The 144,179-nt window shown below is 38.0% G+C and overlaps 1 protein-coding gene and 1 pseudogene across 3 annotated transcripts; one reads left to right on the top strand and one right to left on the bottom strand.

The window, feature by feature from the left end:
• Positions 1–60,028: 60,028 nt before the first annotated feature.
• Positions 60,029–107,895, bottom strand: LOC107800982 (truncated transcription factor CAULIFLOWER A-like; annotated as a pseudogene).
• A 2,521-nt stretch (positions 107,896–110,416) lies between these two features.
• On the top strand, positions 110,417–118,262 carry LOC107800980 (uncharacterized). 3 transcript variants are annotated; one of them, XM_075233304.1, is made up of 9 exons: positions 110,417–110,947; positions 111,078–111,134; positions 112,185–112,240; positions 112,393–114,556; positions 114,644–114,955; positions 115,046–115,142; positions 115,226–115,440; positions 115,603–115,698; positions 116,139–116,599. In XM_075233304.1, exons 4-9 carry the CDS (start codon positions 114,444–114,446, stop codon positions 116,227–116,229), a joined length of 924 nt encoding a protein of 307 aa, XP_075089405.1. In that variant the 5' UTR covers positions 110,417–110,947; positions 111,078–111,134; positions 112,185–112,240; positions 112,393–114,443; the 3' UTR covers positions 116,230–116,599. The 3 variants fall into 3 exon arrangements, 2 of the variants coding, with proteins under 2 accessions (XP_075089405.1, XP_075089404.1); XM_075233303.1 differs by having other exon boundaries at positions 115,037–115,142; XR_012700252.1 differs by lacking the exons at positions 112,393–114,556; positions 114,644–114,955; positions 115,046–115,142; positions 115,226–115,440; positions 115,603–115,698 and adding exons at positions 117,916–118,071; positions 118,157–118,262 and having other exon boundaries at positions 110,423–110,947; positions 116,139–117,691.
• The last annotated feature ends 25,917 nt before the right edge of the window (positions 118,263–144,179 follow it).

The following is a 144,179-nucleotide window of genomic DNA, read 5'->3' as shown; positions in this document are numbered from 1 at the left end:
GCATCTTTTTCTAATAACTTGCATAAGGGATTCACTACCTTCGAAAAGTCTTGGATAAATCTCTTGAAGAACCCCGCATGCCCAAGAAAACTTCTAACTCCCTTGACAGAGGTAGGGGGAGGGAGCCTTGAAATCACATCTATTTTTGCTTTGTCTACCTCAATACCATGCTTTGAAATTTTATGCCCGAGAACTATGCCTTCTTCCACCATAAAGTGGAATTTCACCCAATTGAGAACAAGATTAGTTTCTTCACAACGGGCCAAAACTCTATCAAGATTTTTCAAACACTTATCAAATGAATCACCCACAACACTGAAGTCATCCATGAACATCTCCAAAATATCTTCCACCATATTGGTGAAAATGGCCATCATACATCGCTTAAATGTAGCCGATGCATTACACAACCCAAAAGGCATCCGAGAAAAGGCAAAGGTTCCATATGGATAAGTGAATATGGTCTTCTCCTGATCTTCCAGAGCAATCAATATTCGGTTGTATATAGAATACCCATCCAAGAAATAGTATAAGGAACGCCCAACAAGTCGGTCTAACATCTGATCAAGAAAAGGCAATGGAAAGTGATCCTTGCAGGTCACTTTATTTAGCTTGCGGTAGTCCGTGCATACCCTCCAAACAGTGACGATTTTGATAGGAATTAACTCATTTTGTGAATTTGCAACCACGGTCATGCCACCCTTCTTCGATACATATTGCCGGCAAAGTCCAAGAGCTATGAGAGATTGGGTACACAACCCCGGCATCCAACCACTTGATCACCTCCTTTTTCACAACTTCTTGCATTGCTTCGTTCAACCTTCTTTGATGATCCAAGGATGGCTTTGCATCATCTTCTAGAATAATCTTGTGCATACAGAATGCGAGGCTTATCCCTGGAATATCAGCTAAAGTCCATCCAATTACCTTTTTCCGCATTTGAAGCACCGCCAATGTGGCATCAACTTGCATGTTACTAAGACAAGAGGAAAGAATAACTGGCAAAGTAGAACTTGGGCCTAAGAACTCATACATTAGGTGTGGAGGCAACGACTTCAACTCCAATACTGGAGGTTCCTCAATTGAAGGTTTTGTTGGTGGAGTTTTCCTATTCTCGAGATCTAAAGAGAGTTTTCTAGGCTCATAAGAGTACGAGCCCATTCCATATAAAGCATTCACACACTCCACCTGGCTTGCATCCTCATTAACATCAAGATTCAATAATACGGCCTCAAGAGGGTCCTCCACATTGATCATTGCACTAGTATCATCAACTATCACTGTTGTGACAAGGTCCAAAAAAGAGCACACCTCAGAATTGTTGGGCTGCTTCATTGACTTGCACACATGAAAAACCACCTTTTCATCACCCACCCAGAAGGTGAGTTCCCTTGCTTCCACATCAACTAAGGCCTTCCCCATAGAAAGGAAAGGTCTCCCCAATATGATTGGAACTTCATAATCCACCTCACAATCCAAGATCACAAAATCAGCTGGCAAGATAAATTTGTCCACCCGGATAAGGACATCATCAATAATACCCAATGGTCTCTTCATTGTTCTATCTGCCATTTGCAATCTCATGGAAGTTGGCCTCGGTTTCCCAATACCCAAAGTCTTGAAAATTGAGTAGGGAATCAAATTGATACTAGCCACCAAATCACATAGAGCCTTAGCAAAGTCTGCACTCCCAATGGTGCAAGGAATGGTGAAAGCACCGGGATCTTCAAGCTTCGGGGCCATTGAATGCACTATTGCACTAACTTGGTGAGTCATTTTTATAGTTTTACAATATATGGACCGTTTCATTGTCACCAAGTCCTTCATGAATTTAGCATAGCCCGACATTTGTTCAAGAGCCTCCACCAAAGGCACATTAATGGATAAGCTCTTCATCATGTCAATGAACTTTTTAAACTGATTTCACTTTTCTGCTTCGCGAGCCTTTAAGGATAAGGCGGAGGTGGCCTTGGAAAAGGTGCCTTGGCTTTATGCACAACCGACTCCGGCATGTCTATTACGTGTTCCCTAAACGGGTTCACGTCATTTTGAGTTTCCACCTCGGCATCTTGAATATCAATCCTCACTTCTTTGTTCGCATTATCATCAATCACATTTTGAACTACCAAAGGAACTTCATCTTCTTGCAACGCAACTTCATCACTCAAAATTTGCTTTTGTTTTGAGGCATTCACATCACCGCCTCTCCCACTTCTTGTAGTTACCACCATAATATGATTGTTTCGACCCTTCGGGTTAACCACCATATCACTAGGTAGAGCACCCTTAGGGTGAGTGTTCAAGGACTGTGAGATTTGGCCCAACTGAACCTCCAAATTCCTAATTGAAGTATTGTGGGAAGACAACTGAGCATCAGAATCCGCACTCTTTTTCATCATTTGTTCGAACATCATTTCAATTCTCCCCATATAATTTTTAGAAGAACTAGGACATTGGGATAGAAATGGAGGCGGATTGTTCAGTTGTTGGTACATTGGGGGCCTTTGAAAGCCTTGCCCCCGGTTTCCTTGATTGCCATTGTTCCATCCCCCTTGATTTTTTTACCACCCCAATTGTTGTTGTTACCATTCCAATTTCCTTGATTGTTTTGATTGATTTTCTGATTTCCCCAGTGGGAGTTTTGGTTGTTGTTCCCCTAAATATCATTGTCTTGTTGTTGTTAATTACCCCAATTGCCTTGGGGTCTCCATTGTTTTTGGTTGGAAGAATTGCCCCTTTGTCCTTGGTAATTATTCACGTGTTTCACCTCTTCATTCTGCCCATCATAACCATCATTTTGGAATCCCCCACAATCATTACCAAATTGCTCCGAACTCCCTTGGTTTTGTTGCCCTCTTTGTCTTCTTTTGTTGACAAACATGTTGACACCCTTCATACCATTCACTTGGCGAGGATTTTGAACTTGTTGCAACTGTGCCTTTGCTAGTTGGTTCATAGTAGTTGTCAACTCAGCTATAGCTTGCCCATGATCATGTAACTCCTTGTGCAAATGAGTAACCGTGGGGTCACCCTGGGGCACATTGGCTCTACTTTGCCAAGCAGAAGAAGTGTCAGTCATCTCGTCAAGAATGTCACAAGCCACATCATAAGACATACCTTCATAAAGTTGCCCCCAGCAAGTTGGTTCACTATGCATTGGTTTGTTGTATTAATGCCCCGGTAGAAAGTTTGTTGGATCATCGTCTTAGTCATATCATTGTTGGGGCATTACTTTACCATTGTTCTATAACGCTCCCAAATCTCATGCAAAGGTTCGGTAGGCTCCTGCTTGAGAGCCAAGATCTCATCTCTCAATGTTCCCATTTGCCCTGGTGAGAAAAAATTTGCAATGAACTTGTCCGCCAACTCTTCCCAAGTAGTGATGGAATGGTTGGGAAGTCACTCAAGCCAAATCAAGTGCTTTCCCTCTAAGTGAAAATGGGAAGAGTCTCAATCGCAGTGCATCCTCAGATACATTAGTTTGCTTGCTCCCCCAATAGGTATCCACAAACCCCTTGAGATGTTTGTAAGCATTTTGATTTGCAGCGCCCGTGAAATACCCATGCTGCTCTAGCAATGTCAACATCACATTGGTTATTTGGAAATTGCCCGCCCGGATCCGGGGTGGGACAATTGCACTTGCATAGCCTTGGTTTGGAAGAACTCAAGGAGCCACTCGTGGAGGTGGCGGAGGAGGGTCTAGAATATTGTCATTAGCATTAGCATTGGCCTGGCGGCCTCTACATTTTCCTTAAGGTACAAGAGGCACCTTATCATCTTCGACATCATCTACCTCCTCCCCCACAATCACATTTCCAAGAGGGTCATTAGCATTCGCTTCCATTTTGTACCTGAAGTTGTGACACACACAAATTAGTACCAAAGAAGGAAAGAAGAACAATACATGAAACTATTTAGATAGATAGCCGAAAGCATTAGCTCCCCGTCAACGGCGCCAAAAAGTGATCGAGGCCAACCCTGAACTACTATTGAGTAGTGAGAGAGGTCGAAGCAGCTTTTACCCGATGAGGTTGGGATCGATTTCCATAGGGAGATAGATATTGGAGTTGAGTGTCTATCTAAAGTGAAGTTGCGTATTTGTTCCTAATTGCACTTCTACACATTTTTGGTTTGATAATGAGTCTAATTTTATAATACTACAATGCTAAATTGTCCTAAATAAAGCTAAGGCTAAACTATTGTGAGTTGTTCAAATAGATAAAAGGCACTAGGGTAGTGACTTTCTCCTAGGTGGTTAATTAACGGATTCTTGACTCTAAGGCTAGATTATCATATTTGGGGAGTATGATATAACTATTGGACGATTCTACTCACTCTACACCTCTTGGTGGTTCAAGTGATTTTACCCTAATTGACTTTCTCAAGTCCAATTGGGTATGCAAATTGGTGCAAGCAATTGAGATTCAAGTCGGGTATTACTATCTATAGGTTTAACCCTTTAATTGGGGCTATCAATCTCTTGAGTACGCCCCAATTCCTTGTTGGACCAATTTCAGAGACTTAGGCTCTCTTTCTCAAGAATAGCCAAAGTCAACTAAACAATAACTAGTATTTGCAACCACCAATTCAACAATTAAACATGAAATTAATCCAAATATCAAACACCCATAGTGAATCAAGCCCTAAAACACAAGACCCATCAATTACCCACACTAGGGTTGAGCCACAACCCTAGCTTATGGGTGTAGCTACTCATAATTAGAGAAGAAAATAAAGAAATAGATGAAGAAAAGCTCATAATAATTAATTGCTAAATTAAACTAGAAGATTCAGTGTTGAAATTAATCTAAAATTACTCAAAATAGGTAAAAGAAACGAAGTCATGAGCACAGCTCTCAGTACAAAACTATCTGATAACCTAAAAATGGGAAAAGAATCTATTTATACTAGGCTGAAATTTTTGGACAAATATGCCCCTGTGGTGCTAGTGCGGACCGCACAAAATCGAGTACGGCCGCACTAAGGCTCTATTCTTGAATAATCAGCTCTCTAAACTTGGGCAATACGAACCGCACAAAATTAAGTGCGGTCGCGGTTGCTTCTAGTGCGGTCCACATGAAATGGATCGCGGACCATATTGGCCTTCATCCTCCAAAATGCCACCTCTCTGAACCTTGGCTCTACGGATCGCACGAAATCGAGTGCGGCTGCGGTGAACCCAATGCGAATCACACAAAACCCTTTGCGGCCGCATTGCCTTATAGCCTGAAAAGCAACCTCTCTGAACTTCACTTTTACGGACCACAAAGAATGGTGTGCAGCCGCACTGGCCCTGTTTTGACTGAGCTTTGTCTTGTCTTGGTACTTGTGCAAGTTTCACTCCTTTTTGAGCTGGTTTTTGACACCTTGTCACCTTTTTGACCAAACCTGCAATCAAGCACAACTTGTGAGCCTTTGGGACTATTTTGTACACATTTCTAATCAAAACATAAGCAACAAGGAGTGTAAAATGTATCATATTCCCAATTTATCACCATACCAATCAATATATATCCAAATCATACTGACCAAATAGGCAATTCCGAAGCAAGTGGAGTACACAAACACCTTCCGCTGAGCTGATAACCTACTAGGAGAAATGTCAACCTATCTATCGGGACCTGCAAGTATGAAACGCAGCGTCCCCAGGCAATAGGGATGTCAGTACGAAAATATAACCGAGTATGTAAGGCAGAAAGCATAAACAAGAATAGTAATGTAAAGAGAGATAGAGGAGATACAACCCATAACATTTGGGTGCCTCTGGGGCTACTGACATGAAATGCATAATACATATATATACATAAACTTTTAAAAACATACACCTCTGTGGGAATCATCATCATCATATCGTACCCGGCCTCAAAGAGGACTCGGTAAAAACGTACCCAGCCATCATAAGGCTCGGTAAAATCCTACCCGGCTACGTGGAGCTCGGTAAAACCCAACTGATCAGTGGTTGTACAATAGGTGCCGTACCCGGCTGACTATAGCGCGGCTTGATAGAGTAAAACAGATACATATATATAATGCATGTAGGACTCACTAGAATCATATTCTGAACCTTTCGGAGTGACGTAAGGTCGATATTCTTCGTACACGTTATTAGGAATAACTCTTCATCAAGAATCTTATAAGAATCAGGAAGTACCAATAACATTGATAACATAAGAATAAGAGAAGCAACCTCAACATCAATTGTTCCATAAGAAGGGAAACCATGTAAGTACTGCTAGCTTCTAAGAGTAGAATACCTTTGGAAGGTCATTTATTGCATTATGTACTATCGAAGTCATGCAAAAGAAGGAAATGGATAGCCTCACATACCTTGTATATGTAATTCCCAACCTCAAGCTATGCAAATTTCACGACTCCTTAGTCTACAATAAGAGAAATGACATTATCGTTATCGTTTAAGCATCATAACTATTATGTATCGACCACAACCTATTTTACGATGAAACGGATAGCACCTCCCCTATATGTATGACTTCACACAAGTCAAAACAATCACCAAATATCCAAACATACCCCTATCACTTCATACACAACACGACAACCAAAATAGTGTCAAACAATCCGAAAATATTATGACGAACGACCAACAAACAACCTTGGCATTATGTGGTGTTTCTCCACACCCTTCCTCCTCTCAACTCCATAAAAATAGTAGCAAAATAGACAATGCAATATCAACAAGAAACAATACACAAAATAGTCCCACAAGTTCATCAACTCAAAATTAATTTTTCAGTTTACTTAAACACATTTCGATTTGTCTTTTCTTTCAAATTGAGAAACACAACCAAAAGTACATAATTATAACTCTTATCCAATAAACTAGCCATGAATTCAACTTAAAAGTAAGTTCACAATCAGCCAACCTTGACACAAGAACAAACAACATACCACTCTTTTGAAACTCGCTAGGTCTATTCTTTACGATCGAGTTACAACTCGCAAAGGCATAGATAATGGAAGGAGAAGCATAATCTTACCTTGTACTGAGTATAACCCAAAAAACCTGGTCCTTCTTCATCAAAAATTAGTTCCTCAACGCGGCTACAAGAAGGAGAAAGAGAAACTAGCAAGCTGTCCAGACTTTTCAGCACTAGAATCACGTCGTAACACCTGAAATACTCAATGGTTTGTGTGGGATTTTTGGGGAGGTGTTGCAGGGGTTAAATTTTGTTTTCAAGGTATGCAAGATAGGTGAAATAAATGAGTTGATAATCCCTTAAAATTCCCTTCTTGTCCGATTTTGGGGCTTTTAATTGAGTCCTCTCATTTTGGCAAGTAGGTGATGCACCTACTTGTCACCTACCATTATGTGCAGTCTCGCAAAAATACAAATATCTCTATACTCCAAGATTTTATTGACAAATAGTTTAATGCATTGGAAACTAGACTTGTAGATCTTCAATTTGATATTTATATCATCCTTTGATTCCAAGTATATTGGGAGAAAAGTACAGTTACATTTGACCTAAATTTCAGCACATTATGAATGCAACTTGTGATGACCTTTGCCAACTTTTTGTTTCACAACTCGCTTGACTTAAAAACATAACACACGACTATCATACGACTAAAATAACTCATAACGTAATCTCCTCATCATTTTAATCACCTTAGTCTCACCCAAAAAGCATATGTTATAACATTCCAAACTTGTCGACTTTCGACGAAACTTATTTTCTTCAATTCGTTTAGCGTTTAAGCTTTCCAACCCTTTTGGTACTTGTTATTGATGATCATAAAGATTTGTAACCTCCAAGATAACATTATAAACTTACACTATGTAGTTTAAAAAATGATCTCTTTTTCGAGCTTACATCAATTGCCTTACGACGTACTCTCACGTACGAAAACATGGGATGTAACATAGTTGGTGAATCTACTTCCATATCTTGAACCCAGACTAAGTGATAAATCCAGCCCTTTCCGATCATCTTCCTTGCCTTGAGATAGGAAATAAATCTACCTCTTGGCAATGCTGTTTTACCTTTTCACTCCAAAATAGGCTCCCCTAGAAATTGAAATCGGACTATCTTTGATCTACAATCAATGTTGGCATGATTAGAAGACAACCAATCCATACCCATTATAACATGAAATTCTACCATATCTAACTTGATTAGGTCCGCTATGGTAGATTGACCATGAACTACTATTATACAATCTCTATATGCTTGCTTTGCTATCACTGAGTCCCCAACAGGTGTAGACACCTCAAAAGGTTCAACCAATTTAGGTTTTATTCCAAACTTACTAGCGGCTAACAGAGTAACATATGATAAGGTGGAGCCTGGCTCAATCAGTGCATACACATCATATGAGAAGACTGATAATATACCTGTAACAACATCAGGTGATGACTCATGATCCTGCCGTCCTGCCAATGAATAAATGCGGTTCTGAGGACCGCTTGAGCTAGATGCTCCGCCTCTGCATCTACCACGACTCATTGGTGCTTTTGAACCTTTCCCAGGGGGGTGTACTAATGATGGCGAACCAGGTACATATCCCGCTGGCTGAGCTATGCTTGAATCACCTCTCGTCAGACAATTCCTCATAGCATGGCCCGGATAACCACAAGTATAACAAACACCCAACCCCATACAGCACTACCCGGCATGTTGCTTACCACACTGAGCACATCGTGGCAAGGGCGGCCTCATCTGACTTGAATCATCCCTATACTGAGAACCTGAGGCCCTGGAAGGCTTACCAGGCCCTGAATATGTGTAGATCAAATCTCTTACTGCCAAACTGAGGGGTGCGCTAGCCAATGGCCGGGATGGATACCTCGGATATTTTTGCCTCTAACCACCTCAAAACTCACCAGAAGGACCCGAATACCTTACTTTCTTATTCTGGGCCCTATCATGCTCACGATCCATCATCTGCTTCTGCTTACATTCCTCTACACCATGAGTGTATGCATGAATACGAAAAATATCCATGTCTGGCTGAAGTGAGACCGACATACAATCGTTAAGCAAGTGTGGCTCTAATCCCATCACGAACATGGGAACTCAATCCTCCATCTTAGATACAATAGTGGGAGCATACCTAGCCAGTAAATCAAACTGAAGATTGTACTCCCGAACACTCATGTTACCCCACCGAAGGGTCAAGAATTGATCAACTATGTCCCGTCTAAGCTCCGGGGGTAGATAATGACAAAGAAAAGCTTCTGTAAACTCCGGCCATACTACTGGAGGGGCATCCTCACCTCTGAACATTTCCCAAGACTCGTACCAATTAACTGCAACATCTCGGAGTCTATAGAAAGAAAGCTCAACTGCCTCAGTCGTAGTGGTCTTCATTACCCTTAACGTCCTTTGCATTCTATCAATAAATACCTGAGGATTTTTGTTTTGATATGCCCCAGTGAATATCGGAGGGTCTAAATTAATGAAGTAACCGTCGCACTGATAGACCTATCTGTATAACCAATAGATACTTCCTGACATCGATCTTGTACGGCTACAAATTAAGTTAATAGTTGAATAGCATCTCTTATCTCCTGAACTGATGCATTTGGCTGAGGGGTTGAACGTACAGGGGAGAGTGTTGGAGCTGGTGCCCCTCGGACCTCTTCTAGAAAGAGCGGGGTATGTGAAGTATAAGATGGAATCTCACTATGAGACTCTCCTCAAGCCCTGGTAACTCATGGCACTCAACTAGTAATCTCACCAACCACGGACTTTCCTTTATGGGTGGCTGTAGTCTTTGGAGGCATAGCTGAAAATATAGCATATCGTTAGGAACATGAATTTTTATATCGCACGATCTAAAATAAAAGGATAGATAACATCCTATATGTCTTGTAACCTCTTGTCTATAAGTGTGGTGCACGACACACCCATAAACAAGACTCTACTAGACACGATCTATAGACAACACTAGGACAGAAATGCTCTGATACCACTTTTGTCATGACCCAAACTGATGGGCCGCGACGAGTGCCCGAGTCCTACCTATCGAACACCCTTAAGCATGCATCTAACATATAACTAAATGACGTCTGCTTAATTTCGAGAATAACATACATGAAGAAAACCTGCCAAAAAGGCATATGTATGTATACATGCGGAATATAGTGGGTGAGCCGGCAAGGCTGCTATAAACAACTGTATACCCATAACTGAAAGCCAACAAGGCCACATACTATCCAACTATGCATAACTGTCTATAGACCTCTAATAGAAATACAACTATACAAAGACGGGACTGAGCCACGTCATACACATGTATATATACAAGCATATCATACCAAATCAAAAGTCGCTCCGGATCAAGTGGAGCATGCCAACTCTCGCTGATCAAGGATCCTAAGAAGGGGAACCGTTAGCTTGCCTACCTACACCTACAAGCATGAAAACAAGCCCCGTGAAATAGGGCATCAGTACAAAAAATGTACTGAGTATGTAAGGCATGAAAACCAGTACGTAAAAGACATAGATGAAACATGGAATAAATAAATCCATCTGTAAACCTGAATAACTTTGTAAATTTTGAAACATATATAATGTCATGCATGTGCATATAAATATTGTTTACCGTGAAAATGGTAACAATTAAATTTGTAAATGGGACTATAAATATAAGTGATCTATTTTTATGCAAGTTGTTAGAGAAGTTGATGCTAGGAGTATGAAATTTAACGATGAGATACAAGCTAAAATGGTGTAGTAATCAAACCGAGGCGCTTGTTGCCCGGGCTTCGGACTGGTCAATGAAGGGCCACGGGGTCGATATTCGGCTCGAGTTCGAGCTATCGGGGGTAGTCAGAAATGGGATAACAGTTAGAACATAATTAAAGAAGGATCTTTGTGGCCAATACCAAGCAATAAATGAAGAACAAGTATGAAGGCAATAAATTTTAAGGGTGGCCTTGAGTGAGTAAGTTAGAGAGAAGAAAGAGAGAGAGATATTACTGATATTGTGTAGAATAGTTGGAGGAACAGCAGCCCCTTACAAAGTGGTGTGGATTCCCTTTATATAGGAGGGGGATCCGGTTATAGTACAACATACATTAATTATAAAAGCATGGAGATGGGACGGCTAGACATGACGACTCGACACAGGCTGTGGGTACGCTGACTCTGTCAGACTTATCCGCGTGCTTTGGTAACACCCCTTTTTGATCTATACTCGATCTTCGTCTTCTTTGAGTCGAGCCTCGACAAGCCCCAAGGGAAGGAACTCGGTCGCAACTCCACATCATTGGGGTCTCGAGATATTCTTCTGAAATGGTTTGATAGAAAGAAATTAAACCCTCTGATTGCATTGCATACAGACAGTCTCCATGTTTCCCAGAATGAAGCGATGGGAAATTATTCTGACATCTGACTCTACAAGCTTCTTGCGTTGATATTATACCAATGATGCAACCTATGGCGCGAGCCTTTGCGACAACCGGGATGTCCCATGGACTTGTGTATTTGACATCATTCAATGCACTGTCAATTCCCGTTCTCCAAGGTGAAAATACCACCGTCGATTCGGTTCTTCAAAAAATGAAGTAATTGTATCCGACGGTTAGTCTTTTAAAGCCTCAATGACCGTGTCGTTACCCCTTATAAATGGGGGCGCTCTGGTATTGTTTTTCTATCCAAGTACCTTAATCTTCTCATTCGCCCATTTCTCCTTATCATCTTCCTCTATTGTTGATCACCATGTTTGAAGTCTACGGCCTCAATGTCGTTTGGCATTATTTCGATAGGCCGTGTCGTGGCGCTTTACCGGAGCTCGACTATGCTGTTCCGTTGCTACTGCGGTTGTTATTGCGTCTGTTGCCACTGTCCCCATTGGCCCGAGATGACAATAAATGGGGAATCGATTTTCCCCTTTTGTATACAGTCATTCGGACTATGCACCGCTACTCACTCTACTACCCAGGCCTAGTGTGGCACTTCATCCCTTGGGTTTTTTCCTTTCCCAAGGGATAAAATGGCACCATCGGTCATTGAGGCTAGGTCCCGCCGAATCTTTAACCTTTGGCTTCGGTAGGCTATGTCTCTCTTCTGTACCTCCTCTGCAACCCTTCTTTTTCCTTTTCTTCATCTTTTCCCTCGGCGAGGACCTTCCGTGGGATTGAGCTGGAAGCCTAGAGGAGGTGGCGCTCGAGGGAGTTGCCTTCGAGGATGCGGGCTCAAGGAGGCAGTGATCGGATATGCTGCCACCGGATATGAACATTCTAGGACAGATTGGGTTCTTAGGTTTTCATCATATGTACATCCTTCTGCTTCTTTGTTTTGTGTAGAGATTCCTCCGTAGGCTTTTGTAACCATATGAAAGTGCTCCTCGAGGGTCGTTGTAAACGAATATGCACGAATATAGAGATACTCTCTTGCTTTCTGTCTTTGATGCTTGCCCTATCATTGTATATTCTAGTGCATTTGCGGAGATTTGAATGTATGCTTCGGTTGGGGATCGTCAATATTCCTTTTGGCCTTTGGTCAGCAGAAATGGCTCTCCTTCGAGCTCATTGTTGTTCCTAGGATCAGGCCTGAAACGGTTCTGTAATTTTGGATCGTCGGGGCCCTCGATCCTCGTGGAGATAGAGCATTGAAGTGAAAATCAATTTCGGTCACTTGGAGCTTTTACTTTTGAGTTTTGATGTAGATAACCTTTTAAGGTGTTTGTAGGCATGTTTCTGAGGAAGGGTTGTTCGTACTTAGGTGACTTCCTGAGGTCGAGCCCTCGTGGGCGGAGCTTGAAGTGCTTATTTTTCTTTTTAGAAAGGAAAACCATGAGATCAGGTACCGCCTCGAGCTCTATGATGGTGCTGAAGGCTTTCCGAAGCTTGACTTCTTTTTTATGGAGGTCCTCGAGGTCGGGTACCACCCCGGGATCTGTACCGAGGCCATTGGCCTCCCGAGGCTTACCTGGATAGGCGAATCGTTATTGTTTCCCACATATATGTGGGGTGTCTCTTGCTTCTTTGGAATATCCCATTATTTTAGATAGCTATCCTTCCGCCTGTCACACCTCCTTTTACTATACCCCATAAACGGTATAAATACAAGGGAGTTTTTTCAATTAAAGGACAATCGAAACGAGATTTTTTATTTATTAAAAATCAGAGTCACCACTTTGGATAATTTATGGTGTCCCAAGTCACCAGTTTAAAATCCCGAATCAAGGAAAGTTGACTCTATTCACGGTCTGCGAACATAGAAATCCGAGTAAGAAATTCTATTAACCCGGGAGAAGGTATTAGGTACTCCCGAGTTCCGAGGTTCTAGCACGGTTGCTTTTGATAATACTTGGATTACTAAATTTTTTACCTACTCATTTTGAAACCTATGTGCTTTCACCTCTTAACCGCCTTTAAATTAAAAATTATCTTGAAACGGGTCACGCGTACGTGTACCCATTTTTGGCGCGTAAAAATTATGTCACGCGTACGTGTCCACAATTAATAACGCTTATTATTATTAAGAAAGTATAGCTGAAGTTACTCGAACGTATACTCTGATTTATTTTTTAAGAAATCGTAACTGTGTCACGCGAATGTGTCCACAACCACGATAGTATTTTAGACGGCCCTAAAGGTTTCTCTACGAATATTTGTCTTATTGTCTAATTAAAACATGTGAGGGCCATATATTGGTTGATATTACACCACAAACCCATTGAGGGACGGTAATTAATTAACTCGGGCCACGACATTAAACATACCCTAAAATTGAAGTTCGGTTACTTTTATTAGCCAAAAGTCTGAATGGGATAGAACAAGCATTCACATAGCCTGAGATGGTTTTGGGCTGACTATAGGCCCAATATCACTTGAAGCATTTGGAGTAAGGGGGAATGCAATACAAATATGAAGGCCCTTTCCTAGCAAGTTGACCCATGTTGTCCAACCGGGCCCAATTCCTTTAAGTAATTCCATAAAGATAGTCATACATGAACTAACATACGTCCAGATTGCTAACTCAAATTCGCATCTATTTACAAGCAAATACAAATCCAAGGTTAATCTTTGTTACATGCTAAATCTGCATCCACAATTTATTCTGATAATGATAAAGTCACACCGCTCCGGCAATTAACTAAGTTACTCAATTTGAATGACCTAACTATCAAGCTTCGACTACCAGTATTCACACGATACCTAGATCACTGACCTGGGATGTGAAAGAAAAATGCAGAACTCAACTTCTAGTAATACTTTTCATGCATTGTTAAACCCATTTCTGCCATAAAATGCAGCAACCATATTGGACCAAATGGCATAATGAAAATTCAAGTCCCAAACTACATCATCAACATATTACATGGAACTTGAATCCTGATGGTATTTTACCAGATTTGGGACTCGTCGAACTGTAAATTCATAGTCTGAATCACAGTTCTTCGAGAGCAAACAACTTGCTCGAATTCTAAAACTGTACCAGAAAATGTGATACAAAACTCAGGCAATTTAAACGTAAATACCAATTTCATTCAGATCTAACAGTCTGTGAAACAAACAATCTTGAGTCAACCGTATCTAAATCAGTCCAACTAGTGACCTCGAGACAAACAAATATTAAAATGACTACATATAAAGAACTTATACTGAGGTAGACATTCAGACTAGGCTACCATGTCGTACGACATTCAGAGGTTAAAGGTTGATCCCATTGTTCATAGTTGAAAGGCAGTAAGTGGAATTTCCAGAAAAACAGAGTAGACAAGCATGCTATAGTCTTAATTTAAACTCAAACTGAATACAACTCAAGGCTCCAGATTCCATTTTTTGATTCCCACATCAAGCTTTACATTCGAATAGAGTGTAGAGATGTGTACCTGGGAATGAACAAAGACAAGAAATGAAAAATCAATAGGAGCAGCAACAAGAATCAGCACTGAAAAAGCCAGCAAACCAGTCCCAACCCAGAAATGATGTATAGCAGCTCAATATAACAAACTCAAACACACGGCAGCCCAACAAAACTTTAGACCCAACTTTTGGCGACCAAGTTCAGTCCCTTTCCCACTCGGATGAGAAAAAATAGTTTCAGAAGTTGAAAAGGAATCAACAATCACTGAAATTCAATGAAACAGTAAAATTCCTGCCATTTTTGTATTTTTCTGAGCTTTTCTTCTTTTTTAGCCCTTTTTCTCTGCCTTGAAAGGCAAGAAAAGCTGCCTTTATAGGCAAGCTATTAGGGCAGACTTAGTTTTGCACTTTGTCCCCTTTTTAATTTTTATTATAGCTTAGATACACTTATAAAAAATCAAAAATCAGAACCAACCCCTTCCCAGCTTCCTAGTCTGTTATAGCAAGATTCCCTTAAGCCAATTCCCTAGACTACCCTTTAAAGACTCTAAAACTACCCCAGAACCACCCGGGTCAACTGGTCAAGCTAATTGGGTCAAGTTGACCCAATTCGATGGGTCTACTGAAAACCTAGTTCAACTCTCAATTGGGCTTTTTAATCTTGTGAACCCAATCAATACTCAGAAAAACCCCAAAACCCAAACGTTCAAATTAAGACCCTGAAGACTCGGAACAAAGTTAAGCCTAAAAGACAATGCAAATTCAAACTATCCGAACTTGAACACAAGACCCAACTTACAATCACACACATCCTAAATCTAACATGCAGGTACGGAAATAAAGAAGAATGATAAATAAAAAGAAACAGAATAAAAATCAGAAAATAAGAGAAAGAGTAGAAGAAGGTGAGGATGAGGAAACAAAATACCAAAGGGGAAAGAAGAATACCTAGGGATCTCGGACAAACAAGAAATAGCATGTACGCTTTGAAATCTTCAATTTCAGGCCCAATCCGAGATTAATCGTATGTTCTTTGTCAAAAACATGCGATTAAAGTCGAACTGAGCCTTAAAATCTTCAATGAAACCTTAATTTGAGACCTGGGGATTTTATGGTTCATCTTCTGATCTAATATTCGAGAATATTGGGCTACATTCGAGGGAAACGGAGTGGGGATTTGGAACGAGAGGGTCAGGGTGGTTCGGTGGTGTGATTTTGGTGGCGTTTGGAGGTTGCGCCGCCACCGAAGGCCGGGGATTTGGGGGCGGTTTAGCTAGGGTTTCGGGGTGTTTCTGGTGAGGGTGGTGAGCAGAAGGGATTCTGAGGGGGGGAAAGGGTTTTCGGACACTTAAATACCCCTGGGGCTTCAGTTCTGAGCCGTTTGATCAAGGCGAGATCAACGGCTCAGATCAATACTTATTGAAACGACGTCGTTTAGTTTGGGGGGGACACCGGACCGGGTTAGAGTGGTTGGGCCGGGTGAGGGGGTTTGGGGGACTTGGGCCTGGGGGTTTTGAACTCAAATGGCCCAAATCAGGGTTTTCAACTCTTTTTATTTTCCTTTGATTTTTTTCCTAATTTCTTTTTCAAATTCTTTTCTTTTCAAAATTGAAATAAAACCTAAATTAATTAATAATTTCTAAAAAAAATTAACCTACCCAATTATATTAATCACTCATCATGATATTTACAATAATTAATTAAATCCTAAATTTAAAGAAAAACTATACAATTCAAAATTTAAAAGTAAAAATGCAAAATGAATTATTTTTGTGATTTTCATTTTTTATAAAACAAACTAATTTACTAATTAATATAAAAATATAAAATTAAATCCTAACTGCAGATGCAACATATTTTTTTTATTTTTCATGAATTAAATAAAATAAACGTGCACAGACAAATGCAAATAATTAACAGAAAATGCCACGAAATCCAACAAAATTGCAAATACTGAAAGAAATTATTTTGTTTTGAATATGTTGGAGTAATTCATATAGGGCAAAAATCACGTGCTCACACTGCCTTGGCATTAGGTCCTTCATTGCCATAAGCGCAAAAGTGTTGGTGTAGGCCCCTACTTCAGTCTGCCAATTCTACAATAGCAATGGCAGCTACTTTAGGGCTGAGCTAGCAGGGAGGGGAGAGTTCCACTCCCAGTGCTCAGGATCTGCGGGAGTTTACCCTGAAAACTCTATCTTTCATAAGAGAGGAATATCTGGATATGGTGAGAAGGTACTGTGGATGGGGCGAGGGGGTAGCGCTGCAGGTGTTTTCCCCGGATGAGAGTATTATGGACTCCGCTGATGGATTCCTGAACGTATACTTATACCCTTTCGCACTAAGCCCCTTGATAGGGTCATGCTTGATTTCTGCCAGAAGTATCGGGCTACTTTGGCGCAGATACATTCGTCGTTTTGGCGAGTGGTGTTGATGATGATATTCTTTGCGGATAAGGGTGGGCTTGAATTCACGCTTAGTCACCTCGTCAGGTTGTACCGGCCCTTCCACCATCGAGGCCTGATAACCCTACGGTGTCGTTCGCCCACACCCTTTGTTATTGATGATGAGGAATATAAGGATCAAGAGTGGGTCAGCCAATTTGTGTGGGTTCAGATGGTTGACATTATCCTCGTGGAGCTCATGCTATTTCCCGAGGGATGGAAATACGCGCGTGAGTGGAGTGTCTCGTGCTTTGTTAGATTTACTTATAGCAAAAGCCGGTTGAGTAATTGTGTTTCCTTCTTTTCTGCAGCAACTTCATAGACATCGGGCGAGGTTCCCGATTTGCCCGGCTAGGTTCGGAGGTTGGCAACCCATTCGACTTGCAATGAGCATAGGTAGCGAGCTGTGTCCCGAGGTAGATGGGAAGAGAAACACCAAGGTATGCGCATATGCTGCTTTTACCTTGGTCTTTGTATGTTTGAGATGACCTTTTCCTCTTTCTTTTGTACTGGCTTTGTTGTTGCAGGTATCGGGCAGTTCCCTGGGGTAAGGCCGTGTTCCCCCAGAGAGGGGGAGGAATCATTGGCCTCCAAGCTACGGGATGACGGCGATAAACGGGATTTGCACTTGCAGTGCGATGGAGCTTTTAGCGGGGCTAAACGGGCCCGTGTCTTCTAGGAGAAAACATCACCCGAGCCTGTTGTTGCCGAAGTATTTAGTTCTAGAGCGGTGGTTCCTCCGAGTGATTATGCCTCGACCGAGGTTGGTTCTTCCAGTGCTGAAAGGGATGGACCAACAGGAGTGTGTTTGGCCTTCGAGGAAGTCCGCTGGCTTCACTTCGTGGTGAGTTTTGGCGTAGTCCTTCTGTATTTTGCCCCTTCCTTTTCTTATCGAGTTTTTCTTCTGCAGGTCTTTGATAGGCTTAGGTCTGAGCTGCTGCGTCATGGGGCTAGGCTTCGGAAAGCTCTGGATGAGGGTGAGTCCCTTAGTTTCCTCAGCGAGGAAAAGGAGGTTGAGTTGATGCACTGGCGATATGAGACGTACCGGAGCTCGAATTACGAGAGCTATTTGATGGACCAGGTAACCTCTCGTAGTACGTGTTTTGCCTTTTTTACCCTTAAGGTTAATCCTTTTACCTATCTTAGTTGTAGAAAAAGATGGTGGCTCTGGAGTACCTTAGGGGCGAAGCCGAGCGAGTTAGGAATGCTTGTGGTTAACTGAGGGCTCATGTGCAGGCTCAAGATTTAGAGGAGAAGGGTGCCTTGGCTAAAGTTCCGGCCTTTGAGGCCCAACTCCGCTTGGCTCGTGACAACTCTTCAGTTCAAGTGGATATGATCGCGAAGCTCGAGGCCGATCTCCCGAAGGTCAGGGCAGAGGCAACATTGAGTCGGACTAAGGCTGATCAGGAGATGGCGATTCATTTGAAGGACACTACTGATTCCCAAGATAAGTTGAAGTGGGCCCTCAATCGTGAAAAGAGGATCGAAGAATATGTTCGTTGCAAATCTCGAAGAGAGGTACTCGAAGAGATCGGCGCCAAGGGTTTTGTTCTCTCGAGAGAGTTGGCTCGTGCGAGGGCGGATAAGCGTGATGCTCGGTCACTTCTTACCGATGTCACAGAGAGTGAAGCTGGGGCTGGTAGGTCGTAGCCTTCTGGAGCGGAGCGTAGATTTTGCCATTTTGCCATTTTGTATTTGACTTTCGTAGAGCATGTTTATAGATGGAGAACGCACCTTTTGCGTATGTAAATAAAAGAAAACTTGAACATTTATCTCTTTTGTATCTCTTTTTGCATTGCTTTCAACCAGGCGGGCTAGTTTCGGTGTTTGGCGGGTGCCCTATGGATCCGGAGCTCATTAGATAGGCCCAGAGGCTCTTTCATGCTCGGTAAACTGCAATTTTTAACACGAGTAGGCGTTAGAGCTTTTGTGCTTTGCCTAGCTGTTAGGTTTAGTCTCCGAGTCAGGCTTTGACTCGAGCTTACCTGACCTTCAATCTCCAGTGCCTGCACGGGCGGACGATAACGGTTCTTATTCCTTGCCCTTGGGCATTTGTATTTTAACTATTTTGGGTTCAGTCTCCGAGTTGTGTTGTGACTTGAGCTTAATTGACCCTCAAGTTTTTGTGCCTGCATGGGCAGATGAAAATGGCTTTTATTTGCCTTGGGTCGAAGCGACCTTTTAGATATGTGTCCCTGAGGCTCGTGAAGCTGGCGACGATGGCTCTTACATTGTGCCCTTAGGTATGTATAGTTAACTATTTTGGATCCGGTCTCCGAATTGGGTTACAACTCGACCTCATTTTAATCCTCAAGTTTCCAATATTTTAGTTGGCGGCAGTGGCTCTTACACTTTTGGTCGTTGAGAGCTTTTAGTGTGTGGCCCTGAGGCTCGTTTGGCTGGCGACAATGGCTTTTACGCTTTGCCTGTGGGCATATGTAGGCTTTGTTTTCCTCTCGTTAAGGTCTTTTTGAAATAATTTTGCCTGACCCGTCATCGGTTTGGGAAGAACCTCAATTTCAAGTCATTAGTGGTGATGCTCGAGCACTTCGAAAGGTTTAGCTCATAGGCTGAGTAGCTCGAAGCCTTGTGATTTGGAGCTGACATGGTCGAAGCTCGTTTGCCTATTGAGGGTAGCCTGTTTTAACCGGTTCTTTTCGAAGTAGATTAGAAGTAATGGCCTATGATTTTGTTAGCAACGGTCGGGCATCCCCGAGTCGCGTTAATTTGGCTGGTGCCGCCATATTGATCATAGTCATATGTGTTTGGACGGAGACATTTTTTATCCCAAGTGATAGTTTAGGTGTCTACATCGAGGTTATGCCCTTTCGGGAGTCTTACAAATGCGACATATAGCCGAAACTTTGGGATTGAGTTTTATGCTTGTAGTAAGATCTTACAAAATTTTCATGCCTATTGAGGTCTTACAGTTTTTCATGCCTATTGAGGTCTTACAGTTTGTCATGTCTGTTTTGGTCTTACAGTTTTTCATGCCTGTTGAGGTCTTACAGTTTTTCATGCATGTTAAGGTCTTACAGATTACCATGCCTGTTGAGGTCTTATAGTTTGTCATGCCTGTTGATGTCTTATAGTGTTTGTTGCTATGTAAAATAGATTTGGCTAGACCGAGTCTGCTCGCTCGGGGTCTTACGGCCTCGGGTTCTCCAGTGTGTGGTGATTGATGATAGTCTCCGAGTCATCGAGTTTTCTTAGGCTCGAAGGCCGTTATTCGTGAGCTCGGAATTGCCTCATTGGGGCCTTGAGCACATAGTTCTGACCGTGAGGACATGTAGCTGTTAAATCATTGACGCTAAGTCTCCGAGTATTTCGGGATGTACTCGATGGGGGGGAATCTTTGCCGCGAGCATGCCGAATTTTTCTTTTTTGGAGTACGAGATGTTGAAAGATATTCTTTAATTGCGTGGCGTAAATACATATTGTTTCGTTGTCGTGAGCTCGGCCCACGCGGGCATGGCTCCTTTGACCGTTTGGCCCATACATCATTTCCCATTGGGAAATCATTTGTTAGTTCCCCGTACGGGGTTGATTACGAAGAAAGTCTGGTAGGCTTGTTGAATCCTTCCTAGGAGGCACGTCGCTCCGTTAAAAACCTCGCTGGCGAGACCCTCTTCGGGGCGGATGTCCGGCCGAGGGGAAAGAGTGTGACGGGTGTTGTTAAGGCCTTAGGATCTTCAAGTAGAGTTAACACTTCTGGACGCCCCTTCCGGGTGTCTGCATATAGGTTAGTGTAAAATAACGAAGGAGGGGGTAGTTTTACCTTATTGCGGGGTGCGCAGGTGATATTTCGAGGTCCGATATGTCCCAGCCATTTTGGAGCGAGGACTCTAGTACAGCCCTCCGCTGTGTTCAATCGGGATCGCCTGAAAACATGGTTCACTTACCCTTTGACTCTTTCGAGAGTGGAGATATTGGTACCGGCGATGCGTTATGTGATGCGGACTTTCTCCTTGCCGCGTATTGCTTTCCACCAATGGTTTTAGTTCTGTCCCTTGCATGGAATTTCATCCTTTTGGCGAAGGGGGGATGGCACTGCCTTCAGGCGGTGCGTCCGCGGTCGTCTGAAGGCGTCTGTGCCTTGCACCTCCTTTGATGATATGAAACTCGGCGCTCCGGTCAGGGCCAATCATGTTGTACTAAGAGAATGGTCTTTCTCCTTGTTGTTGCGATCGCCGTTTGGAATCCGCCAAAGATTCAAGAGGTTGTCGTGTTTTGACCCAGCTGTCTAAACCACCCTATCATTATCAGTCTGACAGCGTTGATCAAGCCACATGATTTCATGAGCACATGTTTTATTTAAAATGGATCGAGTTCGGAATAAGGTTACTAGTGCGTCAGTATGAGGTCGAGACAAGGTCTCGGTGCCCTCTTTGTTGAATGTGAGGGCATCCTCGGGAATATATCCCCAGATCCTCCTTTCTCTGCTGACGAGAATTTTTGCTTGCCTTTTTACGAGTTCTTGGAAAGTGTTGTCGCTCCTCCACTATCGTAGTAATACGCTATGGCCTATTTGCTTCGTTCTTCCTAGCCATCTTCCTTACTCGAGACTGAACTTGAATTCGGTTGCTCGTCAGTTCTCGGCAGTGATTTTTGTTGAGTGGCTTGGCTTTTTTCCTTCGGAGCTGGTGGCCATCTTTGGCCCCGCAGCCGTGCATGTTATATAGTTCCCGCACCAGGTTGTGATTCCTCTGAGAGGGATTCGATCGAATTGGTCTGAGCCATTGGACGTCCCTGGTATCGCTAATGGTGAACACGAAGTTTGGTATAGCGATGTTGAAATTGTATCTTGATGAGCGAGGACCCTCGTTGGTATTGTGTCCCTATCGAATCTGGAACTATTAATGATTCCTCGATGATATTGTCCTCAATCCATGATCATTGCGAGGTAGATTGTGTCTCAGGGCGTTCCTCCTATTTGCGGCATACAGGTGGTACCTTTCTCTGTTTGGCATTGGCTTCTTTTCTAGGAGCCTACTTGGATATACTTAGCCCGAGGGGGCTCCTGCATGGCCATCCACGACCCTGGTTTGTGACTGTTGCTGGATATGAGCATCCGACCAGATCTTAGCTGGGTACCTGATCATGTTTTGTTTTAACTGCCTTGATATTGTCGGGCTTGTTTTGTTTAGGCTTTGAGTGAAGGCATGTACCACCCAGTCATCCGAGACTGGAGGTAATCTTGTTCGTTCCATCTGGGAATGAGATGCGAATTCTCGCAGCATTTCATTCTCCCTTTGCTCGGTCCTGGATGTGTCAGGCTTTCTCATCGTTGCTTTGATGGCACCGGCTTGTGCCTTTATGGAGGAATCTACCGGTATGGTAAGTGAGTTTATAGGGTTGGGCGCTAGGTTATGATGCCACATCATGGCCCCTTTCGAGAGTGTTTCCCCGAACCTCTTCAATAAAATGGACTTCATCTCAACGTCTTTTGGGTCGACGAAACCTCACACACGTTTTCGAAAACTGCACTCGTATAGGCATCTACTGGAACAGCCACACCGTTTTCGCCGCGATTTTTGAGATAATCGTTCTCAACCCTGTTTATCGAGCCAGACATTTCGACTTAAAATCAAGAGATCTTGGACAAGAAAAAGTGTGAAAGATAACTTGCATTTTTGCAATGAAACCAACAAGAAAATAATCACTATTATTTTTATCCCCACAGTGGGCGCCAAACAGTTTACTGTGAAAATGGTAACAACAATTAAATTTGTAAATAGGACTCTAAAAATACGTCATCTATTTTTATGCTAGTTGTTAGAGCAGCTAATGCTAGGAGTATGAAATTTAACGATGAGATACAAGCTAAAATAGGGCAGTAATCAAACTAAGGGGTTTGCTGCCCGGGCTTCGGACTGGTCGATGAAGGGCCTCGGGGTCGATATCTGGCTCTAGTTCGAGCTATCGGGGGTAGTCGAGAATGGGATAATAGTTAGAACATAATTAAATAAGGTTCTTTATAGCTAATACCAAGAAATAAATGAAGAACAAGTATGAAGGCAATAAATGCTAAGGGTGGCCTCGAGCGAGTAAGTTAGAGAGAAGAAAGAGAGAGAGATATTATTGATCTTGTGTAGAATAGTTGGAGCAACAGCAGCCCATTACAAAGTGGTGTTGATTAAATTTATATAGGAGGGGTATCCGGTTATAGTACAACATACATTAATTATAAAATCATGGAGATAGGACGGCTAGACATGATGCCTCGACACAGGCCCTGGGTAGGCTGGCTCTGTCAGACTTAGCCGCATGCTTTGGGAACTCCCCCTTTTGCTCTAGACTCGATCTTCATCTTCTTTGAGTTGGGCCTCGACGAGCCCCAATGGAGGGGACTCAGTCGCAACTCCACGTTCTCGGGGTATCGAGATATTCTTCTGAAGTGGCTTTATAGCAAGAAATTAAATCCTCTGATTTCGCCGCATACAAATATTGTGCCATGCATAGGTATGAGTGTACATAACTTCATCAAGCCTCTAAGGGTATCCCATCATATCATCTCGGCCACTTTGGGCAAATCGTCAAAGTATACCAGCTGATCGGGTGGTGGTGCGTATATAACGCCGTAACCTTTTTCCCGTATCCCATATAAATATAATATACATATATACGCGTATATAACGTCATCTGGTCATGGGTTAATGTGCATGTATAAATGCATGGAATGCATAAGAAATATGTTAATAAAATTTTCTCGGAACGCCATAAAATTCAATATGCCTTTCGGATAAACATTATTAAATATGTATTTTTCTGGGACCTATGAACAGAAGATAATAATAATTCACATGGGAAATCAAGAATATAGTATTTCTATGAGTAAAGTAATTTATGAAAATCGTGCGTTTGCTCGTTTCTTTTGTATAATTTGGATCATGCCAAAAAGAAAGAAGGGATGGTCTTAACATACCTGGAGTAGGGAAAACTCCATATAGTATTTTTGGAAAAGATTGCACTGTACTCCTTTAGTACCGTAAAATTTTAAGTTGCTAAGGTGCTAATAATTTCTCGCTGGAATTGATTTTGTCTCGAGAATTTTGGTTGGAAGCTCGTTAGATTTAAGTTTTAGCGTCTATTTATGAAGAATTTTGTATTAGGAAGATAGGTTGTATAAAATGAAATCAAATGAAACTAAGCTTTGTATAAACAAAACCAAGCATCTGTTTCTGAAGGATTTTGTATTAGGAGGAAAGGTTGTATAAAATGAAATCAAATAAAAATCAAGCTTTCTATAAAGGAAACCAACTTGTATAAGTCTTATACTTAAGTGTAATTATGTACTTAACTTTAGGTGGCTACCTAAGACAATAGACTAAGAGTCATAAGTCTTAGTAGAAGCTTGCTAGGACTTGCTAGGGTTATCTATGCTTGGGGTAGATTATATGATTCTTTGTGCTTTATTGAACCTTGTGATATTCTTGCCTCATGATTTACTTGATTCCTATAATAATATGAGTACAAATATTAATGTTGAAGTCCGCGCTTCAACTTATTACAACTTGATTAAGTATGATGCACTCTTTGTGAGACTATTGATTATGACTATACCTAAATCACGAACACATGTTTATATTCATAATTCTTGAGATATTTGGGTTCCACACTTACGTTGATGATCATGTTTGAGCTTTGTTGAGATACTTGAATAATGGGGTTCTAGAAGTTTATTAACTTGTTTATTGGTGCAAAAGTTATGAGTATTGTTCACGTGTGTATTATGCTTTATCACTCCTCTTGATGTTACCCATGCTTCCTACCTTGTTTGGCGTTGATGTATATATGATTGGTGAGGAAGAGAGTAAAACCACGAAGGGTGATTTCGTGACATTATATTTTTACATTATTATGTGAGGATGAGAGTAAAAGCACGAAGAGTGATGTCGTGCCATTATTTTTACATTATTATGTGAGAATGAGAGTAAAAGCATGATGGGCGATATCATGCCGTTGTTTTTACTTTATTATGTGAGGAGGAGAGTAAAATCACAAAGGGTGATGCTGTAAAATTATTTTACATTAAAATATGATGACAAGTGTTCCTGGCACGAAGGGTGTTTTTGTGCAGGAGGATGAGAGACATGCATTATGTTGTATTGTATTTCCCTTACATTTACATTCATGCCTTTATCCTGAGTTTTTATTGTTGCACATATGTTATCTCTACTGCTTGTTGTCATTACGCCTTTGCTTTCTACCTTATTTATTATTATCCAATCCATGCCTTTATATTATTGTTATATTCATGCCAGCCTTCTTGTTTGTTATATTTACATCTATGCCTTTTTCTCGTTTGCTGTTGTTTTATCTAAACCTTCTACCTTGCTATTTATTGAAATCTATGTTCTCCTGCCTTATTTGCTATCATTAATTTTGTGCCTCCCGCCTTGTCTGTTACTGTTATCTGTATGCTCCTACCTTGATTGTTATTGTTGCATGTGTACTTTCTACTTCTTTGTTACTGTTATTGGCATTCCGCCTACCTGGTTTGTACTATTATACATATGTTTGGTGAGGATGAGATAAATGCACGAATGGTGTTGCCGTGACATTTGATTTGATATACATACACATGTTTGGTGCGGATAAGGTAAATTCTCGAAGGGTGTTGTCATGCCATTTGATTTGATATCTTGAACATATTCCTCTTATTACGAAGATTTGCGGGTTTACTATGTTGTTTTGGTGGTTATTGCTTTAATCTCGTGACTTAAGCAGTTAGAAAAGGATTGATTGTGATATTGAGGAACCTGATCGTTATTTCTTTTATTTAATCATATACTACTTCTCATATTTGTTCACGTAATCTACTCTGCTATTCTAGTTTTGTCTCTATTGCTAATTTAACTACACAGATTATATTAGTGAGTATCGTTTGTCTTAAAACCCTCGTTACTACTTTACGGAGGTTAGTCAAGATACTTACTGAGTACATGGGGTCGGTTGTATTCATATTATACTTCTATACCTTGCGTGCAGATATTCGGCGATGGGTGGCTAAAGAGTTCGAGGGCCCAGCACTAAAGACGTACTAACATTCCGGATACAACCTACCATTTTTTCGTGGTAGTTTAGGATTTATATTTCTGTTTATGTAAATTTCAAACATATGATGTATATTTCCTCAAACTGAAGTTGTACACTTAATTATACTGGCTCGTGACTTGTACTACCAGTCCTTGGGATAGTTGTATTAAACTCTTTTGACTATTTCATTCATTATCTCTGTTGGTTTCTTATCATAGTAGTGACTTATACTGTTGGGCTTACCTAGCGAGTTGGCTTAGGTGTCATCACAATTTAGTGGGATTTTGGGTCATGACAAGTTGGAGTATTTTTTGGGTCCAGTAGAATTGTCCCTATCATCCATAGCCATTGAAATCTTAGGACCTTTCTGAAATATATTCCAAAGTTCTAAGTCTTCACCTTCTAGAAAATCAGGCATACTTTCTTTCCGCCATCCATAATATTTTTGGTGAACAATGGTGGCAAACAGTTGATTTTTCTTCTTGAGCGTTTGGGGAATGCAACCATCGTAGATTCTTTCCAGGAGTTAGTCTTTGCTGAAAGAGCCTAGTCTAATATAGATTATTATTCATAGATTTCATTGTAACACAACAGGGGGGAGGGTAAATTATGTATTACTCGATTTTTGTAAATTAAAAAAGCTGGTTCTTTTACTTAATAGACACAAACAACTAGCTAAATATGAAATTTAAATACACATTAATTTTACGCGGACAAACTCCTTACTCAATGAAGTAAACAATACGACCTATCGGTACACGATTTTCTTTCAAAGTAACTTCAAAGAGGAGTTTTTAGGTTATAACGCAATAAACAGGGGGGCTAACTCTAGTACCCATTCCCTACAATCAACTCAATTGTAGCTACTTCTTACCATACTAACACTAGTCTAGAAAGCGAAAAAAAAACTCAAAGTTTATATTAACCTATGATTACACTTCTTTAAAAGCAAATAGGCTACAATTCAAGAACAGGGGTGTATTGGGAAAAATTGAGTTTACATATTAAAGTGATTGGAAGATGACGTGTCATGACACGTTGACTGTTCAAAGAGTTATGATTGGCAAAGAGGCACGAGTTGCAACAGATACGAGAAGAGACATAAGAGGAGGCACGATCAGATACTCAAAAGATTCAACGCCCGTACCTATTTAAGTCCAAGAATCAAGGAGAATGAATCTGACAGCACAAGAGAGTACAGATACAGTATTTAATAAGCATTAAATGCTAAAAACATTAGAGAATCTTTATTAAAATACAATGATTATGTAACGTAGCATTTAATGTCTTTAATTGTCTATAATGGCCTTATTATGACAAAGACAAAACGCATATTTCCAAGATAACTATAAAACAGAAAGAATGGGTCAATTGTAAAGACACGAAAAACCATCTGAATACATTTGTTTACTTTATCTTCTTCTAATTATCTTATTGCTAGCCAAATTACTTTCTCCTATACATTTTTTGATTATTAGTAACCCGAGTTCTTCTAAATTAAAGTTTTGACCAAAATTTTACTTTTTGGTTAAACAAATTGGTTCTGTTGTCGGGAATCTGATAATCTATTCTTTTTTAGTTTAACTTTCCTTGTTGCATCAACCATGTCGAACAATAATGACAACATTCAAGGAAACCAAGGAAACCAACAACTTCAGGGAAATCTACAGGATAATCACATCCTGGTCCCTTCTCCACTAAGCTCTCCTCGGTGGTCTCAAGAAGGCACTCCTGATGGATCTCATGCAAATGGAAACGCTCAATTTGAAAATGTTGAAGCTATCGATGAAGCTTTGCAAAAACTAATTGCTGAACAGGTCAATAAAGCTCTTGAGGCTTTTTCTAGCTAGTTACCAGCAGCACCACCCACACCCACTCCAAATAACAACACTTTCGAGAACCCTCGCTTTGGTCTTGTTAATTCAGGTAGTGGTGGAACCCCCAGCGAATCACAAGAGGGAGTACCAGGTAATTTAGTCAAATCTGATTTACAAAAGTTAGTACTAACATTGCAGAAATAGCTCAAGGAGCAAAGTGATAGCATTGAGTAAATACCCGGGGTGCCGCCCGTAATCAAAGGGATAGATATGGATAAATATTCGCAACAACCCTACAAGCCAATTGCTGCTCCCCTACCAATTCCAAAGAAATTCAAAATGTCCGATATTCCAAAATACTATGGAACAACTGATCCACGAGACCACGTGACTGCATTCACAACAGGCCTAAAAGGCAACGACTTGACCAAACAGGAGATCGAATCAATATTGGTCAAGAAATTCGGTGAAACACTCACTAAGGGTGCACTAACATGATATTCTCTTTTACCCGAAAATTCCATAAATTCTTTTGCTGAGCTTGCAGATTCTTTCATCAAAGCACACTCGAGAGCCCAAAAAGTTGAAAAACGAATGGAAGATATTTTCAAAATCAAGCAAGGGGACTCAGAATTGCTTAAAGAGTTCGTGGACAGATTCCAACGTAAAAGAATGACATTACCACGTGTACCTGACAATTGGGCAGTTATAGCCTTCACAAGTAATTTAAATGAAAAAAGCTCAGAAGCTATGAGGTAACTCAAGGAAAGTCTTCGTGAATTCCCAGCTACAACATGGAATGATGTTTACAACAGGTATAGCATGAAGTTGAGGATAGAGGAAGATATTATCTCACGGTCTCAAAAAGAAGAAAAGGTAAGTTCGAGACGGGCGGAAATCGAAAAAAGGTCCGGTAAAACCAGGCACGAACCATACATGGGACCAGCGGGAAAAGACTCATGGTCAAAACAGAACAATCAAAGGTACGATCACAGGTCGAGGAATAGAGAGTCGGGCTCGTCATCAAGATTTGGGAATAATCAAAACACGTGTGAGTCACGAGATGATGATAGAAACTTGAAGGTGAGGTTTGGCGGTTATAATTTCAATGTGAGCACTTCCGAACTCGTAGTTGTTTTGAGAAGCATGGGTGACAAGGTACGATGGCCAAACAAGATGAGATAGAAATCCAAATAGGCACAATCCTGATCATTGGTGCGAATTTCACAACGATCACGGGCATAAAACGACAGACTGTACGTTTTTACAAAGTGAAGTTGATCATTTATTAAAACAGGGTTATCTCACCGAGTTATTCAGTGAGAAAGGTAAGCAAGCATACATGAAGAATAGGCAGGATCCCCCTAAACCACCTTCTCCTAAAAGGACTGTCAACGTTATAAGTGGAGGTGAAGACATCAATGGTGTGACGTACACAACAGCCAATAAAATTTCCAAAGTCACAATTACCCAAGGGAAACGGGTGCGACATGTCTTAGAGGAAGAAAGCATTACGTTTGATAATGCATATGCGGATGGCGTATTATCTCCTCATAACGATGCACTGGTAATATCTCTACTTGTACATAGTACTAATGTAAAACGAGTTTTGATTGATCCAGGTAGTTCCGTGAACATTATTCTGTTAAGAGTATTACGTGAGATGCAAGATGAAGATAAATTAATATCAAAGGCGCATACTCTATCTGGATTCGACAATTCCAGTGTCGTGACGAAAGGAGAGGTAATACTTACTACATTCGCAGAGGGAGTTCTCAAATATACAAAGTTTCAGGTAGTAGTATGGAGATGGCTTATGATCCTTGGTAGACCATGGATCCACGAGATGGATGTTGTTCCGTCAACCTTGCATCAAATTATTAAATTTTCATCACCATGGGGAATATGTCAAATCCGTAGGGACAACCATACATCCAGGAACAGCAACTCTATAGCGGATTCAAGTACGAGAAATGAACAAAAATAGCAATCACAGAATCCAGTTGAGGGTACCACAACACAAACCTCAACTGAACAAGGGCGAACAAATGTGGACTAAAGCCCAGATACCATTCAAGAACCAGAGGAAAACAAAAATATCAAGACAACAATTAAAGAATTAGAGGCTATGGTATTATTTGCACAATGGCCTGATAGGAAAGTCTACGTAGGGGCCAATCTAAGCAAGGACATGAAGTTAAGTTGATTGAATTTTTGAAAACTAACGTGGATTGTTTTGCTTGGTCCCACTCTGATATGATAGGAATACTACCGGAGGTAATGACTCACAAATTAAATGAAGACCCATCGTATCCTCCTTCCAAACAAAAGTAGAGAAAGCAAGGAACTTTCAAAATCAGGTGATTCAACATGAGCTTCAAAAATTACTAAAGATTAGGTCTATCCGTGAGGTAAAGTAGCCTAATTGGTTAGCCAATACTGTTGTGGTACCGAAGAAGAATGGTAAGTGGCGAGTTTGTGTATATTACACAGACCTTAACAAAGCCTGTCCTAAAGATTTTTTTTCACTACCACATATAGATCAACTAATTGATGCTACTGCAAGAAATGAATTATTAAGTTTTTTAGATGCGTATTCAGGATACAATCAGATCAAAATGGATCCAATAGATGAAGAAAAAACTTCCTTCATAACTAACAAGGGGACTTACTGTTATAAAGTAATGCCTTTTAGTCTCAAAATTGCTAGTGCAACATATCAAAGACTAATGAGTAAAATGTTTCAAGAACATTTGGGGAAAACTATGGAAGTCTATATAGACGACATGCTCGTCAAAACTCAACATTCAAGGGATCATATATCACACTTGTCTGATGCATTTTAGATTTTGTGAAAATTTAATATGAAATTAAATCCTGAGAAGTGTGCATTTGGTGTTGCATCAGGTAAGTTTTTAGGTTTTCTTGTCTCTAACCGTGGTATTGAAGTGAATCCCACATAGATTAAGGCCATTGAAGAAATCCCTGATGTACTTACAAGTAAAAAAGAAGTGCAGAGGTTGACATGAAGAATTGTAGCATTGGGAAGATTCATTTCTAAATGATTAGAAAAGTGCTTTAAATTCTTTTCAACTCTTAAAAAGCAAGATCATTTCGAATGGAATAAGGAATGTCAACAGGCACTTAAAAATTTGAAGACATACGTATCAAATCCGCCACTTTTTGCAAAACCAAAGGTTGGGGAAAGACTACTCATCTACCTTGCTGTCTCAGAAGTAGCGGTAAGTGTTGTTTTAGTCCGTGAGGACCAAGGTAAACAATCTCTGATCTATTATGTCAGCAAATCTTTATTAGATGCGGAGACGCGGTATCCTCAATTAGAAAAGCTTGCACTTGCATTAATCATGGCATCTAGAAAATTAAGGCCTTATTTTCAATGTCATTGTATTGTTGTAGTAACTACTTATCCATTACACAATATATTACACAAGCATGAGTTGTCAGGTAGGTTAGCCAAGTGGCCTATAAAATTAAGTGAATATGATATCACATACCAATCTAGAACTGCTATAAAATCTCAAGTGTTAGCTGATTTCGTGGCTAATTTTATCCAAGGGATGCAATTAGAAGTAGAAAAAGAATTGCAGGTGCTCAACGGAGCTAACCCAGGAATTTGGACCTTATTTACTGATCGTTCATCTAACATAAAGGGTGCAGGCTTAGGGATCATTTTGGTACCACCTACGGGTAAAACCATTCAACAAGCCATTAAATGACATTCTTTAACTAATAATGAGGAAGAGTATGAGGTGGTGATTGCAGGTTTAGAACTGGCACGAGAACTTGGCATTAACCAGATTGTAATCAAGAGCGATTCGCAGCTCGTGGTTAACCAAATGCTGGGGACTTATACCACCAGGGAAGCACAAATGCAACAGTATTTAGAGAAGGTACGGGATCTAATTAGGCAATTCCAAACCTGGAAGGTTACGCTAATACCAAGAGATGAAAATGTTGAGGCGGATTCCTTAGCTAATCCTGCATCTGCAGCAGACGTGGCAAGCAATGAAAATGCTTCTGTAATACATTTGTTTTATTCAGTGCTCGATCCAGATAAAAATGAGGTAAATTTTAATAACTTAACCTAGGATTGGAGGAACGAGATTGTTGCCTTTTTGTAGAATGGTATCGTTCCTGAAGACAAGAGGAAAGCTCACGCGCTTCGAAAAAAGGTAGCTCGATATTGCTTAAAGCAAGGCAATCTTTATCGGAAAATGTTCGGTGGTCCCTTAGCAAGATACCTCGGACCTTCTCAAATAGAACACGTAATGAGAGAAATACACGAGGGGCATTGTGGGAATCCCGCAAGAGGAAGATCACTGGTAAGAACCCTAATCAGGACAGGTTATTATTGGCCCAAAATGGAAGAAGAAGCGGAAAGTTTCGTGGCTAAATGGGATAAATGCCAAAGGTACGGTAATAATATGCATAGGTCTGCAGAGTTGCTACATCCGGTCACTGCACCGTGGCCGTTTATGAAATGAGGGATGGATATCGTGGGTCCACTACCACAAGTAAAAAGACAAGTAAAATTTTTGCTCGTACTCACTGACTATTTTACTAAATGGGTGGAAGCAGGAGCATTCAAACAGGTGCGTGAAAAAGAAGTTAATGATTTCATTTAGCGGAATATCATATGCCGATTTGGTGTACCAAAGGAAATCATATGCGACAATGGCCCTCAATTTATAGGCACGCAAATCACAGAGTTCTTTCAAAGTTGGCAGATCAAAAGAATTACATCCACACCTTATCATCCGGTGGGTAATGGGCAAGCTGAGTCAAAAAAGAAAATCATGATCAACAATTTAAAGAAACGTTTAGAGGAGTCCAAAGGTAATTGGCCAGAAGTGTTACCTGGTGTTTTATGGGCATACCGCACAACAACAAAAACAAGTACATGAGAAACACCATTTTTATTGGTTTACAGAGCTGAAGCTTTAATTCCAGTTGAGATAGGAGAGCCAAGTACAAGATTTACACAAGCGTTAGACGAGTCTAATAACGAAGAAATGCGCATAAATCTTGACTACTTGAAGGAAAAAAGAAAGTTGCACTGATAAGAATGGTAGCACAAAAGCAGGTCATAGAACGATACTACAACCGAAAAGCACACCTAAGATTCGTCAAAATTGGGGACTTCGTGCTCAAAAAGGTTTTTCAATCTATGAAGGTAGCTAATGTAGGAAAATTAAGTCCAACATGGGAAGGACCCTATAGGATTCATGATATTGCAGGTAAAGGAGCATACGAGCTGGAAACAATGGATGGCAAGATTCTACCTTCACATTGGAATGTTGTTAACCTGAAGAGATATTATTTCTAAGAAATACCCACGGTTAGGTATCCGTATTTTAAAATTTAATTTTTGAATTGTTAAATTTTACTAACAATTGTAGATGATAGGCAAAAAGCTAGCCCATACTAAATAACGAGTCACGACCTGCAAGGCACGTGGACTAAATTAAACTTCCCAGTCTAGGGTTACAATTATTCTGATAGAAATTCAAACGGGCTAAGCAGTCTTCATCTATAATCGCACCTCCGAGTCCCGTATGTTTTTCCTTTTCAGGGAAAGGACCAAATGAGAGGAACAATCAAGTGCTTGAGGCTTCATACTTCAACGCTCAAACACTTGGGGGACTATATAATATACGCAGGCATGTGTATAAAGAAGGCAAAGAAGATTGGGAAATAATCAAAGATCAAGCCTGAAAAGTTCACTCAATGAATGAGTCAAGTACAGAGCAAAGTCATGAGCTAAGCCTAAAGAAAGACCTTACCATAGCTAGGGTAAAAGCAATGTACTGAAACGGGTTATAAATAAAAACCTCATGTTTATTTTTCTTTTTTAAATCTGTTATAAGAAAAACAGTTACGAGAAAGTTATAGATGTAATTAAAATACATGTAAAGTGTTATTCAAAACTAGACAAAGTTCAAATAAAAACTTGTCAAAGTTATTTCAAGAAACATGTGTATTCCTATTTCTTTTATCGTATATTAACACCGTTATGAAGTTGAGACGTCTTCTTCATTAAATGTAGAATATAAAAGGGCCCTCTTTTATAAAATTCATGATTAATTTAAGTATTCATGAAGTTAACAGAAGCATTTTTTGAAGAGTAAAAATGCAAGTTATTCAGTAAGTCCTTAGAAATAAAGGCAAGAATAAACAAAACAGAAGTACAAATAGTAACAAAATCTTCTTAATATTAAACATCTTAGACTAAGTATGAACTTGGTCATAAACTGAAAATTATTTATACATATTGCCCCATAAAAGGTCTGGGGACTTAAGTTTCCAAAACAAACCCTCAAATGAGACCAAGGGTTTTAACCACAATTTTCCAAAAAGAAAAAAGAGACACAAAGGAATTCAAACAACTTAAACTTGTCACTGAGAAGATGAAGGAACTAAAGCAGGTACATCAACAGCAGCAGGTTCAACTTGGCTTGAAGGAGTGGGGATACCCGTATCATCTTCAACATTTGCGGAAGCTTCGACCACAGGAGAAGGAAATTCTTGGTTCTTCTAAGTCTTCTCAATAGTTTCATTGATCTTAGCTAACTCAGATTCCAAGTTAAAATTCTCTTGGCTAGCTTCAACAAGGGTATCACAGCGAGAATTCAAAAATGCCCAACTCACTTCAATGGCAGACATATCTTCAAGGATCTCATAATCTCTTTCCCAGTCAGCAATTTCATTCTCTGTCTTTTCATTTTCAGCCAAGGCAGATTCATAAGAAGCTTGAAGAGAGGCGTGGAAATTTTCTAAGGAACAAACCTTATCAGAAGAAACCCGGAGGTCTTCTTGGTCTTGAGTCAAATTCTGCACGAGTTCACCAGCATAGGCTTCTGTTGCATCGAAGAGAGCCTTCAACTCTCTAATATTTTTCACTTGCCTTGGAAAGTTGCTCGGAAAAAGAAGTTTCAAAACGAGCCCTTTCCTTGTCTGCTTGACTGGAGGAAGCCTTTTCAACTGCCAATTCCGAAGTCAAAGCTCGTACCTGCTGCTCCAAGGTACTTTTGCTTTCTTCTAAGTACTCCACGTCGATCTGAAGACTTTCATACTGTTCCTTCCAATTATATGCCTCCAATTAGTAATCATGCACTAAATGCTCTGAGAGGGTAACCCTTTTCATCATCTCCGTGCCAATGAGATTGGCCTAAAAAGGAGGGAAAGGGAAGGAAATGAGAATCCCAAAGATAGAAAAATGACAAAGTAAAAGTTAGAAAAAGGGAATAGCTTTAAAGAAGCATGCACAATGTCATTCATCAAAGTCAAAGAACTATGGCTCTCTAGCTTGGCTCTCTCAACAGGACCAATTAAAGGCTTTAGCCACACATCTACTTCACCCAATTTCCTTAAAAGGTTGCCCTCAGCAGAGACTTCAATAATCACTCGCCTCATAGCACCACTCCTACTTGAGGAGCCAACCTCAGCATGGTGAGTAGGTGGAGGAGGAATTTTTGAATGAGGAACAATAGAAGTAGTAAAAACAGCCTGGGGAGGAATGGAAGCAGCCATAATCGGCAAAGTAGGAGTCACAGGCACGGGAGGAGAAAAAGAAACCAAGGTAGCTTAATCAGAAATGGGACCTAAACTTTCACTACCAAACCCGCGGTCAAAAAGCTGCTCAACAGAATCATGAGCAGCAGCGGGAGCATCATCAACATCATCAGGGATCACTATCGGGGCTTCAATAGATTCGGTAAGATGAATAGAACGGCGGGGGGATGCTTCTGCTTCATCATCGGAAATAATGCGTCTACGAGCCCGTGGCCTTGTTAGCAAGGAACCCTCGTCTTCCTCTTCTTCGGAATCTTGGCTATCAACGGCTTTTCTTTTCGATGAAAAACCCAGAATTATTTCTTGAGCCCTTTCCAAAGAGATACGAGAAGCCGCAACCGCCTCAGCAGTAACTCCTCGAATAGCAAATCCAGATAGAAAGAAGGATTGAGATATGTTCAGGAAAAAACAATATGTAAAATAAAATAAAAGCTCTTACCATGAGTTTTTACTTTCCAACCAAAACGTTGGGAAAGGGTCTTCCAAGATCTACCATCAATTGGTGCAATACTCAACAGCTTTCCTACCCAATCACGGAAATTGGGAACATCTTCCACAACTACCATGGTTGCTAGAAAAGAAAAGTAAAATTAGAAAAATCAACAAAATTGAAGAAAAAGATATGAGAAAGTTAGAAGACTCACGTGTAAAATTCCACTTCTCAGAGAAGGGAACGTTCTCATCACCCATTAAACCAACAGTGGGGGTAGAAACAAACCTGGCATACCAACCACGGTCTTTGTCATCTTCAAGGCTAACTAGAACTTTTTTGCTCCTGGCTACTAGTGTAAAAACACCATTGCGAAAGAGTCTAGGGGAGTAAAGATGAATTAGATGTGGGAAAGTAAAAGGCACACTAGCTATGTTGGTCAAATGCCTCAAACAAGCAACAACCCTTTATATTATTGGTCCAATTTGACCTAAGCAAACATCAAAGAAATGACTGAACTCGAGAATAACATGATCAATAGCAGGTTTGAATCCTAATATGAAAGGGTACGTATAGACAAAGGAAACCCCGGTTAAGTAAGAGGTAATTCTTTGATTCGGATTGGGAATAATGATAGGAAAGTCATGAATCCAATGGCAGTCTCTACGAACTAAAGAAATCAAACCTTCAGTGATTTGAGTGGGATAGATATCAGCACGATCTAAAGAAGATACTTGATTTCTAAGAGATTATATGTCATTATAGAAAGATAGTTCACTATCTCCTCTACTAGAGGTTCACGAAGTGGTTCAGAAGATTCCTTACCTCTAGAAGAAGATCTGTGTGAAAGAAAACCTCTAGTTCTAAAAGAAGGGCTAGAACTAGGCGAAGGAAGAGACGAACCACACAAGGATGAAGATCCTAAATTACGAAGACTACCTCCTCTTCTGCTCCTACTGGGGGAATTAGGGAAGTTATCAACTATGGGGACCCTTCTAGGGTTAGGGTTTAATGAAGACATGATAGTACAAGGAAGAAACAAACAAAGATTCAAGAACTGAATATTTTGAGAACTTTATGTGATAAAGACAAAGAAGAAAACTATATTTATACTGCGAAGCAACCGTCAAAGGAAAAGGTGCAATGATGGAAAAGTCATAATGAGAACTGACGCTTCGTGGTTAGTAAAACCGCGAAAAATCCCTAAAAAGCGCTGCAAAGTTGCAGAACCAGTAAAAGGGGTGCCACGCGTGAAGAGCGTTAAATGGAAGTGACAAATGAAGCGTTGATTCTGCTATAGCATTAATGGTGACAAAATTCCTATTTTAATGAATTCCACTTCCTAAATATTCAATTGATGAATAAATGGCAAGTGGGGGGACTATTTGTATTGGGAAAAATTGAGTTTACATATTAAAGTGATTGGAAGATGACGTGTCATGACACGTAGACTGGTGAAAGAGTTATGATTGGAAAAGAGGCACGAGTTGCAACAGATACGATCAGAGGCATAAGAGGAGGCACAAGCGGATACTTAAAATACAATGATTATGTAACGTAGTATTTAATGTCTTTAATTATCTATAATGGCCTTATTATAACAAAGGCAAAACGCATATTTCCAAGATAGATATAAAAGGGAAAGAATAGGTCAATTGTAAAGACACGAAAGACTATCTAAATACATTAGTTTACTTTATCTTCTTCTAATTGTCTTATTGCTAGCTAAATTACTTTCTCTTATATATTTTTTGATTATCAGTAACCCGAGTTCTTCTAAAATAAAGCTTTGACCGAAATTCCACTTTTTGGTTAAACAAGGGGAGCTAGCGAGTAAGGTTGTTCTCAAGTGTCCGGGAGTTCATAGGTTCGATCCGTGAAAATAACCTCTTGCCGAAGTGGAGGATAAGGCTGTGTACAATAGACCCTTGTGGTCCGGCCCTTCCCTAAACCCCGTGCATAGCAGAAGCTTAATGCACTGGATTTCCCTTTTACGTTACAATTCAAGAACAATGACTCAACCTAAAAACTAAAGAACTAGGCAGCTACCTCTTCGAAATCTAGTTCTTTTGGTTGAGCAGTTTGAGTCTGTAAGATCACCTTCCTGCTTGAGATTGCTATTGCCAAGAGTGATTCCTTGAAACTGTGCGAATAGCATGAGATTTGAGTAGCAGCACTAAGGCTCTTTACATAGTTGTGAGGTTGGCTGAAATTCTTCTCCGACTAATGCACCAAAACATATAATATTTCGATATAGAAAAACTTTTCCTTATTAGACTTGGTTTTATTATTTGTTTCCAACTATTCAACCTTTTCTTCAATGCAAGTTTTTTTATAATTTATAAAATCCTTTTGGACACAAATTCCTCCTAATATTTTTCGTATAGCGTATGAATTGACTTTTTTTGGTATCCGGCTTGTAATAAACTTTCTATCATTTCTTATCAATGTATTTACCATTCTGTTTCATTCTACTACAGACCTGGTTCTTTCATCATCTGAATGTCATCTCTTGACACCAGTTAGTAGCATAAAAACTAACATTAATAAACCCTGATTTTTTCAATACATTTGTTAATCATAAAAATTTAATTTATGCTAAACATGCTCATATCAGCACTAACAAATTCGAGTTTCAACTACTAGTTGAACTCTTGGTAATCTTCTTTTTCTTTGTCACAATGAGCTCTTGTTAGGCTATCAGTTGGTATATGTTTTGCAATGCGGTGGTAAAGTAAAACTTAAAATATACCATAGTTTTTCAATGTTATCATTTTGCATGAAGTATTTAAAACTTTTTTGCAACTCTTTTCATCTTATTTTTTTTAGTCAAATATGAAATTATCATACTACTTGGTTATTTTCTCTCTCCCTGACTCTCCTTCTCTCTACGACAGTAGCCCAACCCCAACCCTTAACGGTCATATTCTGTCGGAACCCTACCGGCACCGATGATGTAAACCAGGTAAGATTTTCGACCACCCCTCACCTCCCTCTCTCCTCTCTCTTATATCACTCAATTCTCTCCATTATTTCTTCCTTCCTCCTTCTCTCCCCTCTTCTCTACCTCCAACCTACATAGTAGTTGTCTTCTCTGATGATTGTTGTCCCGTCAATGACTTGTATTTTGGCTGCTATAGTCCCCTCCCCTCTACTGTCCCTTCCCCGTCTTCTTCTCTCCATTCCTTCCTTCTTCTTTTCCTCTTCTTTTTACTTGTGTGTTAGACTATTTGGACACTACCCTCCCCCCTCCCCCCCCACTGTTTTTCCCCCTTCTTTTCTCTTGTTTTTCTTTTATTTGCTTCTGTTGGGAATTCACCAGTGGTAGCGGAGGTAAACCCTTTTTTGGTTCTTGGGTTTTCTGTGTGTCTTTCAGGTAATACGCGGTGGCTATTGGATATGAGTGAGGAGCGCGCGCGCAAACATAGGAGAGCTTCTAGGGTGAGTAGAAGCAAGGGGCGGTGGAAAGTTGGACATGAACGCGCCAGGTGTTGTAACAACGTCGTATACATCAAGATAATTTCCAGGTTCTATTCCTGGGAGTTGGTACCTCCCGCTTTTCTATTTTCTCTTCCTTGTTTCAGTTAAACTGTTACTTTTTTGTTCACATTAGTTTAAATCATACAATTAGCGTGCATGTAGTTACAACTTATTTTCTCCTAGTCTGGTCTTTTTACCTATTGTGTGTTAGAGATTCTCCTTAGTCTATTATAGGTATAGTGGTTGTAGTCTGGGATGGTAGAGTAAGGTCATGTCCTTAGGGAGTGAGGGGGTGGGGTAGGGCGGCAGGGGACATGGGGTGACCGGAGGCAAGGGAGGTAAAGGGAACAAGGGAGCCTATAGGTTGAGAAACATAGGTACATTGACGGATAAGTATATAGAGATGGCAAAGGTCATCCAGAAGAGGAAGGTCAATATAGCATATGTCAAGGAGACTAGGTGGGTAGGATCAAAAGTGAGGGATGCGGACAAGTATAAGTTGTGGTACTATAGAGTCCTGAAGGGTAAGAATGGTGTGGGTATTTTGGTGGATAGGGAACTTAGAAAGTTTGTGGTAGAGGTTAGGTGTGTGAATGACAGGTTAATGTATATTAAGTTGGTAGTTGGAAAGTGCACCCTAAATACCATTAGCACTTATGAGTCGTAAGCGGGCTTGAATGAGGAGGTTAAGAGGCGCTTTTGGAAGGGTTTGGATGAGATTGTGCATAATATTCCGCCTGATGAGAGGTTATTTATTGGAGGGGATTTCAATGGACATATTGGGGCGACTGTAGGCAGTTATGGCGAGGTACATGGCGGCTTCGGTTTTGGGGATAGTAACACGTGAGGTACTTCGTTGTTTGATTTCGCTAAGGCATTTGAGTTGGTGATTGTGAACTCTAGTTTTCCAAAGAGGGAGGAGCGTTTGGTTACTTTTCAGAGTACGGTGCCGAAGACTCAGATAGATTATCTTATCCTTGGGAGGTGAGTTTGAGGGCTATGTAAGGATTGCAAAGTCATCCAATAGACTAAGGATAAAGCTCAGGAGTTGGAAGGGAGGTTATCGGTTGTGGGAGACTTGATAAGTAGTGGGGACGCAAGCGATAGGTGGTCGACAACGGCAGATTGTATAAGGGATCCGGTGAGCGAGGTGTTGGGAGTCTCGAAGGGTTACTCTAGCAGGCACAAAGGCGACTGGTGGTAGAATGAATTAGTCCAAGATAAAGTGGAAGCGAAGAAGGCGGTGCACGTGAAGTTAGTAGAGAGCACATGCGAGGATGAGAGGAGAGAGAACAGAGAGAGGTATAAAGTAGCTAGGAAGGAGGCGAAGCTAGCTATCACAGAGGCTAAGACTGGAGCTTTTGGTCATCTATATGAGGAACTAGGGGCCAAAGGCAGGGAGAAAAAATTATTCCGGCTGGCCAAGGCGAGAGAGAGTAAGTCTTGGGATCAATGACGAGGACGGTAGAGTATTGATGGGAGAGGCCCAGTTTAAGAGGAGATGGAAGACATACATTTATAAACATCTGAATGAAGATGGGGATCGGGATATTGTGCTAAGCGAGTTGGAGCATTCTGAGAGTCACTATGACTTTGGGTATTGTAGGAGCATCAAGGCTGAGGACGTCATGGGAGCTATGCGTAAGACGAGCAGGAGTACAGCTACCGAGCCTGACAAGATTCTAGTAGAATTTTGGAGGTGTGTGGGTAGAGCAGGTTGTGACTGATTAGGTTGTTTAATGTTATTTTTAGGATGAAGAGAATGTCGGATGAGTGTAGGTGGAGTATGGTGGTTCCATTTTACAAAACAAAGGTGATATCTAGAGTTGTAACAATTATAGGGGTATCAAATTACTGAGTCATACCATGAAAGTTATTTAGAGGGTAGAAGAAGCGAGGGTGAAGAAGGCGGTGTCTATATCTGACATCCAGTTTGGGTCCATGTCAGGTCGTTCTACTATGGAAGCTATCTACCTTATTAGGAGGTTGGTGGAACAGTACAAGGATAGGAAGAATGATCTTCACATGGTATTTATTGATCTGGAGAAAGCGTATGACAAGGTTCCTAGAGAGGTTCTTTGGAGATTCCTAGAGGATAAAGGTATGCCAGTTGCTTACATTAGGGTGATTAAGGACATGTATGATGGAACTAAGACTCAGGTTAGGAGAGTGGGAGCTACTCTAAGCATTTTTGGTCATTATGGGTTACACCAAGGATCTGCGCTCAGCCCATTATTACTTGCCTTGGTGATGGACGCACTAACACACCATATTCAAGGGGAGGTGTCATGGTGTATGTTATTTGCTGATAACATTATTCTTATTGACGAGACCTGGAATAATGTTAACGAGAGTCTGGAGTTTTGGAGCTTGAGTCTAAGGGTTTCGAGTTGAACAGGACGAAAACGAAATATCTTGAGTGTAATCTCAGTGTCGAGCCAAGGGAATCGGGCATGGACATGAGGCTTGGATCACAGGTTATTCCTAAGAGAAGCGGTTTCAAGTACCTTGGGTCGGTTAAGGAGGATGGAGATATCGAGGAGGATGCCACACACCGTATAGGGATGGGGTGGATGAAATGGAGGTTAGCATCTATAGTCCTATGTGACAAGAAAGTGTCACCACTACTCAAAGGTAAGTTTTATAGAGTGGTGATTAGACCGGCCATGTTGTATAGGGCTGAGTGTTGACCAGTTAAAAACTAACATATCTAGAAGATGAATGTAGAAGAAATGAGGATGTTGAGGTGGATGCATGGACACACTAGGATGGATAAGATTAGGAATGAAGATATTCGGGAGAATGTAGGCGTGGCTCCCATGGATGAGAAGATGCAGAAAACGAGGCTCAGATAGTTTGGGCACGTACAGAGGAGAAGCGCAGATGCCCCGATAAGGAGGAATGAACGGTTGGCATTGGTGGGTATGAGGAGAGGTAGAAGGCAGACTAAGAAGTATTGGGGAGAGGCGATCATGCGGGATATGGCTAGGATTCATATCTCCGAGGATATGGCCCTCGATAGGAAGTTGTGGAGGTCGAGCATTAAGGTTTTAGGTTAGGAGGTAGTTGAGCATATTTCTAATTCGTACCAGTGTAGGCTAGGCTGATAGGATTTTTGTCTTGACTGCTAGTAGTTAATATTGTGTTCACACAACTCTTACGTTTTCATAACGTCGGGCCTTATTTACTAGTTATTATTTTGCTTTTCATCTATTTACTTTTTCTTGTGTTGTTATTATTTCTATGGTTTTTGTTGATGGTATTGATATATTGTCTCTTTTCGTCTTCTTGAGCTGAGTGTCTATAGGAAATAGCCTCTATACCCCCTCGAGGTAGAGGTAAGGTCTGCGTATATACTACCCTCCGCAGACCCCACTTATGGGATTATATTGGGTCGTTGTTGTTGTTGTTGTTGTCCTTGTATCTTACTACTATTACCTAGATGAGGTACAAACTTGCATAATGAAGATCAATTTTTATTATGTGGCTCTAATGCAACTTTAGGGGTATTAGAGATAATTTTGTGATGAAGACCAATTTAATAACTTGGGAATTTGATTGAAGTTTTAAACCCCATTTTTTCATAGGTGAGAGTACGTCGTAAGTCAATTGATGTAAGCTCAGAAATAAGATTATATTTGGAAGCAAATAAAGTAAGTTAATCATGTTACCTTGGAGGTTACAAATATTTAAGATCATGAATAATGAGTACTAAGAGGGTTGGAAAGGTTAGAAGCTAAACCAATTGAAGAAAATAAGTTTCATCGAAAGTCGACAAGTTTGGAATATTATAACATGTACTTTGCGGTGAGGCTAGGGTTATTAACATGATAAGAAGGTTATTCTATGAGTTATTTTAGTTTTATGAGAGTCATTTGCTATGTTTTGAAGGCAAGCAAGTTGTGGAACAAAAGTTGGCAAAGGTCATCACAAGTTACATTCATAAATGTGCTGAAAATTAGGTCAAATGTAACTGAGATTTTCTCAAAGTATACTTGGAATTAAGTGGTTATCTACCTACCAAATTGAAGATATACGAGTCTAGTTTCTAACTTATTAAATCGTTTATTGATACGACATCGGAGTACAGAGATATTCACGTTTTTGCGAGACCGCGCAAGCAGCTCCCAATGGGACCCACTTAGGCGGTGGTCGATCTACTTCACTTTATAAACGATTTGGAAGCCTATTTTTAACTCATTTTCAACTAAACTTCATATCCAAACTTCTTCTAACCCTTCTAAATAGATAACACAAGGGTTTGAAGCGATTCCAAAGTGATTACACCATATTTCAACATCAAAACATAGTTCTAGTGAAGAACATCACCTCTTTGAGGTTGTGTTATCATTGAGGATTATTGTGTGTTGTGTTTGTGAAATTCAAAGTTGTTGCTACTGGATAAGGTGAGTATAATAGCCTACAAATTGTGCTTAAGCTTGCTTGTATATTAGTTATATTGTTAGGATGATAAACTACAAGATAATACTTGGATTATCTTAAGTCACTTCTATGGTGTTGTATTGCCATTGAGGGTTGTTGTAAGCTAAATATAACTTGGATTTCAACTTGAAGTTATTGTAGGAGATATGTGTATTGTGTTCTTGCATGTGCTTAAAGTTATCTTGATGTTGATTAAGTTAAATGGATGGAGTAGACATGAACTAGTGAATAAAGTTACTAATTGAAGATAGTTGGAGTTGGGGATTGTTTCCTTTGTTATAAATATATGGTATAAGGATGGAATCATTGATGAATGACTTTATTATCATGTTAATTATACGGCTATGTTAATGTAAGAAGTCTATAAGGACTGATATGGGTTATACGGATTCCAATCGGAGCTTTCCACTCGTCGTGAAGTAGTTGTGACTTGTTGTTGTTATATGGTGTCTTGTTATTGATATTTATATGTTGATGGATTTATTTGGTTTTTTTTGTTGTATATGGTATTGGAGGATGCCTTGTTACAGTGGCGATGCTGCTCAAATATACGTAAATGAGCTACTAGCTTATGTTACAGACTTAGACTTTGCTCAGCACTGATTTTGAATCTCCTTATGCTATGAGAGATTTAGTTGACTTATTTGAAGAGTTACTTGGAAGGGATTAAGGACTCAACTGGTTTAAAATATTTTAAGGCACTTCCTTCTTTCTTTTGGCATGATCTAAAGTGAAATTAATACGCTATTTTGTAACAGATCTACTCCTAGCAACTAAGGTTTCCCATGTTGTTCTTTCCTTATATAGTTATTCTAAGCAAGTATGTATGATCCTTGAATATTATAGAAGTTCATATTGATGGTATGATGTCCATAATGTTAATCGAAGGTGCAACGAAATGACCTTACGTCACTCCGATAGGTTTAGAATGTGATTCCATGAGTCTAGCATGCATTATATATGTATCTATTTTACTCTAGAGAGCCACGCTATAGTCGGCCAGGTACGGCACCTATTGTGAAACCACTGATCAGTTGAGTTTACCAAGCTCCACGTGGCCAAGTACGATTCTACGGATCCTTATGACGGTCGGGTACATTTTTACCGAGTCCTATTTGAGTCCGGGTACGATATGATGATGATTCCCACAGAGGCGTATGTTTTTAAAATTTTATGTATATATATGTATTATGCATTTCATGTCAGTAGCCCCCAAAGGCACTCAGATGCTATGGGTTGTATCTTCTCTATCTCTCTTTACATTACTGTTTTTGTTTATGCTTTTTTGCCTTACATACTCGGTACTTTATTTGTACTGATGTCCTTTTTGCCTAGGGACACTGTGTTTCATGCCCGCAGGTCCTGATAGACAGGTTGACATTCCTCCTAGTAGGCTATCAGCTCAGCGGAAGGTGTTGGTGCACTCCACTTGCTCCGGAGTTGCCTATGTGGACAGTATGATTTGGACATGTATTGATTGGTATGGCGGGGCCCTATCCTGACTATTATGATATGTATCTACTCTTAGAGGCTTGTAGACATATGTCATGTATATGAAAGATTATATGGCCTTGTCAGCCTATGTTCAGCGTACGAGTGTTCATTTTGGTCTTATAGGACTATATGTCACATGTATAATTTTGTATTACATGTTCGGTCATCCTCTGTCAAGTATTCCCTTATGTTTTATTCGGGTTATATCATGACGGCCCTTCCGGCCATTTACCCATGATGGAATGATAAGAAAGATACGTTGCATTGGTACTAGATTGAGTAAAGTACCGGGTGGTGGTCACGACCCTCCAATATGGGTCGTGACAAAAGTGGTATCAGAGCAGTTCTATCCTAGGGAGTCTACAAGACGTGTCTAGTAGAGTCTTGTTTATTGGTGTGTTGTGCACCACACTTATAAGCAGGAGGCTACAGGGCATTTAGGTCTGTCACTCTTTCTTCTTGCTTTAGATCGTGTGGTAGAGCTTAGTTGTAAGGATCGAAGCTCCTATATTCTATTTTATTCATAATACAAGGATACCTATATCCACAAAGATAGTTAGTAAGAGATTGAATGTGGCTGTGGAAGAGTTGATCAGAAGAACTTGATTTTGCATCGTGATTATGATGCGTAAATGTTAGGTCTTCAGCAGATCATGTGTATACTAAGATGTGTGAGCTTCTTGATAAGGAGCCCCAAGGCATGAATATCTATCCACCCATATGGTAAAGAGCGACAAGAGAATCAGGAGGTGGATACAAGTTTCAATAAGTAAAAGAAGCAACTTGAAAAAGAGTACGAGGTACCCAGCTAATGAAGATTATCATTATTTGCAATTCAGGAAGAGAAATATAAGCATTTTGAGTTACTTTCAATAGTAACAAAGGTCTGTATAATTGGCCACACCCATCTCAGTTATGCCCTACGATAGTTGACAAATATAGTTTAAGAGAAGAAGGGGATAGCAAGATCCAATTATGGTTAGAGTAACCCAAAATGGTAGGTGGATTATTATCATTAGCTAACATTTCCGAAGGGTATTGCAAATGTGGTAATAGTTCTCCTTGTGAGACACCCCGATGGTGTAATCTAGAATAGTATATTTAGATATGAATACTAGAATGTCTGGAAAATTTAGAAGAATGGCACTGGAATCCTAGAAGGGATAAATATTTAACTTTGTATGGCGCCCATTCCTAGTAAAGAGAGAATGCTAGGTGATCTGAAGAGCCAGTGAGATAAAGCAAGGGGAGCTAAAAGTGAAAGAATATTTTGTTGAAGTTATCAGAATAAAGTGATAGACAGAAATATTAGCCGGAGAATAAGAAGAGAGTAATTGAAGCATTATGAGTAAGATGTGATAAATGAATGATAATGGTAAATCAAAATATGACAGAATGATAGAGTCTATAGTCAAGTAAAGGAAAAGACAAGAGGTGACAAGCCTCAAGACAATAAAAGAATATAGGCCAAAGGATATATCCTCATTCGAGAATTGAGTTGGTGACTCAAACATGATTACCAGAAGGAAAAATTAGACCCCCGTAGTAATAGAATTTAGTATGGGATAGTAAACAAGATAAAAAAATCGAACATGATTTAGGGATCAAAGGAATTGGTAATAGTCGGCATCGTGAGAATTTCAGAGATTGTGTTACAACAATAATAGAATAGACAACAGACAAATAACCTTGAAAGGTCATTTAGGAAGACGCTTCCCTAAAGAAAGCACTCTGACTAGAGTTAATCTTAAGGGACTAAGTGTGCCAGTTGCACTAGGTGTAACCTTCGTGCGTAAGAAATTCAATTATCCCTGGTACAGAAGGGTTTCCATAAGGCGAGTAAGGGTCATTGATGATGTGGAAAGACGCCAAGGATGAAGAGGTAAAACATTTATAGGTAGATCTTCATAGCACTAAGTCTTAGTACTCTCCTAAAGGGGGGAAGATGGTGTAATATAGTATTAAGTCGGAGTTATTGGTTTAGGTAACTATAGAATAATAAAGGAAGAATATGGTAGAAAGGTGAAAGGAATGAGATTGCATTTATTCATACCCTACAGATATGTTACGACTCTAGAACATTATGCAAGCACGCCACCGGGGAGAGGCAGTAAGGGTTCCCACACCGGATGTTATTGATAAATAAGTGTGAATGAACACTTGATATATAAGGAGCCAGTACGAGTGGTAAGTTAAGATAAAGAAAATAACCCAAGAGAGATTATGCGGAATATAAATATGAGAATGGACCAACGAGTAGTTAGTAGTTGATTCGGGAAGAGCCTAGTTATGGCTAAATAAGAGGATACAGACAAATCATGCAGATTGTGCAAGGTAAACGTAGTGAACCCCAACGTAGTGAATTCGGTCTTGCAGATATAATGACATCGTGATCCTTGAGAAATATTTGGATAGGATTTGGGGTAGTTAAAATTACTGTATAAGTGTTACAGAGATAAAAGAAAGTTCCACCAGGGAGATAGCCAAAATTTCAGCTCTAAAGCAACCCTACAAGTCCAAGGGCTCAGAGGTAGGTAACTAAGGATAATTATAAGCAAGTAAGAACATCAAAAATTCCTTTGGGTATACCACGTAATCAGCTCGTAGTTTTATAGGAGTCAGATGATCTCCCTTAAGTACTACACTAAAAGACTAGCTGAGGAAAAAGGAAGAAGGCTTCAACCTAAGTATAGTAACTTGAAGAAGAAATGGTCTTGTAACAATAGTCTCACTACAACATTGTATATACTCCATAAGAAATTGGTACCTATCGTGGCTAATGAACGGGAAGTAAAAATCAAAAGCTGATATTTGAGATCATATGAGTTATAGGAAATTCCAGTATTCGCGGGCACTAAGATAAGCCAAGCATTCATGCAGCAAGTGGCAGAACGACAGGAAAAAGTAATTGCATATGTTTAAAGGCAACTGAAAAGACATGAAAGGAAACCTATGGTGCTAGCAAGTTAAAGGAAGGTTGCAAATAGTATAAATAGATATATAGGTCGCAAGCTAAAGTATCATAGAGTGACAAGGTTTTAGGTAGATAGGAGTAAGGATAAAAAAAGATGAGTGAGAAGACGACAAGAATAGGTATTTCCTCGGGATTAAACCCATCAAAACAAGAGAGCTGATGTCACGACCCGGATTTTCCACCCTTGGGAGTCGTGATGGAGCCTACTCGTGAAAGCTAGGCAACCCGAGTATTATAAATTCATTACCCTTTTTCCATTTTAATCCATTAACAATTAAGAATCAACATTATGTAAACAGCGAAATTTAATAAGTGGGAGAATAGAATATAACCATCTAAATATTACTAAAGAATACTACAAATAAGGTATGAATAGAAATACACGAATCTGTCTCTGAATAAGTAAAAATAGAAAAGAAATGATAGAAGGAGACACCAAGGCCCACGGACGCCTGCAGGACTACCTCGGGTCGCCTGTTGGACTGAAGGCAGCAACCTCACTGCGGTCCAAACGCTCCGGTACCAAGATCTGCACACAGTGCAGAGTGTAGTATCGTACAACCGACCCCATGTGTTGGTAAGTGCCTAGCCTAACCTCGGCGAAGTAGTGACGAGGCTAGGACCAGACTACCAAATAAACCTGTGCAGTTAAATCATATACAGTGAAAAATAAAAGTAGGAATGTACAGTTAAGAATGGGAGGGGGAAACATGCTGCGGATAATAACAGATAACAACAGAATACAAATGAGGAATATAAAGAAACCAAAATCCAAATACTAACAAGGATAAGGAAAACAAACACAGAATTCACTTTCACTTCATATCTTGTTGCAGGTGTGCAACCCGATCCCATCTCATATACCTCGTTGCAGGCGTGCAACCCGATCCCATCTCATATATCCCGTTGCAGGCGTGCAACCCTCTCCCATTTCATATATTTTGTTGTAGACGTGCAACCCGCTCCCATTTCATATATCTTGTTGCAGGCGTGCAACCCGCTCCTATTTCAATTCAACATCAGTCATAAAGAATCCCGGCAAGGGAACAAGAGTATAACAACAACATCCCGGCAAGGGAGACAATATCATAAACAATAACATCTCGGCAAGGGAACCAACAATGATAATCATCATATTAGGCATGAATAAATCACAACGGAGTCACAACAATTACAATACTAGACTCACGGGCATGCTTGACAACGACGTATAGATACTCGTCACCATGCCAACGTCGTACTCCACAATTAACACATAGAAAATAAGAAACAACTCCTAATTCCTCAAGCTAAGGTTAGACCAAACACTTACCTCAAACTTCCACGGCTAACTCAAGCATCAAACACCGTTTTTTCTTTAAAATTCGCCCCCAAATCACTTGTATCTAGCCTAAATTAATTTAACATCAACATATGCTAAAGAATTCATACCTAATGCTTAATTATAGGTTTTCTAGAATTTTTCCCAAAAAGTCAAAAATCAACCCCGGGCCCGCTTGGTCGAAACTCGAGGTTCGGACCAAAACCCGATCACCCATTCACCTACGAGCCCAAATATGCAATTTGTTTCAAAATCTGACCCCAAAACGAGGTCTAAATTCCAATTATTCAAAAAGCCCTAACTCTACCCAAATTCCTAATTTCTACCATAAAAACCCTAGATTTTTGGATGAAAATTGATGAAATGCAATGGGTAATCGAAAGGAAAAGGTTTAGAATCATATACCAATGCTTTGAGGAAGATCTTATTTCTTTGAAAATCGCCTCAATGCTCTCTAGTTTTGAAAATATGAAGTTATGGACTCAATTCGATTTTTTGCTATTGTTTTTAATTTAATGGACGGTCCTTCTTCACGTTCGTGAAGGGTCAGGCCCAGTTGCCTTCGCATTCGCGTTTAGTGGCTCGCGTTTGCTGAGCTTTAGCTCCTCAAGCCATCACGTTCGCGGGCCAGTGGCCGCGTTCGCGTAGAACAAAATCCCTTTCCCCCTGTCCCGGCCAAAAGGCCTTCGCGTTCGCGATAGCAGGTCTGCATTCGCGAAGGGTAGCACCCCCAAGGCTTCGCGTTCGCGTCTTGTTTCTCGCGTTCACGTAGAAGGAATTGTCCTTCAGCCTAACTTACCCTTCGCGTTCGCGAGAGTCCTTCCGCGAACGCGAAGAACAAAACTCCAGAAAACCAGAAACTGAAAACCTACAACATTTCTAAGTTTAAAAACCTTCCGAAAACTATCCGAAACTCACACGAGCCCTCGGGGCTCCAAACCAAACATGCATACTAACTCAAAAACATCATATGGACTTACTCATGCGATCAAATCATCAAATTAACAGCTTTAACAAAGAATTTAGCATCAAAATCAAATAAAAATCTCAAGAACACTTAAGTTTCAAATTTCACAACCGAGGGCCCGATTCACGTCATTTAAAGTCCGTTTCTTACCAAATTTTATAGGATCAATCTAAACACCATATAAGACCTGTACCGGGATCTGAAACCAAGATACAGGCCTGATACCATCAATTTCAAATACATCCAAATTTTTAAAAACTCTTAAAATTTCAGTTAAATAATTTTCTTCAAAAATTCATTTCTCGGGCTTAGAACCACTGAATTCAATTCCGAGCATACGCCCAAGTCACATATTTTCCTACGGACCCTCCGAGACAGTCAAATCACGGGTCTGGGTTCGGGTCCGTCTACCCAAAATGTTGACCAAGTCAACTCAAATTAAATTTTAAAGGCCAAATTAATATTTTTATCAAATTTCCACATAAAAGTGTTTCGGATATACGCCCGAACTGTACACGCAAATCGAGGTGAGGAAAAATGAGGTTTTGTGGCCTCGAATCACAAAATTTAGTTCTAAAACAAGTGATGACCTTTTGGGTCATCATATTCCCCACCTCTAAAACAAATGTTCGTCCTCGAACGGACATAAGAAGGAAGTACCTGAGTCGGAGAAAAGATGGGGATAACGGCTCCGCATAAAGGACTCAGACTCCCAGGTCAATGCCTCAGCAGGCTGACCTCTCCACTGAACACGAACAGAAGGGAAACTCTTCGATCTCAACTGACGAACCTGCCGGTCTAGAATAGCTATCGGCTCCTCCTCATAGGACAAGTCCTTTTCCAACTGGACAGTGCTGAAATCTAACACGTGGGATGGAAGCTGTGATACTTCTGAAGCATGGACACATGAAACACTGGATGCACAGCTGATAAACTCGGCGCTCGTTGTGAAGTAGTTGTGACTTGTTGTTGTTATATGATGTCTTGTAATTTATATTTATATATTGATGGATTTCTCTGGTTGTTGTTGTATATGGCATTGGAGGAGGCTCTCGTTACCGGGGAGATGTTGCCCGAGTTTATATAAATGAGCTACTAGCTTAAGTTACAGACTTAGCCTTTGCTCAGCACTGATTTTGAATATCCTTATACTATGATAGATTGAGTTTACTTGTTTGAAGAGTTGCTTGGAAAGGATTAAGGACTCAACAGGTTTAAGGTATGTTAAGGCACTCCCTTCTTTCTTTTGGCATGATCTAAAGTGAAATGAATACGTTGTTTCATAACGGATCTACTCCTAGCAACTAAGGTTGCCCATGTTGTTTTTTCCTTATAAAATTATTCTAAGCAAGTATGTATGATCCTTGAATCCTACAGAAATTCATATTGATGGTTTGATGTCCATAATGTTAATCGAAGGTGGAACGACCTTACGTCACTCCGAAAGTTTTAGAACGTTATTCCATGAGTCTAGCATGCATTATATATGTATCTATTTTACTCTACTGAGTCGCACTATAGTTGGTCGGGTACGACACCTATTGTGCAACCACTGATCATGGGTTTATCGAGCTCCACGTGGCCGGGTACGATTCTACCGAGCCTTATGATGGCCGGGTACATTTTTACCGAGTCCTCTTTGAGGCCGGGTATGATATGATGATGATGATGCCCACAAAGGCGTATGTTTTTAAAAGTTTATGTATATATATGTATTATGCATTTCATGTCAGTAGCCCCTAGAGGCACTCAGATGTTACAGGTTGTATCTCATCTATCTCTCTTTACATTACTGCTCTTGTTTATGCTTTTCTACCTTACATACTCGGTACTTTATTTGTACTGACGTCCCTTTTGCCTAGGGACGTTGCGTTTCATGCCCGCAGGTCCCGATAGACAGGTTGACATTCCTCCTAGTAGGCTATCAGCTCAGCGGAAGGTGTTCGTGCACTCCACTTGCTCCAGAGTTGCCTATTTGGTCAGTATGATTTGGACATGTATTGATTGGTATGACGGGGTCCTGTCCCGACCTTTATGATGTGTATGTACTCTTAGAGGCTTGTAGATAGATGTCATGTATATGAAAGATTGTATGGTTTTGTCGGCCTATGTTCAGTGTACGAGTGTTCATTTTGGTCTTGTAGGACCGTATGTCACATGTATAAGTTTGTATTACATATTGGGTCGTCACTACTAGAAATCCGTTAAAAAGCGACCACAAAAAGCGACCAAAGTTGGTCGCTTATAGGCCTAAAAGCAACCAAAAAGCGACCAAACATGCCTGGTCGCAATATTGTTGGTCCCTTTATTTTAGGGACCAAAGTTGGTCGCTAATTAGCGACCAACTTTGGTCTCTAAGGTAAAAGGACTAAATATTCTGATTTTGACTTTAGTGACCAACTTTGGTCGCTATATTAATTTAATAATATAAATTTGGCAACCAAAGTTGGTCTCTACATATGAAATACGTTGTTTTTAAATCATTAATCATTAGAAAGAGACCAACTTTGGTCTCTAATCCAAATATTATATTTTAAAATCTGGACAATAGAGACCAAAGTTGGTCGCTAAATTCAAGAATTTAATTTTTTTTTTAAAGATAAGCGACCAACATTGGTCTCTATATTTCCAGAAATTGTATTTTTTTAAATAGAAATCTGGGCAGATAGCGACCAAGGTTGGTCGCTATTGCCCAGAAAATTATTATTTTTATAGTGAAATGCGACCAAATAGAGACCAAAGTTGGTCGCTTTTCTTGGTATATTTTTGGCAGAAACTGCCTGTTTTGGCAGCTACACCACCTGCCAGCTTACCAAACATCCTAAACAGGCCAACAACAACAACAACAACAACAATTAAAAGCAACAATCAATAGAACTAACACAATAGAACTAAATTTTTTTGTCTAGTTCAAAGTATATAAAGTACTCAAGGAGTGTTCTTTCAGCATCCTCGTCCGAAAGTTGGATTGCCTCGCCCGATTCATTAGGTGGTTGACTGCGTATGAATTCCCCCACGTCAGCTGCATGTGAAGCGAACCTATATGAAAAATTATATATATTGAATTAGTATTTCAAAATTTATATAAAAGTAAATCAAAATACTTAATGAAAAGTAAAAAACTTACATGTATATAGTCGAGGCTCGACCCTCTTTTCTGAATCAGTCTCTTTCTTCTTCTTTACAATACGAGTTTCATTGAATAGCTCATATTGCTTCATTGGCATCATAAAGTTGTCTGGTGGCTTTGGTGATTATCCTCGTGGTACTATTACTCGGGATGAACTTGGATACAGAGAATAACTTGGATACAGTACCTGACAGGGTGTGTCTTTGATCAATTGTTGATCTCTATAGCTACAATGATAATGAGAAGGCAACGACATGTGTTTCAAAATAGTGATGGTATAGGTAGGATTTAACATTTCCTAAGTAGATAAAAGAGGTTATAGAGGAATTCTCTACTTCACTTTCCAAGAGGAAAAGAAGTTTGATTGATAGTGACAACGTTGATGAAGACGGAATGTTTTCCGTTGGTCATGGCAGTTCCCATAAAGCGGGGATCATAAGACTCTATGATGACAAAGATTATAGGAAGTTTTGTTCTAAACTTTCTTCCAAGTCTGATCCGTACAAGCTTAATATGATATTGGTGATATTTCTTCGGATTCAGACAATGATTTGACCGACAAAAGTATGGAAATGCTCTTAAAAAGAATTAAAGGTAAAATGTTTTTCTTGGTAGAGAAGGATGCTGAAAAGATTTTACCTTTAATTCTTTTTAAGAGAATCTCCATACTTTTGTCGGTCAAATCATTGTCTGAATCCGAAGAAATATCACCAATATCACATTAAGCTTGTACGGATCAGACTTGAAAGAAAATTTAGAACAAAACTTCTTATAATCTCTGTCATCATAGAGTCTTATGATCCCCATTCTATGGGAACTGCCATGACCAACGGAACACATTCCGTCTTCATCAACCTTGTCACTCTCAATTAAACTTCTTTTCCTCATGGAAAATGAAGTACAGAATTACTCTATAAGCTCTTCTTTTATCTACTTAGAAAATACTAAATTCCTACCTGCACCATCACTATTTGAAACACATGCCATTGCCTTCTCATCATCATTGTCGCTAATGAGAAGAACAATTAAAGGCACACTTTGCGAGGTACTGGATCTTAATTATTCTTGGTGGAAGTTCTATTGCATGTCTAATAACGTCATCAACCTCTTCTAATAATCCTTCGGCAATCTAAAATTCCAAAACATAAACTAAAAGTTCAATTCATATCCTAAACCTTCAATTCATATCCACAAAAGTTCAAGTCATATCCTAAAGGTTCAACTCATATCATAAAAAGTTCAAGTCATATCGTAAAGTTTCAATTTATATCGTACAAGTTCAATTCACAAGAACAAAACCTAAAAACTAAAAGTTCATCAATTCTTATCCTACGAGTTTAAACATAAACTAAAAGTTCAATTTATATCCTAAAGGTTTAATTCATATCCACAAAAGTTCAAGTCATATCCTAAAAATTCTATTTATATCCTAAAAATTCAACTCATATCCTAAAAGTTTCAATTTATATCCTACAAGTTCAATTCACAAGAACAAAACATAAAAATTAAAAGTTATATTCATATCCTACGAGTTTAAACATAAACTAAAGTTCAAGTCATATCCTAAAGGTTCAATACATATGCTAAAGGTTCAATTTATTTCCTAAAAGTTCAACTCATATCCTAAAAGTTTTAATTCATATCCTAAAAAGTTCAAGTCATACATAAAAGCTTCAATTTATATCCTACAAGTTCAATTCACAAGAACAAAACCTAAAAACTAAAAGTTATATTCATATCTTACGAGTTTAAACATAAAATAAAAGTTCAAGTCATATCCTAAACGTTCAATTTATTTCCTAAAAGTTTAACTCATATCCTAAAAGTTTCAACTCATATCATAAAAAGTTCAAGTCATATATAAAAGCTTCAATTTATATCGTACAAGTTCAATTCACAAGAACAAAACCTTAAAACTAAAAGTTCATCAATTCTTATCCTACGAGTTTAAACATAAACTCAAAGTTCAATTTATATCCTAAAGGTTCAATTTATATCCACAAAAGTTCAAGTCATATCCTAAAATTTCTATTTATATCCTAAAAATTCAACTCATATCCTAAAGGTTTCAATTCATATCCTAAAAATTCAATTCACAAGAACAAAACCTAAAAACTAAAAGTTATATTCATATCCTACTAGTTTAAACATAAACTAAAAGTTCAAGTCATATCCTAAAGGTTCAATACATATGCTAAAGGTTCAATTTATTTCCTAAAATTTCAACTCATATCCTAAAAGTTTCAATTCATATCCTAAAAAGTTCAAGTCATACATAAAAGCTTCAATTTATATCCTACAAGTTCAATTCACAAGAACAAGACCTAAAACTAAAAGTTATATTCATATCCAATGAGTTTAAACATAAACTAAAAGTTCAAGTCATATCCTAAAGGTTCAATACATATGCTAAAGGTTCAATTTATTTCCTAAAAGTTCAACTCATATCCTAAAAGTTTCAATTCATATCCTAAAAATTCAACTCATATCCTAAAAGCTTCAATTTATATCCTACAAGTTCAATTCACAAGAACAAAACCTAAAAACTTAAAGTTATATTCATATCTTACGAGTTTAAACATAAACTAAAACTTCAAGTCATATCCTAAAGGTTCAATACATATCCTAAAAGTTCAATTTATTTCCTAAAAGTTCAACTCATATCCTAAAAGTTTCAACTCATATCGTAAAAAGTTTAAGTCATACATAAAAGCTTCAATTTATATCGTACAAGTTCAATTCACAAGAACAAAACCTAAAAACTAAAAGTTCATCAATTCTTATCCTACGAGTTTAAACATAAACTAAAAGTTCAATTTATATCCTAAAGGTTCAATTCATATCTACAAAAGTTTAAGTCATATCCTAAAATTTCTATTTATATCCCAAAAATTCAACTCATATCCTAAAAGTTTCAATTCATATCCTAAAAATTCAACTCATATCCTAAAAGTTTCAATTTATATCCTAGATTTCTATAAACCCTAGATTTTTATAAAATGTTAAATAATGATAAATACAACCTAAACCCTAGATTTCTATAAAATACAATTTTAAACAATTAATTGAAACACTAGTCATTTAAAAATAATTCATAGCTAATAAACAAAACATTATAAGCTTACACAAAAGATATAAATTGTAATTATAACCTAGAATTTTTAGGAGGTGGAGAAGGAGAGAGACGCAGCGGCGGCAGAGGCGACGGCGACGGGGCGACGGCAGCTGGGCGGTGGTTGTTGGTGGCGTGGGTGGGGCATCTGGAGCTGGGAGTTAGAAGGGGGGGTTTGAGTGTGAGAGATAAAAGAGAGATTTTGGGAAATTTTTAGAAAGAATGGGAGGGGATCCCTGTTTTGACACTCTAGAATTAAAAATAGTGACCACAGTTGGTCGCTATTTTGGTAGGTAAATCAGTTTTGAATTTTTAGAAATAGCGACCAAAGTTGGACGCTATTTCTAAAAAAAATTATATTACTCTTAATTCAATTTAAAATTATATATATATGTAGTATAAATTTAGGATTTTAATTCAATTTAAGCTATATATATGTGTGTGTGTGTGTGTGTGTGTATAATACAATTTAAAATTATGTACATATGTAGTATAAATTTAGGATTTTAATTCAATTTAAGCTATATATATATATATATATTCGATATAATACTACCTAATACACTTATACTTAGTGCATAGTATATATATATATTATATATATATTATATATATATATAAGCTATATTCGATACAGTATTACCTAATACACTTATACTTAGTGCATAGTATAGCGTAAGTATATATATATATATATATATATATATATATATATATATATATATATATATATAAGCTATATTCGATACAGTATGACCTAATACACTTATACTCAGTGCATAGTATAGCGTAAGTATATATATTATATATAATATATATATATATATAAGCTATATTCTATACAGTATGACCTAATACACTTATACTCAGTGCATAGTATAGCGTAAGTATATATATTATATATATATAAGTTATATTCGATATAATACTACCTAATACACTTATACTTAGTGCATAGTATAGCGTAAGTATATATAGTATATATATAAGCTATATTCGATACAGTATTACCTAATACACTTATACTTAGTGCATAGTATAGCGTAAGTACATATATTATATATATATATATATAAGCTATATATAAAGCTATATTCGATACTGTATTACCTAATACACTTATACGCAATGCATAGTATAGCGTAAGTATATATATATTAAATATATATAAGCTATATTCGATACAGTATGACCTAATACACTTATACTCAGTGCATAGTATAGCGTAAGTATATATATATTATATATATAAGCTATATTCGATACAGTATTACCTAATACACTTATACTTAGTGCATAGTATAGCGTAAGTATATATATAAGCTATATTCGATACAGTATTACCTAATACACTTATACTTAGTGCATAGTATAGCGTAAGTATATATTATATATATATATATATAAGCTATATTCGATACAGTATTACCTAATACACTTATACGCAGTGCATAGTATAGCGTAAGTATGTATATATTATATATATAAGCTATATTCGATACAGTATTACCTAATACACTTATACTTAGTGCATAGTATAGCGTAAGTATATATATTATATATGTAAGCTATATTCGATATAATATTACCTAATAGACTTATACTCAGTGCATAATATAGCGTAAGTATATATATTATATATATATATATAAGCTATATTCGATACAGTATTACCTAATACACTTATACGCAGTGCATAGTATAGCGTAAGTATATATATATTATATATATAAGCTATATTCGATACAGTATTACCTAATACACTTATAGTTAGTGCATAGTATAGCGTAAGTACATTATATATATATATATATAAAAGCTATATTCGATACAGTATTACCTAATACACTTATACTTAGTGCATAGTATAGCGTAAGTATATATATAAGCTATATTCGATACAGTATTACCTAATACACTTATACTTAGTGCATAGTATAGCGTAAGTATATATATTATATATGTAAGCTATATTCGATATAATATTACCTAATAGACTTATACTCAGTGCATAATATAGCGTAAGTATATTATATATATATATATATATATATATATATATATATATATATATATATATATATATATATATAGAGAGAGAGAGAGAGAGAGAGAGAGAGACACGCACGATTCATAGTACTATTCATCCCTTGTATTACAAAAGTATTAACGGCTTATATTTATATTATTTAGATAGTAAATACAAAAGTGATTTTTAATTTTGACCATTGTTGACCTGAATAGAGACCAACTTTGGTCGCTATTTATTCAAGAATTTAGTTTAGCGACCAAAGTTGGTCGCTATATTTAAATCAGATTTAATTATATTTCATATAATATTTAAATTAATAATATAATTATTAAAATTGTATAACTGGGCCCCATTTAAGCGACCAAAGTTGGTCGGTATCTGCCTACCCTTTAAGTAGCGACCAACGTTGGTCGCCATTTTTATATTATATATATTTATATTTTATAATTTTTTTAAAATAATAATATAATTATTAAAATTTTGTAGGTGGGTCCCACTTTAGCGACCAACATTGGTCACTAATCTCAGTAAATGTTTGACCAAGAAAGTCTGACCAGTCCAGTCAACATTTTGACTAATATAGCAACCAAGTAGCGACCAACCTTGGTCGCTATTTTGTTTCTTTTATTTATTTTATTATTTTCGCTAGTTTATCGACCAACTTTGGTCGCTTTTTCCCACAGACCAATTTTGGTCGCTAAATTTTGGTCGCTTTTTTCCGGATTTCTAGTAGTGCGTCCTATGTCAAGTATTCCCTTATGTTTTATTCTGGTTATATCATCACGGCCCTTCCGGCCCATTTACCCATGATGGTATGATAAGAAAAATAAGTTACGTTGGTACTCGATTGAGTAAAGTACCGGGTACCTGTCGCGGACCTCCGATTTGAGTCGTGACATGAAGATTAGTAAAGTAACAGGTTAACATTCAGTTCTAAAGCAAACATCCAATCCGAAAGCAGTTTTTCTTTTTTCTTTTTCTTTTTTTTTTTTTTTTGAAAAAGGGACTGTTTAGCATTGATACAACACATAAAATTTTGCATAAATGAAGTTTTGAGGAAAAGTATTTCCGAGAAACATTAGAAATGACACCTTGAACGTCATAATCCAAGGACACACTTATTGCCTACCTTCGTAGCAGACTTACACAACCATTAAGAACAAAAAGAAATTCTCACTTGAATGCTGACAATTGCCAAGTGTATTACCAGTAAATTAGACAAATTATTGAATTAGTGAAGAATTCACTCTAATTACTCAACAAACACGTGTGATAGCAGCACGTTAATTCACAATCAAAGGTGTGAAATATTGCCATAGAGAATTACACTTTCCTTTCAGTTGCAAATGTGATGTAACTAGCTCTCTTCACACTCATTGCAAAGTTACAAAGAATCCAACTTCCAAAAGTAAAGTAATTTCTTATTTTCACACAATTTAATCCAGATGTTCACACGGACTTGGAAAACTAGAATTCAACAGCAGAGTTCTTCTGAAAATCACCCTTTTCGTCATTGTCAAGCAGCAAAGCATCCAAGATGGCTTGGATATAAAGAATCAAGATTTAGGTCAAGCTCATTCCTCCTTGCCTCTACTTCTCCCCCTTGGTAATTGCCTCTGCATTCATAATTAGCGCACACCAAATTTAATCAAGACTCTCAAATAGCACTCAATCAACCTTCTTTATCCAAGTTTCGAAAAGCATGTTCAACGTGGGATAAAAGAAAAGGTGGTCGCGTTAAGTTGATGGTCAACATAAACATAGTCTAACTATGACAAAAATACGTAGCGAACATTCAATATTTTAAGAGAAACACAATGCCATTCAACAAAAAATTAATATCACTGGTATTTTGGTCAGTTTTCATGCACCTTGACTAATCTACAAGGTCTCTAATACTTCCTACAAATAAAAATATCTATGGTTCAATTTTGATAGATTTTCCCCTAAAAACCATAACCAATTAAAAGTCAAATTTTCATATATCGACATCAAATAGAACCAATTAAATATAGCTTTGGTTTTTGTTGGTCTATCAATATATATTTATTTATTTTGGCTTTTCAATTTTTGTCAGGGTTTATTTAAATATGAGACATACCCTAAGCCCCTCTCCCACCTTTTCCAATGTATCATTAGAAGTAGGACGGGTGCAGTGGCCTGTGAAACACATATTGTGAAGATTATATTCCAACATAACTCTATCAAAGCAATTACTTTCTGAGAAAATATGTCATTTAGCAAGATATCTTGATGACAATATATTAAATAGTGATGAATAACTTAAGGACTTAATTAAAGACAAGATATTTTTATTGTGACAAGATTCTTAGACTTAGAAAAATAAAGACTATCAATCAAATAGAAAGTAAAGGTAAAGAACTACATTACTGTTAAGGCAAAGAACTAGACCATAAACAAAGAGTGCAAATGATTAATATGTACCATAAAATTTTAAATATATGTATGTGTAATATATAATAAGTTTTATAAATATACTTTTGTCGGTTTGGTTTGATAGTTTAGGTTATTTTTTGCTTAAAACCAAAGCCAAACCATAATTGTTGATTTTTTAAATTTAAAACTAAAACCAAATGAAACCAAAAACTATTGTTTTTTTTGTTGTCGGTTTAATTTGATTTTCAATTTGTTTGATTCTTCAGCTTTTCGTAAACAATCCTACCTAGAAGCACAGGTTTCGTGGAAGTCTATTTACCAAGGCTTAGATAGATAAGAATAAATTATATAACATTTTTGTCTTTAATTTGAACCTTTTCTCGTGGTCAATCCCAACTTCATATACCATTCAAATAGAAATCGGAAGTTTGACACGATTTTTAAGACGTACCACTTTCCAAGAATAAAATGCTGATAAATTTTGTTTATTCATTCATTTATTTTGGCAGATAAGTAGTAATTAATTACCTGATGTTTAGGCATGGAATTGTTTGTGGGAAGAGAAAAGACGTTGAAGTAGGGACATGATCATTTTGCTCTTCCCATTCAGCCTGCTGTCCTATTCTCTTCTCCTTATCTTTGATCTGTTCAGCAAATAGTGGAACAAACAATGCAAATAAAATGAGCCTACTTAATAACTTAGAGATAACGAAGTGGAAAGAGTCCCTTTCGGGGACATCTGATAAATCGGAACAATAAGCGAAGATTAGCATGCACAAATCGAGAAATGGTAAAATGTTCATCAAGAGTTGCGACTTCATGAAAATTTTACGGCAATTAACAGAAGTAGTTTCACCTTCTTCGTTAGCGTGTTATTTTCCTCCCGTATTGCCTTTTCCTGTAAAATAGCAGAACTAATTCTTAAGATATCAATGATGAACCATTTTTCAATTAAGATTATGATTGGCATGGTAAACGACATAATTTTTATGGGTGAGTTAGTGCAAATATTTTTTGAAGAAAATACATAATGTATTGACGATAAATAAGTTCGACAAATTGGAAGTGTTCTGATGAAATCTTTAGTACTAATTAATTATAACGTCTAAATTTTAGTTGGATCAAGTAATATGAAATTAATAGTTGTAAGGAAAATGACTTATGCATATAAGTGAGGAAAGTTATTTTTCCCTGTTAATTTTTTGTAACCGAACACCAAATAACAACTTTCTCATAAAAAAATATTTCTTGAAAAATAACTTTTGCTCTAGCTAACTTTTTCCAATAACAAATGCTAGTACATCAAATGCAAAATTTCCACGAGGAAGCTGTTGCGGAAGCTAAATGTATATAGTGTGAATAAGTCACAACTACTATACCAAAAATTATGACAGCCACCAAATAATAAATAAGACAATAAAACAACAATAAAGGGAACACCAGAATTTACGAGGTTCGGCTAATTTTGCCTACTCTTCGGACACAACCAATATTTTATTTCACTCCAAAAATACAAGTGAAATAATACTAAAGAGAGAAGATACAAATGCCTTAAACAGATGAGAAGGCAAATGAGAGGTGTGTTTAAATCCTAAACATTAGGCCTTCTTTTATAGGGAAAAATCCCCCCAAAACTTAAGAGCCCACCGATGTGGGACAAAATTTGCCAAATTCAACAAATCTCCACCTTGGCAAAATTCCACATCTTCAATTTTCTCTCAATAACAAATTTTGATTGTGTCTTCATCTTCAATCTTCAGTTTTCAACAATGTTGATCAAATCCAAACAATGTTGAAACTTGACCGCAGTCACCACCTTTGTCAGCATATCAGCAGGATTCTCCGTAGTATGAATTTTCTTCACTGTGACTCCACCTTCTTCTATGATTTCTCGTACGAAATGATACCGAACATCAATGTGCTTCGTCCTTGCATGATAAACTTGGTTCTTCACTAATTGAATAGCACTTTGACTATCACAAAAAATTGTGATACCTTTTTGTTCAACACCAAGCTCCTTTAGCAATCCTTGAAGCCAAATTTCCTCTTTCACAGCATCTGTAATAGCCATGTACTCTGCCTCTGTTGTAGACAAAGCAACTGTTGACTGTAAAGTAGACTTCCAACTAACTGGTGCCTTTGCAAAAGTAAACACATAACCAGTAGTTGATCTTCGTTTGTCCAGATCACCCGCAAAATCTGAGTCACAATATCCAACTACAGACTGATTGTCTTCCTGCTCAAAAACTAACGCGACATCTACAGTATTATGAATATACCGTAGAATCCACTTCACAGCTTGCCAATGCTCCTTCCCTGGATTGTGCATATATCTGCTAATAACTCCAACAGCTTGTGAAATGTCAGGCCTTGTGCAAACCATTGCATACATCAAGCTACCAACAGCATTTGCGTATGGTACCTTTGACATATACTCTCGTTCAGCTTCATCCATTGGCGACATAGTAGTACTTAGCTTAAAATGGGGAGCAAGTGGAGTACTAACTGGCTTAGTCTTGTCATCTATGCCAAAACGTTGTAGTACTCTCTTCAAATATTCTTTCTGAGATAAACAGAGTTTCTTTGAACGTCTATCTCTAATTATCTCCATGCCAAGAATTTTCTTTGCCTCACCCAAATCCTTCATCTCGAACTCCTTCTTCAGTTGAATTTTCAACTTATCAATTTCTTCCGAATTCTTGGAAGCTATCAACATATCATCAACATATAGGAGAAGATATACAAAGGAACCATCTTTAAGCTTGTGCAAATACACACAATGATCGTATTTGCTTCTTTTGTACCCTTGCCGCAACATAAACTCGTCAAATCGCTTGTACCATTGTCTAGAAGATTGTTTCAATCCGTACAACGACTTTTCAAGTTTGCACACCACATTTTCTTTTCCAGCAACTTTGAATCCTTCTGGCTGAGTCATGTAGATTTCCTCCTCCAAGTTTCCATGTAAAAACGCAGTTTTTACATCCATCTGAACTAGTTCCAAATCCAATTGTGCTACCAAAGCCAACATAATTCTAATGGAGGAATGTTTTACAACTGGAGAAAATACTTCATTGTAATCAATTCCCTCCTTTTGAGCATATCCTTTGGCCACCAATCTTGCTTTGTAGCGAACATCTACTTGGTTAGGAAATCCTTCCTTCTTTGCAAATACCCATTTGCACCCAATTGCTTTCTTTCCCTTCGGGAGATTGGCCAATCTCTATGTATGATTCTGATGAAGGGACTGTATTTCATCATTCATGGCAATCCTCCACTTATCTTCTTCTGAACTTTGGACAACGTCTTTATAAGTGGTAGGAACATCATCAGCTACAATTGAGGTTGCACAAGCAACCGTCTCAATGAGACGAACAGGTTTCGTTATTGTTCTTTTTGGCCTGCTGGTTGCTATTGATTCAAGTTGTTGTTGAGGTTCCTGAGTTGGAATCTCCTCTACTGGCTCTCCTTCCAGAGGGTAATCTTCATTTGTTTCCTCCTCTGCTTCTTGTGTAGGAAAAATAAATTTTTCCTCAAACTCCACCTGCTTAGAAGCACCTTTATTTTGTTTGGTGTCTTCTGTTACCTTATTTACCATAGCAGATTCATCAAAGGTAACATCTCTGCTGAATATTACTTTCTTTGTCATAGGACACCATAAGCGATATCCTTTGACTTCAGAAGTAATTCCCATAAAAATAGCCTTCTTTGCCCTTGGATCCAATTTTGACTCCGTCACATGATAATATGCAGTTGAGCCAAACACATGCAAAGAGTTATAATCTACAGCAGGTTTTCCGTACCATTTTTCAAATGGTGTCTTGCCATCAATAGCAGCAGATGGTAGACGATTAATGAGGTGGAATGCATATGTAATTGCCTCAGCCCAAAATTCTTTGCCCAAGCCAGCATTGGACAACATACACCGTACCTTCTCCAGCAAGGTCCGGTTCATATGTTCTGCCACTCCATTCTGTTGTGGTGTATGTCTAACAGTGAAGTGTCGGACGATGCCATCATTTTCACAGACCTTATTGAAATGATCATTTTTGTATTCACCTCCATTGTCTGTGCGAATACACTTGATCCTCCTGCCTGTCTGATTCTCCACCATCGTCTTCCATTTGAGAAAAATTCCCAACACTTCATCTTTGCTCTTCATTGTATACACCCATACTCTTCGAGAAAAATCATCAACAAAGGTTACAAAATAGTGTTTCCCACCCAATGAAGGTGTTTTGGAAGGACCCCAAACATCAGAGTGACATAATCCAAAATGCCTTTAGTATTATGGATCGTTGTACCAAATTTAACCCTTGTCTGTTTCCCTTTGACACAATGCTCACAAAACTCCAAGTTGCAAGCCTTGACTCCTTTTAACAATCCTTGATCTGATAAAGTTTTCAAGGATTTTCCTCCAGCATGTCCCAAGCGCATGTGCCATAGCTTGGTTGCTTCTGCCTCTTTGTCGTCACTGGATGTCACTGTCGCTGTCCCAATAATTGTACTGCCACGATAGCGGTACATATTATTATTCTTCCGATTAGCCTTCATTACCACTAGTGCACCGGAGCATACTCTCATCACTCCATTTTCTGCAATGATTTTGAACCCTTTTGATTCTAGGGCTCCCACAGAGATGAGATTCTTCTTCAAATCCGGTATATATCGAACATCTGTTAATGTTCTGATCATTCCATCATGGTTCCTTAATCGTATTGAACCAATGCCATATGAGGTAAGAGGGCTGTTATCCGCTGTGTGGACGACTCCATATTCTCCTTCTTGAAATTCCACGAACCAGTCCCTATTGGGACACATATGATAGCTACAAGCCGAGTCCATCAACCATATGTCTGATGATGTTGATGACTCTGTTGTAACTAATGAGAAGTCTGAATCATCACAATCAGCTACATTTGAATCCATAATGGCCTTTCCATTGTTATGTTTGGCCTTATTCTTCAACTTCGGACAGTCTTTCTTCCAGTGCCCTTTTTCTCGACAAAAGGCACATTCATCTTTGCTGGGTCTGGATCTTGACTTGGATCTTCCCTTATTTGTCCTCGTTTGACTTTGAGGACGACCCCTCACAAATAGTGCTTCTCCTTCTCCGCCCTTCTATTTTTCTCGCTTTCTTTGTTCATAGCTGTACAAAGCCGAACAAACTTCTCTGAGAGAAACTTCGTCATTTCCATGGAGTAGAGTAGTTTCAAGGTGCTCGTACTCATCAGGAAGTGACGCCAACAACATCAAGGCCAAGTCACCATCATCATAAGTTGTATCCATATTTTGCAAATTTGTGACCAACTTATTGAAACTGGTGATATGTTCATTCATCGTGGTACCAGGAACATAGGTGAAGTGAAACAGTCTCTTCTTCATGTACAATTAATTTTGACTGTTTTTCTTCAAAAATTTATCCTTCAGTGCTTTCCATAATTTACTTGCAGAAGTTTCCTTTGTGTATGGATATTTCTGCTCTCTAGCAAGGTAGGATCGAATGGTACCGCAAGCAACACGGTTGATAATTCTCCAATCTTCTTCTCCAATAACATCTGGTTTCTTTTCTTCAATGGCCAGATCTAGCCCTTGTTGAAAAAGGACATCTAGAACCTCGCCTTGCCACATCTCAAAATGTCCGGACCCGTCAAAAATTTCGACCGCAAATTTCGCATTTGACACAATTCTTGTCATAAGTGAAGATGTCAATGATGATGTATTGTTGACACTTGATGTAGATTCTTCTTGTTTATTGTCTCCCATCTTTGACACAAATATTATTTAATAGCTGACGACACAAATCAAGATTATTTCCTTTCTGATGTAGAAGATCGGACTAAGCTGCAACTACAGAGCATACTCAGACAGAACCTTGACTCAGTTACCAAGATAAATCTTTTCTGATGTGGAAGATCAGACTATGCTGCAACCACAGAGCATACTTAGACAGTACCTTGGCTCTGATACCAATTGTTGCGGAAGCCAAATGTATATAGTGTGAATAAGTCACAACTACTATACCAAAAATTATGACAGCCACCAAATAATAAATAAGACAATAAAACAACAATAAAGGGAACACCAGAATTTACGAGGTTCGGCTAATTTTGCATACTCCTCGGACACAACCAATATTTTATTTCACTCCAAAAATACAAGTGAAATAATACTAAAGAGAGAAGATACAAATGTCTTAAACAGATGAGAAGGCAAATGAGAGGTGTGTTTAAATCCTAAACATTAGACCTTCTTTTATATGGGGAAAATCCCCCCAAAACTTAAGAGCCCACCGATGTGGGACAAAATTTGCCAAATTCAACAGAAGCAAACCTTCTTTTGTAGCTCAGAGATAGATTCATGCATGAGTTGATTCTGCAAGAAAACAGCAGTCAAATGTTGCATATTAGTGAAAGCCCAAAATTTGAATCTTGGTCGGTAGTGCTTTCCTTTTTAATAGGCCTTAAACCACCAAGAATTGTGGTAGGATAAACAAGACCCTTTTATCCTTAATTAAAGGTTCCGAATTCGAGTTATAAGAATGGAAAATCTTAGTAGGAGCTTCTCCCTTTAATAAATCTTACACGGTACGAATTCAGACTAATCAAGATATTAAAGCGGGTAATGGACACCGGATAAAAAATCAAAAAAAAGAAAGCCCAAAATTTGAATGGAGAAAAAAAGACCCTTTACCTTTCTGGATCGAATAGCTTTAAGAGCGCTGTCAAGCTGTTGCTCCAAGTTCTGGAGATCCTTCAAGCTCAACGACTCCAGATCTTCTCCCAAATAATGCCTGGAAAAGTATAAAGAAAAATGAACATTGAATCACTCTACGCTACATTTTCAAAAAGAAATACTGATAGTGTAAATAATTTTTACACTATCAAATAATGACGGAACTAAGTGGAAGGAAGGCGGTTCATCAAAAACTTATACCATACACATTGGGTAAAAACGAACATATTTTTGTTATATATAAGGAACGAAATCCCCTTGACATGAGAAAAAATTCTAATGTATCAGCCATTATTACCAAATCATTTAAAAGTCATGTTATAACTTCTAGAGTTGTAATTAAACATGATGGGAAACCAACAAAGCAAAGGAAATGACCTTATAAAACATGTAAAATACAAAGTTTCTTTACACTGTCCATCACTGGGTGTATATAAGTTAAACTCTCCCAAAAGATTTCATGGAAGCAATTATGCTCTTACTTGTGGTTCCTTTGCAGAAGATCAATCTTAGCCTTGAGTTTTGTGTATTCCAAGCTCCAATTCTCCTGCAAGACTTATCTAATTCATACTTAGTACATTGATACTAGAAAACCTCGTATTTGCAGGTACGTACCCCTATTAATTGAAGGAAAGAAAAAGCTGATAGTCATACTGATGATGATTCAGAATTGCTCGCAAGAAAGCGTCTCTCTGCATATGAGTATCTTTCATATCGATCAAGAATCTCCTCCATACTGTTGCAAGAAATGGTACAATTACTAGCTACCTCTTTCCAAGAAAAATCTTTGGAACAAATAATTTTGTAAACATATTATATGTAAAAATACTTGATTTGTAACAAGGGTTGTTAGCGATATAGTAGATATGCCCTAGATCAAATATCATGTTTGATGATTTGAACATATTTTGGCGAACGTCGTTTGATATAAAATATATATTGTATTTGATATTCTTTTATCATAGTTATTATTAATTGCTTGATTAATATAATAAGGTCCTTGATTAAATTTTGTGACTTGTCATCGTGATCTAATTCTCTCTCCAACTCTAGCCTAAAAGCATCTCCCAACAACATGGAACCTCCACCGATTAAGCCACCAATCCCACCGGAACTATCGGATAAACACAACCAAATGGAGGTAGAGTTACCTCAACACTCCTATAAGGAAATGCTCCTAGATAAACAAGTGAACAACCAAACCAACTACTACGACATGGATAACCAATCAATTTCAGAACTGGACAAAGGGAAGCATATTGAGGGCTCAATTCCCCTCTCACAAGAAGACAAAGAACGCCTTCATTTACCATGGAGATACTCGGTAATCATCAAAATATTCAAAAGAAAGATGTCACACCATATGCTTCGATCTAAGTTAAACGACCTATGGAAGCCATCCGACCAGTTAATCTTGATTGACCTAGGGTGGGACTTCTACATAGTAAAGTTTAGCTTAGAGGAAAGCATGGTGAGGGCTCTACACCTAGGACCTTGGTTTATCTCTGGAAACTTCTTATTTGTAAGGAAATGGGAACCAAAATTTGTTCCTCAAGAAGCCACCCTCACCTCTACTGCCATTTGGATCCGGCTACCCCAACTGCCAACAGAATTTTGTGACAAGGATATATTAGAAAAAGTTGGGAGGAAGCTAGGCAAACTCCTCAAGATAGACCAATGTACATCCTCTACTCTAAGGGAGAGATATGCACGCATCTGTATCCAAGTGCCACTGGAAACTCCAGTGGAAACAATAGTAATCATAGGAGATCATAAACAGGCTGTGATTTATGAAGTGAAGGAACCCTATGCACCATTTGTGGCAGGATAGGGCACACTACTCTTAAATGCAACTATAAAATACACACATCCACAACATTCAAAGAACCACAAGAAGTTCATCAAAAGGAACCATTCCCAGAGGAAAGTGAATGGAAAACTGTCACCTTCCCACGCAGACTAAACAGGGACAAGCAAAAACAATACATAGCAGTGACGGCAAAATGCATAAACCACAACATGCTCCACAGACGGAAGAGATATAGGTAAACATGTTTGATGCCAATTCAGGAAAATTCTTACAAACTCAAACTCTTCATTATAATTCAAAAATATTAATAAACAGTGTACAAAAAAACCAAAGGAGGCTAATTGGCCCAAACAGACTCTCTACTGGTGCACAAGATACGTCCAAACACGGGCAGCATACAGGCCCAAGAGAGCAGCCCAATACGGGAGCCAAACGAAAAGCGGGGCCAACATCCGATGACCCCACCAGCTCAAATCATGAGCCCAGTTCTCAAGGGGCCTCTAGCCCAAACCCCAATGCCTCAATCACCACACTTGGTGAAACACCTAATGGGGTCGGTTCCTTATCTCCAAACGGGGACTCCACCATGGGCACCACTGACAGGCCAACTCCCCACCCAAACACACAAACCTATGATTTCCCTACCAAATCTACTACAACATCCTCTAATGGAGAAATCCCAACAGTCACCAACAACAATCGAGTGCCCTATCTCCTATCCCTTCCATCTCTAAATGAAAAGACCAACCAACCCGTCATCTTCTGCTCCAAAACGAAAGAGCAACTCACCACCCCTCCAGGACATCCAGAAAGGAATCTCCAAATCACTGGAGATACTTGTAAGCACGTGATTTTTGCCCTATATGAGAATTACTCCCAAAAAATTCAAAAATAAAATAATTTTTCTTTGGTGTGCAATTTTGTGATATTTTGAATAATTATTTGTATTTGTCTGTGCGTGTTTATTTGCTAAATTAATAAAAAATACAAAAATATGTCGCATTTTGCATGTAGGATTTAATTCTACAATTTTTAGTAATTAAATTTGTTTTACAAAAATTAAAAATTACAAAAATAGGCATCGTTTGCATTTTTAGCATTTAATGTCCAAATATACAATTTTATGCTTAATTATTACTTAATTGTGCGTTAATTGTTATTGGGAGTTAATTTGCGCTTTTATAACTTAATTTAATTCTTAATAATAGTTTAAGTATTTTTATAATTTAGTTTTAGAGAAATAAAAGAAGAAAAGAGAGCGAAAATATAAGGAAAGTCGGAATTGGGCCTCTTCTTCAATTTCAAGCCACAGGCCCAAAAAATGGCCCAATCTTCCCTACGACCCAGTCCATTTCGAACTGGGTCGACCCAGTCCATAACCCAAAAGACCCAAACCCCTTTGTCTTACATTTTACAAAACAAAACAAAAATTAAAAGAAGAAAACCCTAAAAACACTAAACCAATCCGCCACCCCTCCTATCTTCTTCTTCTTCCTCAAGATAACCATGGCTGCCTCCCATGGCGTCGTCCAGACCTTCGACCAAACAGTCCCCTCCCTCGTCGTCATTGTCCGTCGTCAACACTACCCTAAACAAACGACCATGGACGCCTGAACCGCCGGACCCCCCCGTCGCTGCCCTCGTCGTCCAGCTCATTCCGCCATGGATGAGCGTCGACCAGCTGCTTCCGTCGAGCAGCTTGAGGCCAAAACAAGCCTCAGCTGCTGCTGTTCTTCTTCGTCTTCTTCAGCTTGAGCGTCTCCATGGAAGCTATCTCCGAGCTGCTGTTTCTGCTTCACGTCCATGGCGTCCAAGCTGCTGCTGCTGCTTCCCGTTCCACCTTCTTCTTCACCTCCAGCTGCTTCCGTTCATCACTTCTCCTTCGTTCCAGCTGTTGTATCTTCAGACGAGCTGCTCGGTTGAGTTTTAGTCGAGGTCGTCGAGCGTCGTTTTGAGTTCGTCAAAGTTTACAAGGAAGGTGAGTTCGTCGTTGAGTTCGTCGTCGAATCCGGACAGATTCATTCCCATTCGAGGTTCGTCGAAACAGTCCGTACATATTTCATTTCGATCCGGTTAGTAGTTTTTGAGTTTTATTTTGTCCGTATTTTGCTTTGATATTTTCGAATCTAAAATCGGCAAATGTTTGTTTTGTTTATCGTTTGAATTAATTTTTAGTTCATGCTCATGTGTTGTTTGTTAAATTAATTTTTCAGATTTCAAATGAAAGATTAATTAGTTATTTTCCATGTTTATTTCATGTTTGTATTGTTGTTTAAGTGAATATTTGTTAGTTTAATGTTTGTTAGATACAAATTGAAGTTTAATTAATTGTTTCTTCAATTTGTTTCATGTGTTTATGTATTGTTAGAAATTGTTAATATTGTTAAGTTCAAGCTTAAGTTTATAATTGTTTATTCGTCGATCTTGTTATTTGTCTAAAAAGAATTTAGTTGTGTTAAAGGAAATATATTGATTTAATCGTTTAATCCGTCATGTTTGTTGTGTTAAAATAGATTCATTCATGTTCATACTTTGTTTGGATGATCTTGAATCCGAATTTTGTATAGTTTGATTTCTTGTTTACCATTTGTGATTATTTCTTGAATTTGTCTCATAAAGTTTAATATAGGAATTGTTGGTTGTAATGTTGTTAGAATTGATTTTAAGTTCAATATGATTGAAGTTAGAAATCTAAATATACTTGTTTGTTGTAGTTGTTGAATCCGAAAATAGGATTGTTTGTTGCTAAAATATTGTTCAATCAAATTTTAGTTGTTCTTTGTTGTTCAATTTGTGTTCATGTGATTTGTTGTTGAAATGTTGTTGAAATCATGTTCATGAAATTTGGTGTTTGAACATTGTTAGAAATTAATCATATTGTCTATATTTTGGTTAAGTTTGATTAAATGATGTGTTATAGCTGATGGGTAGTTTGGTAATTTGTAGTACGTTCAGGGGTAGTTTGGTAATTTCAGTAAGGTCGGAGGGGTAGTTTAGGAATTGTACATTTTGTAATTGTTTATATGAAGCATGGGGGACAAAATAAAATGGGGTGGGTTGTGATATGTTTATTTAATATAAAGGGGGGACAAGACAAAATTTAGTGGGGGAATCTTGCATTATTTTATGTTAGGCATGGGGGACAAAATATAATGGGGTGGTGTGATATGTTTATTTAATGTAATGGGGATGAGTGGGAAGATAATGGGTTGGGTAGAGAAAAAGTATTGATTTTAATTAATTGAAAGATTTATGGGATGGGTTATATAAGAAGTCTTGAAATCAAAGAGGACAGAGGGAGATACGAGAGAAGAAAAAATACACATACAGATAGAGAGAAAAAACGGACAGAGAATACAGAAATAGAGAGAAAAAAGGGCTGAACATTTAAGAGAAAGAAAAATTCCGAAAATATTTAAGCTTTCAAAATAAAATAAAAGATTAAAAAAAATCTTCTGCTTTCTTTGTTTGAAATCAGTATTAATTGTTGTTGTTTCATTCAAAGCTTGAAGCTTTTGTTTTTGGGACTACTGCTCTACTGGTTTGCAAACTCTTTTCCTGGGTTGTTACTGTTGTTGGGCTATTGTTGCTGTGTTGTACTGATTTTACTGCTGCTGCTGATTCTCATATTCATTTTCTTTTGCTTCCAATATCAGGTACACAACTGAAAAGCTGGTTATTGTAATCCGAAATATGAAGCATGAATACATATGAAGAATGAAAATTTGAAGTTTTAATTTCGTTTTTCTTTGTTCCTTTTGTTGATTTTATTTAAGCTATTTCATGAATTACTAAATAATAACTGGAATAAGAAAATAATATCATAAGTTAGTCTGTAATAAATCAGTTCGGCAAAACAGGTTAATTCACTAGTTATGAAGGTTTCAAGATTATAGGTTGATCATGAACAAGTAGCTAAATTTAGCTAACACACGAATTTAAATTAAATATCGTAAATTAGGCATTAAGGCATGACTTAAGCTTAAGTAAGATTAGAAGAACGTTTAAGTCTAATAAACTTTCTAATAAGCTTTAGTAAATATGGTTAAATCTAGTTTCAAATGATTGTGAATAATTAATCTCAATAATATTTTTTTTAAAATAACAATGCTGAGTTTTAATCTAGCTATATTTGTTTATTTTGAATATTAGTTGTTGAACTTTTATTTTATTTATAATTTTCGAAATTAAGAATAAAATTCTTTTTTTCATCAATATTTGTATTAATCAAGCAATTAGCGTGTCATGTTTTCTTAATAATAATAATATTAAAAAAACGTAATTAATTAGGATTTTCTCTATTCATTTTAGAGACTAATTTTAAATAGCAAAATGTAGTCGCTTTAAGATTTATCCATTTAAAAATAAATGAGATGAGCCTCGCTTAATAAAATGTATAGATTGCAGGGCCCTCAATAAATGTACATTTAATTGCTTAGAATTAAGGAGGAGTCGTTTTAGCAAATTTTACGGCCCTACCCCAAAGTAATAAATCGCTAATTGCTTTAGGCGCGATATAATAATAATACATTCTTAAACACGGGTATGCATTTATGCGACCCAAATCCAAATCCCAAAACATTGAATAAAAATACGTTTCGGATCGTGGATGCATTTTATGTGACCCAATCCAAAGACATGTTTTTAAACGATGTTCACATTATTTAAAAAATATAATAATAAAAGCGGTAAAAAGATAAAACTTGCACATGAGTCCATATTTGTATAAAATCAGATAATCAAGCCAAATATAACAGTTGAGCGACCGTGCTAGAACCACGGAACTCGGGAATGCCTAACACCTTCTCCCGGGTTAACAGAATTCCTTATCCGGATTTCTGATGCGCAGACTATAATACAGAGTCATTCTTTTCCTCGATTCGGGATTAAAATAGGTGACTTGGGACACCCTAAATCTCCCAAGTGGCGACTCTGAAATAAACAAATAAATCCCATTTCGACTGTCCTTTAATTGGAAAAAACTCCCTACGCCCCTCGCGGGGGCGGAAAAAGGAGGTGTGACAGCTCTGGCGACTCTGCTGGGGATTAGAGACCCAGAACCACTGGTTCAGGGTTCAAGAATTCGAGCTTAAAATAACTGTTATAGTTGGCTTTATTTATTATCTGATTTTTACATGATATATGCTTAATGTGCTAAATGATGCTTTTACCGCTTTAATATTATCTGAATTGTGTATATAAAACTGCTACGAAACCCTTCTTCTTTCTGAGTCTTCTAAATTTATGGTGTACACGTGCGCGTGGCCCACCTTTCTGTTAGAAGTCATACCAAATAAGACGAAGTTGGGACAAGTAACTAGGTCGGGCAGACTTTCGTGCTCCCGGTACGTTGCCCCCATTTCGGCTCAAGCTGTCCACTTGGGTAAGCCAGGGCTAGAGCAATATGCCTCAGGTTTTTCACTTAGAATAACTCAGCTACATGCCGGATCCCTAGTAGGAACGTTTGTTTGCATCACGTGCATTTGACTTTGGAGGCTCAACATAGGGGTTGGGTCTGTCTAGGACAGGTGTACCAAAAAATGAAAACGACCATCCTGATGCATCTTACTTGCTACTATTTGCGCATTTATTTGATTCGGATTTGTGTGTTGACTGACTTTTGAATATCAGGAATAATATTTTGAAATTGAAAAAAAAAAAAAAGAAATAGCGGTTAGGGAATTGATTGTTTATTTTTGAAAAAAAAACCAATGCCAAAATATTGTCAAAACTCTGCCGAAATTTTGAGAATGAAAAAAAAATGTTTATTAGTTTGTTTTAATAAAAGCAAAGAAAAATAGAAAGAAAAAAAAGTGTTGTTGTTTTGTCTTGTTTTTAAAAATTAAAAAAAAATAGTTTGTCTTGCCATAAAAATGAAAATGAAAAAGAGTCTTGTTTTTAAAATGGGTTTTTATTTATTTATTTGTTTAGATGCCAAAATAAAAATAAAAATAATAAAATAAAAAGAGTCGCGTTGAAAGTGATTTTATTATTTGTTGCGCAAATATATATATATATATAAAAATCCAAAAAGTTTTTCTTTATTTCCAAAAATGTATATATATCTTTATTTGTTGCAAAAATATTTGTCCTGCCAAAAAGTCTAGAAAAGGTTTTTTTAGACTCCCAATTTTCAAAACAAAAAATCCAAAAATATTTTCCATTATAGACTTCTTTAGAGAGTCTTTTTAATTATAAAAAAAATAAAATATATATATAATAAAATAAAACAAATTCGAAAATATTTTCCTTCTTCTTTAAAAATTGAAAGAAAATTCAAAATTTAAAAAATATTTTTTTTAGAAAGCATTTCTTTTATTAAAGGTAAAATTCCAAAAAAAAAATATATTTTCTTTCTTCTTAGAATAAGAAAAAAAAATATCTTCCTTTTACTTTTGAAATTCTCCAAGTTCAAATCAAAAGAAAAGGAATTCTTAGAAGTCTTTCTTTCAAAAAGAAAATCAATCAAAAATCCAAAAAATATATATACTTCCTTTCTTCTTTTAAAGCAGTTCTTTTACAAATTCAAAAAAAAATAATAATAATTTAAAATTAGTTTATTTACTTATTCTTGATCAGCCCGAACTACGCTGGTTTGATTCTCACCGGATGTGAGATACGTAGGCAACCCTCATCGGGTCCAACCCCCCCTTTCCCCTTTTTTTGTTAAAATAGCCAAAAACCAATAAATAAATAAAAAACATGTCAAAATTTTAATTTTTTCATAAATAAGTCGGGCAGTGTCCAGCCTCCACTTTTTACTAAAACAAAATAACCAAAAAAAAAATATGTCAAATTTTAGTTTTGTCATAGAAAAGTCGGGTGACGCTGTTTTATCAAGACATAGCCGAATGTTCCCGAAAGGGACGCCAGAAGGCTGACTTTGCATAAACAGCCACCTTTTGGGTCATGTTTAGGATTTTGGTCCAGTTGACCCACACAGCCGTAAAAATCTTCGTCCCCGAGGCGCTGAAGGGCCGTGTTTGCAACACCCGGTTTTTATTATAATTTGAAAAAAAAAACAAAGAGTCAACGGTCAGGTGAATACCGTTTGGATATTTGGTCAAAATAAGTCAAGCCAGCTTCGGCCGCGTCTTAAACCGTTCTTGCCGAAATAGCCTTAGAGTATCTTTCAGTTGTCGAAAGGCTATTTTCGTAAAAGAACGGACAAGTTTGTAAAGTGTCATAAAATAATCCCCTCCGGCCTAATTTGGAAGGGGCCACATTTGCAAAAATAATTGTTTGGTTGCATTTGTCAAACGGAGAAAGGAAGCTGGCCGTTTGTTTTTGGAGTTTGTAAAACTTTTGATTAGAATATGTGGGTCGTTTGATTTTCAAGTTTGAAGGTCATTTTTAAACCTTTGAAACCCAGTTTTATTATGAAAATTGATAATTCAAAAAAAAATATTTCATTGTTGTTACCTTTTATTGGTCCGAACTACGCAAGGTCTGATTCATGCGGGGTCATGATACGTAGGCAATCTCCATAAGATTCGACCACAACAAAAAATGAAAAAAAAATGAAAATAAATCGAAAAAAAAAAAGAAAAAAAAAATGAAAAAAAAATCGAAAAAAAGAAAGAAAAAAAAATGAAAAAAAAAATGAAAAAAAGAGGAAAAGATGTTATTAATAATGGGGACCGACGGAGTCCATTCTAACCTGTTTCGCTTTGAATCACAAAGAAAGTTAAGGTGGTTGGTTTGTGGTAAGCCGGAAATACAAGACCCAGAAGCACACTTTGCGGGGATCAGGCCTGATAACAGAAGCACTCGAATCCTATTGGGACTTGTTGACTAAAGTTGATGATATTGAAGTTGGCAATGGTCTGGGCAATACTGATGCGAAGCTCAGTGGCTGAGATGCCGATTTTGATAAAATGGGAGGACGCTCTCTTCCTTGGTTAGCAAGAGAGAAGCTTTTGGTGGTTTATTTTGTTGTCATTTCTGTTGTCCGGATTATTCTTAAGGTTGTAATCCAGATATTGTCTTGTGTCAAACCTTCTAATCTTTCCAGTTTGTCATATCAGTTTGTTTAAGTTTTGTCGAGGTTGTGTTAGGATTTTATTCTGGTTATTTTGTTTGTTTTATTATTCAAACCATTTCGCCAATAGTCTAATACAAAAGCCGGTCTTTTATTATTCCAGTCATCTTTTGTTTAGTCCTTTTATCATTTTTGATCAGCGCCGATTCTAGTGACATGACATGCGCACACGGTTTGGGCCTAGTCTATAAAGTTAATCATAAAACCCTGGGAAGGTGATCAAAGCATTTAAAGGAAATAAGAACGGTTTGAGATTATTTGAAGCCCGAGTCATGTGGAACTGGGCAAGTAAAACATAAAGAAAACCGTTAGATGCAAGATTCACCAAATTGGCATGAGGGTCGTCCATGAGAATGAGAGTATCGCCCAGCAGTGCTTTAGAAATGACAATTGAAAAGGCCAGTGTTTAACACAATTGTCAAGTCCAACACCATCGGAAGAGACTATAAATCTATGTTCAATTATGTTGTTTGCACTTGGCATGTTTTAAAGACTGGAATGACGAAGGCATTTTGTTCGGCTACCTAAGCACTTTATCCTTCGTTACCCCTTTTGAGCCTTATTTTATTTTCTTTCATACCCCTCGTTCGGAATCAATAGCAACGACTAGGAAATACGAGCCTGGAAGGTAAAAGAAAAGAAAAATGATAACAAAAAAAACAAAAAAAAAACAAAAAAAAACAAAAAAAACAAAAGAAACAAAAGAAAGTCAGAAGAAAAAAAAGGAATTGGGAACTACGTTTGACCTGATTCCTCAAAGAGGATACGTAGGCGCTTCACGGCTCGGTCATAGGGTGCACAGTGTGCATAGTGTGCATGGTGTGCATGGTGTAATAAAAAAATTAATTAATTAATTAATTATAAATAAATAATCTCCAAGCAAGAAACTGGGGCAAGGGTTGCGCTTGTGGGAAGCAAAAATTGGTTCCGAATGTTGTAATTTTAAACCCCAAGTTTATTTTGTTTTTGAGCCTTTAATACCCTTTCTTTCTAGCCTGTCCAAAAACCCACATTACGGTCCAAAGAAAGACCTTCTGACCAGTCTGCAAAAGATGCCAAGTCATACAAATGAGAGTCTTACCGGCGAAAATAATATTCTGTTCTACAGCAGAAAGGACTCTAATCTCCAGCAGAGAGAGTCATACCGGCAACACTCCAAAATCCCCAGCTGGAAAGTGATACAAAGGAGAGAGTCTTATCGGTGAAAATCTTCACGGACACCATAAGGCGATGAAAGCTGAGAGAAAAACCAAATGAGAGAGACTTGATGGTGAAAACCTTTTGGGCACTACAAGTCGAATAAGATTGGGAATCAGATGGGGAATCGTCAAAGGAAGATCTTGAAAGACGATTGACGACGGAGGATAGGCCACATATGCATGTCATGACCATTAGAGTCGGTGTCTGCGTTTGATAGGTTTTTATTTATAGTTTCTTTTGTTGAAGAGTCATTTTTTCCTTTGTCTTTTATTCTGTTCCTTTTTATCTTTCTCCTTTCATAGAAAATTCCCCAGTAGAATCTGTTTGGTCAGAACCAGTAGGAAATGACTTCAAAATAGGCCATCAGCTTTCCAAGATAAGATCTGACAAGTACATACAAATGATATAGTCAGCAAGGAACAAGGGCGAGGCCAGTATCAAGAAAGATATCCCCAGCAAGAGGGAATTGACAAAAGGTTTGACGAGTGTCAAGAGGGATATCCTTGCCGAAATCAAAGGTTATTAAACCTCAAGACCAGAGCCCGTGGACAAACAAGGAGAGCAATAAGCATGATTTGGGAAATTCATGCGAGACTAAAAGGTCGGGAAAATGCAAGTTTCCGAGCCATGCCACGAAAGAAGAGGGATATCCCCAGTAGAAAAGGATTATCCCCAGCAAATAATATCATCCCCAACAAGTTGTGGGACGCAGAGCAAGGAAGGAGAAAGGGAAAAGCCATCCCAGTAGGCGTATCACAACCAACCACCGCATTTTAAACTAACGAATTTTGTTTGATTTGAAACAGGTAAAAGAAATGGCATTCATAACGGAAATGCATGCCACAAGAAAGATTGTCAAACTGGGGCAGAAAATTTTCTTTTCAGTTAGAAAATTTTCTGGAAATCAGGAACCCATTTGGGGAAGAATAAAGATAGCACCAAGGAAGTGGTCTTTGTAGCAGGGTTGCCCCCAACATAATAAGTTTCCAATGGAGGAAGTTGATCCCCAACAGACAGAACCAAGGAGATGAAATTGGTGTTTAGAAAAAGCAAAAGCCATTATCATCCCCAGCAGCTTCCAGAAGAATGAAGCATCGATTTGAAGGGATAAAATTCCCTAGCAACGTTATTCTCAACAACGTTATCCCAAGAAGATAACACTTTTATCCCCAACAGTGTTGAGAGAAAATAAATAATAAAAAAAAAAACCAAAAAAAAAAAATTGAATTTGAAGGAGGGGAAGAAAGGAGACTCCCACAGTGGTATTATCCCTAGCAAGCAAGAACAAAGCAGCATGAAGGAAGAAGAAAAGAAATAGCAATCAGGCATCCACCTGGAGAACAAGGATGAAGAATTGAAATAGCAGTCAGGTGTCCACCTGGAGAACAAGGAAGAGCAATGAAATATCAGAAGTCAGGCGTCCACCTGGAGAACAAGGAAGAGAAATTGAAGAAGCAGTCAGGCGTCCACCTGGAGAACAAGGAAAAGCACCAAAACTGGGGCAGAAGGTTTTCTGCCATAGTCGAAAATTTTCTCGGAAGAACGAGGAAATCAATTCAAGTTTTAAGAGATAGCAAGACAACAGGATTCGAAGAAAAAAAGTCGGAGGTAAGACAATTCCAGGATATTTTGGGTTCATCCGCCCTCGAATAGGATATTTTGAGTTCATCCGCCCTCGAATAGGATATTTTGGGTTCATCCGCCCTCGAATAGGATCTTTTGGGTTCATCCGCCCTCGAATAGGATATTTTGGGTTCATCCGCCCTCGAATAGGATATTGTGGGTTCATCCGCCCTCGAATAGGATATAATGGGTTCATCCGCCCTCGAATAGGATATAATGGGATCATCCGCTCTCGAATAGGATATTTTGGGTTCATCCGCCCTCGAATAGGATATTTTTGGGTTCATCCGCCCTCGAATAGGATATAATGGGTTCATCCGCCCTCGAATAGGATATAATGGGATCATCCGCCCTTGAATAGGATATTTTGGGTTCATCCGCCCTCGAATAGGATATTTTTGGGTTCATCCGCCCTCGAATAGGATATTTTGGGTTCATCCGCCCTTGAATAGGATATTTTGGGTTCATCCGCCCTCGAATAGGATATTGTTGGGTTCATCCGCCCTCGAATAGGATATTTTGGGTTCATCCGCCCTCGAATAGGATATAATGGGTTCATCCGCCCTCGAATAGGATATAATGGGATCATCCGCCCTCGAATAGGATATTTTGGGTTCATCCGCCCTCGAATAGGATATTTTTGGGTTCATCCGCCCTCGAATAGGATATTTTGGGTTCATCCGCCCTCAAATAGGATATTGTTGGGTTCATCCGCCCTCGAATAGGATATTTTGGGTTCATCCGCCCTCGAATAGGATATTTTGGGTTCATCCGCCCTCGAATAGGATATTGTGGGTTCATCAACCCTCGAATATGATATAATGGGTTCATCCGCCCTCGAATAGGATATAATGGGATCATCCGCCCTCGAATAGGATATTTTGGGTTCATCCGCCCTCGAATAGGATATTTTTGGGTTCATCCGCCCTCGAATAGGATATTTTGGGTTCATCCGCCCTCGAATAGGATATTTTGGGTTCATCCGCCCTCGAATAGGATATTGTGGGTTCATCCGCCCTCGAATAGGATATAATGGGTTCATCCGCCCTCGAATAGGATATAATGGGATCATCCGCCCTCGAATAGAATATTTTGGGTTCATCCGCCCTCGAATGGGATATTTTTGGGTTCATCCACCCTCGAATAAGATATTTTGGGTTCATCCGCCCTCGAATATGATATTTTGGGTTCATCCGCCCTCGAATAGGATATTGTTGGGTTCATCCGCCCTCGAATAGGATATTTTGGGTTCATCCGCCCTCGAATAGGATATAATGGGTTCATCCGCCCTCGAATAGGATATAATGGGATCATCCGCCCTCGAATAGGATATTTTGGGTTCATCCGCCCTCGAATAGGATATTTTGGGTTCATCCGCCCTCGAATAGGATATTTTGGGTTCATCCGCCTTCGAATAGGATATTTTGGGTTCATCCGCCCTCGAATAGGATATTTTGGGTTCATCCGCCCTCGAATAGGATATTTTGGGTTCATCCGCCCTCGAATAGGATATTTTGGGTTCATCTGCCCTCGAATAGGATATTTTGGGTTCATCCGCCCTCGAATAGGATTTTATTTTTAAAGTTGTTTAAATCTCGCCAACAATGGCATTTTTAAAGTTGTTGTTGAAGTCAGGAGCCCGCCTGAAGAGAGGAAAGGCGTTTTTAAAAGTTGTTGAAATCTTGCCAACCTAAAGAAAGGAATGGCGATGTATTGGTTGAAGTCAGGAGCCCCCCTGAAGAACAGAATTATGATGTATTGGTTGAAGTCAGGAGCCCCCTGAAGAATAGAATGGCGATTTATCGGTTGAAGTCAGGAGCCCCCTGAAGAATAGAATGGCGATTTATTGGTTAAAGTCAGGAGCCCCCTTGAAGAATAGAATGACGATTTATTGGTTGAAGTCAGGAGCCCCCCTGAAGAATAGAATGGCGATTTATTGGTTGAAGTCAGGAGCCCGCCTGAAGAGAGGAATGGCGTTTATTTTTAAAGTTGTGTATTTGAAGTCAGGAGCCCGCCTGAAGAGAGGAAAGACATTTTACTTTAGAAGTTGTTGTTGAAGTCAGGAGCCCCCTGAAGAACAGAATGGCGATTTATCGGTTGAAGTCAGGAGCCCCCCTGATGAACAGAATGACGATTATTGGTTGAAGTCAGGAGCCCCCCTGAAGAACAGAATGACGTTTATTTTCCAAGTTTTTTATTGAAGTCAGGAGCCCGCCTGAAGAGAGGAAAGATGTTTTATTTTAAAAGTTGTTGATGAAGTCAGGAGCCCGCCTGAAGAGAGGAATGACGATTATTTTCAAAGTTGTTGTTGAAATCAGGAGCCCGCCTGAAGAGAGGAATGGCGTTTATTTTTAAAAGTTGTTGTTGAAGTTGGGAGCCCGCCCAGATAACAGAGGCATACATTTCAGTCTTTACATTTCAAGCATTGAAGTTGGGAGCCCGCCCAGATAACAGAGGCATACATTTCAGTATTTATATTTCGAGCGTTAAAGTTGGGAGCCCGCCCAGATAACAGAGGCATACATTTCAGTCTTTACATTTCAAGCGTTGAAGTTGGGAGCCCGCCCAGATAACAGAGGCATACATTTCAAGTCCTTAATTTTCAAGTATTGAAGTTGGGAGCCCGCCCAGATAACAGAGGCATACATTTCAAGATCAAGTCAGAGGACAATAAAGCAGAGGGTTACAATAGGAATCCCCAGCAGGAAACAATAAAATTCTCCGGCACCGGGAAACAGAAGGTTGCAACAAGAGGTCACAGTACAAACTCAAGTACATGTGTCAAAAGAAGAAAAGCACCAGAAGAAATGCAAGCAGACAAGGAAACAAGGCAACAAAAACAAATTGTACTCTAGCCTAGCTTCTTGTTTTCTTTTAAGCATGGTGTAACAAGGAGATCGGTAAGAAGTGGTAATAGCATGCAACAACAGTAACACTGCAGTCCCACGGTAGTCCCAGCGACCAAAATTTCCCGAACTATATTGACCTGATTCCTGTTTAGCCCAGGATATGTAGGAAACCTTTGAAGCAAAGGTTCGGTCAAATCTTTTTCAAAAAATGCTTCACACGGAGTACTCGGATGGGCAAAAATCGCTCGCTTTATCTTTGCACGAAAACCCTTCGTGTCTTCGGGCAAAGAGGGGCAGTTGTAAGCACGTGATTTTTGCCCTATATGAGAATTACTCCCAAAAAATTCAAAAATAAAATGATTTTTCTTTGGTGTGCAATTTTGTGATATTTTGTGATATTTTGAATAATTATTTGTATTTGTCTGTGCGTGTTTATTTGCTAAATTAATAAAAAATACAAAAATATGTCGCATTTTGCATGTAGGATTTAATTCTACAATTGTTAGTAATTAAATTTGTTTTATAAAAATTAAAAATTACAAAAATAGGCATCGTTTGCATTTTTAGCATTTAATGTCCAAATATACAATTTTATGCTTAATTATTACTTAATTGTGCGTTAATTGTTATTGGGAGTTAATTTGCGCTTTTATAACTTAATTTAATTCTTAATAATAGTTTAAGTATTTTTATAATTTAGTTTTAGAGAAATAAAAGAAGAAAAGAGAGCGAAAATATAAGGAAAGTCGGAATTGGGCCTCTTCTTCAATTTCAAGCCACAGGCCCAAAAAATGGCCCAATCTTCCCTACGACCCAGTCCATTTCGAACTGGATCGACCCAGTCCATAACCCAAAAGACCCAAACCCCTTTGTCTTACATTTTACAAAACAAAACAAAAATTAAAAGAAGAAAACCCTAAAAACACTAAACCAATCCGCCACCCCTCTTATCTTCTTCTTCTTCCTCAAGATAACCATGGCTGCCTCCCATGGCATCGTCCAGACCTTCGACCAAACAGTCCCCTCCCTCGTCATCGTTGTCCGTCGTCAACACCACCCTAAACAAACGACCATGGACGCCTGAACCGCCGGACCCCCCCGTCGCTGCCCTCGTCGTCCAGCTCATTCCGCCATGGATGAGCGTCGACCAGCTGCTTCCGTCGAGCAGCTTGAGGCCAAAACAAGCCTCAGCTGCTGCTGTTCTTCTTCGTCTTCTTCAGCTTGAGCGTCGCCATGGAAGCTGTCTCCGAGCTGCTGCTTCTGCTTCACGTCCATGGCGTCCAAGCTGCTGCTGCTGCTTCCCGTTCCACCTTCTTCTTCACTTCCAACTGCTTCCGTTCATCACTTCTCCTTCGTTCCAGCTGTTGTATCTTCAGATGAGCTGCTCGGTTGAGTTTTAGTCGAGGTCGTCGAGCGTCGTTTTGAGTTCGTCAAAGTTTGCAAGGAAGGTGAGTTCGTCGTTGAGTTCGTCGTCGAATCCGGACAGATTCATTCCCATTCGAGGTTCGTCGAAACAGTCCGTACATATTTCATTTCGATCTGGTTAGTAGTTTTTGAGTTTTATTTTGTCCGTATTTTGCTTTGATATTTTCGAATCTAAAATCGGCAAATGTTTGTTTTGTTTATCGTTTGAATTAATTTTTAGTTCATGCTCATGTGTTGTTTGTTAAATTAATTTTTCAGATTTCAAATGAAAGATTAATTAGTTATTTTCCATGTTTATTTCATGTTTGTATTGTTGTTTAAGTGAATATTTGTTAGTTTAATGTTTGTTAGATACAAATTGAAGTTTAATTAATTGTTTCTTCAATTTGTTTCATGTGTTTATGTATTGTTAGAAATTGTTAATATTGTTAAGTTCAAGCTTAAGTTCATAATTGTTTATTCGTCGATCTTGTTATTTGTCTAAAAAGAATTTAGTTGTGTTAAAGGAAATATATTGATTTAATCGTTTAATCCGTCATGTTTGTTGTGTTAAAATAGATTCATTCATGTTCATACTTTGTTTGGATGATCTTGAATCCGAATTTTGTATAGTTTGATTTCTTGTTTACCATTTGTGATTATTTCTTGAATTTGTCTCATAAAGTTTAATATAGGAATTGTTGGTTGTAATGTTGTTAGAATTGATTTTAAGTTCAATATGATTGAAGTTAGAAATCTAAATATACTTGTTTGTTGTAGTTGTTGAATCCGAAAATAGGATTGTTTGTTGCTAAAATATTGTTCAATCAAATTTTAGTTGTTCTTTGTTGTTCAATTTGTGTTCATGTGATTTGTAGTTGAAATGTTGTTGAAATCATGTTCATGTGCTTTGTTGTTGAAATGTTGAAGAAATCATGTTCATGAAATTTGTTGTTTGAACATTGTTAGAAATTAATCATATTGTCTATATTTTGGTTAAGTTTGATTAAATGATGTGTTATAGCTGATGGGTAGTTTGGTAATTTGTAGTATGTTCAAGGGTAGTTTGGTAATTTCAGTAAGGTCGGAGGGGTGGTTTAGGAATTGTACATTTTGTAATTGTTTATATGAAGCATGGGGGACAAAATAAAATGGGGTGGGTTGTGATATGATTATTTAATATAAAGGGGGGACAAGACAAAATTTAGTGGGGGGAATCTTGCATTATTTTATGTTAGGCATGGGGGACAAAATATAATGGGGTGGTGTGATATGTTTATTTAATGTAATGGGGATGAGTGGGAAGATAATGGGTTGGGTAGAGAAAAAGTATTGATTTTAATTAATTGAAAGATTTATGGGATGGGTTATATAAGAAGTCTTGAAATCAAAGAGGACAGAGGGAGATACGAGAGAAGAAAAAATACACATACAGATAGAGAGAAAAAACGGACAGAGAATACAGAAATAGAGAGAAAAAAGGGCTGAACATTTAAGAGAAAGAAAAATTCCGAAAATATTTAAGCTTTCAAAATAAAATAAAAGCTAAAAAAAAAATCTTCTGCTTTCTTTGTTTGAAATCAGTATTAATTGTTGTTGTTTCATTCAAAGCTTGAAGCTTTTGTTTTTGGGACTACTGCTCTACTGGTTTGCAAACTCTTTTCCTGGGTTGTTACTGTTGCTGGGCTATTGTTGCTGTGTTGTACTGATTTTACTGTTGCTGCTGATTCTCATATTCATTTTCTTTTGCTTCCAATATCAGGTACACAACTGAAATGCTGGTTATTGTAATCCGAAATATGAAGCATGAATACATATGAAGAATGAAAATTTGAAGTTTTAATTTCGTTTTTCTTTGTTCCTTTTGTTGATTTTATTTAAGCTATTTCATGAATTACTAAATAATAACTGGAATAAGAAAATAATATCATAAGTTAGTATGTAATAAATCAGTTCGACAAAACAGGTTAATTCACTAGTTATGAAGGTTTCAAGATTATAGGTTGATCATGAACAAGTAGCTAAATTTAGCTAAGACACGAATTTAAATTAAATATCGTAAATTAGGCATTAAGGCATGACTTAAGCTTAAGCAAGATTAGAAGAACGTTTAAGTCTAATAAACTTTCTAATAAGCTTTAGTAAATATGGTTAAATCTAGTTTCAAATGATTGTGAATAATTAATCTCAATAATATTTTTTTTAAAATAACAATGCTGAGTTTTAATCTAGCTATATTTGTTTATTTTGAATATTAGTTGTTGAACTTTTATTTTATTTATAATTTTCGAAATTAAGAATAAAATTCCTCTTTTCATCAATATTTGTATTAATCAAGCAATTAGCGTGTCATGTTTTCTTAATAATAATAATTTAAAAAAAACGTAATTAATTAGGATTTTCTTTATTCATTTTAGAGACTAATTTTAAATAGCAAAATGTAGTCGCTTTAAGATTTATCCATTTAAAAATAAATGAGATGAGCCTCGCTTAATAAAATGTATAGATTGCGGGGCCCTCAATAAATGTACATTTAATTGCTTAGAATTAAGGAGGAGTCGTTTTAGCAAATTTTACGGCTCTACCCCAAAGTAATAAATCGCTAATTGCTTTAGGCGCAATATAATAATAATACATTCTTAAACACGGGTACGCATTTATGCGACCCAAATCCAAATCCCAAAACATTGAATAAAAATACGTTTCGGATCGTGGATGCATTTTATGTGACCCAATCCAAAGACATGTTTTTAAACGATGTTCACATTATTTAAAAAATATAATAATAAAAGCGGTAAAAAGATAAAACTTGCACATGAGTCCATATTTGTATAAAATCAGATAATCAAGCCAAATATAACAGTTGAGCGACCGTGCTAGAACCACGGAACTCGGGAATGCCTAACACCTTCTCCCGGGTTAACAGAATTCCTTATCCGGATTTCTGATGCGCAGACTGTAATACAGAGTCATTCTTTTCCTCGATTCGGGATTAAAATAGGTGACTTGGGACACCCTAAATCTCCCAAGTGGCGACTCTGAAATAAACAAATAAATCCCGTTTCGACTGTCCTTTAATTGGAAAAAACTCCCTACGCCCCTCGCGGGGGCGGAAAAAGGAGGTGTGACAATACTCAAGAAGACGAATGCCTCAAAAGAGCTGGAACAGTCTTACCCAACACCAAGGACGGACTCGCTACTCCTCCACTCAGTAAGGTCGATAGAATTCAGCACGGAAGCAAGCGAGATAGTAGTGGTTCTGTGCCCCAAATCAATGAACAAGTGTGGAATGAGCTTAGTCTCAACCCAAACACACGGCCCATTGAAACCACTGCTAAACCTAACCCCAATCCTGAGTTTAAAGAGGAAGTCACCATCTCCCCAACTGCCAGGTCTGCCAGGACCAATGAGCCCTCGCGAGGGAACTCACCAATCACCCATAACTCTAATGATGAACTACATCATATGGAATGTTAGGGGTGGAAACAATGCCGAGTTCAAATGGCACTGTTTATAAATGGTGAGAATGTACAAGCCTGCAATGCTAGTATTCCTCGAAACCAAGATGGAAGACCACCAGTCTTTGGCCCAGCTACTTGAGTTTGACAAGATCATCCAATCACCATCCGTACACTACAAAAAAAACTGAAATTAGCTACGAACGTCTTCGCTAATCTGTCGCTAAAATGCTCGTAGCTAGCAGAATCTTTTGATAATCTGTCTCTAAATGAAATCAGCGACGGATTTTTCTATTTAGCTACAGAATTTGTCCGTCACTAAAACCTGATTTGTTAGTAGTGGTAGGCTCATCTAGGGGTATTGTGTTTATGTGGAAAGTAGAGATCGTGGCTGTGGAAGAAGTGGCAACTACTCCCCAAGGTATCCACACAATGGTGAAGGTAAGACTACGCCACCCTCAATGGCTCTTTTCAGCTATGCTAGTAACCTCTTAACAGAGAGAAAGCTCCTATGGGAGCAGCTAATCACAATTTCTAACAACATAAAAACAAACTGGTTCATAGGAGGAGACTTCAATGAAGTTTTAAAGTCCAGGGACAAATTTAGGGGTAACCCTATAAACCTGAGCCACATCAACCTATTTTGGAAATGCATAAACAAATATAACCTAATAGACCAAGGGTATAAAGGGAGCAAATACACTTGGACTAATAAAAGGTATAACAACAAAACCTCCCTAATTATGGAAAGAATAGATAGGTACTTTGCCAATGAAGTTTGGATAGAACAGTACCCTGAGGCTACTGTACTACACCTCCTTAGGATCCACTCATACCACTGCCCTTTGCAAATTCAATTGGTAGGGCCTCCAAACAACAAACCATCAAGGCCCTTCAGATTTGAAACAATATGGGCTAGCCACCCTTCTTTCCCCAGCATCATCAATAGGGATTTCTCTGACCAATCCACTCTTCTCTAATCCACTAAAAGTTTCAAGACTCTAGTAACCAAATGGAACCGGGAAGTCTTTGGAAACATTTTCCATCAAAAAAAGAGACTAATGGACAGAATCTCTGGTATTCAAAAGTCTCCTAGCTACCAATTCAGTAGCTACCTGCTAAATCTTGAAACAGATCTAAATGCTAAGCTAAACCGCATCCTCAGGAGTGAGGATGACTTTTGGAAACTAAAGTCTAGAATCAACTGGCTAAATGAGGGTGATGCTAGCACTAAATTTTGTCACACTTCAACACTTAATAGAAGAAGGAGAAATAGAATCTTATCCCTCAAAAAAGAGAATAGTAATTGGCTTCATGACCAAAAGGATATTCAGTCAGCGATTGTAAGTTTCTTTACTGAGCTATACACAACTTCTCACACTGAAGCCCCTTGGGCAACCACTAATCACCACACCATGGAACCCATCATGTCCCAAAGCCAAAGGGCTTTTATGGACAGAACCCTTCAAGTGAGTGAGATAAAAAGGGCTATCTTCTCCAATAAATCTTTCAAATCCCTAGGCCCAGATGGCCTCGACCCTTTCTTCGATCAAAAGTACTGGGATATTGTAGGGGACTCTGTCACAGAATTTTGCCAAAAATGCTTCTCCACAAGCTCTATGGATAGCACTATGAACCAAACCCTTTTGTGCCTAATACCTAAATGCCCACAAGCTTCAATGCTGAAAAACTTCAGACCCGTTGGCCTCTACAACACCATCTACAAATCAGTCACAAAAATCATTGTGAACAGGATAAAACCTATCCTACCGCACATCATTGGACCAAGCCAAGCAAGCTTCCTAACTAACAGAAGAGCCTGTGAAAATGCCATCATTGTCCAGGAATAGATCAACCACTTCAGGAAATTGAAGGGCAAGAGTAGCAACATGATTCTAAAAGTAGACCTAGAGAAGGCCTTTGATAGCCTGGAATGGTCTTTTATTAGAGACACTCTGGATGCCTTCAACTTCCCCAAGGGTTTATCCAAGCTCATCATGTCATGCATTAGTACTTCCTCCATCTCCATTCTTGTCAATGGGGGTAAAACTTAATCTTTCAACCCCTCAAGAGGCATTAGACAAGGAGACCCTATGTCCCCCTATCTATTCATTATGTGCATGGAAAGACTTTCTAGATCCATTGACAAGGCAGTTGTGCAAAATCAATGGCACCCCATAAGCATAAGTAGGTCTAGACCAAAAATCTCACACATATTCTTTGCAGATGACCTCACTCTCTTTGCCAAAGAAAATATCAGGAACTGCAATACCATCTTCTCTATAATGCACAACTTCAATAACCAGTCAGGACAAAAAATAAATCTAACCAAATCTAGAGTCCTGTTTTGCTCAAACATTACCCAAGATACCTCCTAACATCTCACCAACCTTCTGTCCATCAAACACATAACCTCCTTTGAAAAATACCTAGAGTTCCCCATTTTCCATAAAAAGCAAGTAGCTTCAGACTTCCAATTCATCATTGACAACATGCAAACCAAACTGGCTGGCTGGAAAACCAAATGCCTTAACATGGCTGGGAGAACAGTCCTGGCCAAGACCACCCTGAGCAGCATCCCAAGGCATGTAATGCAATACATCAACCTTCCTATCAAAGTCACCAACCAGATTGATAGAATACAGAGAAATTTAATTTGGGGCACCACCCCTGACAGGAAAAAGCTTTATCTGATTAAGTGGGATGTAGTCGTCAACACCAAGACTGAGGTAGGGCTAGGGTATCAAAAATCTAGCATAAAAAACAAAGTTGCTCTCTCAAATCTGGCATGGAGAGCTTATAAGAATACCAATAGTCTTTGGGTTAGAGTCCTGATTCACAAGCACTGTAACATGACTAGACCAGCCCATGCTTTTAAACATCCAAAGAACCCTAGATCCCCAACTTGGAAGGGCATACTAAAGGGTTAGGAGATCTGTAGCAAATCGAGCAGATGGGTAGTTAATAGAGGGAATAGGGTAAATTTCTTAAATGACACTTGGATCCCTAACCAGCCAGCAATCAGGCAAATGATAGAAGGCACCTTAACCCAAAATGGCCTCCAAGTCAGGGTTGAATCAATTCACAATATGGGCACTTGGGATACCTCAACTTTGTCCATCACCATCCCCCAGGTGCCCTGAACCTCCTCAATTCTATGTTCATTCTCAGTACTACCACTAAGGAGGACAACCTAATATGAGACTTGACTGCCAATGACCAGCTCTCCAATAGCTCTGCTTACTCCTTCATGAGCAGGAATATAACTGACCTCCCTTCTGGGGAAGAAGCACCCTTCAAATGGATCTGGAAGCTTCAAACCCCCAACAAAATCAAGCACTTTCTATAGCTCTTAACCCATAAAAGACTCCCGACTAGGAGCTTTCTCCACTCTATTGGAATCAATTGTCCCCCTCAATGCCACTATTGTAGCAATGATCAGGAAGACATTGACCACATTTTCTTCCAATGTCCCAATGCTGCCCATTTCTGGAATGATATCTTATCAAAATCCTCAGGTCCTACCTCGTCCCAACCAGTCTTTGATAGCCACATGTGGCAATCATCTTGGCAAACTCTCAAAGTTATGAAGTACAACAGTTGCCTCTGTTGGGACAACCCTATCTCTTTATACCTTTGGCACATTTGGTTGACGAGAAACAACAATGTTTTCAATAACAAAAAAGAACGCATTAATGCAAACAACACTATATCAAAAGGAACAGAGTACCATGTGCTTACAAAAAACAATTCAACAATGGTAACACATCAGATTATGCTAAAATGGGTACCCCCACCCAGAGGAACCTTTAAACCGAACACTGATGGAGCAGCAAAAGGAAATCCAGGAATAGGAGGATCAGGGGGGATATTCAGAAATCACACTAGAGATTGGATATTGGGCTACATGGACAACATACCTCAAACAACAAACATAAGGGCAGAAATCCAGGCCCTTATCCGGGGTCTACAACTAGCAGAACTAAACAACCTAGTTCCGCTGGAAATAGACATCGATTCAACAGAAACAATAAATATGCTATTAAATGAAAATCTTATTTTTGACCCTCTAATTTGTGAATGCAGATCAATCATCCAAATGATGGGCAGCGTGGTGGTGAGGCACATCTACCTGGAGTAGAATAGAGTAGCTGATGTGCTAGCAAAGGAAGCAGCAAAAGAAAGTTTTTTGAACAAGTCTTTGTCTATATCAGTTCCTCCGATGTTTGCCAATGATGTATTTTGGACAGACATCCCAGGAACTGAACTTACTAGATCTTTTGTGAGTTGTAGCTTAAGTACAATTATGCAAAATATTGCAGCAATGGATTCCATAAGGTACCCCATTAACATCCCAAATGTAACCCCACCCGTTTAACTAGTACTAATATAATATCTCTTTTGACAAAAAAAAAGATAATGAGAGAAAAGTTTCTTACAATTTAATCTAAATTTTGTTCTTGATAGTAGGATTATTAATTTGGACATTAGTAATTCGGTTAGATCAATATTTATGTGATCGTCTTTATGAGATAAAAATTAGCTGATCTTATTAACTAAATTACATAGATAGATGATGCATATAGAGATATAATCATTGAACCGATTCATTGGATAATTCCTGATGGTTAGAATTACCATAAACCGTCAATAGGATATTCTCTTGAAGAATGTGATATAAAAGTTTCCTTTGACCTGAGATCGTCATAATAATTAACAAGTTATTTATTGTGCTTTGATATTAGACACTTATGGCCTAGGGCGATAGTTGAAAGGATATTAGGTACGATTGAATATTTGTAAAATTAGTGATTGATCAAGATGGAATCTGTCAACTCTTGGTAATGAGTTTAAGCTCTATGTTGTCATGAATTATAAACGACCAAACTAAGACCTTGGCCAGGGCAATTGAATGAAAGAAGGAGTTTTTTAGGTCATTCAATGGTTAATTATATTTGACATGAACACATAATTGGTCGCTTGTTAGGATTTGACAGTTGAACCATATCCTAGGGTGACCCGGAACTATAAAGACAGACAGAAATACGATATTATTCTTCTACGGGTTCTTGAGAGTAAATTGTACACTTCATGTTATCCGATCGTTAAAGTAATTTGTTAGACGCCACCCTTGACTAGTATATTGATGTGATCAATTTTCTACTGATTTAATATTGAACATATAGAGTCACACACTAACGAGTGTTCTGATCTTTGCTAAAGGATTAATTAAATTATTTGATAATTAAATTAAAGAATTTAATTAGTCAACTAAATTAAATTATTAGTCCAAATGAAATATTATTATATTCCTTGCTATCACATGGAATAAAATTAATGTTGTGAACAAATTAAAGTTTTCTATTTGAAATAGAAAATTAAATTATATCTCTTGGTCGAAATATATATGTGATATATATAATATAAAATAAAATTAATTTATATAAATGTTATATATAAAAATTAATTTACCCTTACCAATTTGGAATTCTAGATGAAAGTCCACAAAAGGACCACGACGTACGCGTAATTCCCATTAGGGATGGGATATACATTATCATTGAAAAACCTTTGAGGTGTCTAATTTGGAATTGGACTTTCCAAGACTAATGGAAAGTCCATAAAATACCTTCGGCAGAGGGAAACGTGATTCAATTTTTCCATAAGTTTGTTTTTTAATTAAACTTTTAACCTAACTAAATCATTACATCAATCAAATAAAAAAAGAGTTTCTATGTGATATAAAGGGTGATAGAGAAAATTTATCTCATTAATTCTTGAGAAGAGAAAAACACTTTGTGAAAGTCAGAGTGCAATACAAAGCCAAGAGAGAAAATACTGTAGACATGTAATTTTTGACCCATACATTAAAATCACTTTTAATAGTCCTAGTATTTTTAGGATATTTATATGAGTTTATTTCTATAGAATTTTACTTTATTACTAGTTTTAATTCTATTTTTAAGGTACAAAAATTGAAAAATACAAAAAAAAAATCATTTTTTATTTTATTTAGTATTAGGTATTTTTAGAAAGACATATTACTTTCAACCTATTTTTATTCTAATATAATCCTTAAAAAATACCAAAAAATAGTTTCAACTTTCATTTTTAGCTTTTATTTTTAATATGAATAGTTTATCAATTTCAATTAAGAGTTTTATATTTTTGTAGGTATTTAAATTGGATTTTCAGCTTGCTTTTGGCCCAATTTTGTAAATTTCGGAGCCCAATTCAAATATGAGCCCAAAATTCAACAACCCAACCCAATACCCCTAATCCGCCGACCCGGTCAGCTTGACCCGCCCCACTCTTTTGTTTTAATCCTGGCCATCAATCAATTTTAATCCAATGTGCCACTGCGTCCAGTCGCCGGAAAACTCCCTTTCCGGTGACGCGCTTTGTGGTCCCTTCTCTCATGGTCCACTCCTCTCATTCTTTCCTTCTACGTCACCCAAATCACAACAAACTCCTCACTCACCACAATCTTCCATCATTGTTTTTCCTCTATTAATCAAATCCAAAATCTTTTTAGACGATTTTTGGAAAATTGGAGGCCGTAGGATTAAGATTCTTTGATCCTAGACCTCCACTTGTCTAGAATTTGTCTATATAGAAGAATTTCGGATTTTACTTTTAAGGTTTTTGTATTTTTCGGATTTTTAAAAAAAAAAAGAGAGAGAGGAGATAATTTCCGAATTCCTTGGAAAGGAAGAAAGAAGAAGCTTCTAGGATCCCATATATATATGGGGATTTTTCGGACAGAAGAGGGAGGGTGGGGAGAAATTTTTGGTTTGAGAATAAAACTAGGGTTCTTTCTTGGAGGTTTTCAGATTTTTTTTTCTTTGTTCTTTCTGATTTCGAACAAAAATTGAAAATAGATTTCTGTTTCTTCTATTCGGAGCTTAATGGTGATTTTCAAAAATGGAGATTTCTGAAGCTTGAAGCTGTGTCGAGGTGGCCTTCGAGTTCGAGCTCGCGGATCCAGAATCGATTGCCGTTGTTCCATCCATTTCTAGTTGAATTCGTCATTCGATCTTCTACTTGTACTTCTTAATGGATAGAAATATATTGGAAGATTTCGTTACAGGTATTCCTCTGTCCTTCTCGTTTTGTTTGCTGCCTTGGTGCTGATCTCAATGTGATAAGAGCCAAAGGTTGAGAAGAATTTAGTATTTGTAAAACCTGTCTAGTTGAAACGTGTGCGCTTTATGAGTTTATTCTTATTCAAGGCTATCTTTTGCAAGGTCAGACGCGATGTCGAATCCTTTTTGTGACTATTAGTTTACTCCTTTGATAATGTGCTTGAAGTTCTGAAATCTGAGCGAGCTAATGTCCACTGATTTCTCCGAATTCGCTGGCTCGTGCTTGATTATAGATGTTTCTGGTTATAAGTTTCTGTATGTCCTGTTGTGTGTTTGTTCGGGTCTTGTTTTGGCTGCTGTAAGTGAAGAAACTGGACCTCAAATTCAGAGTTGGCATATTGCTTGGATAGATGTTTTAAAACTGCTTATATATTCTATCAACTCTACCTTTGGTTATCCGTTTCATTAACCTTTTGCTATTAGATTAAGAAATAGTTCCATTGCTTGCTTCAAGTTAAAATTCTTTTTACCAGTACCTTTTCTATTCTTTTCCGTTTAAAAGGTGAGACAAATTCGTTCCCAAGATCTTATTTGCTGCTAGCTTCGGATAAGCTTAAAATGCATTCTAAAATTGTGTGGAGTTTAGGAGTGGACTGAAAATTAGTAGGTATTTGTTTTTGAGTGAAATTAATATATATAGAAGTTACATTAGGTGAAAGTAAATTGATTAGCTTATATAATTGATTTGTGATCTTATTTTTGGACTTGAATTACGACAGGATTACTGGTTAGATGTCATTTGGGAATTTTCTATTCTTAACAAATTAAGAGATAATATACATGAATTGGGATTAATATAGGGTTATGGTGCGTATCAATATTTTAATTCATTTTATCTTTCCTTTCCCCTCCTATAGTAATTCTTGGTGTTCTGTGTCTGCTCGTTCATTTGCTACAAATATTGTGTGTCTTTTGAATAGTTACTTTTCTGATGTTTCCCTTGTCTTATTTGTGTGGACAATTTGGATAAATTGTTTGAAATGGCTCACGGGGTTTGGGTTTAAATGGATTAAAAGAATTTGAGCATGAATTGAATCCTACTTTTATTTAGTTCTCTTTTATTTATTGCATTTTAACATATTATCGTTAGGAGCATGTTTAGCCCGACCACACCTGGGTAGGCATTCTTTAGGATTTGTTCATTCGAGGTGAGAGGTCGTCCCTTTTAGTTAGTTAATTCATCAGGGGAATGCCCCGTAGAGTTTGTGTGTGTGTATATATATATATATATATTTGTGTTCTTTTATCAGGGGTATGCCCTTAAGTGAATGTAATTGAAGGCCGTGGCGAACATCGTAGAAGAAGTAGCGTAGGATAATTTAGAACTTTAATTTTCTTTCATTTAGGTGGGGATGACCTCAAGCCTCTTTGTGTTTGTTTTCCTTTTCTGTGTTATTACCTCAATTGAATAATTTAAAAGCTGACTAGATCAAGTATGCAACCGTACTGGTTACGGGACTTGGGGAGTGCCTAACACCTTCTCCCCGAGTCAAATGAACACTCTTGCCCAAATCTCTAGTGTAGACTTAGTTTTAGAGTTCAAAGTGTTTTGAAAGGAAAATTATTATTTTTAGAAAAACAGTGACCTGGCACACCGAAATTAAATATCAGGTGGCGACTCTGAGTTAATCCTTTTGAATACAAATTTTTGTTACTTTCTAATTGAAAACCTTTGTTTGAGCTTTACTAATCTTTTTATTTATTTTAAGAGGGTTAAGTGAGGTTGTAAAAAAAATAGTGTGACAAATACAATTACAAGAAAAGTGTTTCTTGTTCTTCTAATTTGAAATGAAATTTTTGAGAAAAATTTCAGCACAAGTTTTTCGTTCAATTTGTTCGCGGGTTTCATTGATCAAAGAGTTGATAGCAAGGATCGGTATCGGTATGGATACGCATAGAGTCTTCGCACTATCGAAGAAATTTTGAAACGAGACTCTCTTCACCAAGTACGTCTTAGATCCGATCTTTGACATGTAAATAAATTTTAAACACGAAAAGATCTGTCTAGGATTGCTATTGTCTTGCGCAGCGTGTTACGAACACCTATATGCAATCTTTCAAGGGGACCGTAGAGAAATACTTCATGCATTCCTCAAACAGGTGCATTTTGTAAGGAAGTTGATATCTATGTTGCTTGGACTCGGGTGCTGCGGATATCCGATACGAGTATGAATTTAGAGGTCAGATCCTTCATGATCAAAATTATAAGATTCTGGGGTATGAATTCAAGCATGAGTGCAGGGACTCAATTTAAAATAATTTAAATATATAAAAATAGAGTTATAAAAGTATATCTAAATTATGAGACATTATGTAAAAAAAAATTCAATGTATTATGAAAAGAATAAAATATTAATCAAGAGGGAAAGGAGATAAAAGGAAAATGACTAACATAGAAACTTCTATACACAGTATTTTATTTTCTTTAATTTCATCCTAGCTTTTGTTTTGATTTCAAAAGTCCTTTTATCCGTCCCAAATTCTCCGTCGATATTTCTCAAAGTACCTAAAATTAGTTGACCATATTCGGTGTGAATTCCACAGCTACCCCATACCCATGTCGTGTTGATACTAGTACGGCATCAAAAGTGAAAGAGTGCGAATAACTTAGATTGATATTATCGAAACATCTTATCTTACCCCCTGTAGCCTAAACGTACGATTTATTGATCAACACCCTCCAATAATTTTGCAGGTTGTGGACTGTAGGTTGCCGCTGAATATCTTGAATAGGCTAGACTTGTCTCACATTATCAGAGGTGGATTTATGAATTGAATTTTATGGTTATTAGATTCTAGGATAAAGATCTCAAGTGCTAGTATATATTTAGTAAATTTTTAACATATATGCAGGATTTGTAAAAATTGCAGGGGACGCTCTATTTGGTCGCTCCCATTTAACTTATATCCATTTTTTTTAGAAGTTTTAACTTGTACCCACTTTTTAAACAACTTCAGCCCCTTTTCTCCTCATCCTTCTCCTCCTTCGTTTTCTTCTTCTTCTTCTTCTTCTTCTTTCTTCTGCTGTTGTTGGTGCTGCTATGAAACTTCAATTCATGGGATGATTGTCATAAGTATGTTTATCAGATTATTTAAAAATAAATTATAAATAATTACGTAAGTTAGTAGACAATAATTTGTGAATATTTCCACGTACGGAAAGTTTAAGGTGACACTTAGTGATTCTTTTCAAGATAATTCTATTCTTTTCACGTTTATTGTTTCCAAAATTTATGATTTAGATACTGTTGACAATCTGATTATTTATCTAGTATGTTAAAAAGCTTTTCAAAAACTTCAACTTATATAGTGTTGAAGTTTTTATAAATGAACTAAATAACTTTAGCATCTTCTGTTGAAGTTTTTGAAAAAGCTTTATGACAAAACTAATGAAGCCGGGACAAAAAACTTCAGCTTATTTAGTGCTGAAGTTTTTACAAATGAACTAAATAACTTCAGCATCTTCTGCTGAAGTTTTTGAAAATGCTTATCCAGGACAAAAAAACTTCAGCTTATTTAGTGCTAAAGTTTTTATAAATGAACTAAATAACTTCAGCATCTTCTACTAAAGTTTTTGAAAAAGCTTAGTGACAAAACTAATGAATCCAGGATAAAAAAAAAACTTCAGCAAATAGAGAACAAAACCTCAGCTACTATGCTTAAGTTCAGCAATTACAAACAAAAACTCCAGCACACTTGATTCAACACACTTACTACTTCAGGCCTGTCTACTAGTATGTTGAAGTTTTGCGTGATTGACTTTGCTACTTCAGCCCCGTATGCTAAATTTATGCGAAAAAGTGGGTACGCTTGCAATTTTTTTTACAAAGCGGCCACAAGTTAAAACGTGACCCAAAAAGCAGGTATAGATGCAAATGCCTCGCAAGATTTGGCCAAAGTTACTAGATTTTATCGAACCCGTCTATTTAAAGGGTCTTTACACAAATAGCCATTAGATTCACTGTTTGATTTTTTAACCAGTATACATAAATAATACACGATTATACACAGATTGTACATCTATATCATACGTACAACGGTTATTTTTTGATCTAGATGAAGCACATACATTATTTGTGTAATATATCTCTTATAGCCAAAAGTGAAAAGCTCCAATAATTTTTCAATAACATAAAAGAATTCCTAATCAAATGTGTTCGCATTCCAAAAGGTATGCAATTGTTTAAGTAAACCATCTATGCATGGATGGATTATTGTTCGTAAAAATTTTGATGGACAATATTTCGATACTATTAGCAGCCCCTTGCTTTTCAAATTTATATTCTATCGACCCTTCAAAATTTCCTCTAAATACTATTCAATTGATCTCTTTTCTCTAGTTACAAACTGCTGTCCAACTAACCCCATTTTTGCTAAATGTCTGGCATGTTGGCCAGGTGACCATGGATTTTGAAAATGGTTTTTCAGAAAATTGGTTTTCCTCTATAAAGATTTCTTGAAAAAAAAGCAAACATATGTGTAATACTTAATTTATAGTGAGAGCTCAAATTTTAGGAGAGATAAAACATTAGATGATTTCTTCTCATCTATTTTAATTTTGGATAGAGTTACCTAACATGTACTAGTGGTATAATTAATATTATCTGTATTTAAAGGTTTTACACACATTTAACAAATATATGTAATAGCCAAGAGAATTCATAAATTATCGTTTATTTCTTTCCTAAACGCCCCACTTCATAAATTCACCCACTAATTGGAGCAATAAGATTGATTTTTGTAAAAGAGTGACTTCAATTTTTTTTATATATCGCATATATTACAACATATTCAATTTATCAAAATCGACAAATAATATAGACAGAAGATACTAACAAATTCCTACCTCTTACCTCTATAAACCAGTGTACCAAAGTATATTTAATAGTAGTTCTGAGGAGATACTAAAGAAAAAGAAAAAGATCGATGGGAATTTAAACTGTTCTTTTGTGATTAGGTTGTCTCATAGCTTTCATTAATGAACTACATGATACACTATCATATGATGGAGAAGACGAAATAATATAATATTGTTACAAAATAATAAATTGTGGGCTCTTTTATAAAATACAAAAATTTGGAGCAATTTTTAAAAGATATAAAGTGATATTTTGGACCAAACCAGCTGTTGAGCTGGTTTTGGGAGTTGGAATATTTCTAAAATGTAGGCAAAATCTATGGCCAAACATATGTTTGCCAAATAAAATTCAAATTCATTTTGGCAAAATCTATGGCTAAACGGGTCCTCAATAATTTTTGTTACATCTCTGAGGGTACGAAAACTTAATTAATGAAAATTGTGAGACAACCTAATCACAAGAGAACAGTTTATATTCCCATCGATCTTTTTCTTCGGAAATATGCATGCATTTATTTCTGTATGATTCAGACATTATCACCATAAAGAGAATAGCTTTTCCCTTCCAAGCATAGACACTTAGCAGAGTAAAGATGATCAGATCCAAGATAACGTAGTAAAGTTCTTTTATCAGTAATACTCTCTCCGGTTCAAAATAAGTGATTTTTTGGTTGTTTTTACGCAGATTAAGAAATTCACCTTTTAACGTTAATTAGCAATAAAATTGACCATATTAACCTTTACTATCTCTTCACATAAACAATCTTAAGTCCTGACACATACTCCAACCCTATTTACTCGAAGGGCAATGTAGAAAAAAATAATTAATTCATTCTTGAAATCTGGAAAAATCACTTATTTTGGATCACAATAAAAAAAACCAAAAAATCACTTACTTTGGACCATGGGAGTAATATTCAACCAAACACTAAAAACTAACAGCAAAAGACACTACTGCAAGCAACAGAAATACTCATATAAATGATGAAATCGAAGATCCATGTATTTCTAAGACAACCAATCTGTAGCACAAAACAAATAAATACCCCTATTATAGTTTTTCTTATCCTATTTCCTTTTTAATCTACGGAAAAGTCCTATAAATGCCATTCAACTTTCAGAAATGGCCTATCGATGTCATCCGTTAAAAATTTGCTATTTCCATGACATTGCCGTTAAAGAAATGACCTATCTATGCCATTATTTGACTAACGGATGGAATTTGTTTTTAAATTTTTTTTATAAGACTTGAATTTTCACGTGTCCTATTATTATTTGTCCGAATTAACCCCCGCCCCACTTAATTCTAACTTTAGTTAGATCCATCTACCCATACCCAAACCCAACCCGGTTAAAACAAAACAAATCCCTAACCCAAACCTAACCCTTCATACCAAATCCTCACTCTCCAGTTGTCTCTTTCATAAAAAAAAACCCATTTCTCAAAATTCCCTCTTTAGTCTTACTAGGTTTTCGAATGAAGGCAAAGCTATTGTCGAAGGTGGCTTCAAAAATGTCTGATGGGTCAAGCAGCTCAATTGACTCAAAGAGGAAGTGTCGTTGTGGATTTGTAGCGCATCATTTTACGGCGACAACTCCTATGAACTGTGGGAGACGTTTTTACAAGTGTACATTGCCTGAAGTAAGTATAATTTACATAATGCAATTCGGCATTTTTTGTGTAATATTTTATTTTTATCGGAACATAATCGAAGATTTTATTGTATAATTACTTGGCAAAAACAAGGTTGTGGGTATTGGGAATGGGACGATGTTGAAGTTCCCCCACGAGCTGTAATCGTCATTAACAATCAAAAGAGAAAATTGGAAGCTTTTGAAATTAAAAGAAATAGGTTGTTGAAGAAGATAGAAGATTTAGAAGCTTCTGCTGTTATTGATGCTGCAACGATAACAGAGTTGAGGGAAAGATTGGATGCACTTGAAGCATCTGCTATTGAGGATAACTTGAAGATTGTGGAGTTGAGAGGAAAAGTATTCCGACAGTCGATTTTCTTGATTTGGTTGTTCACTTGCCTTATTGTGTTCATGGCAGCATGGGCTACCAAATGATCCATGTAATGATCATTGCTTAGAATTTCAAAAGTTTGGTCTTTTGTTAGGTATATGTTTGTTCTATGTAATTTGGACATGTTTCCAATCTTTCCGAATCATGTAATAGTCTATATTGTGAACTTGTAATAGCTAGACTTGGTAAAGCTAATGCACAATCATTGTGCAGTTTTGAAGTTGATAGGCTTGCTGAACATTTTATGAATTAGGATTGTTTGGATGGCATGAGATAAAAAGACTTGTGAATTTGCTCTTATCCTTTTCAAACATGGAAGCAATAACTGGACATTAAAACTACACATAATTGATGCCATACAACACTACAAAAACTGGACATAAAACTGCACAGAATTGAAGCTAAACATTGCAATAACTAGACATTAAAACTACACATAATTGATGCCATACAACACTGTAAAAACTGGACATAAAACTGCACAGAATTGAAGCTGAACACTGCAATAACTGCACATAATTGAAACTAAACAATACTGCAAAAACTGGACATAAAAACTGCACATTCAGCAGTGTCAAATTGTATTCACACAGTATTTTGCTTAGCTAAACATTACAAAAAATAGTAGGTTAGCTGCCAGTGCTAATTATAAAAATAGTACTTTAAACACTCTAGTTACTAGTGCTAATTACAAAAAATAATACTTTAAACAGTCTAGCTGCTAGTGCTAATTACAAAAACAGTAAACTAGCTTTCAATCAATCTGCTGGTTCTCCTTGGCCCTTCATTGCCTTCATTTTGTACTTCTTTTTTCTAACTTCTGCTTGAAGTTGGCTTGAAGTAATTGCTGGTTTTCCATTCCAAATAGCCTTTGTGGGTGAATAAGGTAGGTTTGTTGGTGTTGCTGCACCTGTTTCATCTCCAGTAAACTGGATCCTTCTTGTACCAGTTGCAATCATCTGTACCTTCCTCATGGCTAGTCTTGTGTTAGTTTCAGATATAACCATTGGCCTAATTTTTGGGTCTTCATCAGGTCCATAACTATTGAACTCTTGTGTTCCAGCTTGATTGTTAAATACTAACTATTGTGACTGTTGTGTTCCCACTTCAGTTTCAAAGAATGCTTCACCAAACTCTTGTATTTCATCTTATGAAGATATCAATGTGGGGGTTGTGTCCACAACTTTCCCCTTGTTTGAACCAAGTCCAGCCCCACTACCCTGCCAACCAAAGACAATAGTTAGTAAATAATCTACAAAAATTGTAATTATTTCATAAACTACAATAAATATAAAGCTTTACCTTGTAACATCCTCTTGCATTATAATTTTCATCACCACATTGTCTGCATGTCATTATAATTCCCTTCCTTGAACTACTCCACTCACCTTTTCTCTTCAAATCTTCATCAGCAACCCTATTCCTCTTTACTTTGGGTCTTCTAACCATATTGACAATTTCAGGTGGCTTCATGGCTTGACTAGGCAGAATTTTCCAGAATTGCACCCCTCTAACAGGCTAATTTTGTACTTGTATGTTAGCAAGTAAGCCTCCTTACTATACCACCAGTGTATTTGTGTCACTAGTTCAACCTTCTCATGCATCAATGCCTTAATATCATAGGGACAAGGTATTCCAGATAAATCCCACAACCTACAGGTACATCTCTTCTTCTCAAGATTCACTATATGTTTGTCTTTACCTTCTATTATTTCATAGCCATTGTCTCCATTAAAGTTCAAAGTGCAAGCATGTGATATTGCCCTATAGTCATGGTATAGTTTCATACATGGTGGACTGAAATTGTTAGTCCAGCTCATAGCTTTGCCTTAATAGTCTGCAAGCCTTTCCATTACCTTGATCCTTATGTTCTCCAACATCTTGATAATTGGCATATGTCTGGCATCTAGAATCCATGAATTGAAGGGCTCAGTAAAATTGTTATCCACCATTAGATTTTTACATTGTGTATCAAAGTAGGCTCTACACCATACTTTTGGTGGATAGTTGATCAAGTCCCTTGCAGCATCCTCTCACATCCCCCCAAGCTTCAACAACTGATCTTTAAACTCTTCTTCATAAGTACTCCAAGTACACCACCACATCAACTTCCTCATTTCTCCACTCCTCTATTTTTTTAACCAGTTGACTTCAATGTGTCTAGCACAATACCTGTGATGAGCATCAGGTAGTACAGTACTCACAGCATCTAATAACCCCTGTGATGGCAGATGAGAACAGAAGAAAAAAATAGAAACTAAACATACTTGAAATAGATGAGAACAGAACATAATTGAAACAATAGAGAACAAAAGAAAAAACAGAATAAAAAATAGCAGTTGAAAACAGAAAAAAATAGAAGTAAAAACAACAGTTGTAACAGATGAGAACAGCAGAAAAAAAATAATAAAAAATAGCAGTTGAAAACAGAAGTAAAAACAGCAGTTGAAAACAGATAAAAACAAATAAAAACAGAAGAAAAATCAGAAGCAAAATAAGAGTATGGTACCTTTTGCATGTCTGATATAAATGTCACTCCAGCCCCATTATTTAGGTCCAAAGACCTCTTCAAAAGATCAACAAACCAACTCCAGGTCCTGCTTGTTTCCTTGTCAACCACTGCCTAAGCAAGTGGATAGAACTGATTCATAGAATCCTGTCCCATTGCCACCAATAGCTGACCCTTGCATTTTCCCTTCAAAAAAGTACCATCCAAACCAATAAGTGGTCTCAGACCACTTTTGAAGCCTAGCTTCAAAGCTTGGAAACATATGTACAATCTCAAGAACCTCCTTTTTCCTTCTTCCAAAGTATCCTTTGATATGTTGATTGCAACATTACTCCCAGGATTAGATAGTCTTAGTTCTTGACCATAGGCTTTAAGCTTGTTATATTCATCATTGAAACTCCCATCTAACTTCTCAAGGATCATCACCTTATCCCTTTTAAGCTTAGATCTTGTCATATTAAGCTTAAAATCATTCTCTAATTCCCCTATCATATCCTTAATAGTATACTTGGGATTGTTTTGTAGTTTATTCTTAAAGTATTGTGCTAATGTCTTTTGCATCAGCCCTTGGATTTTTATAACAAGGATTACAATTATGTTTTGCCTTCAAGTTTTTGATACTAAACTCATTAGTCTTTTTATCCTTTGAGATAGAACATCTAAAAGGGCATCCAACATCACAAATATATCTAGCTCTAGTAGGATCTATTTTTTCAATCTTCAAGCCATATCCATTGGCAATTGCATAATAGTTCACGACTCTTCTAGCTTCCACAATATCTTTAAATGTCATGCCCTTATCCAACTCCTTAAAGTTCTCAAACCTATCACTCACTACCCTCCTCCTTTGTTTGCTAATAACCTCAAGTCCTTCAGAATCATATTCAACATCAGATGGAGCATCAACATCAAAATCATAGTCCCCAATAACATGCTCATTTTCAGATACTGCTTCAACATCTACACGGAATGTTTCAGTATGGTGCAGAATACTTTGAGTATGGACAATCGACTCTAACTCATCTACAACAAACAAGTTTATGATTTTGAAGCTATATATAGAACCTGTAACAAGAGACTGTAATGCCCTGATACCATCATCTCCATCAATTATATAGAACCTCCCGACAGCCCAGCAACTAAAAGTTGTTTCACTTCAATAAACCCTAACTCTTTTGTGAACTCTTCACGTAAATCTTTATAAGACAACAAATCTGGGTCAAACTTATTCCATATATGGACTAGCCTCTTATTATACAATACTTCTGGAGAAATTACCCATTCACCCCCATAGTTGAAATACACATCAATTGTGTCAGTCAGGCTTCAATAAAGTTCACATGCAAAAGGAAAACAAAATAGAAAATTGAAGGAATAAATCAGAATTACACATTTCGGCAATTAAAAATACAAGAATAACAAAACCCTAGAAAGACAATTTTTTGGGGGGACCGGCATAGTAAAGAACAAAAATATAAAATTAAACCCCACATGCACAACATTTGAAAGACAACTCCAAATAAAAGACAAAAACATGTAACCTCACATGCACAACAATCCCCATATGAACTGAATTTACACCCACCCTATTAAACCCCAACCACCAAATTAAATAAGTTTTTGGATCTACTAACCTTGATAATTACATTAATCTTCCAACAAAATCAATTTTTGAAGCCACCTTCGACAATAGCTTTGCTTCCGTTCGAAAACCTAGTAAGACTAAAGAGGGAATTTTGAGAAATTGGGTTTTTTTTTTTATGAAAGAGACGACTGGAGAGTGGGGATTTGGTATGAAGGGTTAGGTTTGGGTTAGGGATTTGTTTTGTTTTAACCGGGTTGTGTTTGGGTATGGGTAGATGAATCTAACTAAGGTTAGAATTAAGTGGGGCAGGGGTTAATTCGGGCAAATAATAACAGGACACGTGGAAATTCAAGTCTTATAAAAAAAATTTAAAAACAAATTCCATCTGTTAGTCAAATAATGACATAGACAGGCCATTTCTTTAACGACAATGGCATGGAAATAGCAAATTTTTAACGGATGACATCGATAGACCATTTCTGAAAGTTGAGTGACATTTTTAGGCCTTTTCCGTTTAATCTATTCAAATAAGAATTACCTTTTCCAAAATTTGAAGATAATATAACTTAAACATTCAATAAAACCTTTACTTCCATACTTTTATAGTCACACAATATTATAAGTAGCACATTAAACACCACAAAATTACACAAACATTTTGACATGTCTCGGACCACAAATTTTAGAAATTATTTTTTCTTTCTTAAATTTTATGCTTTGCCAAACATGATCACGCAAAAGGTTAAGAACCGAATCATGCAAGAAGAGATCCTACTCGAGACCATATCTCAAAGGAGAACTCAAACAAACTAAGATAGTAATGGAGGATTGGATTATAATTCGTACCAAGAATCAGAAGAGTAGTCAAAGAGCTTCCCTTTGTGAGAGAAAACAATCAAAGCCACCTCTGCATCACAAAGCACTGAGATTTCATGAGCTTTCTTCACTAAACCACCTTTCATCTTCTGAGAATGTCACTTGTCTATTTATCTTATTCTCTATACGCCTCAGTTCCACTTTCCCTCTTCCCATCTTTCTCTCTCAGCAGATGATCTCAAAATGAATCCTCTACATGAGGCTGTCATCATAAGGCAATGTGAGGCGCAGAGGAGTGATTATATAGCCAAGACATATGGGTAACAAGACCGGTGCTATTGTTCCCCTTATTTGTATTTTTCTCAATTGTTGTATTTTTATTTTCTTTTATTAATAAAAACTAGCCCTAGGCGCTTGCCTAGCGAATTGTCAAAAAAAAAATGAAAACCTTGAAATTATTGAACAAAAGGGGAGAGAGAAAAAGAAAGGGCAAAAACCCTAGGTAGGAGTTTTTTTTCACAAAAATGGACAAATACACATTTTTATAAAAGAAAAATAATGTAGAACTACTACTTTTTTATTGTTTCAAAATGGGGAGGATTATTAGGTTAAGAAAGGAGAGATTGTCTGAAAAAGAAAGTACAAGAAAAGATAAGACAAGATATATAGTCTGTTGTGTATTAAGGAACAAGGTGGTGTTTTTAAGGATTTGTTGTCGAGTAGTGAATGGCTAACACAACTATAGTCCGTTAGTGTGGTGGATACATGCACCCCTCACAGTAGTTATACAAGTTTCCGTATAATGGGAACTGTAGCTGTATGTCTTCTGATTTGTGATCTTTACTTCTTTAATTTGTCCTTTTCAGAGTAAGGCTATGTGAAAGCCTCTTGTATTTTTTCTCTTTTGTCAAGTCTATTTGTACTTTCACTTTCTTTAGCTTCTTTCTCATTAAGCTTTGACTAGTGAACTCCTTCATCTGCTTTATTTTGTTGGGATATAATATAGTAACTAAATTAATTGAATGTGTGCTTTCTAACAATTTAACCCTCTACGTAACATGATTACACACTTAAACATGCATTAGTGCAATAATTTGACCCCTTGATTTACTTGGGTCTATATTGTATTTTACGTTTATATATTGTTAAACTTGTTAAGCGTTGTCTTGTTTTTTTTTAATCATATTTAATTTTCCTATCTCTTAAAGGGAAGTGCAACATATTTACCTTGATTCGATTTTTCTTCTTGTAAGGAAATTATAAATCTTCCATATTTGGCTAGTCCCTTTTCTTGTAGGAAAAAGTTTGGAGTTTTATAAATTGAAGATCCATTCTTCTCATTCAGTAGCATCTATAATATAGCCGTATGGGATTTGAGAGTCCTGTTTAGGGGAGAACTTTACGGGACAAGTGTTAGTGTATCACTTGTGTTTGCCTCTTCGTGAGGTTGTTCTCTCGATATTTTGTATTCTCTTTTATTATAGTGGATTGCTCATCTCCCACCCTTAGGAGTCGTGATGGTGCCTACTCGTGAAAGCTAGGCAAGCCGCGTAATATATAATCACTAACTCTTTTATTTAGCCTTTTTAACAATTTAAATTAACAATGAAATATTAACGATAAATAATTACATGCGGAAGACTTAATCTAATAACTAGCCAAAACCAGTATGGCAATACCAACATACATTCCTACCCAGAATACGGTGCCACAATATCACGGACCAACTACGAGTACAACATACAAATGTCTGGAAAGAAAACTACAATCTGTCTCTGAAGTAAATGAAAACAGAATACATATAAAGATAGAAGAGAACGTCGGGCCGGCGGATGCCTGCAGGACTACCTCGGGATCTCTAATTGGACTGAAGGCAGCCACCCAATGCTAAGTTCCAAAAGTTGCCGCTCCGGAATTTGCACATAGTGCATAATGTAGTATCAGCACAACCGACCCCATGTTCTGGTTAGTGTCTTGCTTAACCCTGACGAAGTAGTGACGATGCTACGACCAGACTACCATGTAAACCTGTGCAGTTATATAATATGCAACGAAAAATAAAACAGGAATAGACAAGTAAAGATGGGAAGGGGTACATGCTGGGGGAAATATCAATACCAACAGTAATTTAAGAGAAAAACATAAGGACAACTTGGAATTCATAGCAAAACAATAAGGAACTCGTCACCAATCTATGAGCACTTCGTATTATCTATTGTTACGGCGCGCAACCCGTTCCAATAAAAATAGTAACACTGTTGCGGCGTGCAACCCGATCCATATAATTTATCACTGTTGCGGCGTGCAACCCGATCCAAATATAATATTAACATTGTTGCGGCATGCAACCCGATCCATATCATTTATCACTGTTGTGTCGTGCAACCCGATCCATTTATATAATTGTTGCAGCGTGCAACCCGATCCAAATATAATATTGTTGCGGCGTGCAACCCGATCCACATATACAATTCAATACCAATCACAACGAAAGTCCCGACAAGGGATCAATAAAGAAACAACACTATCCCGGCAAGGAAATCGACAGTATAAGTAAGTACGTCCCGGCAAGGGAACTTCAGCTAAAACCAAACTTGTTCCAACATCTAACTACCTCAACTAGCACCGATACTCAATCGTAATTAATTTCCACGAGAATAATCATAATCCTTGCTCAACACAGAGAATCAACAACTTAGACATTCGTAGTATTTATTAAGAGCACAACAAATTTCAATTTAACCCTACAAAAAAATGCTAAATTTGCGTAGGTTTTATTGTGGCGGTTACTATAACCTCCGCAATCTATATCAAATTGTGGGGGTTTATTTACCTCCGCAAATATAATATATTTACGGCAGTCGGTAACCTCCGCAACACAAAAGAAATAGCACCCACTAACCCCAATGTTTCCCTCGTTTTTTTAATTCTTTCCCTCTTTTTTTTTTCCCAAACCCCTTTCTCATTTTCAGCTACAAACTAAAAAAGACCCCTCTATCATTTTCAGAAACGTTCCTTTAACCAAATCCATAACAGACCTAGCAGACAAGGGATGAAAATGAGCAGCATACAAATTCCTCAAAAATTCCTTTAATTGGATTAAGTTTATGTGATTTTGCTCCTCGATTAGCAAACAAATTCCTCAAAAATTCCTCTTCGATTTTGCTTTCATAACAACCCACTTTCATACAAATTCCTCTTTAATTTTGCTCTGATTTTGCTCTTTCATTCTTTGATTTTGCTTTTTTGTCTTTCTTTCATCATGCATGTGGGTTTTAAGTTTATTTTCTCAGTTAATTTCTATTTTTCCTTTACTGATTTTTTCTCTTTCTTTCATCTTGATGTTTTTCAATTCTCAACAGAAAGTAGCAGAAATTTAGTAGAATCAATGCATTTTGAATAAGGATATAACACTCTTTGTTGAAATCGAGATGTAAGTCCTCTTTCTCCTTTTGCATTAGGTATTATAGGTACTAGAATTTAGATTTTTTGTGTATTTTGTAGGTTCCTTTCTGTGATTTGGGTCTTAACTGAAATATTTTTCTTTTGCATGTGCATTTTAGAACTCCTGCGGACCTTCAGAGAAGATACAATTGTCACTGGTTGCTTTTCCTCTCAAGGTAAATTTTTTTTGTTTTTCTGTTTAATAATATTGGAGTCACAAAAATATATCTTACCTATTTGAAGTGCAGTATTTGAACATTACCTATTTGAATATTACATATATGAACTTTAGTTATTTTTCTGTACAAAAACTACAGTACTACTTTCCAACCGGCAGAAAATGGACATTACCTATTTGAAGTGCAGTAAGTACTGCATTTGAGCCTGTGTTTATTTCAAGTGGTTGTAGTTTCTTTTGAATTGCTATCTTAGTCGCATCTGTAGAGCTGTTTGTTATGCAAATATGCTAATTTTGACAGGAAATATCATATAGTAGCCTAAACTCTAGTCACCTTAGTGATTTTTGGGGCACCTCTTATTCCTCCTATCGCAGGTTACTGACTCCCCAATGAGGAGCCTTTTGTAATTAATTTGTTGTTTATCTTTGATATTTTAGTTTGTATATTTCCCTCTTTTCCTTTACTATATTATTTTGTTGTTCTTAAGGTGGTGCTGAGGCTCTTTTCATATATGTAAATACTTTTGTATAGGCACAAAACAAGTAGGAACATATCATTACCTCTACAAGGAAAATGGCTTCAGCTATCCAAATAAAAATTTCAGTATAGGCACAGAACAAGTGGGAACATATCATAACTGGCTACACTTCTATATAGTGGTTTAAGATCAGTAGAATCATAGCTATATGAGTATGAAAACGGGTCAACAACATATAAGTGACTCATCGAGGAGTCCTAGCAATTAAGAAATTAAGAGAAATCTGCTGCATTTCTCCTATAATAGAAGTGTGGAAATGTGGAAATGTTTAGAAGAAAAGCAAAGTAAAGGACCGAAGTAACATAGAGATTGGTAATAACAATCAATATGTGTATGTGTATGTATTTGGTTCTATCTTGTAATTTGGACTTCTTGTATCAATTCACATCAACTGCTAATTTGCATTTATTTATACATATAGCAGTCCAAGCTACATTATCTTACAAAATATTATAATGTTATTGCGTTGATAGGTTACTAAATCATCCTTTCTCATGGAAATATTGTAGGTTATAGTAAACACTCTTGCTCAGAGAAATCCTTATTGGTGGATCACTTCTGAAAGGTTATATATCAATACTCTCCAATGGATAAATCTTGGATTGGAATGCCTAGAAATACAACAAAATATTTACTTGGTTTGAATCAATTTCTAAATTTTGCATTTAAGAATGCTTGTATAGGAGATAGAATAAAATATTCGTGTCCTAAATGTAGTTTTGGGAAGTGGCAGACCAGAGAGATAGTGTACGATCATTTGATTAGCAAGCCATTCCCTCAAAATTATATTACTTGGATTCTTCATGGGAAAGCAGAAGTGTTGGAGAACTCTACAAGCACAGAGGTTATCATAGATGCACTGGCTCCTGAAAATCCTATGGAATTATTGATAAATGAAGCATTCCCGGGTTTAAGGCATGAGGGCATTGATTCAGGTCCGTCACAAGTAGTAGGAGAAGAAGAAATGTTAAATGATCTATCTTTTTCAAATAACAAAGAATTTTTTGAGTTGCTTAGAGATGGAAGTGAAGAATTATATGAAGGGTCCAAGTACTCGAAGCTAGAATTTTTGTTAAAGTTGTATCACATAAAGTGTTTGTCTGGGCTAAGTGACAAAGGAATGACTATGATGCTAGATTTACTTAAGGATGCATTTGGATTTGCAAAGATACCTAATACTTTTTATGAGGCCAAGAATACCATAAAAAAGCTTTGTCTTGATTATATCAAGATAGATGCTTGTCCAAACGATTGCATGTTGTACTGGGGAGATGATACTAATGGGGAAACATGCAAGAATTGTCATACTTCTAGATGGAAGCCAACTAAGAAGAGCAATGATAATCACATGTCTACTAAAGGAAAGAAGAAAAAGAAGCAAAAGATGCCCGCAAAAAGTTTGTGTTACTTTCCACTGAAACCAAGGTTGCAGAGATCGTTCATGTGCTCTAAAATTGCAGAGCATATGAGATGACATGTGAAAGATAGTAACAGAGATGGAATTATGAGGCATCCCATATATGGTGAGGCATGGAAGAGATTTTATATTACTTTTCCTGAATTTGCTTCTGATCCTAGAAATGTTCGATTAGGCCTAGCTAGTGATGGTTTCAATCCTTTTGGGATGATGAGTACTAATTATAGCATTTGGCCAGTGATTTTAGTTCCATATAACCTTCCACCTTGGTTGTGTATGAAGCAACCAAATTTTATCCTCTCAATGATCATTCTAGGTCCACGTACGGTGGGGAATAATATAGATGTATACCTACAACCGCTTATTAAAGAGTTGAATGAGTTGTGGTGTGAAGGTGTGGAAATTTTTGATTCATCAAAGAATGAAATATTTATAATGCGAGCAGCTCTTATATGGACAGTTAGTGACTTTCTTGGACTTGAAATTTTATCTGGTTGGAACACACATACCGGTTTTGCATGTCGATCTTGTAATTTTGACACAGAACCTTGCCGACTTCGTCATAGTAGAAAGTGGTGCTTTATTGGTCATCGCCGGTTTTTGTCAAGAAACCATAAATTTAGATTGATGAGGCTTCATTTTTTTGGCAATATGGAAGAGAGAAACCCTCCAAGGAAGTTAACTAGGTCAGATATTTTGAATCAAGTGGAAGAAATTAATGTTACATTTGGAAAACCAGCGGAATTGAATGAAAGAAGGAAAAGAAATCAACAAAAAGGTACCGAGGAAAGTGCAACTCAACAATTGAGAAAAAAAGCATATTCTTCAATCTTCCATATTGGGAATTCAACTTGTTGCGCCATAATTTAGACGTTATGCACATTGAGAAGTATGTGTTTGGTAATATTATATACACTTTGCTACATGATAAAGACAAATCAAAGGATCATGTTAAGGCTCGAAAAGATCTACAAGATATGGGTATATGGCGTGATCTTTGGCTAGTTGAGAATGAGAATTGCCGGCTTGCTTCATTTGCAATTCCAACAAATAAAAGAGTTGACTTTCTCAAAACTTTTAAAAAAATCTCGGTGCCGGATGGTTATTCAAGTAATATCTCTCGTTGTGTTGATCTAGATAAAAAGAGGATATTTGGACTAAAAATCCATGATTGTCATATCATTATGGAACAATTGTTGCCCATAGCAATTCGAAATGTGCTTCCAAATCATGTTGTTGCAGTCTTGATAGAGCTTTCATCCTTTTTAGACAATTTTGTTCGAAAAGCTTGAGCCTCTCGGACCTAGAAAAGCTTCAAGATCGGATTGTACTCACACTTTGCCATTTAGAGATGTTGTTCCCTACATCCTTTTTTACTGTAATGATTCATTTAACTGTCCATCTAGTGGATGAAGTAATACAAGGTAGACCGGAACATTATCGGTGGATGTATTTTGTTGAAAGGTAAACATTACTTACTCAACATAATTTCAATCAATCTTATAATTCAAAGTAAATACTTATTCTAATACCTTTTAATTTTGGTTATAGATTGTTAGGTCATTTCAAGTCCCTTATAGGGAATAAAGCACAACAAGAAGGTTCCATAGCTGAGGGTTACATTGTTGAAGAAGCCCTAACTCTTTTTTCTCGTTATTTTGAGGATATTGAGTCGAGGGTAAATAGGCCTAAACGTGTAAACAATGGACCAAATCTTAATGAGGCTTCTGAAATGTCATTTATATTCCCTACACAAGGTAAACCTGTCGGAGGTTCTGAAACATTCACCATGACTCAACTTGAGAAGACTCAAGCTCATCGATATGTGTTACTTAATTGTGCAGCAGTAAAGCCGTTTATTAGGTATGAAAAATAAATTAATTTAATTATTTACAAAAACTTTGAGTGAAGTGATTAAAATTGATACAATTAACTCCTTTGTAGTGAATTTAGGGATTACATAAGAAGGAATTCAAGAGGCCGGAGACCTTCGGCAATCGAAGTAGAAAGGAGAGTTAATAAAGAGTTTCCTGATTGGTTTCCAAAGCGAGTGAGTGAAAATGCTTATCTATGCTTAATTAACTTTCTTGTTTTAATTTTGAATATTTGACAAAAATAAATTTATCTATTTAGATTATGAATCCGGATTTAGCAAACACAATCTCGACTGATTTGGAGTTTCTAGCACAAGGTCCATGTCCAGATTCGGGAAGGTTCACTGCTTATAATATTAATGAATTCAAATTTCGGACATTGTCTAGAGAACAAGGATCTCAAACTCAAAATAGTGGAGTTTTTCTTATGTCTGACACCTCTTGTATTGCATCCAACACTGACAGAAGTGCGAGGTAAGCAGACTTGCCATATTATGGGAAGTTGGAAGATATTATTGAGCTTAATTATTATGGTCAGTTTAAGGCTGTGCTCTTCAAATGCCAGTAGGCTGACACTACTCGATATAGAGGGTTCAAAAGAGATGCTTGGAATTTTAACTGTGTTAACTTTTCTAGATTGATTCACACTGGTGATCGTGAGGAGCATGATCCTTATATTGAAGCATCTCAAGCAAATATGGTGTACTATGTTAATGATGAAACTGATGAAGGGTGAGTGTGGCGGTACATTTAAAGCCAAGAGATTTATTTGATATGGGATAGGTGGTTGAAGGAGAAATATACGAGAATGAGCCATTCCAACTTCAAGAATTTGAACAATTTTTTGATGTTAATTATGAAAATGTTCAACTTGCAATAGATGAGCATATGTTTGAATAGGAATTAGTCCCGTCCTTAGGTTTTCCTCCAGTTCTTCATGGTGAGTATTTTTCATCCCTCTGAGAGTCAAAGAAATATTTAATTTTATATCATTATAAAATTTGCATCAGATTTTGTTCTACCCCGCATTGAAGATATATAAGAATTCATCTAATTTTTTTGATTATTTGAACATCTTTCTTATAATACATATGTGGATTGTTTCTTCTTAAATCATTCGACTTTTCTTCTACTAATTTTGTGAACTCCTGCTTTTCTTTTATTGCTTGCAGGTATGCCGAAGCCCAAGCGTTACGAGAACTTCCAGAACTCAATTCAGTCAGCATATGCATCACAAGGTGTAACACAACCTTTATCAACTGAATCAACACCTTCGCATTTTGATGATACACCACAAGTTCAACCAATAACACGACCAACACCTTCAAGTCATGTTGCAACAAATCCAATTCTGTCAGATCAGACAACAACACAGCAGGTTCCATCAGTCCGGGCCGCGTCACAACAACCACCATCTAGAAAGCGTAGTGGACGTGTGTCTTCGCAATATTGGACTGTAGATGCAATATATATGTTATTGCCATTAAAGCCACCACTTTAAATCTCTCTGCCACCACAAATTCTCTTTCTTCGTGACTTCTTCCACCTACTAAGAATCCTCTCTCTATTTCCTCTATTGTACACTTTACAGAAAAATCTCTCTGTTTATTCTCCAAAAATATTTTTTTTGTCACCTTAGTCTTCAAGGGTTGAATTTGTCTGCTTTAGATATGGATTAATCATCTGAAGAGTTTTCTGTTTGACTTTAGGTTCTGACAAAGTGAAACCACAAAATGATATTTGACAATTAATTAAATCTCCTCTTATTTGCTACCTTCTCCTTATTTAATATACTTGGTAGAGAAGTCTACTTTAACATATTAAGAAAATATCTTAGATGAAAAATTAGAAGTACACGTGCAGATATAAATAATCCAGGAGGTGACAAACATTACATATAGCTCTGAAGTTGCTAGAATTTGATCAATTCATAGATGTTCTCATCATCCAGTGTGAAATCTTGATTGAGTTATTTTAATATTTTTGCAATATTTTTGCTTCTTTCATGATATAAGGTAAGTAAGAGTGAAGAGCAAGGTCCATGTATTTCTTGTGAAAAGTGATCTTAAAACACTTCCCCTCAGATCTTAGAATGGAATTCAACAGCTTCATAAATTTCGTTGTTGACTTGGCCATCAAAGAATAGAGAACCAGATTGATTTTTGTTTTTATCTTTTAAGATTCACAAGGATCCAACAAGATACTTAAAGTGAAGAAAAGGTACATGTTAAATTTATCTAATGGAGAACCTATTGTGGTTAATTTTGACGACATGAATTCTCCCATCAGTGAAGGACAAGGCGTTCTTGCAGTTTTTTTTGGAATTTTAGCAACTGACTGCTCCATTTTTCCAATTCACTTTGAGAAATGGCTGGATTTACCTGTGACAACCTTCAACCGTTGTTATGATCGATTTATAAAGGTATTATGAGGCATACAATATCTCTATTTTATGTCACTAGATTTTATATTTGCATATAATAATTATCTAACCATTGGTTTATTCTTGAAGCCACGATTTTGTTTTCGAACAACTGAGTCAAATGCAAGACGATTTTTTTATAATTCTATGTGTAAGAAGTGGGGCGCAAGAAGGCTAAAGTTGTTTGATAAGGTCTATGATCCACTTAAGAGCAGAGCTGAGATAATGGATAGCGTTCCACTGGGAATTCCACCGGATCAATGGATTTCTTATGTTGATTACCGCTTTAAAGAAAAGACACATGTATTTATTTCAAGAGGTTGAACCTTCGGAGGTTCCATAAGAGATTGCTTCGTGCCTATTATTATTCTTTACTTGATCACCAATTCTGCTTTACTTTTTCAAAGTTTATAACTTTTCTCCTAATCTGTTATGTATAAGATCTAAACAACTATTATGTATAAGATCTAAACAAATAAAGAAATGAAATTAAAGTTTGTTTGTGCCTTTGTTCTTTTGTTAAACAGATATTATGGTTTTACAAATATACAACAGGCAATTATGTGTAATTTGTGGTATCTTTTTGTAAGGAAATTTGTAAAAGAAATGCTGAAATCCGGAAGAAACAAATTGTTTCACATATCGGTGGCTCCAAATATAACTCCAGAAGAAGGGCTGAAATGGTGTTGATTCATTTTGAATACTTTAATTGAACTAAAAACTATTTTAGTTAGTTAAGTTAATGCGACTTTAACTTTTCATTTATAGATGGTTGAGACTGGACTAAAGTCTGGACGAGGACAGCTTTATCTCGCTACACATAGGAATAAAGATAGATCATATGTTAATGAGGCGGCAAAAGAGATATGTGTAAGTTTTTAATTTCTTCCATCAAATTTGCAATTATTTAGTACCTAGTAAGTTATTGGTTCTAAATCTGTTAAGATATGATAGTAAAGGAGAGTTCTTTACACTATTTCCTTTGCCAAGAAATCATAGTGGAAAAAAATCAAGAAAAGGTGTCTATTCTCAAATTTTATGGGAATCAGAAGGAATAATATAATTATGTGATCCAGTTAAAAGTGGATTTTTGATATGGAGTTTTAGAGGAAAGAGCAATAATTTTGATTTATGGAGGCTTAATCATTTTATAAGATTAAATATATTTACTTCTGTTGATTTGCTTGCCTTTAACAAATTGAGGCCAATTGATTATTAGGAGGTAGTAACAGTTTATAGCAATTTTCTTATCTTTACATTCATATACATTGAGGCAAAACTAAATGCATAACCTTCTATATGAGGCAAATTGATCTTGTTCAGAAGCTGGATATCCTTCTACTCTTATTTTTCTTTTTTTAATAACTTATCAATCACTGATTGAAGTTAGGACACTGACTTTTGGTGTGTAATGTATTTAGGAAAAAATTGAACCAGTATTGAGTCAAAGCACCGTGGATGAGTCTGAAATTTCGCCAAATGATACCATTGGTAAGGTGCTAGGAAAAGAGCACTTTGGAAGGGTAAGGTGCTTGGGATTAGGAGCTGTTCCTGGTAGAGCTTTTAGACAAACAAGACCTCATTATAGTGATTTGAATGCTTCAAGTTATAATAACGGTTCATGTTTTTCCCAATGCCAAAAGAAGTACAATCAAATGTTGAATGCTCACAATCAAAGCCAAGAAAACTATAGAGAAATAATGAATAACTACAGAAAAATGATGAATGTTAACACCCAAATGATGAATGCTTTTAAGGCGTATATGATAATGAAAGAAGGGAGGATACCTGAAGAATTTGCAGGGATCTTTGTTTCTCCTCCTCATTCAACGGTAAGAAAAGTTCATAACTTTCTTATTTAATTTTGAAAGTGTGATTGATCAGTCCAAATGTGACTCTGAATTGAGAAACTCCGATATCTGCACATGCATTCTCATCAAATGTGCATTTTTTATCTTTCATGTTGTTCTAGCTACAACAAATTAGCACTCACAATGTTGCCTTCTGTTTTCACTGCTGGTTTACTTCCGTTTGTTGATCATCCCTCACTTATCCCTTTAGATTTGCTTCTTATTTTTTATCCTAAAGAAAAAGGCTTTAAGTTGATGGATCTACAATTATCATATGGTGTTTCATTTCAAGAAATTAATGGCAACCCTTTTCTCTACAGTCATCAATACTTTAGGTTTCTTGATCAATCTTTTCATAGTAGTGATGTTGATGTGGTATATAAACAAGAACCATTATCTTCAGTTGCTGCATCTCCTGAGACTAATATTATTATTAATGACAGTAGTAATAGTAACAATAATGTTACAACTGCTCAAGGTTTGTCTTTGTCTTTGTCATCATCTCATCATCATAATCATTACAACAACCAAAGTAGTAGTAGTAATAATCTTTTACCTCATTTGGATAACACCCTCGAGATGGATCATAGTGATCTTTGGGAGAATAGCCTGGCAAGCAACTGCAATTGATTACCTTGTTATCAGGTGATTGGCAAAAGCCATATACACCACAAATGTTACTCACAACACAAGGCTGTGTGATAGCTTACCATGCAACATCCCAACCGTTCCCATTTTCTTTGCTACAGTAAAGCTATTAGAAACCTCCCTTGTCAGTGACCATCTCCAGGTGGTAATAATCTTGAACTGGAGAAGGCTGGTCTACTGTCATGTTAGATATGATTGAGCTTCCATTCACAATAAACATAGTAGCAGTAGTCTTATTGAAAACTAGCTTTACATTATTGTGGTTTATAGTCGGAGAATTCCAGTAGCCCAAATCATTACAACAACCAAGGTTCGTTAATTATATTTTATTTTGATTTTTTAGCCAGGTGATGCGGCTAGCGGATCCATTTCACCCATGGATGCAAGAAGATCATATAGTGGAAGTAATCCTAACGACAACCATTGAAGTTTCTTGCAAATGTATCTTACTCGATTGAATGGCCATAGGAGATCTTTTGTCCTTAATTAATAGTTGGAGTAGATGTTCTGTTTAAAGTTAGTTTTAAGACTAACTATAATACTGATGTTTTGTGTTTAGTGGATGGAGTAGTTGTGTTTAAAGCAAGTTTTTGAGACTAATGATAATTTACTTTAATGTATTTACGGTTTATTAATATATTGATGTTACTTGATTCTATATAATCTGATGATGTTTCATTATATTAACATAGTTAAAATTGGATCAGTTATGGGTATAACAATTGCCAAAAAAATAATATTCAATGAATAGCGGAGGTTAAAACTGCCGCAATTTAATGTATAATAATATTGTGTTTAAACTTGCGGAGTTAAATGAAAATATTGTAGGGGTTTTGACTGCCTCTATATTTTTAAACGTGTGGTCTTAAAAAGTCAAACTAACAAATTGCGGAGGTTAGACCGCCGCTAAATATCCGCCGCTATATGATAACGACGGTCTCCCATAAAACCCCCACAAATTGATTGCGGCGAACATTTTTGTGGGGGTTTTGGAAACCGCCGTAAAAGCAAATTGCAGAGGTTTCTGACCCCCGCAATATGTAAATAAAACCTCCGCAAATTTAGCGTTTTTGTAGTGTAAGACTTACAGTCATGTTTGACACCAACGTATAGATACTTATCACCATGCCTATATGTCGTACTCAACAAGTAACATATAGCAAATAGGATACAACTCCTAATTCCTCAAGCTAAGATTAGACTAAACATTTACCTCGATGCCATGAACACAATTCAAGTCTCTACTATCGCTTTACCTCTTGATTCCACCACCAATTCACTCGTATCTAGCCACAAGTTACTTAATTACATCAATAAACGCTAAATGAATCAATTCTAATGCATGAAAATAAGTTTTCTAAAGTTTTACCCAAAAAGTCAAAAATTGCCCCCGACCCACATGGTCAAAACCCGAGGTTTGAACCAAAACCTGATTACCCATTCCCCCCACGAACTCAAATATATAACTTGTTTTGAAATCGGACCTCAAATAGAGGTCCAAATCCCCAATTTTTGAAAAACCTAAGTTCTACCCAAAACACCCAATTTCCCCCATGAAAATCATTGATTTTGAGTTGAAATCATGTGAAAAGATGTTAAAGATTGAAGAAAACTAGTTAGAAATTACTTACAATTGATTTGGAGAAAAAATTGCCTTTGAAAAATCGCCCTAGAGTGTTTTGGTTTTGAAAAGATGTGAAAAATGATTGAAAATGCGTCTAAGTTATGAACTTACAGGTTGCAGGTATCGCAATTGCGATCAGGGTTCGCAATTGCGAACCCAAGCTCTGCTAAGCTCGCATTTGCGAACAAACAGTCGCATTTGTGATGACAGGCCCGAATGGGGAGCATCGCATTTCCGAAGGAAAATCTCACATTTGCGAGGAGGGGCTGGCCTGGGCTGTTTCGCATTTGCGACTCAGCCTTCGCAATTGCGAACTCGCAAATGCGAAGCCTGCAATGAAACAGCTGAAGTCTGCAACTTTCCAAGTCCAAAATTCATCTCGTGGCCTATCCAAAACTCACCCGAGCCCTCAGGGCCCCAAACCAAACATGCACACCAACCTAAAAACATCATATAGACTCGCTCGTGCACTAAAATCACTAATATAACATCAACAACTATGAATTTAGCATCAAAATAATGAAATTTCTTAAAAACTTCAAAATTTCCAGTTCTCTCAAATACAATCCGATTCAAGTCATTTCAAGTCCGTTTCTTAACAAATTTCACAAACTTATCTTAAATCACATATAAGACCTGCACCGGGCGCCGGAACCAAAATATGGGCCCGATACCATCAAATTTTAAACACATTTCATTTTCAAAATTCATAAATAATTTCAGAAAATAATTTTCTTTAAAAATTCATGTCTCGGGCTTGCAACCTCGGAATTCGATTTCGGGCATATGCCCAAGTCCCATATTTTCCTACGGACCCTCCGAGACCGTCAAATCATGGGTTCGAGTCCGTTTACCCAAAATGTTGACCGAAGTCAACTTAAATCCATTTTAAAGTCAAAATTCATCATTTTCATATAATAGCTTTCCGGCTATGCACCGAATTGTGCACACAAATTGAGGTGATGTCGAAAGAGGTTTTTCAGGCCTCGAAAAGCAAAATTTACTATTAAAACAAGTGATGACTCTTCACATCCTCCACCTCTAAAACAACCATTCGTCCTCGAACGGATAGAAGAAGGAAGCACTTGAGTCGGGGAAAAGATGAGGATAACAACTCTGCATATCGGACTCGGACTACTAGGTCGATGCCTCAACGGTCTGACCTCCCCACTGAACACGAACAGAAGGAAAACTCTTCGTCTCAACTGACGAACCTGCTGGTCTAGAATAGCTACCGGCCCCTCCTCATAAGACAAGTCCTTGTCCAATTGGACAGTCCTGAAATCTAACACGTGGGATGAATCACCGTGATATTTCCGAAGCATGGACACATGAAACACTGGATGCACGGCTGATAAGCTCGGCGGCAACGCAAGTCTGTAAGCCACCTCTTCCACTCGATCAGGAATCTCAAACGGGCCAATGAACCTAGGGATAAGCTTGCCCTTCTTTCCAAATCTCATCACGCCCTTCATATGCGACACCCGAAGCAATACCCGCTCACCGACCATGAATGCCAAATCTCGAACCTTACAGTCGGCATAACTCTTTTGCCTGGACTGAGCTGTACGAAGCCTATCCTGAATAATCCTAACCTTGTCCAAGGCATCCTGAACCAGATCTGTACCCAACAACCGAGCCTTCCCCGGCTTAAACCATCCAACCGGCGACCGACACCGCCTACCATACAAAGCCTCATAAGGAGCTATATGTATACTCGACTTGTAGCTGTTGTTGTAGGCAAACTCTGCTAAAGGCAAAAACTTATCACACAAGCCTCCAAAATCAATGACACAAGCTCGAAGCATATCTTCCAAAATCTGAATAGTCCGCTCGGACTGCCCGTCCGTATGAGGATGAAACAGTGTGCTCAACTCAACCCATGTGCCCAACCCTTAATTAACTGCTTTCCAGAATTGGGAGGTAAACTGCATACCTCGATCCGAAATGATAGACTCGGGCACACCATGAAAACGAACAATCTCCTGGATATAGATCTCAGGTAACCTCTCGAAAGAGTAGGAGACTACCATAGGAATGAAATGTGCTGACTTGGTCAGCCTATCAACAATAACCCACACTGCGTCGAACTTCCTCTGAGTCCGTGGGAATCCTAAAACGAAGTCCATAGTGATACGCTCCCACTTCCACTCGGGAATCTCAATCTTCTTGAATAAACCACCGGGCCTCTGATGCTCGTACTTAACCTGCTGACAGTTAAACACCGAGCCATATATGCAATGATATCCTTCTTCATTCTCCTCCACCAATAATGCTACCACAAATCCTGATACATCTTAGTGGCACCGGATGAATGGAGTACCGGAAGCTATGGGCCTCCTCTAAAATCAACTCTCGAAGCCTATCCACATTAGGCACACAAACTTGACCCTGTAATCTCAGAACTCCATCATCCCCTAAGGTAACCTGCTTGGCACCTCCATGCTGCACCGTGTCTCTAAGAACACACAAATGGGGATCATCATACTGCAGATCTCAGATACGTTCCAATAAAGAAGAACGAGTGACTGTTCAAGCTAACACATGGCTTGGCTCAGAAACATCCAACCTTACGAACTGATTGGCCAAAGACTGAACATCCAAAGCAAGCAGCCTGTCACCGACTGGAATATAAGCAAGGCTGCCCATACTGGCTGACTTCCTACTCAAAGCATCGGTCACCACATTGGCCTTTCCCGGATGATATAAGATGGTGATATCATAGTCTTTCAACAACTTCAACCACCTTCTCTGCCTTAAATTCAACTCCTTCTGCTTGAACAAGTACTACAGGATCTTGTGATCCGTGAACACCTCACAAGCCACACCATACAGATAATGCCTCCAAATCTTTAATGCGTGAACAATGGCTGCCAACTCCAAATCATGAACCGGATAGTTCTTCTCATGAATCTTCAACTGCCACGAAACATAGGCAATGACCTTGCCATCCTACATCAACACCGCACCAAGTCCAATACGAGATACATCACAATAATCTGTATAAGTCCCAGAACTTGTGGGCATAACCAACACCGGTTCCGTAATCAAAGCTCTCTTGAGCTTCTGAAAGCTCGCCTCGCACTCATTCGACCACCTAAACTGGGCACCCTTCTGGGTCAACCTGGTCATTGGGATTGCAATGGACAAAACCCCCTCCACAAACCGACGATAATAGCCTGCCAAACCCAAGAAACTCCGGATCTCTGTAGCTGATGCTGGTCTAGGCCAAATCTTGACTGCCTCAATCTTCTTCAGATCAACCTGAATACCCTCTGCGGATGCAACATGACCCAGGAATGCAACTGAACTCAACCAGAACTCACACTACGAAAACTTGGCATACAACTGACTATCCCTCAGAGTCTGAAGAACCACTCTAAGGTGTTGCTCGTGCTCCTCCCGGCTGTGGGAATAGATCAAAATATCATCAATGAAGACTATCACGAATGAATCCAGATAAGGCCTGAACACTTGATTCATCAAATCCATAAAAGCTGCTGGGGCATTTTTCAACCCAAATGACATTACCAAGAACTCATAATGCCCATACCGAGTGCAGAAAGCTATCTTAGGGACATCAGATGCCCTAATCCTCAATTGATGGTAGCTAGATCTCAAGTCAATCTATGAAAATACCTTGCCACCCTAAAGCTGATCAAACAAATCATCAATCCTCGGCAAAGGATACATATTCTTGATTGTAACCTTGTTCAATTGTCGATAATCAATACACATCCTCATCAATCCGTCCTTCTTCTTAACAAACAACACGGGCACACCCCAAGGCCAAACACTAGGTCTAATGAAACCTTTTTCAAGAAAGTCTTGCAACTGCTCCTTCAACTCTTTCGACTCAGGCGGGGCCATACGATACGGCTGGATAGAAATGGGCTAAGTGCCCGGAGCCAAATCAATGCAAAAGTCAATATCCTTGTCAGGTGGCATACCCAGCAGGTCTGAAGGAAATACCTTAGGGAACTCACGAAAAACCGGCACAGAATCAATAGGAGGAACCTCACCACTAGAATCACGAACATATGCCAAATAGGCCAAACACCCCTTCTCGACCATACTCCGAACCTTCACATAAGAGATGGCACTACAGGTAGAATGACCAGGAGTCCCTCTCCAATCCAAACGAGGTAAACCCGGCAAGGCTAAGGTCATAGTCTTGGCATGACAATCCAAGATAGCATGGTAAGGTGATAACCAGTCCATCCTAGTATGACATCAAAATCAACCATATCCAAAAGTAACAAATCTACACGAGTCTCAAGACCGCGAATCATAACTACACAAGAACGATGGACTCGATTTACCACAATAGAATCACCCACCGGTGTAGACACATATACAGGGACACTCAAGGAATCACTAGGCATGACCAGATACGGTGCGAAATAAGATGACACATAGGAGTATGTAGATACTGGATCAAATAAAACTGAAGCATCTCTGCCACAAACCAGAACAATACCTGTGATAACTACATTAGAAGCCTCAACCTCAGGCTTGGCTGGAAGAGCATAACATCGGGGCTGGGACCCACCACCCTAGACTACATCTCTAGGATGGCCTGCAGCTGGCTAGCCTCCACCTCTAGCGGTCTGAGCTCCACCTCTAACACCTCTACCTCTACCTCTACCCCCACCCCTAGTTGGTGGAGCGGGTGGCGGAACACCTGGTGCCTGAACCATAGCACAAGAACCCTGCTGCTGCAACTGATTACCCACTAATCTTGGACAAGCCCTCCGAATGTGACCATACTCACAACACTCAAAGCATCCACCTGAATGTTGTGGCTGAGGAAACTGAGAATGACCCTGGAGACCTGAATGACCACCCCGAAAACTTTGGAGCGACGACGCACTGATAGAAGCTGGTGGTGCACTATAGGGCTGCTGATCAGAATACTGCATATAAGATCCACGACCACCTGAGGCACCGTGAGAAACCTGAAGGGCTGACTAAAAAGGCCTAGGAGGATAGCCTCTACCATACGAATCTCTACCTCCAGATGAGATACCACTGAATCGGCCTGAATGATGAGGCCTCTTGTCAGACCCCTGACCACCTTCCTGCGATAGAACCATCTCAACTCTCCTGGCCGCATTAGCCGCCTCCTGGATAGAAATCTCACTCCCAGTCTCCTTGGCCATCTGAAGTTGAATAGGCTGGATAAATCCCTTAATGAACCTCCTCACCTTTTCTCTCTCTCGGTAGGAAGTATGATAAGAGCATGACGGGCCAAGTCGATGAATCTGGTCTCATATTGTGTAACAGTCATAGAACCCTGCTGGAGGAGCTCAAACTGCATTCGATAGATCTCTCTCTAAGTAATGGGGAGAAATTTCTCCAAGAATAGCTGAGTAAACTGCTCCCAAGTCAAAGTTGGCAATCTGGCTGGTCTATCCAGACAGTAATATCTCCACCAAGTTTTGGCGGATCCAGATAAGCGAAAAGTAGCAAAATCGACCCCATTGGTCTCCACTATCCCCATGTTCCTAAGAACCTCATGACAGCTGTCTAGAAAATCCCGGGGATCCTCAGAAGATGCACCGCTGAAAGTAGTAGGGGAAGAGCTTGGTGAACCTGTCCAATCTCCACAAAGCATCGGCAGACATAGCTGCTCCCTCACCGGTCTGAGCTACCACACCCTACTGAACTAGTCCAACTGGCTAAGCTGCTGGAGTCTAAAACTGGGGAGTCGTCTGCCCCGGAGTGCGAGTAGCAGGAGTCTAGGCTCCTCCTCTAGCCTGAGAGACGGCTGATGCTACAGGAAGTAAGCCTAACTGGGTGACACTCTCCATAAGGCCCACTAGACGGACCAGAACATCCTAGAGTACTAGGGTAGCAATAAACCCCTCTAGGACCTGAGTTGGGCCCACCGGAACTATCTGGGCCGGAACCTCATCATCAAAGTCAACCTGAGGCTCTGCCGTTGGTGCTGGTGCTCCGGGCTGAGCTATGCTCCTACCTCGGCCTCTAGCACAGCCTCGGCCTCGCCCTCTGCCCCTCGTGGGAGCTACTGCTAGGGGCTCGGGCTGCTGATCGGTGGATGAGGAAGCACGTGTTCTCGCCATCTGCGAAAGAACAGAGTAAAAATTCAAATAGCATTAAGAAACCAAACTGCACGATAAGAAAGAATAAATGTGAAGTTTTTCCTAACTCTGTAGCCTTTAGGGGATAAATACAGACGTCTCCGTACTGATCCCTCTGACTCTACTAAGCTTGTCCATGAATTATGAGACATATGTAACCTAGAGCTCTGATACCAACTTGTCACGACCCGAATTTCCCACCCTCGGGAGTCGTGATGGCGCCTACTCGTGAAAGCTAGGCAAACCACACAATATAGAATCACTAACTCTTTTATTTAACCTTTTTAACAATTTAAATTAATAATGAAATATTAACAATAAATAATTACATGCGGAAGACTTAATCTGATAACTAGCCAAAACCAGTACGGCAATACCAACATACATCTCTACCCGAAATACAGTGTCACAATATCACAGACCAACTACGAGTACTACATACAAATGTCTGGAAAGAAAAGTACAATCTGTCTCTGAAGTAAATGAAAACAGAATACATATAAAGATAGAAGAGAACGTCGGGCCTGCGGACGCCTGCAGGACTACCTCGAGATCTCTAACTGGACTGAAGGCAGCCACCCAATTCTAAGGTCCAAAAGCCGCCGCTCCGGAATCTGCACATAGTGCATAGTGTAGTATCAGCACAACCGACCACATGTGCTGGTAAGTGCATAGCCTAACCCCGTCGAATTAGTGATGAGGCTAGGACAAGACTACCAAGTAAACCTGTGCAGTTATATATTATGCAACAGAAAATAAAACAGGAATAGACAAGTAAAGATGGGAGGGGGTACATACTGGGGGAGATATCAATACCAACAGTAATTTAATAGAAAAACATAAGGACAACTTAGAATTTATAGCAAAATAATAAGGAACTCGTCACCAATCTATGAGCACTTCGTATTATCTATTATTGCGACGTGCAACCCGTTCCAAAAAAAATAGTAACAGTGTTACGGTGTGCAACCCGATCCATATCATTATCACTGTTGCCGCGTGCAACCCGATCAATTTATATAATTTTTGCAGCATGCAACTCGATCCAAATATAATATTAACATTGTTGCGGCGTGTAACCCGATCTATATCATTTATCACTGTTATGGCGTGCAACCCGATCCATTTATATAATTGTTGCGGCGTGCAACTCGATCCAAATATAATATTATTGCGGCGTGCAACCCGATCCACATATACAGTTCAACACCAATCACAATGAAAGTCCCGACAAGGGATCAATAAAGAAACAACACTATCCCGGCAAGGGAAATTCAGCTATAACCAAACTTGTTCCAACATCTAACTACCTCAACTAGCATCGATACTCAATCATAATTAATTTCCACGAGAATAATCATAATCCTTGATCAACACAGAGAATCAACAACTTAGGCATTCGTAGTATTTATTAAGAGCACAACAATTTTAATTTAAGACTCACGGTCATGCTTGATACCAACGTATAGATACTCGTCACCATGCCTATACGTCGTACTCAACAAGTAACATTTAGCAAATAGGATACAACTCCTAATCCCTCAAGCTAAGGTTAGACCAAACACTTACCTCGATGCCATGAACACAATTCAAGTCTCTACTATCGCTTTACCTCTTGATTCCACCACCAATTCGCTCGTATCTTGCCACAAGTTACTTAATTACATCAATAAACGCTAAATGAATCAATTCTAATGCATGAAAATACGTTTTCTAAAGTTTTACCCAAAAAGTCAAAAATCGCCCCCGGGACCACATGGTCAAAACTCGAGGTTCGAACCAAAACCCAATTACCTATTCCCCAACGAACTCAAATATATAATTTGTTTTGAAATCAGACCTCAAATCAAGGTCCAAATCCCCAATTTTTGAAAAACCTAGGTTCTACCCAAAACACCCAATTTCCCCCATGAAAATCAATGATTTTGAGTTGAAATCATGTGAAAAGATGTTAAATATTGAAGAAAACTAGTTAAAAATCACTTACAATTGATTTGGAGAAGAAATTGCCTTTGAAAAACCGCCCTAGAGTGTTTTGATTTTGAAAAGATGTGAAAAATGGTTGAAAATGCGTCTAAGTTATGAATTTATAGGTATCACAATTGCGATCAGGGTTCATTTGCAATTGCGAACCCAGGCTCTACTAAGCTCGCATATGCGAAGCAATTTTCGCATTTACGAAGTCGGAATTGAACAAACAGTCGCATTTGCGATGACAGGCCCAAATGGGGAGCATCGCATTTGCGAAGGAAATCTCGCATTTGCGAAGAGGGGATGGCCTGGGCTGTTTTGCATTTGCGACTTAGCCTTCGTAATTGCAAACTCGCATTTGCGAGCCAGGCTTCGCATGGCCTGCAATGAAACAGCTGAAGTCTGCAACTTTCCCAGTCCAAAATCCACCTCGTGGCCTATCCAAAACTCACCCGAGCCCTCGGGGCTTCAAACCAAACATGCACACCAACCTACAAACATCATACAGACTCGTTCGTGCACTCAAATCACTAATATAACATCAACAACTATGAATTTTGCATCAAAATAATGAAATTTCTTAAAAACTTCAAATTTTCCAATTTTCCGAAATACGATCCGATTCACGTCATTTCAAGTCCGTTTCTAACCAAATTTCACAGACTTATCTTAAATCACATATAAGACCTGTACCGAGCACCGAAACCAAAATACGGGCCTGATACCATCAAAATTTAAGCACATTTCATTTCTAAAACTCGTAAATAATTCCAAAAAATAATTTTCTTTAAAAATTTATTTCTCGGGCTTGGGACCTCGGAATTCGATTACGGGCATAGGCCCAAGTCCCATATTTTCCTACGGACACTCCGGGACCGTCAAATCACGGGTCTGGGTCCGTTTACCCAAAATATTGACCGAAGTCAACCTAAATTTATTTTAAAAGCAAAATTCATCATTTTTTTACAGATTTTTACATAATGGCTTTCCGGATACACATTCAGACTGCGCATGAGGTGATGCTAAAAGAGGTTTTTGAGGCATCGGAATGCAGAATTTACTTTTAAACTAAGTGATAAACTTTTGGGTCATCACAAGGGGATTGCTTATCTCCACAATGGACGTATGTCAGTTGAACGAACTACGTTATATGTTTGTGTTTCTTTTGGTGTATTTCTCATTTGTTATCTGATTTATCGGTGTTCAAGGTTTGGTTTGCTAGCTTACGCATGACACTTGTTTTTTCGGTCCTAACAAGTGCTAGCAGAGCCTTGGTTATTTATCCGATTTGTTACGAAATGGAGGCGAATATGAGCAAGATGGTATGCTTAAATGGAAGAAATTATAATGTTTGGAGAAGCAAGATGAAAGATTTATTGTTCGTGAAGAAGATGCATCTATCCGTGTTGGCCCAAGTAAAGGTAACGTTTTGAAGACTCACAAAGGAACTCAAAGATGGACCAGGTCCATCTTGTGAAGCACAGCTATGATCAACTCAAACATGTGAGATGCACGTGAAGGAGATAAACCTAACTTATCAGATGTGATATCTCTTGATCATGATAAAAAAGGATGCATATTGGATAAGGAGAAAGACTCCTTACACAAAGAAAATACGGTTTAGGAAAAGGATAAATTTAGAGTATGAGATCAACTAGAACTCTTCCACCATGGAAGAGTAGCATTAGTATCCTAGTCAATCTCTAATTGCTAACTCCTTAAATATTAGTGTTATTCTCTTTTACAGGTAATGCACATAAATAGAAGTTAAACATGAATTGAGAGCAAAATAGCAAGGCAATTTTGCAAGCAATTTATGTGTGATTCAAGCGTGCAAACCTGAAGCTTCTTGAACCAGTTCCAAGTGTCTATCTCTTATTCTAATTCAATTATAGTAGGTGATTTTACATTGTACCTTTCAGCTTATTTAGAAGCAATTGTATTAGGTACTTAGAGTTTTCAAGTTATAGTTAACTTGAAGTTGTCGCAACAGTTGAGGTTATGTACCACAATGGGATTAGAGTTAATCCTAGATTTACAAAAGAGTATTTGTAAATGTAGTTTTTGGCTCAGTAATTTTAGTGGAGAGTTTGGAAAAATCCTACTGGAAGGTAGGTCATGGTTTTTTCACCTTTTGAGCCAGGTGTTTTCCACGTAAAATCTCTGTGTTCTTTATTTTCTGTATTTACTATTCCGCAACAATAGTAGTTGGAACACATAGAAGAACCAGGTCCTTCTATAATCAAGTTAAGCAAAAATTGGGTACCACACAAATCACCCCTACCTCTTGTATGGTATTGAAGAATAAAACATCAATTGGTATCAGAGCAGGTTATCCTTGAAGAGGCTAACACCTTAGGAACATATAAAGATGAGTGCACCACCTGGAAACTGGAAGGATAATCCACTGCTAGGCCTCCACTCTTTAATGGCCAGTATTATTCATGGTGGAAGAACAGGATAAGAGACCACATCATAGGAAAATACTATGAACTTTGGGACATTATTACTGATGGTCCCCTAGATACTACAAAGAAGAATGCTGAAGGAGTGGACGTGGCAAAGACAAGAGCTGACTGTACTGCTGAAGATCTGAAGAAATAGTAAAATAATGACAAGGCCAAGAAATGTCTTGTGTGTGGACTAGTCCAGACAAGTACAATAGAATTTAAAGTTGTACTACTGTTAAGGAGATTCGGGACACTCTACAAGTGGCTCATTAAGGAACTCCTCAAATAAAGAGATCAAGAGGAACACTGTTGTATTCTCAATATGAGAATTTCACCATGAAGGAAGGTGAAACCATCCAAGAAATGTACACAAGGTTCACAACACTAACAAATGAACTTAAGTCTCTTGGAAGAATTATTCTTGAAGAAGACAAGGTTGAGAAAATCTTGACAAGGGTCTTGCCAGTAACTTGGGAAAGCAAAATCACTACTATTCAGGAATCAAAGAACATTGCCACTCTCAAGTTGGATGAGCTGATTGGAAATCTCACTGCCTATGAACTGAGAAGGCAAACCATGAAGATGGATGCACCCAAGAAGGAAAGAAGGCTGGCTCTCAGAATAGCTGGAGGTGCAGACTTAGAGGATGATGAAATGGCTATGATCATAAGGGATTTCAAGAAGTACCTAATGAGAGGAAAAGGTTCTTCAAGAGGTGCAACCTTCAACAAACCAATATGAAAAACAGACCAACGAGGGCTACTACAAATGTGGTAAGACTGACCACATGATCAAGAATTGTCCTCAGTGGGAAATTTAATGGAAGAAAGAAAGGGCTGAATGAAGAAACATGAAGAAGGAACATGTTCAACCCCAGAAGAATAAAGGATCAACAAAGTCCATGGTTGCTGCTTAGGGAGAAAGCTCAGATGAGGATTAAGAAGATGAAGTTGGAGATGAACAAGCACTTATGGCCATTGGAGAATCAAACGATGAACAAGAGGTAAGTGTAATTCATCTCAAAGACAAGATTAAATTTTTGTCTAAAGAAAAGCTATCTAAACTACTGCTAGACTTCATTGATGAGTTTGAGATCATATATAATGAGAAGGAACAATTGTTTAGGGAATGTGTGATCCTAAAAGCTAAGTGCAATGGAACTCAGGGCTAGTGAAAGTGATAGTAAAAATACTGAGTTGAAGAACTAGGTTCTTGAACTTGACACCACTATCTTAGAACATAGATCTGAAAATTTAAAACTGAAATTAGAAACAGTTTAGAAGAAAGCTGATCACACACATCTCACCTTAGAAGAAAATCTAGAAAAAATGAAGGATGAGTTGTACAAGAAAGATGAGCAGATAAGAGTCTTAAAATAAGATCTAGGCAAGGTGAAGCATGAACTAGACAGAACTTGCAAATGGAATAAGTCCTCTGATGCACTATCCTAGCTACAAGGGCACCACAGTAGCAATAAGAGAGGACTTGGCTATGGGAACCCAACACCTAAGTGGGATCCCAAAAGTAAGTACATCACACTTCCTGAGAACAAAATCTGCACACACTGTGGCAAGACTGGTCATTACAAAAGTGAATGTAATGCAAAAGAAAAGGCTAGTCAAAAGAACAAAATCTTTGTTCAAGAGAAAAATAGGCTGCCTGGATGGGCTAAAAAGAATTTAATTCACCCCTTTGCCTATAGAAAGGGACCCAAACTATTTTGGGTTCCTAAGACTAACCCCTGATTTCATTTTGCAGGTCCAAGTGAAGGGAAGTATCCAAATATGGTACATGGATAGTGGCTACTCAAAACGTATGACTGGAAGTAAGAACCAGTTTCTTTCACTTGAGGACCTAAAAGGAAGTAATGTCTCCTTTGGAAATAGGAAGAAATGTGAGATCATTGGAGTTGGAAAGGTAGGAAAGACAAACTCACATTCTATTGAGAATGTTTACTTGATAGATTCCTTGAAATATAGCTGAATCAGTGTATCACAACTGTGTGATAGAGGTAACTTGGTAGCATTCACCTCTATCAGTTGTTTTGTGATTAATCTTACCACTGACAAGATTGTTCTGCAGGGAAAAAGAGTTAACAATATTTACATTGTTGATTTGTCCACTCTTTCAAAAAATGAACTCACTTTCTTAAGTGTGTTGGACAATTATCCCCTCCGATGGCACAAAATACTTGGTCATGCAAGTCTAAATCAACTCAACAAATTAGTCTCCAAGGACTTGGTGATAGGGTTACCTAACATCAAGTTCAAGGAAGACAAAGTTTGTGAGGCTTGTGCAAGGGGTAAGCAGGTAAGATCCTCTTTTAAAAGCAATAAAGTGGTAAACACGACCAGGTCGATGGAACTGGTTCATATGGATCTTTGTAGTCCAATGAGAATATTGAGCAGAGGTGATAAGAAATATGTGATGGTACTTGTTGATGATTACTCTAGGTTTACTTGGGTATTATTCTTAACATTTAAGGATGAAGAATTTGACATGTTTACTGCCTTTGTTAGAAAAGCTCAGAAATAACTAGGTAGTAAACTAGCATCAATTAGGTCTGATCATGGAACTGAATTTGAAAATGCTAAGTTTGCTGAATTTTGTGATGAGCATGGTATAGATCATAATTCCTCTAACCCTAGGACTCTCAACAAAATAGAGTAGTTGAAAGAAAGAATAGGACTCTTGAAGATATGACTAGGACTATGCTTCTTTCTAGTAAATTGTGCCATAGCTTCTGGGCAGAGGCTGTAAATACTGCATGTTATATCATTAATAGGTGCATGACTAGACCTCTTGTAGAGAAGACTCCCTATGAGTCACTTAAAGGTAGAAAATCAAATATATCCCATCTTAGGGCATTTGGATGCAAGTGCTTTGTGCACAATAATAGAAAGGACTCCCTAGGTAAGTTTGATCCCAGAAGTGATGATGGAGTATTCTTGGGATATTCTTCACATATCAAAACTTATAAAGTGTACAACAAAAGAACTTTGTGTGTAAAAGAAAGTGTACATGTAGTTTTATATGAAAACTAACATTTTTTCTAAGAGACAGGAACATGAATATGAAGCTATTAGGCTGGTAAAAGAATTGAGTAAAGTCACAGCTCAAGCTGAAGTTGCACCAAAAAAAGGAACAGGTGATGGAACATGTTCTTCCATCCAAGGCAACCTGACAGGGGGAACTGAACAAAGAAGAAGTGAATCTAATTTCCAAATGGAACCTGTCCATGAGCCTGTTCCTCAGCAACAGAACATGGGAGAAACTCCAAACAGAAACTAGTTGGTTGTGAAACCTTACAAGTATCAAATTTGTCATCCCATTGAGAACATCCTTATTGACCCAACTTTTGGAGTTTAAACCAGATCTCAATTAAAGAATTTGTGTGTTTTTGATACATTCTTATCTCTAATTGAACCTAAAAATGTTGCTGAAGCTTTGCAGGATGCAGACTGGTGAATGCAATGCAAGATGAACTCAATCAGTTTGAGAGAAGTCAAGTGTGGCATCTGGTAACAAGACCCAATGACAGATCAGTAATTAACACTAAATGGGTCTTTAGAAACAAACTTGATGAAGATGGAACGATTACAAGGAACAAGGCAATGTTGGTGGTCCAAGGTTATAGCCAAGAGGAGGGCATAGACTATGATGAGGGCATAGACATTTGCTCCAGTTGCAAGACTGGAGGCAATAAGACTCCTCATAGCTTTTGCAGCACACATGGAATTTACCCTTCACCAAATGGATGTGAAGAGTGCCTTCCTAAATGGCTACTTAAAGGAAGAAGTCTTTGTCAAACAATCTCCAGGGTTTGAAAGTAAGGAGTGTCTAGATCATGTATAGAAATTGCACAAGGCCCTATATGGACTCAAGCAGGTTCCTAGAGCATGGTATGAACGCCTATCCAAATTCCTGCTTGAAAATGGATACAAAAGAGGTAGGATTGACAGCACTCTATTCTTGAGGGAAAAAGGTAATGATCTACTACTAGTATAAATATATATTGATGACATAATTTTGGGACAACCATTGAAAACTGAGTAAGGAATTTGCTAAATTAATGGGGAGTAAATTTGAAATGAGTATGATGGGTGAGCTTAACTTCTTCTTAGGCTTACAGATAAAACAAAACCCAAATGGAACTATGATCCATCAGTAGAAATATGCAAAAGAGTTGATTAAGAAGTTTAAAATGAATGAATCAAAGGAAATAGACACACCCATTGCAACAATTACTAAATTAGATATAGATGAACATGGTACATCTGTTGATCAGAAGTTGTATAGGGGCATGATTGGTTCACTTTTGAATCTTACTGCTAGTAGACCTGACATTGTTTTCAGTGTAGGGCTTTGTGCTCGGTTTCAAGCAAACTTAAGGAATCCCACTTGACTACTGTCAAGAGGATACTGAGATATTTGAAAGGCAATACTGATATTTGCCTTTGGTACCCTAAAGGTAGTAACTTTAATCTAGTATGATATGCTGATACTGACTATACAGGTTTCCTTGTGGATAGGAAAATCACTTCAGGCATGGATCATTTTCTTGGTTCATGTCTGGTATCATGGGCCACTAAAAAATAGAATTCAGTGGCCTTATCCACTGCTAAGGCTGAGTATGTTGATGCTGCTGAGTATGTTGATGCTGCCTCTTGTTGTGCTCAACTGCTGTGGATCAAACAGCAGCTGATAGATTTTTGCATTGAAGTTGGTTGCATCCCTATTTTTTGTGATAACACTAGTGCTATTAGTATGACTAAGAACCCAGTTCATCATAAGAGGACTAAGCACATAGATGTTAGACATCACTTCTTAAATGACAACTATGAGAAAGGATTGATCACTATAGAATTTTGTGCTATTGATAACTAGATTGCTGACATCTTTACTAAAGCACTGAGTAGAGAAAGCTTTGAAAGGAACATGTTAGAATTATGAATGATTAAGATCACCTAATGGGACCAGTTCAGAATGCACAATGAAAACAAATATTTAAAAAAATGATTTTTTTTGGCTAGGAAATCTGGAACTTGTGTAATATCTAGATTAATTTTTACTCAGTTTCATACTATAAATAGTATACTCCTGTGACATGTATTGATATGATTCACTGATCTCTAATAAAATTTTCTTTATTTTGGTAAATTGAGGCATGATCAAGAGGATTCTAAATGAAGAACCTGGTTCATCAGTATTGGTTCATCTGAATAACGAGGTATGTTTTCTATACTCTGCACAATTAGAAATATAAATATTTAAATTATGAGCAGAGTCCTACCTATGTTCAAAAACATCAGAAAATCCTATACATTTATTTTTGAACCAATTCCGTCCCTACTAGAATTCTCACCACAAAAAATACCTAAATTCTAGAGAAGCTTAACTGCTCATTCAACCTGAAATTTCACGTTGATTGGACTTCTAATTGACTGCAAAAAGCTACCATTAGTCATTAATTGAGTTTCTCTCTTTAAAAACCCATCATCACATTCTGCCACCCTCATTATTCCAAATCGTCAAAATTTCTTTCACTCTAAATTGTTCTCTCCACCAAAAGCCAAACTCCTAAAATTCTCTCACGAAATCAGTCACAATGTCGAATCCTTAAGATAACCTAGACACTTCTCCACAACCCACTTCTTCTGATTCTTCCACACCTCCTCAACCCAGTACAACCCCCAACCTAGGAGGAAACGTGTTAAGATGCTCGCTCGTAAAACTGTGGCTACAAGTGCACTGTAAAAAATATTGAATGCACAACTTTAAAGCTAGCCAAGCCTAAGAATCTGAACACTCAGATGATTCCTTCAAGTCTGCAAGTGAGGGGGAAGGAATTGGGTCTTCTGATTCTGAGAAGATTTAGAGTTCCCCTTCTGAGGTACGTTCTGTTTTGGTTGAAAGTGTAGAAAATAGGTTTATTCTTGTTGGGTCTGTTAGAGATGTGGAAATGCCGGAGTTGAGAAGAAAAAGATGGTAAAGATAAAAATGAAAAAGAAAAAGAGAGAGAGAGAGTGCAAGCTATGATGTGAGGGGAACATGGGTAGAAGTGGTTGACTCGTCACCCACCTTTGAGATGATTAGACCAACAATTTGTGGGACTGAGGGTGAAATTGTAGGAGAAAGTGGCAAGAAAATAGGGGGAAGTGGATTAGGGAAGGCTGCTGAGGGTTTGGTAAATTTGAGTTCTCATGTGGATGAACCCGGTTCATCTATTAAAGAAACCCTAGCAGACCTTCTGAAAAAAGTAGGTGCCAGCTATAATCCCAAGAAAAGGAGAACTCCAACACCTAAGGTTCCAAGCACTACAAAGAATACCAAGAAAAGAAAGGTCAATTCCCCAACAACTGCTGAAATTCCCTTGCCAAAGGGAAGAGCCACAGGAAGTATGGTAAAACAGAGTGAGAGTGAATTACAAAAGGCCCTGGATGAAAGAAAGAAGAAGAGGATAGATAAACGAAAAGCTAAGGTTACAGCCACTTCTGATGTTGTTGATGTTGAGGAGATGGAACAGGTCCATCAGGAGGAACATACAACTGTGGAGGATCAGACCCCCAAGCCTAAAAAGACCATGACCTCTTCCAAGAAGTCTTCATCAGGGTCTAAGTCTGCTGAATCTTCATTGGTCAAGAGGACAAGCTCTGCAATGAAAAACAAACCAGTTAGAATTGCCGAGGATGAGGAATGGAGTGGTGAAGAAGGGAGTGAGTCTGATGGTGAGCAAGACAAGCTAGCCAAGTTAGGCAAAAGAAAATTTTTGAAGGGTAGATTGCTAAAAGACTTGGTGGAACCAGGAATGGTTCGTTTGGTTGATGCACTAGCTGCTCAGGGCTACAAGGACATGGTCCTTCAAATGGATGGAAGGTTAGCTAGGAATGAAATCATTGAATTTATGGCCAATTCAGAGGTCAAGCATGGCAAAGTCACCAGCCAAGTGAAAAGGGTTCAAGTGACCTTCGATGCAGCGAAGCTGGGTGGGATTCTTAACATCCCTGCTGAGGGATATGATGACTACACTAGGCAAAGATAGACAAGTCTGGATTCCCTTCCTCCTGCCCTTGAAATCACTAGGAGATGCTGTGATGTTGAAGAAGTGAATGAGGCCAAGTTTGTGCACAAGAGTGAAATGAAGTCACAACACAAAGTCCTATTTGATTTTGTCAACAAGTGCCTACTGCCCAGGAAGGAAAGAAGGCACATTGCTAACTATATGGACTTAGTTCTGATAGAGTGTATTGAAAGTGGAAGGCAAATCAATTGGCTTGCATTCATCATCAAGCTACTAGACAGGGTTATCAATGGCTCCAAGGCCCATTCCACCCATTATGGATTTATTCTAACTACTGTTTTGGATCGGTGCAAGATGCCTCTAAAGAAGTGGGAAATGGCCACAAGCAAGGAACATTTTGGCATTAATACTTTGATTGCTTGTGACTATCTAGTCAATGCCATGCCTAATGAACCTGGTTCATCCAAGAAGACACCTATCAATCATAAGGTCAGGGCTCTAGTTCAGGAAAGTGGGGCCAAGGATGCTGAGATAGCTAGGCTAAAGGCTTACTTAGCAAAGGTTGAATCTGAGAGGGATGCTCTTAGAACTGAGCTCTCCAAGGAAAAGGAGAAGAATGATGGCATTCTTCAAAATATGCTAAACCTTCTCCAAGCCCAAAACCAACCCTCTAGCTCTCCCAAGCCTTAGGACTTCTAGCCTTCATCTCCTGAACTTGACTAGTACCAGCAGTGACCCAGATTAGGGATTTCCTTTAATTTTGCTCATGTTTTGAATATTTTTGCTTTCTTTTTGAGTATTGTGGTAGCAACATATATTCTATCAATGATATATACTATTTTTTTTCTTGTTGATTGTTAATATTTCCTTGATAGTTTGAATATGTTTGCTTGATTACTGATGATTAATCCATGATTGCACTTTCAGCTGCCCCAGTGGCCATGAGAAATTGTTAAAATTCTGGGACTCACACTTTGTTTATGCAACTTTTCAATGATACCAAAAGGGGGAAGAGATATTGTGCTTTATATATTCTGAAGAAGTGATGTTTATAACCTAATGAACCTGGTCCTTGATGATAAGTAAATTTTTCTGAATTTTTATTAATGAATAAGCTGAGTTCTGATAGGGCCTATGTGACTGGAAAACACAGAGTTTGTCATCATCAAAAAGGGGAAATTTGTTGGCCCAAGTAAAGGTAATGTTTTGAAGATTGACAAAGGAACTCAGACATGGACCATGTAACACCCCGTAAAAATTCGGCTTAGGTATGAATGAGTTAAAAGAGTAGTAAGGATATATTTTGAATATGTAAAGTCCCATCGGGATGATTATGGGTGAAAATAGTTATTTCAAAATCAAGATGGAAAGTGAGGTGCATAAGATTTGACAAAATCGACTAAGTTTGTAGAAGGTTCGAATTCAGTAGGTTTTAGTGAAACTGTGTAAGGAATTTGGGAAAACTCAAAGCATGAAAGTTGTAGGACTTTGGAATAGATTTCCAATGATATATTGTAGATCCCAAACGGAGCTATGTGAAAAATGTTATTCCCATTTTACAGAGAGGTTTGCAACCACCGCGGTCCTGCCGCATTTTACCGCGGCCTCGGTGGCGAGGCAGTGTCTCAGCGATTTACCGCGGTCGGGACCACGGTCGTGCCAACCAGAATGTAGTGGACGACTTGGGAAGTCATTTTTAGCCCTATTTCATCCCCCACAGCCCCAAAACATGAAAATTTGCTCTAGAAAGTAAAGCTCTCAAAAACCTAACTCCTTAAGGGTCCCTCCACCACCCAAGGTAAGTTCTAATGGTGATTATAACTTAATTTCAATTTCCCAACATCTTATTAACATGGGTAAACCCTCCATATCATTAGATCTTCGATTGGGACATCATTGTTGAGAGAAGGAAGCCTAGAACTCGAATTCGAAGGGTTTGAACTTCAAAAAGGTAATGTCTTCACCCTCTAATTGATTCTAGCATTGGTTTAATGATTTTAAACCTAGTTCATGAGATATGAGTTGATGGGTTTGATAGAAAATCATGAACAATTATAGGGTTGGGGTGTTGAGTGTTGATTATTGGTTAAGGGTGTTATTTACATTAAGGGTGATGTAGAATAATGTTGATATAATCATTTGAGACTTTAGAATATCTAGGAACAAGAGAATGGGTTGTTGGGTGTAGAGACACCATTAATAAGGACTATGAAGCTTTATTTTCACCAAGTGTTTGATAAAATGCTTAAGTGATCAAAACATGAACATCATAGCTAATATGGAATCCCTCTGACTTGTATTGCTATATATTAAAGTTGAAAGGGTTAACAAACATTGTATTACGCTCAAGGGCAGGAAGTTAAGGTATGTAAGGCTAACTCTTTACGTTTGGGAATGTCTATGATTCTCCCTACGTCACATTCATTATGACTATTACCAGTTTCCTCAGAAAGTAACTATGCCTCAGTTCCCTGAATAGTAGTAGAACTTTTATTCTCTAGATGGCATAGTCTCATAATCATTCGATATTCTATGAGTTTCAGTTATGATAAATCAACTTATTATGAATACTCATCTCAGTCTAATCCTATTCATTATTCCAGTATCATATAACTTGGTATGGCTCATTATTTCAGTATCATGTATTGTAATATGATTCTCAGTTCTTGTTTTATATTCTTGAATATTGAACACCTGCATTTGGGCCTGAGGTCGCAGTTCATGCTTTATGCATCTTTGGGCCTGAAGCCGCAGTTATGTATACTTGGGCCCGAGGCCGCAGTTGTGCACATATATAGATGTATATACATATTGGGCCTGAGGCTGCAGTTTAATATTCAGTTAAACATGTTGTTCATCATTCAGAAGAGGGAGTATTCACATCCTTACTTCCTTGTTCAATTATCAGTTTATCAGCCAACAGTTCAGTTTCGGTTTCAGTATTTATAGTTCTTTTGTTCAGCTATTTTACATACCAGTACAATTCAAATGTACTGACCTCCCTTTTGCCTGGGGCCTGCATCTCGCGATGCAAGTAACGATTTTTAGGTTGACGATTCTGCTTGCTAGGATATCTCGTATCAGCTATTGGTGAGCCCTAGTCTTCCAGGGCCTTATCTCTCTTTTGTTTTAGTCATTATATTATTTCAGTTAATAAGGTATACCGGGGACCTTGTCCCGGTAAACATTTAGCATTTTCAGTATTCTTTAGAGGCTTCGTAGACTATAACCCAGTTAATCAGATATTGGCAGGCTTTCATGTGTTAGCCTTGTCGGCTACTTGTTTATACTTGCAGACCTTTCAGTATTTTCCATATCTATGGTATTTCAGTCAAACTCTATAGTAGATTATCATGTTTTATATTTATCTCTAGCTCATAGTTATACCACATGTTGATCCAGCCATGGGGTTGGTTCGCTCGGTCACATGCAGTCAGGCACCGAGTGCCGTGTTACGCCCAGGCCATGGTTCGGGGCGTGACAAAGCTTGGCATCAGAGCCAGGTTCATGAGTCCTAGGGAGTCTACGAAGCCGTATCAAGTGGGGTCTCTTTTATGTGTGTGTGCGCGCCACACATGTAAACAGTTGACCACCAAGACATCTAGGATTGTTCCATTTCTTTCATACTCTAGATCGTGCAGTTAGAGCTTTGCTTTCAGGAATCTTTCTAACCCGTGCGGATCTCGTATTTCAGAAAAAATGCCTGCAAAAAGAAAGTACATCAGGAGGGCCACAATTACTAGCCAGGGGGCCACAACTAATGCTGCTCAGGAGGAGGGCACTCCGGCCTAGAGGGTTGCACCGGGCTCAGTGCCTAGTGCTTCAGACATGGATGTCAGGGGAGCTATCCAGTTTCTCAGCTAGATTGTTGCTACTCAGGCTCAAAGGCAGGGAATAAGTGATGTTCATGAGACGGGTAGTTCCAGGTCTAGGGAATTCCTCAACATGAAACCTCCCGTCTTTACAGGGTCCAAAAAGGATGAGGATCCGCGAAACTTCATTGATGAGGTTCAGAAGATATTTCGATTGATACATGCTACAGACACTAAGGCAGTAGAGCTTGCTGCATACCAACTGAAGGATGTTGCCAACACTTGGTATGAAACATGGGATGAATCCCGAGGGGAGGATGCGGATCCTGCAACTTGGAAGGAGTTTGCAGATGCGTTCCTTGAGCACTTTTTACCCATTGAGGTCTTGGAAGCTAAGGCTTTGGAGTTTGAGAGACTCAGACAGAATGATATGAGTGTGAATGAGTACTACCTCAAGTTCGTCTCTCTGGCCAAGTATGATCCGGAAATGGTACGTGATATAAGGGCCAGAGTTAGGCGGTTTGTATTGGGGCTTTTAGATGATTTGTTTGTTGATGCTAATATAGCTGCTCAGAATAATGACATGACCATCACTAAGATGGTTGCCTTTGTTCAAGGGAATGAAGATAGGTTGAAGGAAGAAGAGCGGCTACGGAGAGAGAAAGAGAGGGAATTCAGCAAGAGAGCTAAGTCTGCAGGAAATTTTAAACATGGGAGATCTCAAGCAGGAGGCAATCGCTAGTTTTTCAAGAAAGCAAAATCAGGACCTACTCCATCTTCAGCTAGTGCACCGGTTCAGAGGTCAAATTTTAACAAGAAAAACCAGAATTTCAGAATAGCAGACTCACAGTCATAGGCTAGTGTGGGCTACAGAGTCTCTGGTTACCCTATTTGCAACATGTGTGGTAAGAGGCACCCAGGGTTCTGTCGTTTGGGCACAAATAGTTGCTTTGGGTGCAGTCAGCAGGGCCACTTCTTAAGGGATTGTCCATCGGCGAAGCAGAACAATGGAGGCAATGTAGCTCAGTCCATTAATTCAGCAGCCCATAATAACTCTCAGGCCCAACAAGGGCGCGGTGCAGCAAAGTCTAATAATGCAGGCGGTGGTCGAAACCGCTTGTATGCACTGGCAGACCGTCAGGATACAGAGGCTCGTGGAGATGTTGTCACAGGTATGCTAACAATATTCACTTTTGATGTCTATGCTCTTATAGATTCGGGATCCACCCTATCTTATGTAACCCCATATATTGCAAAGAAATTTGGGATAGAACCAGAAAAGTTGTGTGAATCCTTTGAAGTGTCCACTCC

The sequence above is a fragment of the Nicotiana tabacum genome, chromosome 16 (genome assembly GCF_000715075.1).
Source record: "Nicotiana tabacum cultivar K326 chromosome 16, ASM71507v2, whole genome shotgun sequence".
In the NCBI taxonomy this organism is placed as follows: domain Eukaryota; kingdom Viridiplantae; phylum Streptophyta; class Magnoliopsida; order Solanales; family Solanaceae; genus Nicotiana; species Nicotiana tabacum.
This window is presented reverse-complemented; position numbering and strand designations above follow the sequence as displayed.

Coding starts and splice junctions, on each gene's coding strand:
- LOC107800980 (XM_075233303.1), top strand. CDS start 114,444: ATGTTGTTCCCTACATCCTTTTTTACTGTAATGATTCATTTAACTGTC. Junction 114,956..115,036: donor GCAGTAAAGCCGTTTATTAG/GTATGAAAAATA, acceptor ACTCCTTTGTAG/TGAATTTAGGGATTACATAA. Junction 115,699..116,138: donor AATGATGAAACTGATGAAGG/GTGAGTGTGGCG, acceptor TATTGCTTGCAG/GTATGCCGAAGCCCAAGCGT.